Below are 144,179 nucleotides of genomic sequence, written 5' to 3'. Positions count from 1 at the left end.
ATGGTGTAGTAAGAAATTCCATCACTAAGGAACCGTATACCCTTCAGTATCTGGTTCGTAGGTATGGCTTTAGCTTATCCTCTCTTGTGTCCTGTAGCCAGAGAAGGACCATATCATGTGTAAAAAGCATGGGCTGTGGGGTCAACCAAGGCGAAGCTCTAGCCTACTACGTGTTTTCCCTGGGGTAAATTGCTTAATCTCTCTGAGTCTCTTTCTATATATGCCAACCTCCTGAAAGGATTGTTTATGAGGATTAAATGAGAGAATGATTAATGATTTAGCATATAGTGTTTGGCACTTGGTTAAGTCTCAATAATTGGGAGCTAACTACAGAATGCATACACATGTTCTTTTCTATTCAATTATAAGCCCTTTCAGGATAGCAACCAGGTTTTAGTCCCACGATGCCTAACAGACTTGAGACTTCAGAATTGAGACTCAGTAAGTTTTGTTGAATGAATGAGTGAGTGAGGGAGTGAGTGAATGGAGTGATCTTGGGAGTCCCTGATGTAAATAGGAGTAAAACTTTTAGTAGTGAGTTTTTGTTTTGCAATTTTTCCCCCCTTTTTTCCCCTGCATGGTTTTCTTTTTTCTGAAGTTAGTCTGCTTGCTTTTTTCTTTTTTTATATTTTATATTTTTTTATTAACATATAATTCTTTTTTTTTTTTTTTTAAGTAATCTCTATCCCAGATGTGGGGCTTGAACTCAGACCCTGTGAAATCAAGAGTTGCATGCTCTTCCAATTGAGCCAGCCAGGAGTTCCCGCTTGTTCGTTTTCAAAAAAGATTTGATTGCAGTTTTTTGCTTTTTGAATGAAGTTTTATATGCTCTGAATGCTTCACTTCCAAGTGTTCTTTCCCCAATATTTTCCCTTACTGCTGAGTGAAAGAGATGTAGAGAACACAGGGATTTATATCACAGACTTGACAATGAAATTAGCACTAGAATATTTAGGCTTCACAGTCATGGAATTAACTCTTTTTTTTTTTTTTGTATTCTGCTAAACTCTATATTCTTCTGTTTTTCTATCATGTATAGATAATCTATTAGATAAAAATCATCTCTGAAGTTATTTCTTTTTTTTTATTTTAAAGATTTTATTTATTTATTTGACAGACAAAGATCACAAGTAGGCAGAGCAGCAGGCAGAGAGAGAGGGAAGCAGGCTCCCCGCCGAGCAGAAAGCCCGCTGAGCAGAGGGGCTCGATCCCAGCACTCTGAGACCATGACCTGAGCCAAAGGCAGAGGCTTAACCCACTGAGCCACCAGGCGCCCCTTAAGTTCTTATTTCTTCTCAAAGAAAGCACATCTGAGGTGAGAAATGGTATTCCAAATAAGAAATAACAAAATAAATAGGCTATCCAGGTGAAAGGTGAGGGAGATGATTGATGGTGCTATTTAGCTTGGTTCCTCCCACCCCCTTTTAAAGCACTTTTATGGCAAAATACTGCCGGTTTGTTCAGAAACATGCAGCAATTTATTAGCAAAGCTTAACAAGCATTTATAGAGCAAACCCCATGTAACTGGTACCAGGGTTATGAAACTGAACATAGTGAACACTTCATCCCAACATGTATCCATTTCTGGCCTGAATCCTTATACTTCCCTCATAGGTAACTGTCATCCTTCTTTTATGTCAGTCATTTCTTGCTTTTCTTTATCGTTACACTGCATATGTGGGCAATATCCTTAAACAGTATTGTGCAGTTTTTGCCTGCTGTAAGACTGTATAAATCATACTGTTTATATTCTTTTGTATCTTGCTTTTTGCTTAATATTATGCTGTAAGCCACCCATATTGTTGCATGTAGTTGAAATTCATTAATTTCATTGCTGAGTGATATTCTTGCATGGATATTGTATATGTATGTGTATGTATATATATGTGTGTGTGTGTGTTTTGCATTCTGCTGATAATAGATTGCTTCATGTGTACATTTTTATGTATATGTACATTTCATATGTATTCTAGTTTATATGTATATACTTTTTCTAGGATACATACCCAGGAACATAATTGCTACATCCCTGGGTATGTAGATCTTCAACTTTACTAGATACTACCAAGTTGTTTTCCACAGTGATGGACCAATTTACAACCTCACCAGCAATGTATGAATAGAGTTCCAGTAGCTCTGTATCTTTATCAACATTTGGTATTTCTTTTCCCTTTTCCCCTTTTTCTTTCTTTTATTTCTTTTTGTAGCAATTCCAGTGCCAGTATAATGTATATTGTGGTTGGAATTTGCATTTCTATGATGACTAATGAAATTTAGTACCTTTTCATTGGCAATTTGGATTTCCTGTTTTGTGAAGCATCTGTTTAAGTCTTACTCATTTTATTTATTGGATTACATACCTTTTTCTCAATAGATTTGGCCTGTCCTTCCTTTCATGAGTAATATAGTGGATGTTGACAAAGTGGAGTTTTGTGGTCATAGCCAACCTTTTTGAAAACTGCCCAAAGCAGTTTAAGTTATTGGGGAAGAGGTTGTAATCAGTTCTCCTTTTCAGATGTTACCTCCACGTGGTACATGAATTTTTTCTGCCCTTGAGTCTGGCAAGTGAGTCTTGGTAAGATTTGAGTAAATGCCATTAAGAGAAGCCTCAGGAAGGAAATTTCCTACTCATTTCTATCAGGGGATCATTTAATGGAGGGCATCAAAGGATGTCCGTTGCTTGGGGAAGGCCTCCAGTTGATTATTACCTAGAATTTGAGAGCAGAGCATGGTCTGCTCAATCCCCTAAACTGGTGAGTCCCCTTTAATCAGTGTTTTGAAAACATTTAAATTCCCATCAGGCTAATTAGTTCATCTGGAAAATAATGTTTACTTGGAAATGAGCCAAATGAGAAGGGGATTCTCTCAAACAATTTCCTGGAGGAATGTGTCTTCCCTCTCCTTACAGAAAGATAAAGTGGAGGATAGAGAGGAAAGCAGGAGAGAGTTTACTGCATTTTCTAACCAACAAACTGCCGGAACATTTCTGCATGTGTTCAATGTTGTTTTAACAGCATAGATGGGCTGATTTTGCAATACGATGACTGGTAGTTTCTACATGTGAACATTTTTGTCTTTCCAGAGGAATAATCTTGTGAAGAGTTGTTTGTTTTTTAATAGTGCTTGAGGTGGTTGGAATTCTGCAAATCCTTATTTCTCAAAAGTGGAATTACAGCTTTTGATAAGCTCCACAAGGGCCGGGATTTGGCTGTCTTGTATTCATCGCTGTTTTTCCAGAACCTAGAGCAGTTCTGTACATGGCAGGCAGTCAAGTATTCGTTAGATGAATGAACAAATGATTTTCTGGCACTAGAGGTGTACTGAAAGCTACTAGCCCAGTAACAGAAGGAGAAACAATGCTGCTTGTCAATATGTGAACATATGCAGGCACACACACTCACTGCTTAGATTTGACCATGTTTATGACTTTCCAGAGAAAGAGGTGCACAGTTTCTGCCCTTTTGAAGATAGTGTATATAAATAATTATGGAACATGAAAAGAGTTTTATTGTCATAAAACACAAGAAGTAGACTTAAAGATAAGGTTTAGTTATGAGGGCAAAAACTGCTATCCTTTCCTCTACTTCTAAGGATCCTCTGGCTTAGAAATGCCTGCCAAAGGCTCTGTACCTAGGAGGTTCTCAAAAAAGTGCGCAAAGCATAAACATTGTTTCAACACAGTTTACCTGGAATTGTAATTGAATTTATTGCAAGTCAATACATTCTTTGCAGCATTTTTTGCTGGTTGGAAGCAAGCCCTGAGGCAGGAAGTGAATGGGTGGGGCAGCATCATCTTTGTCTCTTCACTTTCAGTGTACATTGCCAGGTATATAATAGGATGAAATCATATTGGTTAAATGCATGAATCAATCCTATAGAGCCGAGTTGAGGAGCAAGGAGAGTGTGAATTACTTGGAGAGGGAGAGGTCTCGGGGAGGAGACAAGATGGCTGTCTTTGGACATCTGAAAGCCCAACCTGTGGCAGAAGGAGAGCCAAGTGAGGACACTGTGTGGAAGCATCTAATAAGCAGATTTTTATTTGTCACATATCAGCAGAGGAACAGCTTGATCTTAAAAGCAAAAGGGAAGGGAAAACAATCACATTTATTTATTTATTTATTTATTTTTGAGTCTTATTTTTTCCAAGGCGTTTTTATGAGGCACCTCATTTCCCCCTATTACTCATTCCCTTATTTTCTCTGAGGTTTGCTGTTTGAGTTCCTTGATTCTGCAGGACAACGCTGGCTCTCACTCAGCATATCTGCTTCTTGGGGAATGATGATTCTCTCACAGTTGTTACATACAGATTTCCAGGTTTAGGGTTCCGTGGCTACAATCCGCTAGGAATGATACAGTCCTAACTTTGTCTAGGAAAATGAGATCTAAGACACGTTTAGATCTCATCTATTGATGAGGTCAATATAAATTGATATAAATCAATTTCAGGACTGACTAGACCTCCAGATTGCTCCTGGTAAGTATCATATTGCTAAGGATTCCCTTGAAGTCCACGTGAAAAATTAGTTTTTGTAGACAGCGCTCTTTCAGTTGTTCTTAGTATTATTTATGCATTACCTTGTTATTAATATGCATGACATCTTGACTTAAATATACTAATTTTACCTTGATTGATGTCGGGGTGATAACAGTCTCAATTATTGGGCTATTACACATCAATCTCTTCTGCCTTAAATTCAGACATTACTCCTTGTTTGAGAAGTACAAGTAATTTAAGAGAAATATTATGACTTAGAGAGATAGACCCAGAGAAGAAGCAAAGTGTTCCAACCTGAAGTCTGCTTCTGAATCCTTATATAATCTTAGGTCTATTGCCCAACTTCTTAGCATCACATTCTTCTATCCAAAAAGTAATGTTAATAAGAGTAGTTAACTATATTCTTCCTGTCGAAAGATAGAAGTATGCTTAGAAATTCTTGACATGTAAAACTAAATTGCCCCTGAAGAGAGTGTTAAAATGACTACTTCGAAGTCATTAAGTCATATATTTAAAAAAAGTATCTATTCATACTTTTAGCTTTCTTTACCAACAGGGCTTCAAGGAACCTGGCTTTGGGGCACTCAGTGGCTGTGGTTTACAGAGTGAGTTGTGGTGAGGAAACAGGAATCACCTTGTTGAACTTACCAAGGAGGGGGAGGAATGGGATGGGAATGTGGTTCATTTGACGGATGACCCCCAAAATGCCTGCAAATGCCTGCAGACCGTCTGTTCAATAGTGTCCATGGCATGGAAGAAAGGTCTTAAAAAATTTTTTTTTAAAAGATTTTATTTATTTGATACAGAGAGAGAGAGAGAGCAAGAGAGGGAATGCAAGCAGGGGGAGTGGGAGAGGGAGAGGTTGGCTTCCAGCTGAGCAGGGAGCCAGATGTGGGGCTCCATCCCAGGACCCCGGGATCATGACCTGAGCCAAAGTCAGATGCTTAATGACTGAGCCATCCGGGCACGCCAAGAAGGGTCAGTCTTAGGAAGCTTGCGGTAGTTCTGGCTCAGCTACCTTAGTAGCTGGCAGCAAATCTGAGCAAATCACTTATCCTCTTTGGGCTTCAGTCTTCTTGAAAGTTAATCTAGGGTGTTTGGGCTAGATCTACACTGCCCAGTAGAGTAGCCACCAGATACGTGTGGCTACTGGACACTTGAAATGTGATTGATGGGATTGTAAACAAGTGAATTTTTAATTTAATTTTAGTGAATTTGAATTTAAATTAAAAACTAAAGTAGTGTAACAATTTTTTTCTTTTAAATACAACTTTATAATATTGGTGGGGCATTTCATGTTAACTGTTGAAAATTTAGTTTCCTTATAGAGATGCATCACAAATGTAAGATATACAATATTCCAAAGTATGCAGAAGACTGTAAAATATCACATTAATAGTTTTTCTTTTTTTTTTTGTATTGATTACATGTTGAAATGATAATATTGTGGGTATATTGGGTTCAATAAAATATATTATTAAAATGATTTTCACCTGTTTCCTTTTTACTTTTTAAAATGTGGCTACTAGAAAAATCTGAGTGACATATATGGCTCATATTGTATTCAAATGAGTAGCAATGGCTTAGATGATTTAAAAAATATAGCCTGTTGTTCTAGGTTGCTATTGTAAAAGTTCAGCTCTAAGTGGCTTCGAGCATGAATTTCAAAGACTTTACTAAGAGAGAGCATGAGTTATAAGCCCCACTTACTAGTTGTGTGATTTTGGGCAGCTGCTTAACCTCACTGGGCCTCGTGTCCTCATGTGAGGAATAAACACATCTACCTGCTATAGAGTTGTAAGGGTTAAATGAGATAGTATACACAAGGTGCCAAACCAAGTGCCCGTGACCCTATTGAAATAAATTTTCCCCAATTTTCTCATCTCTCTGATTGTGATTTTTAATATCCGGGGTGGACCAAAAAAGGAAACCAGGACATGAGGGTTTTAACACCAGCTCTAGCTCTTACAAAGAGCCAAGGTGCAAAGAGGTTTCGGTGGCCCAGGAAATGGGTGGCTTTGGAAACAGGAGTCTGCAATCCTTGGGTTTGATCCACCATGTGATCCAGGAGCTCACTTTCTAACCATGCACATTCATGTCTCTCTCTCTTTACTCTTGTCCTAATGGTCTTCCTAGTTAGTCATAGTCCAGGCTTTTGATGCTTTCTGCCCTCAGGATATAGGAATGTTGAAAGACATAATAAGACTGATTGGGAAAGAAGACATGTCCCCTCCTTTCCTGGGTACCGCTGTAGACCATGGAGGTTCCCTAGGAAACAGGTGAGAGAAAACACTGTAGGGGGTGCTACGGTCATCTTACTCCTCATGTCTACCCCACAACCCTAAATGCCAACAGCATTCTCCAAGCAGAATGATGAAAAAGAAAAAGGCAAGGAGTCTACACACTTTTTTAAGGAAATGAGGCAATTTGAAATGTTAAGGATAAGAAATGTATGGTGCACTTTAGTTTTATTTCACCAATATTTATTCATCACGAGTTTTAATTTTATTTTGTCAATATTGATTATTCATAATGATGAGGAAAACAAGCTTTGGGGTCAGAAAAACCCGGCTTTGGATGTTAGTCACAATACTTACTACTGTGTGTACTTGGAAAGTGACCTCCCTTCTCTGAGTCTCAAATTCCTTTTATGATCGTGAGGGCTTGAGAAATGGTAGTTATTATTATTTTGATTTTGTAATATTTACCTAAGATTATCATTAATTATTTTTTAAAAATCTAGTCTTTTTTGGAGTGGGTTTTCATCTCTTGCCCGATTTCTGTTAGAATTACTTTGTTTCTTTGTTATCTGTATAATCTGTTTACTTTGATGTGCAAAGCAAAGAATTAGAATATAAATCAGGAAAGAAAATATTATCACCCGTGACTTGTAACTCTAAATATTACCTTGTCTCAGAGTGTGCTTATTGCAGTTACGTTGCCTCTGTAGGTGGTTGAAGTGGTGTTTTCTTTTCTTTTCTTTTTTTTTTTTTGAAGTGGGATTTTCTATGTGTCCCCTGAGTCAGCTGAGGCAAACTGACATTATTTGATGTCCTCAGCCTTCTCCACCATCCCCAGCAGTAGAGAGGCTCAACAGGTTCTGACGAACTTGGCACTAAGGTTTCCCTTCTAGCAAATGGGTAGAAATCACTAAAGGGATTAAATTTAAAAAACATTTAACCACCTGTTGGTTTTACTCTTTAACACTAGCCAATCAGTGGCAGAATCCTGGGAAGAAAAGGCGAAAGGAGTAATCAGTGTTTTGGATTTTTGAGTCCCCCACTCTGTGGGCTATGGAGCATCTCAAGTCAGCTCCACACCTCACCAGTTACCCAGGATCTGTGCTTTGGGAGGAGATCTGGATGCTAAGAAATCTTCCTCTCCTCTGGTACGAGTTGCCTTCTAAAAGTTCTTCCTGGATGCACAGGAATGCACCATGCAGGGAGGCCCAGAGTCATCCCAACCCTGGGCCTGCTGCTCTTTATCTTAGGGAAGGCTGTGGATGTGGAGCAGGAAGGAGAGAGCCATTTCCTTACTTGAGCGGGTTCCCACGAACCCTCGCAAATGCCTTTATTTCTACAATTGTCCCACATGATTTTTTTTTTTTTTTTTTAATAGCTATGTCCTCCGGAGGAAGGTGAATGCCTCTGATAGTGTTGTAAACTCCCAGGGGCACCATTCACATGGTAGCTGATGTGAATGGCGCCTCCTGGCGGTGTGCTATGCACAGCCTGGGCGGTCCTGCGGCGGCTCTGCCTGGGGATGGGTTGGAACAAAGAGTTAGTAGATTGGCCTTGTACATCTTTGATCCTGGCATCTGGTACATGACAAATATTCACTCAACAAATTTTTTTTAGTGAATGACACTGGTCCTACCATTTATTTTAATTTTGATGTGACCCATTTTTTTGATCCTATTTTTAGGATCAGAACCCCTTTCTCTCCATCCTGAAAGATTGATATTACTGGTATTTTTTTGTGCATAGTGAGGTGAGTTCACTCCTGGAGGGAGCTGGGGGCTATTCAGGCTCCTTGATGCCCTTGGGGTGTCTCCTGCTGGGGTGAGTGGACCTGGAGGGCTAGTTTGGTCCATGCTTGACCCACTTTTAATGCTGAGAAACTACTCAGTGACCTTCTGGCCTCATTTTCAATGTCACAGATGTGGCCCTGGAGAAGGACCAAGTTTATATCTTCAGAATATAATAGCGCAGAGTTTGGGTCACAGCTGCAGCAAAATCAGCCCAAAACAGACACACAGGATGTAAACAAAGTGGGAACAAATTCCGTCCGTTTTCCAAATTTGGAGTTTAGAGCTGAGAAGTGAGATTGTGGGTGGATGGTCTGGTTTGGATTCTTCTGCCTTCCTGGATTCATACTTCAGTGAGGAGAAATTTAGCCCAGAACACTAATGGCACCAGGATGGGAAAGCCCTCGCGGTGTGCCCTCACCCGTGAGCGGCTCGGTTCAGGAGAGTGAGAAGTCACGGAGCCCTCCCCAGGGCCCAGGCTCCAGGCGGCCGGTGGGATTTCCGCTTCCTCTGCTCCCCTCCCCTCACACTGCCAGCCTCGAGTTCTAAGGGAAAAGCAGCCATATCTTCCTAAGGTTTTGAAGAAATTAAGCTTCTGAGTTGAAATTAAGTTAGAATTTAAGCTGAGTTAGAAATTAAGCTTCTAAGCTTCTGAACTGCTTCGTTTTTGTCGAAAAGGAACATAAAGGCATTGAGGAAACCCTTTTGTCCGGACAAAGGCTGGCTTTCCAAATCTACAAATCTTCCAAATCACGTAACTGGATGTCAGAGTCTGAATCCTGAGTCTTTCCTCTTGCCCCTCCTGTTGTAAAAACCCCCTCCTTCCTGCTCGCTGCCCAGGATCCCCAGAACAGGGTAGAGAGATCAGGCAGGTGAAGATGCCACAGAGGAGCGTCCATTACTGGGTTTTCAAAACGTTTCCTGTAGGAACATAATCCCTGTCAGGGCAAGGGGCTCAACAAATCCTCGGCTTCTTAGAGGACAGGAAACGTTTCATGAAGGAAATGGAAAAAGACCCAGTACCAAGAGTCAGGACGTGAGAATATGGTTTTCCTTCAAATTTCTCAAGTGATTTGTGCTGTTGTCCTGCTCTGACCCCTTCTCAGTTACCTCACCTGGCGTGGAAGCAGAGCCAGGCACATACCAGGTTTGTGAGATCCAACTTCTCTAGTTCTCTTCCTGAGGAGCCAATGGAAATTCATTGAGTTTATTAATAAAGTGTTAGTAAGAATTGACAGGCCCTGCTACAAAAGGCAGTTTGGAAAAGGGTGAGTAGATCTTTGCATTTGGTGCTTGCGACCCAGTCCGAGTCTATGACTTGTGGGGTTTCCTTTGCAGCTCCTCCCACTTAGTTTTTAACTTGGAACAGAAATAGGGCCTGGATTTCTCAGCTGGGGTGAATGAATTAGGGTAATCTGTGAAGTCGCTGCTTGTTTTTGCCTTGTGGCTGCAAAGCCAGGCACCTAATTGTGTGCTCTGGAAATCATCATGGTGTAATATGTCCTTAGAGGGAGGCCTGTTTCCTTGTTGCCAAAATCATGGATGTCTGATAATTTAACTTTGCCAGTATTGGTAAGTAGTTATGAGCTTTAATTTATGATTAATAATTGGCACAAAGAGCAAGTTCATTTGCTCCTTTGGAGAGCATTAGGCATTTAAAGTGGGTAAGCTGGGGCACCTGGGTGGCTTACTGGCTTGGCCTCTGCCTTTGGCTCAGGTCATGGTCTCAGGGGATCATGGGATCCAGCCCTGCATTGGGCTCTCTGCTCAGCGGGGAGCCTGCTTCCTCCTCTATCTCTCTCTGCCTGCCTCTCTGCCTACTTGTGATCTCTGTCTGTTAAAAAAAAAAAAATCAATCAAGTGGGTAAGGGGACATGCTCTCTTCGTCATCTTTACCGGTTTGTGAATGGGTCGGGTCTTCCATAAAGGAGAGCAGAAAATAAGAATGCTTACTTTAAATGGCTTTCTAAGTAGCTTAGAAATTGGCAGAAACTCAACTCTCTAGCTTTCCATCAAGTGAACTTATTGACTCATATACTGGGGAAATGTAGCCAGGAGTGAATAGCTTCAGGCACAGCTGGATCTTGAGGTTCAAACCCTATCATCCAGGCAACATTCCTCAATCATTCTGCCTCGTCCGTTATAAGCTGGTTAGATGGGTGACAATAGCTTGAGGCCCATATTCTCCAGCTTAGCAACTCTGAGAGAGTATAGAACATTTCTCTTCCATTGTTCTGACATTATTCTCAGAGAAAGCATTCATGTGCTCGGTTGAGCCTTGTGTTCATCTTTGAATTCATCTCTGTGACCAGAGGGATAGTCCATGTGAGCTGGACTTCCTGGACCAAGTACTCATCCCTGTGGTAGAAATGACAGGCACTAACTCCAGAAAAATTCCTTTGGTCTAATTGGATAACTTACTCACAAGCCCACCCTCAGTCACGTGCCTGACCAAAGAGTGTGCTGTTCTGATTGGCCAAGCCTGAGTCACCTGGGTCACCCCTGGAGACAGAGACATAGGACAAGAACTGAGAGTGAAGAAGGGGTGGTGCCACAAGAAAATTGGAGCACCGGCAGAGGGAAGACTAGAAGTTGACTAGCCAAAACAACAAATATTAAGAGACTTCAGTAAAAGCTTGCATTTTTAAAAGTATGCTCAATGCCCAGTGTGGGACTTGAACTCAAGACCCTGAGGTCAGAAGTCACATGCTTTACTGACTGAGGCAGCCAGGTGCCCCAGAAGCTTGCATTTATTGTTTAAAACTTGAGGTTGGGTTTGTTTTCTTTTCTTTGCAACACTATCTTGAGACAGAAGGAAACTTAAGTTTGCCCTGACTACAAATACTTACATAATAGAACTTTAAAAAAATTTTTACACAGTTCTTTCACCAATCCTTAAAACAACCCCTTATAACTGAAGCTTGTAACTGTTCCCATTCCACAGGTGAGGAAAGGAAGGTACAGAGAGGTTAAGGAACCAACCCCACACTATGCTACTAAAACCAGAGGGGCCAGCGCTTAAACCCCGGCCGTCTGACTCTACCTCTGTCTTTTTTGCTCTGTCCCATGAGAGAGAGAGAGACTCAACAAAGCATGTCCGGTGTGAATGGGGGCAGGGCACAGATTCTAGAGATCATTCAGAGGAGTTAGCAGCAGGCTGTAGTGACTCACTGATGGTGGGTGGGGTGGAGGTGGAGGTGAGGGACAGGAGATGACTCAGCCTTCTAGCTCGGATGACTGATGGGCTAGATACTGCTGCCATTAATTCAGATAGAGCTCTCAGGCAGAGATGGTGCCCAGCCTCTCAGGTACATCTTTCGTCTCATGTCAGCTCTTGAGCCTCTACTGACGAGACCGGGGCAATAACCATCCCCCTTTCTCCAAAGCCTGCCCCTATCTGGTGGGATCCAGTGGTCTGGTTGGATCTAGCTTTTATGAGGGTCTAGTAGTGGTCTAGCCTTTATGTCTTCTCTCAGAGTGCCTCTGGGACTCAGGTTCCTTTGCTGCCAGTTTGGACTTAGGGCTTGCTGACCCTGGGAATGAGTCCTGGGGTTTGGGTGGCCTGAGTTTCAGAACACAGTAAGCTGCCTCAACTTCTCCTCCCTAGTCCTCATACTCTAGTGCTGCACTAAGAACTGGCCTAACGGCTGGGCCCTGGTGTCCTACTCACCTTTTTTTTTTTTTTTAGATTTTATTTATTTATTTGACAGACAGAGATCACAAGCAGGCAGAGAGGCAGGCAGAGAGAGAGAGAGGAGGAAGCAGGCTCCCCGCCGAGCAGAGAGCCCAATGCGGGACTCGATCCCAGGACCCCGAGATCATGACCTGAGCCGAAGGCAGAGGCCCAACCCTCTGAGCCACCCAGGCGCCCCCTACTCACCTTTTGACTCCCCTTCTGTCTGACTTTCTGGCATGTTGATTAGGGCCACACCTTACATGGACTAAATCCCTCCCTGATGAGCTATCATCTTGACTCCTGGATATTGGCCACAGCTGGGATGCCCCAGAGTGTTGCTTTGCTTGATTCTTGGCGTGGCCAGGAGCCAGTAGGCTTGCCTCTTCCAAGACTCCGAGATCCTGCTTCCCCCACTTGGGTATCTGGCCATAGTCATCCGGTTTATTCTTGTTCCTGTTTTGAACAAACTTTCCACCACCTCTGAGCCTTTGTACGGGCTGTGCCTCTGCTTGCCATGCTCTGCTTTTTGGCCTGCTTGGCTTCTCTTTGCTTCAGATCCCAGCTTAAACGCCGTGTTCTCATTGAGTGTGGCCTGCCCTCTTCCCGTCTCTTTCTACATCATCATCCCCATTTCTCTTTCATCATCACACTATTATATTTGGAATTCTCTCATTAGGGTTCTTGTTTCTAGGGTTCTTGTTATCTGTTTCCTCACTGCAACGAAAGCTCCCGGAAAGCTGGGACCTCCTCTCTCACGCTCACTGTTACCTTGGAGGGTCTGGAACAGCACCTGCTACACAGCAGATGCTCCATAAACTATTCATGGAGTGTTACTGAATGATTCTTGATTGTTGAGACCACACCATGTCTGGTCTATGCCGGGGAAGAAGGTGCAATGGACTTTGTGCTGGCTGAACTTGGAGGGCTGTTCCCTTGGAACTGTCCAGTTCCCTCTGCCAAAACTGCCCACCTGGTCTGTCAAGCAGACTCTTAAATTCAGTTCAGAATTGTCATCTTGAAAACCTTCCCTTGGCCGGACCTCCGAGCACTAGTCGTTCTTCTTCCTTGCTCGCATACCACCTCTTTCCAATCTTTAATTATTCCTTTTCACACAGCATTGTGTCCTTGTTTGTGTACCTTCTCTTTCTTCCCAGTTAGGCTGTGAGCTTTTTGCCAGCAGGAGTGCTGCAGGGTTTGTCTTTGGATCCCGGTTGTCTGACCCAGACTTATCATTCAATCCCATAATTATTTGTGTGCAACAGACAAGTTGGTGGGCGCATTGGGAAGCTGGATGTGTGAATCTGATATGTGGGAGTGGAGTCCGGGTTAGTGATGCAATTGTTAAATTAACTGATTTAACAGCCATTTGTCCCAAAACCACCTCACTAAAGAAAAAAGTCTTCGACACTTGGGCCAGTCGGTTGTGAAAGAGCTCATGTCATCCTGATTGCGTCACGTTGAGTTTATCTGAGCCATCCTCCCATTCACATCCTGTTCATATGTTCTTGGTCACAAGCCCGGGATAGAAGAGGCTCTCTTGGGATAACTCCAGAGTCATGGTTCTGACGTTCTTAGCTCTTGAATGACTCTGTTTTCACCTAACCTGAGTTACAGTCACTAGCTCCTGTGAGGCCAGCCTCATTAATCATAATAGTATCTGTGCTGGGGAGGATGCCTACCTCATTCCGCCCCCAGGGAGATCCAATGACGTACAACAGGAGGGTTAGCTCACTCAGGCTGATTCTATTCACTTTTGATTCATGGCCTCCTTTGGTGTACTGTGTTATCACAGATTTGAGATCCACAACCATAATCCAGTTGGTAACTTTATATAACATCATCCCTGGGGCGAAATTTTAATTGTGAAAGAAAATTGATTGTTTATTCACTAACCATGTATAAGTTGTGGATTGCATGGCAGGCCTTGTGCTGGGGGCTGAGGACAAGGATGAGTAAGATCAAACCCTTGTCTTTGAGAAGCTGACAGTCTAAAGGGCAACTCAGGACAAGAGGGCAGATGATTTCAGTCTGATTTGTGTGGGCCACAGGATGGTGAAGGCTTGGGGGAGGGACGCAAGCTGGCCAGACAAAGGATGGGGTCAGAGCAGGAACAGCAAGAACAAAAGACAGGAAAGCATGGACACGGAGCGGCATGGGACCAAAGCAGAACAGTCTCTGGGCCATGCAAGGCTCTTGAATTTTAACCTACAGACTGAGTGTTTCACAAAATATATTTTAAAGGATACTTGTTCTGTGTGATGATAATGGCTTTTGCATAGTAAAAGGGTTTTATGAAGAGCTAATTTTGAGGAACACTGACTTGCAAGGCAGTATTAATACTGTCCAGTTGGTACCTGTTTTTCCTGCGTCTCATTCTGTGCATCATCCTGATTAAGGAGGGGAGGACACAGGGAGAATGATCCCTACTGTCCCACGCTCAACGGGCTTGCAGGCCAACGAGGAAAATAGGGATTAAACAAAGAGCGACAAATGGTTTGTCAAATATTTACAAGGGAAAGAAGTCCCAGAAAGAAGAATGTGTTATATGACAAATTACAGGATAGAATGGTTAATAAGAACAAGATTGACATTCTTCTAACCCACGTTTTGAACCTGACATGGGGTTAAACGCTTCACAATCAGTATTACATTTAAGCAAAACTAATTGAGACCATTTGCTAATGTGCATTTTGCATTTCCTAATGTTGGACATAGTAATAGGGCATTTCCCAAGCAGATTTGACTGTGGGATGGTTTTCTCACAGAACAGCCTTTAAAATCTATGGCAGTTTTGGCATGAGGAACTGTTGAGGGCTTCTCAACCAGGGAAAGATATGGTCAGGTTTCATTTTCCAAATGGTAGAAAACATTTACCATATGATCTTTATGACTTAAAAGGGGTCAGGAATTTGAGAAAAAGTTTAGGAATCGTCAACCTTGCCAATAAAATTGAATTACCTTCATTTTTCAAAATACTACCCTGTCAGGTCTGAGTTTCCTAGAGCCGTCTGTATTTTGTAAAAGCTCCTAGGTACACAGGAAAGTGGTAACACTTGTTGTCTTTGGGGAGAGGTCCTGGGCGGCTGCATGATAGGGACAGGAGGAAGAATCCTTATTGTAAAGTGGTGAGCCACGGTTACATACTACCTGTTACAGAATAAATGTGTGAATGAAACAGATCTTTATGGGTGATCCAGATGCAGACAGGATGGGGAACCATTGGTTGAATTAATTAGTGAATTCAAAACAAAATGAAGTGAAACAAGTGATTAAAATTTCCTATTACACTGTTGGTGGGAATGCAAGCTGGTGCAACCACTCTGGAAAACAGCATGGAGGTTCCTCAAAATGTTGAAAATAGAACTGCCCTATGACCCAGCAATTGCACTACTGGGTATTTACCCTAAAGATACAAATGCAGTGATCCGAAGGGGCATGTGCACCCAAGTGTTTATAGCAACAATGTCTACAATAGCCAAACTATGGAAAGAACCAAGATGTCCATCAGCAGATGAATGGATAAAGAAGATGTGGTGTATATATACACAATGGAATACTATGCAGCCATCAAAAGAAATGAAATCTTGCCATTTGCGACAACGTGGATGGAACTAGAGGGTATCGTGCTTAGCGAAATAAGTCAATCAGAGAAAGACAACTATCATATGATCTCCCTGATATGAGGAAGTGGAGAAGCAACATGGGGGGGGGTTAAGGGGTTAGGAGAAGAATAAATGAAACAAGATGGGATTGGGAGGGAGACAAACCATGAGTGACTCTTAATCTCACAAAACAAATTGAAGGTTGCTGGGGGGAGGGCTGTTGGGAGAGGGGGTGGGGTTATGGACATTGGGGAGGGTATGTGCTATGGTGAGTGCTATGAAGTGTGTAAACCTGGCGGTTCACAGACTTGTACCCCTGGGGATAAAAATATATTATATATTTATTTAAAAAACTTTCCTATTACAAGTAAGATGTGCTAGATAGAATTGATCATTAACTTTATTTATTTTTTTAAAAGATTTTATTTATTTATTTGACAGAGAGAGAGGTCACAAGTAGGCAGAGAGGCAGGCAGAGAGAGAGAAGGGGAAGCAGGCTCCCTGCCCAGCAGAGAGCCTGATGCGGGACTCAATCCCAGGACACTGGGATCGTGACCTGAGCCGAAAGCAGAAGCTTAACCCACTGAGCTACCCAGGTGCCCTGATCATTAACTTTAAATGATTAAAGAAGCAACTTACTAGGAATGGGAAAGGGAAGTCAGACCATGAAGCGTTAAAGAGACAGAAAAAGGGGGAGCAGAGACCGAAGACTAAAATTCTCTTGTGGGCAGCTACAGGTGGGCTATTGAAGCCCTGACCCCTCTACTCACTAATCAATGAGCTGTGGGACTTGGGGTGTTTCCTAGTCCTCCTCTCCCCCCATTCTTCACCATAACATAGGAGTAATATTACTGCCTTAGCGGGTGCTTGGAAAATCAAAGGAAACAATGAATCATGGTTTACACACACACACACACACACACACACTTACACACACACACACACAGTATTTAGCATAGTGCCTGGTACAAAGTGAGAAGATAGGGTGGACCTGGACATTTTTGTAGGAAGAGTGGGAGATGGAAGTTTTAAAAGTGGAGACAGATCAAGATCCTGCAGGGAATGGAAAGGGAGGAGAGTGAAAGTGCAGGCAGGGGGGCTTTCTTAGAAAGGTGGAGAACCTTTTCCTTTGGGAAGGAAGGGAAGAAGTGGGCAGGCAGGTAAAGAGGTGGCAAGAGACATTTCAGGAGGGAGGAGGGAAGAAATCTTATTCCTTCTCTCTGCGAAGAGAGAGGCAAGGTGAAAATTTCATAAAATGTTTCATATACAATATTTGATGCACAAAAGCCATGTTTTGGGGTTAAAATAAATTGGTTCCAATCTGCATATCTGATGAAAATATAGGCAGCATCCCTACTGTGTTACCTCCCTGCTGCTTCTTTTTTCAATGCGTTCTCTCTGGCACAAATACCATCAAGAGGCCATTTATTCATTCAAACCTTTTATTTTGAGCCTACTGTGTGGCAGGTCCTGGAAGACCAGGGAGGTCCACACAGTGAGAATAGCGCAGGGCGGTGGGAATGAGGAGGGGTGGGGAAGAAGAGCACAGCATAACTCTTAAGTCCGGTGTGTGAACTTAGAACCTCAGAGAAGGCTGCATGTTTGCATTGTAGGAACTGGGTGGGTTTCTCTTTGTAGAGCATGTTGAAACTGACTTATTTCCCCAAATGAGCCAATTGACATGGGATATGAATCCACATTTGGCCCAAGAAAGATGCTGGCACACTACCAAAAAGTATGGAAAGGAGTATGTTTCGTCAAGCTTAAAAAATAATTTCTGCAAATAAACTGTCCACTTTCTTAACAAGGACAAGAGTAATGTTCAATCCCTTCAGAGCCAATGCCTCCTTCCTAGCAGATAAATTTACTATTCTGAAATGAGGTTCATAGATGGTGACATAACCTACCAATACATTTAAAAAATAACATAATGCCCCAAATTTATAATATAGGAAAATTAAGGTTAGGTAAGTTACCATTAAATATGTGATTCTCCATGCAAATACTTGAGCATGGCTACACCAGGAGTACGATGAAGGCCACAGATAGTGACTCTACATGGACAATCACTGTGGTTGTGGTAGCTGAAAACACAGGCCAGTTTGGAGATTTTATTGCATTAGTAACTCAAAACCGTGCTCGCTTTGGCAGCACATATACTAAAATTGGAACGATACAGTAACTCAAAACCAACTCAAACAGCTTTGCTGATGGTGATGTGATTTTCTAAAATTTGAAGAACTATTTTTAAAAAATTGATTTCTTTATTTGAGAAAGAGAGCAAGAGAGAGCAGGGTCGGGTGGGGGCGGGGCAGAGGGAGAGAGAGCATCTTGAGCAGACTCCCTGTACTGAGTACAGAGCCTGACACAGGGCTCAATCTGAGATCAAGGCCCTGAGATCGTGACCTGAGCCAAAATCAGGAGTCAGATACTCAACCAACTGAGCCACCCAGGTACGCCTAAGATGTGAAGAACTTTTGATGAAGTTCTGAACAAAGCAAATACACATTTCTCTTAATTTATACAGTAAATGCATTTTTGGGAAATTAAGTGGGTATTAAAAAACATGCAAATACACTCAAACACAGATGCTTTGTATTTATTTGTAAAATGGAGTTAGGTTTTATTTTATTTTTTTTATTTTTAATTTTTTAAAAAGATTTTATTTATTTATTTGACAGAGATCACAAGTAGGCAGAGAAGCAGGCAGAGAGAGGGGGGAAGCAGGCTCCCTGCTGAGCAGAGAGCCCAACATGGGGCTCAATCCCAGGACCCTGGATCATGACCTGAGCTGAAGAAAGAGGCTTTAACCCATTGAGTCACCCAGGCGCCCCTGAAGCTAGGTTTTAGCTCAGATCATTATGAGCAGGCTTATGTCCAGTGGGACCTGGACAGTCCCATGGCCCTCGGGGCAATTCTTTGTTCTGTGGGACATTCCTGCAGACTACAGGGCATCTGGCACATCTGGCTGTCCACTCCTATCATGCGGACAAAGAAACACTCCACAGCTTTCCAAAATGCCCACCAGGGGGTGACACCATCCCCTTTGTGAATCACTGTTGTGGGAGAAGTGAACGTAATTGAACTCTGCACTAGGAGAGCCTCACTAAGTGCCTGTTGAATAGAATGGTTACGTCTCTTGCAGATCCTCACAATTATCATCTGGAACTTTAACTCACACGGTGGAGAGGCTGTAACTATCCATGGAAGATCTACACTGGGAGAGCCAAATGATCTGGTCTTTCAAGCCTACCCCAGTTGGTTGGAAGTAATTGCCCTTAAGATCATATGCAGAATAATATTGGGGGCAGTGTCCAGCTTCTTCAATCATGTCAGCTCTATTTACTGGGCATCTAAGCTAAGCACTGTTCTAGGAGCTAGAGATACAGTAATGGCTAAAACAGAACAGATTTGTCTGTGTCTCCCTCATGGAGAGCTCCCTCATGGAGCTAATATTTTGAGCTTCGGAGGAGCTGACATTAAACGTATCTGCTATGAGATCAGAAACCTACTAGCCTCAAATGTGTCTTGCCTAAAACAGAAGAGTTACCTGAATCACTACTAACCTAGGAACTTTCCTGGAATTTTATTTTTAGAAAATTCAATTTCTAATACTCGTTCGTTTTCCTATCATTTGTCTTTTTCTTCTCAGAAAGAGAAATAGCCAAAACAAAACAAAACAATCCAAATAACTTCTGGTTAATTGATAATATTGATTGAATTCTCATGAGGATTATTTCATAATTTGTAAGGTGGTACGAGAATTAATGAAGAGATATCACTTGCCAAGAAATGGAGACTTGGTCAAGTCAGGAACAAGAATTGATCTGAAAGTAATTAGGACACCCCCAATACCTAAAAAAATTTATGAATATCCTATCTCTGTGAAGGCCTGGTAACAATCTTCCTGGGCAAACTTTACAAATAAGACACATATCCCCAGCCACTAGGTGACGACCTGCCCCTTATTGCTGTGGTTTTGTGATTTGGGGCAAGTTATTCAGCCTCTCTAGGCTCTGTGGCCTCTCCTGCAGGGATATGTGAAGGACAACCTCTTTGGGTCACATGACTGAGTAAATAATGTTCTCAAAGCCCTGAGCACGATGCCTGTGCAGGATGATCATCACTCCCGGCAGATGCGGGGTGAGTGTGGCTGGTTGGTTCTCTTCTTCCTAGGGCAGTGGGGCTGCTTATCAGCTCACATGGGCACTTTTTATAGTCTCATAAATCCAGGAGAGGAGATCACATTTTCTTGCAAACAAACTTATGGTTTAATAGATTTTATTGAATCTTTAAAGTGAAAAGTGCATTAAATCATCCCCAACCGCCACACTATACTGAGGGAATGAGCTCCAGGGAGGGTCATGTGATCTGGTACTAGACACAATGTTTAGTTTCCTTTTCTTTCTTTTTCCTTCCTTCCTTCCTTCCTTCCTTCCTTCCTTCCTTCCTTCCCTCCTTCAAGATTTTATTTATTTATTTGAGAGAACAAGAGAACACGTGCATGAGCCGCATGAGCAGAGGGGAGGGGAAAGGAAGGGTAGAGGAAGAAGGAGAGCAGACTCTTTGCAGAGAGCCTGATCTGGGGCTCCATCCCAGGACTCTGGGATCATGACTTAAGCTGAAGGCAGATGGTTAACCAACTGAGCCACGCAGGCACCCCAGTGTTTAGTGTTCTAAAGTCAGGCCTCCAAGACCTAATTAACCCATAATGTGCTGTGGGGTCTTCCAGAGTACGAATGTAGGACTAGAATATTAGTAGTATTAGAATAATATGAGGAGCTTTTTAATAAGCAGGCTCATGGGTCCTACGCCTAAACTATTTTATCAGAATAGCTAGAGATGGGGCCTGGGAACCTCATTTCATAGCAGGCCACACTTGAAATTAAGGGCTACTCATGTAATGATCAACATTGATAATTTACGGTATTATGAAGTATGCTCATACCCAGTGCCACCTGAGGACTTGGTCACAGGGGATTGCAATAAGAACATAAATCCGGGGCTGTTGAACTACCTAACAGTTTCAGCTATTGTTTCTATTAGTTTCTGCCGTAATTATCCAATAAATTGTCTCTATGCCAGGATAAGCTCAGCTCTGTGGCTCTTGTGAAATTGCATAACTCAGTGTGGTTCTCTGCTCTTGCCCAAGAAATGACTCAAAAGATATAAAGACTTAGAATCGTGCCGGGCTCATACTAAGCACTCAATAAATGTTAGTCATTAGTATTATTTCTCATCAGAGCAGGACGAACATCTGCAGAGGGGTGACGCTGGTTTCTCAGACATGAACTTAGATCATAGGATCAGCATTTGACTAGCAAAGATGGTTGGAGACAGTTATTAAGATAAAGGAATGGAAGATCTCATTAAGACTCTCTGTGTGGTACAGATCATACTCTTGTTGTTTTTGTTATTTTTATCTGTGAAGAGAATGTAAGATCAGATATGACTTTACTTTTGACAGTTTAAATTGTTGTTTGCATCAGCAGAAACTACTCTTATTGGAATGATGGCTCATTTAGGGATTTATTTATTCTCCTACTGACAAATACACACAAGTACATAGACTGCCGTTGCATACCTTTTAGGTTGCTGTAAATTATTTGTGTATGTCTCAATTTGGAAAGAGATACAGTTTTCAGGAACATGGAGAATTTTAGCCACAAAAGAATTCTTAGCTGTCACAGGTAGTGTGTAATTGAGAGACTGGGAAAAGAATGAGGAAGTAGTTTCTCCAGCATAATGAAAGGGAAAGGTGGTTCTTTTTTCCTTGAACAAAACATTTGTTAAATGCAAAAGAAAATTACCATGGACTCTGGAGCCAGAGCATCCACAATGCTAACATTTTGCAACAACATCTTTTATCTATAGATCTCACAACAGTTTATGGACACTAATTAAGTCTCACTGTACTCATACACTTCACAATGAGTTTTCTTTACTTCTTTTTTGCTGAGGAAAACCAGGACAGTGAATGTTTAAACTCATTTGAAGTTACAAAGCTGGGATTTGAACCCGGTGCTTCTGGCCCAGAGAGGAAGGGGACCCACATGGTGGGTTTGACAGTTGACGCATAGCTGGATATTTTGCGGAGCAGGGAGGGATCTCCAGCGACTCTGAGAGGAAGGAGCACGGTAGGAGCACAGGGATGTCTAGGGGACCAAGAGTGGGGACCAGAGATCTTGATGGACAGTGAAGGTGCATGTACCTGGTGTCTTTGATCTTGATACTCCTTCTGCCTTACTTGCTACACTCCTGAACAGACACACTGGGATTGCAGTTCATACTGATTGCTCTAGTTTTTTGAGACTGTGAACCTTGAGGGAAGTATGTGTATGCCAGAGGGGAGTGGCCTGGTATTGGTGGGCAGAGGTGAGTCACTTACCAAGTGAAGCCACAGTAGGAGGGAAATCAAAGGGCAACAGGTTATGTTACTCCCTCTCACTTGTAATCTTGGCCTTCTTTAAAGAGGAAGAGAAAACAAAGCACAGGCTAGGTCTGAGATCAATCTCAGATGGCCAATTATGACAGCTACACCTTAGATATATTCAGGCCCTGACTTGTCCAGGACCCAAAGTAGATGTCTGGATCTATCAGAACTTTTGAATGGAGACTGGAAATAATTTGCAATAACTCACTTTCTCTCTCTCTCTATCCTCTCAAGGGGAATGTTCAAAGATTACACAGGAGGGCGCCTGGGTGGCTCAGTGGGTTAAGCCTTTGCCTTTGGCTCAGATCATGATCTCAGGGTCCTAGGATTGAGGCCTGCATCAGGCTCTCTGCTCAGCGGGGAGCCTGCGTCCCGCCCCCCTCTCTGCCTACTTGTGATCTCTCTCTGTCAAATAAATAAATAAAAATCTTTATAGATTACGCAGGAATATTTTCATATAAATGGAATAAGAGTCAGAAAAGGGAGATGACCAGAAAGCCCCAGGAAAGACAGATGCAAGTGCTGGGAGCCAAGGAGGAATCTCACAGGCTCAAACACTATTATATTTCTGAGATGTAGTCAAATGTGTAAAAATAGTAGCGAATTATTTGCCGCTTTAAAGAGAGTTACATACCAAATTGCAGGGGAATTTATTAGCACATCTAAATCTGAAAAAGAAAGGTTATAGACTTACAAGGCTAAGTTGCAAGTAGGGAGCAGAAGGGAGAAAAATTTTAGTTGCTATTAGTTTTTATTCCAAATTGCATCAGTTCATTAGAAACAAATAGTTTATAAAGGACTTAGTCCATACTCTAGTAGAAAAATAATACAGGGTGCCTGGGTGGCTCAGTTGGTTAAGCGGCTTCCTTCAGCTCGGGTCATGATTCCAGGGTCCTGGGATTGAGCCCTGCATCGGGCTCCCTGCTTGGCAGAGAGCCTGCTTCTCTCTCTCCTTCTGCCTGCTGCTCTGCTTACTTGTGCTCTCTGTCTCTCTGTCAAATAAATAAATAAAATCTTAAAAAAAAAAGAAAAATAATACAAACCAGAAGTATATCAATATTTTTTTCATTCAATAATATTAAAATAGCTACAGGTGGCAGTTAATATGGCTATATATATGTGAATATTTACAGACAAGATTATGCTTACACTATGTTTTGGAGAATGGTAAGATGTTATTACCTTTACTAAAAACAGATGGCTAAAACGGTCTATCTGACATTCTATTATCCACCTTTTAATAAGCTACATTGTAATGGTAATTGATGTTCAATTTGCGGGTACTGAAAAATCTCCAAATATCCTCTGGGTTATCAAGGAAAGATAAAATGGTATTTGATACAGTTCTTTACAACTTTGATATAGTTTTAATGGTGAGTTATTTTATGGCCCTTGAATATTTGGAAAGTCACATATGATACAAAAACGAGTTCTCTTAATCGGAACATGCAATTAACTGGAAAAATCTCTAAACGCATACTCCAAGAGACAATTTGTGAAAAAGGAAACGTGGTTAGGGTAAAACATTTCCTTTTTTTATAAACCTTGACCTGGGTATGTCCCTCACCAATTACATAGGGTCCCCTGGGCCTCAACTTTCCGCAGGCGGTTGGGTCTCTATGGTAACGCACCCGCTGCTGAAGCGGAACACAGGTGACAAGGCGGAGGCAGGGGCTGGGCGACTGTGGGGAGAAGGTCTGGCTGCCCAAGGCTGTGCAGGGTCTTCTTGAGCGTCTAGGATTGACTGCTCTGCCTGGCCAAGAATCTGCAGAACCTCCTCCTGACAGCCTGCCTCGACTTCCCAGCTCTGCTGGTAAACGCGCCCTGCACACCGCTCCGCGGCCGCTCAGGAGGCCAGGGCACTTCTGATGCCTGCCTGCGCTGGGACGGGTGGCTCCCGGTGGGACCCCACTTCCGTTGATGCGTCAGCTTCATCCTTCCAACCCGCTCAGAGGCTATGACTCAGGTGAAAGGAGTCCATTTTGCCAGCCCCCCGCTGTCATGCAGCCGTTCAGCATCCCCGTTCAAATTACACTCCAGGGTGGCCGGCGGCGCCAGGGGAGGTAAGTCGCCACCAGAACCTCTCTTGCTGATTAAGTGGCTGAAGGGCGGCCATAACGAGTTGGCAAGGTTAGGTTTAGGTTTGGTCTTCATCCTCTGAGGATGCCCACTTGCCAGGCCTCCCAGGGGATCCTGGGGGCATCTTCGTGTCTTCTCCAGAAGTCCTGGCATCAGGGAGCTGCAACTTTTCTTTTTGGTTTCCTCCTCCATTTGGCTTGCAAATCTTGAAGGCCAGGGAGGAATTTTTTTTTTTTTTTTTTGACTCACCCGTGCTTCCCTGGCACTAGGACATGGCCCAGAACATGTTAGGTGCTTAGTAAATATCTCTTGGTTGCATGAAGGGTCTAGGAAACTACCACCAGCACTTGGTTGCCTGGTGAAGCATGCTTGGGCCCTGGAATCAGAGGCCTGGATTCAAATCTCAGTTCCACTCTTTTTTTTTTTTTTAAGATTTTGTTTATTTATTTGTCAGAGAGAGAGAGAGAGAGGGAGGGAGAACACAAGCAGGCAGAATGGCAGGCAGAGGCAGAGAGAGAAGCAGGCTTCCTGCTGAGCAAGGAGCCCAATGCAGGACTCGATCCCAGGACCCTGGGATCATGACCTGAGCCGAAGGCAGCCTCTTAACCAACTGAGCCACCCAGGCGTCCCTCAGTTCGACTCTTTAACTAGCTATTTAACTGTGGGCAAGTCCTATAATCTCTGTTGGCCTCATCCCCTTGTGCATGAACTGGGGATAATAATGGTCTCTACATGCCTTGGCAGGCTTTCTAAGTACTACTCTCCACACTATCCCATTACCCTCTAAGGGAGGAAGTGAGATAGGCTATCTTTTCTTTCTTTCTTTCTTTCTTTTTTTAAGATTTTATTTATTTATTTATTTGTCAGGGGGGGAGAGAGAGAGCGCGCGCACAAGCAGGCAGAGGCCAGAGAGAAGCAGGCTCCCTGCAGAGCAAGGAGCCCAATGTGGGACTCATCCCAGGACCCTGGCATCATGGCCTGAGCAGAAGGCAGCGGCTTAACCAACTGAGACACCCAGAAGCCCTGAGAAAGGCTATCTTAAGGAGCTTTTTTTTTTCTCCCCAGAGGAATGCAAAACAGGGGGGCTGTGAGCCTTCAGTGAAGTTACAGTTTTTCTGTGTGCTTCTGGGTTTGGGTAGGTGGAGCCGTTAGAACTGGATGCTGATATTGAAAGAGGAGCCTTGCTTCAGGGTATTTGAAAAAGAGCATAATAAAAGCTTGCCAGGGGTACATTTCTCAGCCAAGTTCACACACTTTATCTGGAAATGTGGATGGTTTGTTAGGAGCTGAGTAATTGGAAACAGTAAAAACCACAGTGGTCATCACATCACCCACTTCTAACATCCTGTAATGACAGGCAAGGGTGTTGAAGAAACAAAGGAAAGTGAGATTAGGGGTTTGGGCGGTGGTGAGGGTTGGAAGAGGAAGACACAGAACTTGGGGGAAAGAGATAGAGGCAAAAACCCTTCTCTCCTTGAAATGCACTAATGCTTTTGTGAAAAGACAAAGCGATTTACTATATGGCAGAAAATCAAATGACCGAAGGCAAGGGAACAAGTTTTAACGCACTGTTCATAACACAATTAACTAGATATAAGAGCAGTTGTGTTCTCCCCAAAGCAAGACTGTCTTCCCTTTTCATTGGTGAGATGTACAATCAGATGATTGCCCTAGCCTTTTGCTGAACTCTGTGAACCATGCTGACTTCACTCAACTTCATTTGGTGCTTCAAAAGAAGTTGTTAAACAATTTTGTAATTAAAAAATAGGAGGATAAAAATGATTACCCACAGCTTCTCTGTAACACAAACAAATTACAGGGAAATACGAATTTAACATCCCCATGCTTCGAAGTTACATACACATGTGAAAGGAACGTCAGATGAATTACCAAACTTTGAGGAAGAGCAGCATCTTTCTAAGGAACCCTTCTTGACAAGCTACAGTGTTGGAGGGAGAGGCTCCTGGCTTCTGCAGGGAATCTCAGCCAGACCAGAGGAGCGTGTTCAAACTCTTTGAAATCAAGTTTGCCTGAGGCTAAGACAGAAAGTGCCTGGGGCAATGGGTGAAAAAGGGCTGGTGGGAAAGTCAGTTCAGTTTGCCAGGAAGTCACAGAAGGGGGTGGGTACTGCCTAGACTATGAATTAGACATCTCCAGGTAACAAACTGGTTGCAAGTGGGAGAGAGAGGAAGTTGGAAGGGGAGGGAGAGAGGGAGAACACAAGCAGGCAGAATGGCAGGCAGAGGCAGAGAGAGAAGCAGGCTTCCTGCTGAGCAGAGAGCCCGATGCGGGGCTCGATCCCAGGACCCTGAGATCATGACTGGAGCCGAAGGCAGAGGTTTTAACCCACTGACCCACCCAGGCGCCTCCCTTTCTTTTTGTTTCTTTAAACATATCACAGATACGTTTTTTTAAGAAGATTTTATTTATTTAATTTAACAGATAGAAATCACAAGTAGGCAGAGAGGCAGGCAGAGAGAGAGGAAGGGAAGCAGCTCCCTGCTGAGCAGAGAGCCCAATGTGGGGCTCCATCCCGGGACCCTGAGATCATGACCCGAGCCAAAGGCAGAGGCTTTAACCCACTGAGCCACCCAGGCGCCCCTCACAGATACATTTTTATATACTGTCCTAATATCCGAAGTTTTTTGTGGATCTGAATCTGTTTTTTCTAACTCAAAGGCCCTTACTGTGTTTTATGACTTTTGAATGAGCACACATAGTCCTTGAAACTTCATAGGATTCCTTTGGGGCCTAGATTCAGTAGACTGCCTTCTTTTTTTTTAAGATTTTTTATTTATTTGCCAGAGAGAGAGAGAGTGAGCAAGCGAGTACACACAAGCAGGCAGAGAGAGCAAGAGAAGCAGGTTCCCCGCTGAGCAAGAAGCCTGATGCGGGGCTTGATCCCAGGACGCTGGGATCATGACCTGAGCCGAAGGCAGTGGCTTAACCCACTGAGCCACCCAAGCATCCTGACTGCCTTCTCATTTTGTTGATGGTTTCCTTTTCTTTCAGAAAGATTTTAGTTTGATGTAGTTGTATTTGTTTATTTTTGCTTTTGTTTTCCTTGCCTTTGGAGTTAGATTCAGAAAAATATAATTAAGACTCATACTAAAGAGCTTTTCATCTATGGTTTCTTTTAGAAGTTTTATGGTTTCAGGTCTTATATTGAAGTTTTTAATCCATTTTGAGTTAATTTTTGTATACGGTTCCTCCTTTTGCATGTAGCTGTCCTGTTTCCCAGCACCATTTATTGGGGAGACTGTCCTTTCTCCACTGTATATTCTTGTCTCCTGTGTAATAAATTAATTGACAAATAAACATAGGTTTCTTTTTGGGCCCTCTATTCTGTTCCATTTATTTCTGTCTGTTTTTATGCCAGTAACTTCAGATGTGCAGAATGGTTTCAAACCAAGCGGTGTGCTACCTCTAGCTTTGTTCTTCTTTCCCAAGCTTGTTTTAGTGATTCTGGGTCATTACATGTGGTCCCGCATAAATTTTAGAATTATTTGTCCTATTTCTGTGAAATATGTCATTAGAATTTTGATAAGCATTGTACTGAATCTCATTGCTTTGGGCTTTTATGGACATTTTGACAATATTAATTCTTTTAATCCATGAGCACAAAATATCTTTCCATTTATTTGTTTCTTCTTCAAGTTCTTTAGTCAATGTCTTATAAGTTTTCAGTGTACAGGTCTTTCATCTCCTTGGTTAAATTTATTCCTAATTATTTTATTTGTTTTGTTGTGACTATAAGTAGTATTGTTTTCTTGGTTTCTCTTTCTGGTAGTTTGTTACCAGTGTATAGAAACAACAAATTTTTGTATATTAATTTTGTATCCTATAAGGTTATTGTATACATTTAATAGTTCTAATAGCTTTTTTGATGGTCTTTAGGGTTTTCTATATATACTAACATGTCATCATCATATAGTGACAGTTTTACTTCTTTTTCTCCAATTTGTATGCCTCTTATTCTCTTTCTTGCTTAGTTGCTGGAGCTAGGACTTACAATATTATGTTGCCTAGAAGTGGGCATCCTTGTTTTGTTCCTGATCTTAGAGAAAAAGCTTAAAGCTTTTCCCCATTGAGTATGAGGTTGGCTGTGGGCTTGTCATATATAGCCTTGATTATGTTGAGGTTCTCTCCCTCCATATCTACTTTGTTGAGAATTTTTATCATAAATGGTTGAATTTTGCTGGATGCTTTTTCTGCATCTATTGAGATGATCATATGGTTTTTATCTTTCATTATTTTAACATGGTGTAGCATATTGATTGATTTGCAGATGTAAAATCATCCTTGAATCTGTGGAATAAATCCTACTCAGGCATGGTGTATCATCCTTTTAGCGTTTTGTTGAATTCAGCTTGCTAATATTTTGTTGAAAATTTTTGCTTCTATGTTTATCAGAATATCAGCTTATAATTTTCTTTTTTTGTGGCTTCCTTGTCTGGTTTTGGCATCAGGGTATTGCTGGCCTTGTAAATGAGTTTGGAAGTATTCCCTTCTCTTCAATGTTTTGGAAAAATATGAGAAAGATAGGTACCAAATCTTTGAATGTGTTGTAAAATTCACCAGTGAAACCCTCTGTCCATTTCTGTGGAACCCCAGACTTAAATTTGTTGGGAGGGTTTTGATTTCTGATTCAATCTCTTTATTAGTAATTGGTCTATTCACATATTTTATTTCTTTATGATTCAGTCTTGAAAGTTGTAAGTATTTAAGAATTAATACATTTCTTGTAGGTTGTCCAATTGGATGGCTTCTAATAGTAGTAGTGGCATAGTAGTCTCTTATGATTCTTTGTATTTCTATAGGATCAGTTGAAACTTTTCTTCCATTTCTGATTTATTGGAGCCTTCTGTCTTTTTTTGTTGTTGTTGTTGCTAACGATTTGTCAATTTCGTTTGTATTTTCAAAGAGCCAGCTCTTATTTTCATTTATCTTTGTTATTGTCTTTTTAAAAAAAAGATTGCACCATGTGGAGGGGAGGGGCAGAGGCAGAGGGAAATAAAGAATCTACAAGTAGACCCCCACTGAGCACAGAGCCTAATGTGGGGCTGATCCCAAGACTTTGAGATCATGACCCGATCTGAAACCAAGAGTCTGCTGCTCAACTGACTTAGCCACCATGGCATGCCTTTTTTATTGTCTTTTCTGTCTCAATTTTATTTATTTCCACTCTGATATTATTTTCCTCTTTCTACAACTCTGGGCTTCATTTGTCCTTCTTTTTCTATTTCCTTCAGGTATAAAATTATATCATTTGTTTCTTGTTTCTTGAGGTAGGCTGTATTGTTAAGAATTTCCATCTTAGAACTGCTTTTGTCAGCATCCTGTTGATTTTGGTATGTCATATTTCTGCTTTCACTTGTCTCTAGGTATTTTTAAATTTTTTCTTTTTACTTATTCTTTGATCAGTAGTTATTCAGTAATATAGTTTATCTCCAAGTATGTGTAGTTATTTATTTTCCTCTCGTGTTGAATTCTAATTTCATACCATTGTGGTCAGAAAAGATGCTTGATATGATTTTAGTCTTCTTGAATTTATTGAGACTTATTTTGTGGCTTAATGTGTGATACATTCTAGAGAATGTTCCATGTGCACTTGAGAAGAATGTATATTCTACTGCTTTGGGATGGAATGTTCTATATATATTCCTATTAAGTTTTATATATATCTATAAGTCCATGTGTTCTAATGTGTTGTGTAAGGCCAGTCCTACTGATTTTCTATCTGGATGATCTAGCCATTGATGTAAATGGGGTGTTAAAGTCTTTTATTATTATATTATTGCTGCCAATTTCCTCTTTTTAGGTCTATTAATATTTGCCGTGTTTTAGTGCTTCTAAGTTGGATGCATATGTATTTATAAATGTTGTATCTTCTTACTCGATAGACCCCTTTATCATTATGTAGTGCGCTTTTCTGTCTTTCATTACAGTCTTTGTTTTAAAGTTTATTTTGTCTTATATGAATATAGCTACAACAGCTTTCCTTTTATTTCCATTTCTATGGAATATCTTTTTCTGGCCCCACTTTCAGTTTGTGTGTATCCTTACTTTTGAAATGAGTCTCTTGTATGCAGTATATAAATGTGTCTTGTTTTTTTTTTTAAATACATACAGACACTCTCTATTTTTTTTTATAGATTTTTAAAATTTATTTGACAGACAGAGATCACAAGTAGGTAGAGAGGCAGGCAGAGAGAGAGAGAGGAGGAAGCAGGCTCCCTGCTGAGCAGAGAGCCCGATGTGGGGCTCAATCCCAGGACCCTGGGATCATGACCTGAGGTGAAGGCAGAGGCTTTAACCCACTGAGCGACCCAGGCACCCCCAGACACTCTCTATTGATTGGAGAATTTAATATGTTTACACTTAAATTATTGATAAGTGGGTACTTATTGCCATGTTGTTAATTAATTGTTTTTTGTTGGCTGTTTTTGTAGTTCTTCTTTCTTCCTTTCTTCTCTTTTTCTCTTCCTTTGTATTTTGATGATTTTCTTTAGTGTTGTCTTTAGGTTCCTTTCTCTCTCTCTCTTTCTCTCTCTCTCTTTGGGGTGTGTGTGTGTGTGTGTGTGTGTGTATGTGTTTACTATCAGTTTTTGCTTTGTGGTTACTAGGAGATTCACATATATCATATTATGAATATAATTCAAGTTTTTAAAAAGATTTTATTTATTCATTTGACAGAGAAAGAGTGTGTGTGCACACAAACAAGGGGAGTAGCAGGCAGTGGGCAAGGGAGAAGGAGGTTCACCGCTGAGCAGAGAGTCTGATGTGGGGCTCCATCCCAGGAGACTGGGATCATGACCTGAACCAAAGGCAGAGGCTTAACTGGCTGATCCACCTGGGCACCCCTATAATAGTTGATTTTAAGCTGATAGCAACTTTAATTAAATTTGAACACATTCCAGAACTAAATTTTTATTCCCCTCTCCAGAGCTATTTTATGTTTTTGATGTCATATTTTATGTATCTCTTAACTAATTATTATAGTTTTAATTTTATTACTTTATAAGTGGCTACTTCACTACCTATACTATATATTTACCTGTTTCAGTGAGATTTTTTATTTTTATGTTTTATTGTTATTAACTAGTGCCATTTCTTTTCAGCTTAAAGAAATCCCTCTAACATTTTTTGTTAGACCAGTTTAGGAGCGATGTACTTTAGTTTTGCTTATGTGGAAAACTTTTTATCTTTCCTTCAATTCTGAATGATAACCTTGCTGGATAGTATATTCATGGTTGGAATTTTTTTCTTTTCAACATTTTGACTATGTCATATGACTTCCTCCTGGCCTGCAAAGTTTCTGCTGAGAAATCCACTGATGGCCTTATGAGGTTTCCCCGTGTACATAACAATTTGTTTTTCTCTTGCTGCTTTAAGATTTTCTTTTTACTTTGAAATTTTGACATTTTAATTGTAATGTGTCTTGGTGTGGATTTCTTTGGGTTCATCATGTTTGGAACTCTCTGGACTTCCTAGATCTGGATGTCTGTTTCCTTCCCTAGGGAGGTGTTTAGCCATTATTTCTTCAAATAACTTTTCTGCCCCGTTTTCTCTTTATTCTCCTTTTGAGACCTCCTATAATGTGAATGTTATGCTATTTGATGTTGGTCTCTTAAGTTGTCTTCAATTTAAAAAAAATTTTTTTTTTTCTTTTTGCTGCTCTGTCAGGGTTTTATTGCTTTGTCTTCCAGCTTGCTGATGTGTTCTGTTTCATCCAGTCTGCTATTGAGTATTCAATAGTATATTGAAATCTTCAGTTCAATTCTTCAGTTCCATTATTATGTTCTTCAGTTCTGTAACTTCTGTTTGGTACTTTCTGATAATTGCTCTCTTTTTTGATGTTTTCACCATGTTTACTCATTCTTCTCCTGAGTTTGGTGAGCATCTTTACAACTATTAATTTGAATTCTTTATCAGGTAGCTTTCTCATCTCTTTCTGAGGTTGTATTTTTTGCTTTTTGTTTTTTTGTTTTTTTCCCATTGGGAAGTATTTATTTGTTTCCTCATTTTGCTTCACTCTGTGTTGGTGTCTGTGTATTGGGCAAAACAGCTTCTTCTCTCAGCCTTGAAGGAATAGCCTTGGTTAGGTGATGAATCCTCTCATTCACCCTTTCTCTAGCTCTTAGCTATCTCTTTGTGATTGTCTAAACTATCTGATTTATTCTTTATGTGTCCTAGCAGGTATGTCAAGACCTGTTAATGTTCCAAGGGGAGAATTTCATTTATCACTTAACTTAAGACTGATTAGAAGCCAGCCCCTCAGGCAGCAGCTGTCAAAGTATGAAAATTTTTATAGACCTTCGGGGCTGCAACTGGAAACCTAGTTGGCCTTTAGACCAGGTCATCTAGAAGTGTCTCCTGGATGAGAGTTATAAAAATTAGGGCTCTAGACAAGTGTATAAGCTCCTTTCTGGGAGGTCTTACTGAGCTACAGCAAGACCAAGAGGGCATGCAAGGATTGTGTCTCCCTGCCTGTGCTCCCTGGGAATGCCTCTTAGTCTCTAGATGTATGGGAAACCTGAAGCCTGTACTTCAGGCTGGAGCTCCAGGCTAAGTAAATAGGACTTTTTATAGGATGATTGTGTGTTTCAGTCTGCTATCTGTGCATTGCCCTGGGGTGGGGTGGGAGGTGCCCTGCCAAGAATGGTCCTTCTAACTGTTACATTCCTATGGAACTAAGGAACACCAGCATCTTGGCCACTAGGGTTAGATGATCAAAGGTTTTCCCCTGTGTGGATGCTGTCCATGCACACTGAAATTATGCCAGTTTTGCCTATCAACAATTATACTTGGGTCTATTAAATCAATATGTTACAAGTGCCAGAGAGACCTCATAATAAACCTCTTCATGCATGGATTCCATAGGTATCTCACAACCAGCCTCCAGGATGACTTACAGTATGAAGCAACTAAAGTCCAGTTTCAGAACAGGAGGGAAAAGACAGGGTATTGGGTACTGGAAACCTACAAAATATCTAATCTTACTTTATGGCTAAAACTCTTCTCTTTATTATAATTGTTTATGAATTATAAAATGTACTACCTCAAATTTCACTTAAAAAGTTGTTTTTCCTGCCTATTCTCTGAGGGTGGGATGATAGAGGGTGAGTAAAATATCAAAAGAGATTAAAAATCCCCAAGCCACATCCTTGATTCCCAAAATAATATTAACCCAGGAGTGCTGTGATCCTCTGAGACCAGTGCTTCCCACCGCAGGCTCCTAGGACATCCTGGATTACTTGACCTTCCCCTCACTGTCTTTGAATTTTGAAGATTTTGCCAGGGAGAAAAGCAGCTAGGGAGAGGAAGGGGAAGGATGTGGGGTAAAGTATAAAATATACTTTTGGAAAAAAACAACTAGCAATTCCCTTGACAAAGTATTGCTCGGCTTTACATTTTAGTAAGCTTTTTATTCAGTTTGATGGTGTCTGAGTTTCTACCATTATAACTGCATTTGTTTGGCTTAAGATTTTCTTAAGACTCTTGAAGTGGAACTACCTCTGGGACTGCATACGCCTACTGAGCAAGGATCTACAAATCAATGACATTGACCATAGGAAGTGGTATAACTATGGCAAATTGGAGAATACAGCCTCTGCTTGGCTTGGCCCGCTGTTCATGGACAGGAGTATGGACCTTATAGTTTTCAAAAGTCAGTAATCAGCATTTTTATGAAAAATTTCACAATTTTTAAAGTGTTAGCAACTAATTCCACATTAAAAAAACACACAGAGAATTAAAAAACAGAACAAAACAAAACAAAACACCAAAAAAAAACAACTTATCCGTGGGCTGGACACTATCTGTGGGTCACCAGTTAGCAACCTTCATTTTGGTTTTTACTGTTCACTGGACCCCTACTGTGAAATAACTTATCACATCTTTTGCTGGTATAGAGCAGAGAGAGGGAGAGAAGAAATGTAGGGCCATTCACACAGATCTGTGAGTGAACAGAGAGGAGGAGAGCAGAGAGGAGAGGAGAAGAGAACAGTGAAAACTTCCTTATTCTGAAAGGACTGGCCACGGGCCACCAAGCCCCATGATAGATATACTGCCTTTCCCTGTAAAAGAACAATATAAAAGAACAAGTCAAATCCTACTATTTCCGGATGTTGTTAATTCTGAATCTGAACTTTCTGAGTCATTCTTTACATATGGAACTCACTGAAGAGTGTAAAAATTATTTTCAGGGGGAATGTGCAGTATCCCTAACTGATAAACAAGTTCATAATACTTATTTACATACATATATATATGAAAACTATACAAATGAAAACTACTTATAGGTAATTCTTTTCTATACATTGATTAAACAGATCTCTAAAGACTTCTTACTATTGTTATATGTAAAAAATATTATATTAATTATATTTTATAACATAAATTTAGCTGGTTTGGGTGGGTTTTTAACCAAGCTCTGAACATGGGATTTCATTGTGTTGCTCTGAACCTGATCACAACCTCTCCAGGTGGATGGCAAATGGGATCATCCTTCCACCCACCATGAGGTGGTAAATGTTCCCATTTCTCTGTGAGTTTATTGAAATATCTTCTTTTTACTTCCCCCCCAAAGGACAGCCTTTTCTGCCTCAGGGAGGAATAGAAACATAGACCACAATGATGGAGACCTCCCAGATGTGCACAAGAAGCTGCCATCCAGTGCTGGAGAGGACCGAGCCGTGCTGCTAGGGTTTGCAATGATGGGCTTCTCAGTCCTCATGTTCTTCTTGTTTGGAATAACCATTCTAAAGCCTTTCTTGCTCAGGTAAGAAACAGAGAAAGGAGACCCAGAATTTTCTATTCAGATCAGACCAAACACAGTGGTGGAGAAGAGGCTGGCTTTGGCTTCTTCAGCCCTCCTCATCATTATCTAAGGGAAGATAGAAACACCTGTTTGTCTCTCAGTGCTGGGAGGCAGTTGAGGGTGGAGAAAGGGGTGGTAAGAAAGCGGAAGATAGTCCTTTGCCACTCACCCTCCTCTATCAGAAAAATACTTTCAACAACTAATCCATACATTAGATATGCATGTAGGTAATAAATTCTTCCTTTAACAGGCTGATATCAGGGGTGTCTGGGTGGCTCAGTCAGTTGAGTGTCTGCCTTCTGCTCAGGTCATGACTCCAGGGATCTGAGATTGAGCCCCACATTGGGCTCTCTGCTCAGTGGGACATCTGCTTCTCCTTATCCCTCTGCCTACCATTCCACAGCTTGTGTTTGCTCTCTCTGTCAAATAAATAAATAAATAAATAAATAAATAAAATCTTTTAAAAAACCCAACCAAACAAACAAGCAGATAGCACAGAGAATGGTTAATTTAAGTCTTTTACATGAGCATATAAAAGTTATTGAGTTTTTTGAGTTTGATAATGTCTATCTAGCACATAGTAGTAGCTCAATAAATGTTAGTTTCCTTCCTTTGTTTTAATTGGTTTCCTTATTAAATATATCTAATAACAGCATTTATCAAATATATATTATATGCCAAAATATACTATATTTTATCCTATTTAAGTCTATAGTCTAATGCTAATGGCAGCATTATTTTATTATTTTAATTTTCCTTTTAAAAATGAGCAAGCTGAGATTCAGAAAGTTAAAGTAACTTGCCCAAGGTCACTTAGCCAGTAAAGAACTGGCCTGTCATTTTGATATAAGACTCCTTGCCTCCTAATACTTAAATAAAGTTTGCAGCCATAAGAGGGATAGGAGATTTCATTAGGGCAGGGGAGCACAGGTTTAATTTTGGAAGATGGCATACACAACATGGGGGTACTTTGAGGGAGGGCAGTACAGGGTGGGGGAAAAGCAAGGGACACTTTCCCTTTGGTTAGCCAAAGAGTTACAGAAGTTTGGGAGAATGGGGAGAGGGAGGCCTAAGAGATCAGTGGGGAAAAAGGGTCATAGGGCAAGAAGTAGGTGGCCTGCTTTTGTTATTTATCAGATTCATCTCTTGCCATTCCTAAGTTACATTATTAGGACAATAATGTGGAGGTCTCCCTCGCTACAGCACACAGTGCTACAATTAGAAGTGCCCAGAATTTCCACTCTAATATTAGCACCAGGAGAATATGTTCTGCTTCTGATCAACCAGCTTTTATTCAGTGGACTCCAGGAATCTTATATGCATTTGTATTTCCTTCATTGCTTTGGCTGCTAGGAAGCTCAGAGTCAAATTTGTGGCCCAGTTCTCATAACTGTAGGGGATCTTATGGTATGCAGGATACAGGATTGTATCCTTACTCTCTTCTCTCTCCCTTTTCCTATTACTCCTGTATCTATATCTCTATCTGTATCTATATCTACCTATCTAGCTAGCTACATTATACATATTTATGTAAGCTGAATAAATGGTGTGTGTGTGCACATGTTTGTGCACTTGTATGAAAGTCCAGGTCAGATTATTTTTTAAATGTGATAATTTGGGAGAAGTTTCAAGGATACCTTCTGCAACCTGACACCAAACTGTTGCTCATATTTAAATTTTACTTTTCTAAGCATTTATAGAAATTGTTTGCTTAAAGTAGTTACATGAATGCTTAAAAGTGGTATGTTCTCCTCTGTCACTTGCCTTGTGATCTTGTGCTACCTCAGAGACTGGTTTTGCTTCAGGGAAGATGGCCTGAGTAGCTTGTACCTGTCCCCACTCCCTTAGACTCTCATCTTTCAACCAAATGATGGACTTTGCCTACTTGTAGACACATAGACACACAGTATTATCAAAAGAGCATGCTCATGTTTTCAGCTCTAAATATATCTGTGGTTCTTCTGGAGAGGCCTGGCCTGGTCCTTGTGCATGGAAATTCGGAGAGCTTAGCTCTAACAGAGACAAATAGAGGCCTCTAAAGTATGATTTTAAGGTTCTTGGTCTAAATAAGTACAGAATTTAATTTTGTGAGAAAGAAGGCTAGTGTTAAACCTGTGGAAAGAACCTTATTTTCCATATTTGCATTTTCACTTGCCTCAAATTTTATTCTTCTTAGCCTCCATCCAGTGTTTGTTTTTTATGTCCTTGCCTCAAGATTATTTTGAATGGCACCGTCTCCCAAGTTTATTAAAGACAATGCTTACTCATGACCAAAGATCTCAATGGAAGTGTAGTGTTACCCTAGTTTCAATGAGGCATTTCAAACATTGACTTTAGAATTTGCTTATCTTACTTCTTGTGTTTAAGTTGCCAGGAAATAAACACAGGGACCCGCCTACACGTGGGAGGGTGCATGAGGAGCTGGTCCTGTACATTCAATCAAGCATTTCCTCTGACCCTCATTTACTTTATCTAAAACTTATCCTCTAATCATTTCATACATATCTGTCTTTTCAACACCACCACAAAATCTTCATGGGCAGGAGTTTTGCCTACCACTTCTCATAGCACCTAGAACATTCTGTGTGTGTAGTACATGAGAAAATTCTCAAAGGAACATTTTCCAAGTAAAATTTAACTCACGGTAACACTTACTGAGCCTCTGCTATGTGAGAGGCATGGCACGTCTTGCTTTGAGGAACATAAAGAACAGGATGTACCTCCTGACCTCAAGGAACTTACTGATAGCAAAACAGTAAGTTTTCGAATGAGATATTCCTTCTATGATTTGTTTGCTCATTGGAAGTAGACAGAGACCGTGGAAATGTACCTTGTTACCAGGCTATATTGACCCAGGGCCACATTGACTGTGGTTGGACTCCATCCAAAGGCACATTTCCGTAAGACAGGAAAATGGGTACATTTTGAGATGACAATGCATGAGAGAGGATAAGATTTCTGACTATGTGGTTACAGTAGTATTTGTCAAAGCATGGTTTGCCAAATACCTGCATCTTAAGTATGGCTAAATATAGATTTTTGGGCTTCAACTCAGATCAACTGAATACAAATCTCGAGGAGTGAAGCCATAGAATCCACAAATTCTTCACTCTAACACACTTGCTCAGTTGATTCTAAAGTTTAAAAACCATTGATCAAAGGGTTGGTGTAGTTAGAAATACACCAAGAGGGTCATAATTGAGATGAAACTTACCAGTTTGCTGTTTATCCCCTTTCTCAATGTTCTCCACTCAGTGTTCCTAACCACTATGTACCTTCTGTAATGGTTCTACATTACCTTTAAATATACAAATGCTTTGGGCTATCACATTAGAAATATAAAACTGGGGCACCCGGGAGGCTCAGTTGGTTGAGCATTGACTCTTGATATTGGCTCAGGTGATGATCTCAGGGTCATGAGATCAAGCCCTGCATTGGGTTCCATGCTGGGTGTGGAGTCAGCTTGAGATTCTCTCTCTCCCTCTCTCTCTGCCCCTCCCTTCCTCCGCTTGCTTTCTCTCTTAAATAAAGAAAGAGAGAAATAAAAAACTAAATTGTAGAGGGTGAAGATTCTTTATCTTTTTCCAATTGAAGCACTCAGAGAGAAGAATCAAACTGTACTATCATCCACGCTCATATCATGGATGACTGGATGGACTGTGCTTTCACCTGTGGTGTGGACTGCCGAGGGCAGGGCAAGTACCCATGTCTTCAGGTGTTTGTGAACCTCACCCATTCAGGTCAGAAAGCTCTCCTACATTATAACGAAGAGGCTGTCCAGATAAATTCCAAGGTAATGTAAAGTTCATGTAATGAAGGAGTTCTAATTATAGTCCTCCTTTCTGTGCCAGACTGTCCCCAGCAGAGTGCAGTACCCCAGACCATCTCTAGGGATAAAGCTCTTTCCCTCCAGTGAATGCCTTTACAGGATAAAGGAAGCTAAAAGCATTCTTGGAGGAAAAAATGGGGTATATAGAATGGAAAGGAATTATTCCAATTTTGCGAACTGGTGTCTAGAATTTTCCAGCTGAGCCAGTGAAGAGAGTCAATTGTGGGCAGTTTTACTTTTGGAAGTCCTACTCCCCATCATATAAAAAATGTGAAAATATACTCACAACACATCTTAAATCAAGTAAACAATTTTTCTTATCAAATAAATTTAAAGGATTATTATAATTTTGATTTTAATAGGTTACTAAATTGGTTCATATGTTTATAGTGTTTATTTATACCTAACTATGAAAAAGTTAGCTTGTATTAGATTGGTTAACATGCTATACTTTGTTGTCTTTACTTGGGGGCTAATCCATCTGATGATTTCTGTTTCGGATGCAGTAATTTTTAAGGTCTCAAACATTTCTGTAGGCCTTAAGCACACAGAGTGCCATGAGTGCCTACTGAGGATGCTAAAAAAAATCTCAAGATTTTTGAAAAAAAAAAAAAAAAATCACCAGCTGACAGATCCCTTCACTGGTTCTGCCCTCCGTGAACCAAAGCCTATGTAGGAAGGCTTTGTGGGCCTAGGGCAGAAGCCTCAACACGCTATCCCTTAGGAAAGACTTTCTATGGGAAATTAAGACAACTAGGCTAGAGGCGTTCATAGGTTGAAAGCACACAGTGAGCTCAACAGATATTTTTTGAGTGGACAAAGACCAACTGCCTGTATGTGGAGAGAGCATGGTCCTTACGATGCTGGTCACTGCCTCTTCTGCAATGTCTATATTCTAAGAATCCCTTCCCCCATTTCTGCCTAGTGCCTGGAAATGGCCATTTCACTCTGTGCCCTCCTGTCCACCCTTCCCCATGGGCTCTGCAACAGGTTTCATCACCTTCTGAGATCGAAACTCTCCATGAATAGCTTCGGTTTGAAGCCTTTTCAGAATTAAAACTGTTGCTTAAATGCTTGGTTTCGGGGACAGTGTCCTCATGTTTCTTCCTCCTTCATACTCCTAGTGCTTTTACACACCCAAGTGCCACCGAGACAGGAATGATTTGCTCAACAGTGCTCTGGACATAAAGGAATTCTTCGATCACAAAAATGGGACCCCTTTTTCATGCTTCTACAGTCCAGACAGCCGATCTGAAGATGTCATTCTCATAAAAAAATACGACCAAATGGTTATCTTCCACTGTTTATTCTGGCCGACGCTGACTCTGCTAGGTGGTGCCCTGATTGTTGGCATGGTGAGATTAACACAGTACCTGTCCCTATTGTGTGAAAAATATAGCCCCCCACACAGAGATGAGGTAGGTGGCAAAGTACCTTATATGGAACAGCACCGACTAAAACTGTGGAGCATGGGGAGGAGCCCAGAAAGAAGCCGAGAAATCTTACAATGGTGGCCACATTAAGGTCTTGGCCTTTGGATGCTTGGCATTTTTTGCGCCTGAGGACCTAATGATACCTGCTTGGAGACTAACCATTCAGATTAAGTTATGATACTTCACACAGGAAGAAACATTTTTAAAAAGCCGCATTATGTAGTCCATCTGTTCTATAAATAACCACAAACTCACCGTCTTTTCCTCTACCCCACATATTCCGCATGAGCCAAGGCAGTACTTTTGTTCCCTCATGGCAACACAGGCTTCAGGTAGTTGTGCTTGACCTAATTTTGGCTCTCGTGGAACCCGCTGGTGCGGAGTACACGATGAGGGCATCTACCTGCTGACCACTGAATGGCCAGTCTCTTTGTTGGCAACACAGTTCACCTCAAAATATTTCTCAAAAAATAAAAAAATCTTAGTGAAAATCAAGTCATTCACAATCAAGTTAGGAAGAGAATAATCTGGTAATTTCAAAAAAATGTGGGCTACCATTCTACCTCCCCATTCATGATAAAGGAGGAAAACTGCTGCCTAGCAAAACCACTAAGTTTGGAGCTATTCATACTTAACCTTGCCATGTACCATGTAATTTTGCTTTCAGCCACATTTTTCTAGTTAATTATGCTTTCCATAAGCTCATTTTATTCTCTGTGTCCATTCTGGTGGGAGTGGGAGAGACGGCCAGAAATGTGCAGGGAGAGGCTTTACTAGATGGAATTGAACATTCATGTCAGATGATGCATACTGTAGATGGGTCCCCCATGGTTAGTCAGCAAATGTCTGAGCTTTAATTAATGACTCAACTGTGGTTACTAACTAATGAATGTCACAGGGCTCTCCCAACAAGTGCTTTCCAGAGTAAGCTGAATATGAGTTGAAAAGAGTTTGTTCTGAAAACCATCGTGCCTTAAAGTATCTTTAAATTTTAGTAAAAAGTCATATATCATGGACAATATAATGAGACTTTTGAAGCAACTTTTATATGCAGATGTAATTAAAACAGAAAATTTGCCTCTAAGTCAATATTATGCTTTTTCATATGAATTCAATTAGATAATTAGAGCAATATTGACTTCACAAAAAATAAAAAAATTTAAAAAAATAAATAGAAATCCTGTGGTTGGGGGGAAATATTGGCTTCACAAGCAATGAACAATTTTGGTGCTTTCTCTTCTTTCTAGTGTGGAACGGTAGAAAAAACACATGTCTCAGAGGATTTTATGTGAATTCGTAGGCCATCATTACAGCTTTTCAGATATGTATCCTTGGGCAATTCTGCTCAACTGCAATGAATGTTCAAGCCTCTCTCTTCTCACTTATAAAATGAGGACAATCTCTTCCTTTATAGGGTTAAGGAATAAACAAGGCAGAGTGTATAAAATACCTCGCTCAACTTCTGGCATCTAGTAAAAGTGCTCAAAAACATTAGTAGATTAAAAAAAAAATTGTTTTCTAAGTTTCAATGTTTAGCCAGCCTTATCCCTCTTCGGATATATACCCAAAGGAAATGAACTCAGTACCTCCAAGAGACAATCTGCACTCCCCAGTTCAGTGGAGCATTACTGACAGTAGCCAAGATATGGAACCACCACTGTCCATCAACAGAGGAATAAATTGTGATCCTACACACACACAGAGAGAAAACACATATACATGAGGTGTATATCTACACACAGTGGAATATTATTCAGACTTAAAAAAGGAGACCCTACCATTTGCAATGACATGGATAAACCCAGAGGGCATTATGCTAAGTAAAATAAGCCATACACACAAAGGGAAAAAAAACCCCTGCATTTCACTTATATGTGGAATCCAAAAATGTCAAATACACAGAGGCAGAGTAGGATACGTAGAGTAGGATGGTGATTATTGGGAGTGGGGGAAATGTTGAGATGTTAATTAAAGTGTACAAACTTTCTTATCAGATGAATTAAGTCTAGAGATCTCATGTAGAGCATGAAGACGATAGTAATACTGTCTTGAATACTGGAATTTGCTAAGAAAGTAGATTTCAGGTGTTCTCATCACACAGATACATAAGGTAACTATGTGAGATGATACATTGATTAGCTTGATTATAATTATTCGCTATACATAAATTCCAAATCATATTGTACACCTAAAATATATATAAATCTTATTAAAAAGTAAAATTGAGTCAGCCTTGGTACCTTTCATTGGTCAGCTGGTTGTAGGGGCTAATGTAGGGAACTGTAGGAGAAGATTCCTTCCCACCTTCTCTTGGCTAAATGTAATATATATTTAAGGTCCAGAACATGCCGTTTAAGAGGTTGTGGTAAATTATTTTGTATACCAGACTTTCCTGAAATAAAATAGATGTATGCACACATATTTTAAATCGTTTTGCAAATTGAGTCTATAGATTTCTTAAGGGCACCTCTCTAGTTATTTCTTAGTTAGTTTGACATGCATCTAACAACATGCAATTCTTGGGATTTTTCTCCTAACAAGTTCAAAACCACTGATTTAAAACCTAAAAAGTGGAAGTGTGAAACCTGAAGTGTTTCAATTACTACAGTTTTCCACTCACAGAGTGCAGCTACTTGGTTCATCTCCTGATCTCATCTCAGGAAAGAGAGACATTATGCTTGGAGAACAAAGTCAATTTAGAACAATGTTAATTCAAAGTCATGCAAACCATTTGGCAATGAAAATTTAAGCAATTACTTGTTGTTAATTGCTTAGAAGTACAAAGTATCAATGCCCACATGTATTACTAGTCCAAGGAAAACCCAGACTTCCCCTTTGCAAAGTTTATGATAACTGAAAGCAAAACCAGTTTGCTTCCAACCTAACCTCACTTTTTAGGTTCTGGTCTCTAACTGATTTGAAAAAAAATCTGTCTGCATGTACAAACACATTCATATGTGTAGGTATATACATATATTTCTGCTTGAAAAACATAATGCCTTATGCGTAAAAGTAGTTAATATTCAAACACATATGTCTCTCAATATTCATCCATTTACTGGGGAAGAAAAGTTGCCTTTTAAGACATAATAGTTTCAGGTTTTCAATCAACTATTCTTAGTCATTATTGGTAAGAACTCAAGTTCAGCTAAATTTTGAGTATTAGGAACACCGGTCTGCTTTTAAGTATTCAAAAAAAAAAGGCAAAATATAATTATCACAGTTTTTGTTGTTGTTGTTTAAAGTACATAGTACACTAAGGATTGTTTGGACACAAGTCATTTTTTCTTTTCTTTTTTTTTAATAAACAGCGTGATGTTACAGACTGCAAAGTTAAAAGAAAAGCAGACATTGACAGTTTCTGATGAGCACAAACAGTAAGTGCAGTCACAGGCCAAACTTCTTGCTAGGAACAGCAAGACTGGGAAGAGGTCTTAAATTTAGTGACACTATTATTCTATATTCTCAGTACAGTAACACATGCATCTTGCTGTGTCAAATCCTTTTTGGGCCATCATTAAAAGAACATTTAAAAACATTCTTCTCCTAATGAATGCATTATACCATAGGACTTCAATTCACTGAATGACAAAATATAGAGAAATAGATTTGGTACAATAAAAGGGGCAAAAAAAGGGTGGTGGGGGCTTCTCCCGGAACAAAGTCAACATTTGATGTATTAGTAGTCTTTTTTTGGTAGTGCCACATTCCCCAAAATATTAAAGTGCTCTGTTCCAAAAGGATATATTTAGATTTTATTCAACCCAATTAAGCCCAAGGACTAAGTCACATTGAAACTATTAATTGTATTTGAAACTTAGGTTCCATAGCCAAAAACATTTCTAGAAACCACATGAAGTTCAAGCTCTCCAACCACTCTTTAGAACAAAAATTAAAACTGATAAGGGGCTTTTTCTTATGAAATTGGTAGATCATGATGACTACATTTGGAAATTCATACTAGAATGAAGAAGTTTAGTCTTATTAAAGATACTTCAAGAAAATATAAAACAATGAAACTTTTCTGCCTCCTTGTTTACCTAAAAGGAGGAACAAAAATAAGAATCACCTAAAAATATACATGGCTCTTAGCATAACCACAAAATTATTGTAGTGACAGCTTAAATAAGGTTTCAGATAGATTTATAGACTTAATTGGCTTACAAAATGCATTAAAAAAACCTTTCCATACTTACCAACGTGAAGAATGGTGTCTACTGTTAGTCTACTGTTGGTAGTGAAAATCAGTTACCTAAACTACCTAAACGTACAACAGACTGATTCCCACCCCTCCAAACCCCCCCACCCGCCCACTAAAACTCGTATGTAGTTGTGTAAAAATTAAGTCAGAAAATTTCCTTATGGCTCATAACTGTCACTTTATGCTAACTAGCATGGCTGTAATATTAACAATGTCTAAAACTAAGGAAAAGGAATGGCGCTTCATGAATTAAAAGGAAGTGTGAAACTTTTATCAGTGGAATACTTGGACGAAGTAAGCTTATTTGAAAACTAACATCCCAACTTGGGAAACTCCTAATAGATTCTAAACACTTCTGAACTTTAGAACCTGATGTTTACACCTTTTATAAAAGATGCCTCTTGACTAGGGCTAGCAAGCAGTGTGTACACAAGTAGAAATGTGTGCAAATATACACACACCAATTTCACTAATAATAAGAAAAGAGAATACAACTAATTTTGAATGCCAAATTCAAGAATCCAGTACCATAAGCTTCCTGGTGCTATAGTCTTTTCCATGGCTGGAGCAATGATTACATTTTAACCCAAGTTTTTCCCAAGTCTCCAATGCCATTACAAATATGGCATGCCAACTCTTGACTTTTTATAAATCTAAACTATAGTGCTCTGGAAATTTCTCTAACATCAGAGCCTGAAGTATTGAATTGTGACTCATTTATTATTATTACTTTTTTCTTATTAACTCTCTGAGGTAGTTACCAAACCAATTTCTTCAGGACCATAGTTATCTTGAGCTAAACCCCATGATCTTTTCAGAAAGTGAAAGTAACTTTTGAAAGAAAAGAAAAAAAAGCTTCCCAGGCCACGGCACATAATATACACTTATAATTTTAATTTAATAATTAAAAACTAAAAATGGTTTGGGTTTGTATTTTAAAAAACAGCCCAGCTGTATTACTCTGTCACCAAGAATTGTTATTTCAAGATCCCGTCAGTCAGTTTATGGGTCCGCCTTCACAATCATCCTTGATGAAGAGTTAGTTCCCTCATGGTATGCAAATATACTCACAACTTTCTGCCTTCTCTTAGAAGGCTCCATCTGCTTCCCTTAGAAGTGCCTCTTCTGAGCAGGATGGATACGAAGAATGTGATTCATTCAAATAACTCCTCCCTGTTCCACCCTCTCCTTCAACATTCCCCTCTTCTCAGAAACATCCGAAGTATGAAAGTTGTTTTTAAATAGCAGAAGCACCAAAATCCATTAACACCACATATAGTCTTTAAACTGAAATATTTTAGTGATGTCTTGGACATCAAATTGATTTTTTAAGGTGGATTCTGAGTGTATGGGTCCAGCCCAGGTCTGCGGTTTGTGCAGACACAGAAACAAAAGAAAGTTAAAACATTCAGAAAAAGTTAACCGCTCGCTTTTAAAATAATGCTGGAAATCAAATTTTTTCAAAGAATTGGCAAGCATGGGCTACTGATCAGAATATGAATTAGGTGGATTTACAAAAATCATTAAGAAACAAATCCAAGTTTATGTGCTGTGAAATTTCCATGGTTCTTTTAAAAATAGATAGGCTGCTCATACTTTTTTTATAATGCTAAATCATTCAATTTTTGATGGAAAAAGAATACAGATGGACTGTGTTTTACCTATATGAAAATCACCAATCCATTGAAAATAAAATCCAAGAGGGTATATACATTCTAATCAAGTCATTGATTATTTTCCTGATTAATAAGAACTACACTTTACACAAAATACTTTGTCAGCAGCTGTTTTCATCAAAAAAACCAATATTCATAGTTTCACAGTTGAAAAAATTACACATTAAAATATTTTACAATTCATTGTATATTCACCAGGTTCCCATTTCCTAATATAAAGCAGATTAGAAGGGAAAACCTCAAAGTTGATTACTTTGACAGTGAGTTTTACAGAGGACACTAAGAACCACAAAAAGCTTAGGTTCTATCATAAAATAGTGACCAAATTCCATTCTTCTTTAAAAAATCCAATTAAAAACATCTTTTTTAAAAACCAAATTCTACAATATAATTAACAGATTTCAAATTAACAGCAGTCTAAAAATCTTCAAAATAAATGATTTTGTATACTGAGAATATGATAAAAAGTTAAAACATAATTTTCAGATTATATCTTATTAGAATATGTTTAAAATTAGGTTTTATTTTCTTTAAACCTGCTTTTTTCCCCCCCTCCAAAATAGTCATTGAAGGAACTATTTCTCAAGTGACCAAATGAAACTGTAAAGTCAATAGTTAGATATACCACATTCAATGACAAGGATGGCTGGCCACAGGAGTTGACCAATCCATGGGAAGTGATCGGACACTGAAGTACCTGGAAATGGCTTACCACTGACTTGACAGCCTAGTCACCCCATGTAGCATTCAATTCAATTTTTTGTTCTTTGCCTTCTGAGCACTACCTGACCCTTTTTTCTTATTTTTAATGTTATTTGCTTTAACTCTGCTTGGACTCATTTAAAATTAGCTTTGCTTTTAAAGATTTTTATTTATTTATTTGATAGACAGAGATCACAAGTAGCAGAAGGCAGGCAGAGAGAGAGAGGGGGAAGCAGGCTCCCCGCTGAGCAGAGAGCCCGATGTGGGGCTCGATCCCAGGACCCTGAGATCATGACCTGAGCCGAAGGCAGAGGCTTAAACCACTGAGCCACCCAGGCGCCCCATAAAATTAGCTTTGCTTTTAGCTAGATCGCTTAAACTACCTTCTTTGTAAAATTTGTCTACACTTCTTCAAACAGAATTAACTTGGTTGCAATAACTGAAAATAAATGTAAATGATGAAATAAGCTCTGTGGCTGTGTTTTAATGGAGAGGTCCCAGGGGAAGGGGACTAGCTGGACTGATGTGAGATATGCAAAAATTATGTAAATTTTGTGCAAGGAAGCTCAAAGCTTTTTGGCACTCAGTAAAACGCTGTTCTGTTAAATCTTCAGTTTCCACCATCAGAGTTTCAGATTTGTACCATTTCATTGAATTTTCCTGTAATTAATCCCTGATACAGAAAAGACTGGGATGTTAGTATGTATTAACTGAATATATATAAAAGGCACAAAATGTTAAAGAAGTTTTAATAAGTTATGAAATCTACATCTGCAAAAGAATCTATTTGGCTTCCTGCTTAAAATGGGAGTTTAAATTCTTCTTAACTATTCCAAGACAGTTTACAGAAATAAGTTCCCCTAAATCTTCAAATTTATTTTTCTTGTTGGCAATATTATATACATGCTTTAGTGAAGTACCTAAGTTTCCAATAATTAGGCCCTTTAAGGGCTCTAAGATAGCCAAATATTAAGAGTATTTGAATTAGAGTCCCTTGTTTACTATTCAAGACTTCTATTATAGGTAACTGATTTCATAAATGAGTATCATTTACGTGATGTTGTTTTACTAGAGTATATAATGCACACTTTTTATAAAGTTGTATTCCAATAATATGCCTAATCTAGAAAACTGTCAGTAAATTATTGCACTTTTTCTGGTGTGGCACCTGGACATTTGCTAAAGCTATTTCCTAGGGCATTAATCATTCATTTCAAATACTGAGTAAAATATCAGATTCTAGCGTGATGACTAGCATTTGTCCCTACACCTTGGGTTAATGTTTCCCCAAGTGTTTAAGAATGTATCCTGCACTCAAATGCAATTTATAAAGTTGGACAGTGAGCCCTAATTGCGTGGAGATGGGACATGATCTTAAAATGGTTTAAGGTCCTACTTTTATTATCCAGATATTGCATAAATAGCCTAAAAAGGTAAAAAGTTCATGGTTTCTATTCCCCCATATTATAAAGTAGTATTCATGAGCATACCTCGGTAGAGGGGTTGAAGCAATCAAGAAGATACTCTATATTGTGTTAATTTTGGTAACTAGTTTCATGACTGAGGCATTACCAACTATAAAGGAAGATGGAGAATGGGGGAGTCATATGAAAACAGAAAGAAAGAAAATGAAAGAAGATGAACTTTAATCTGTTTTCCTTATGTAGTTATACACTAGTCATTGGTATAAATGGGATAGTGCCTGAGCCTCACCCACAGACCAAGAGGAAAGCTGACCATGCTGCTATGAACAATAAAAAATTTGGGGTGCAAAACAATGCATGAGTATGGGACAGATCATGTAAATAAAGAATATATATTAATGATAGTTTCTATAATATAAATAGCCTTTAATAAAAAAAATAATCTTTTTAATAACATTAATACTCACTTCTATTTTCTGGAAACATGCATGAAAAATGTATTCAATTCAATTGCAAAAGGAAAAAAAATCAACCTACGGTGAATACTGTACAATTCTGTAGCAAGAACTAGTCCTGCTCATTCTTTCTCTCTGATGATTATTGTACTTTGTGGGAACCCAGAATTTCCCTGGGAAATAAGAATCAGATTCTTGTAAATACTGTCCAGAAAAAAACCCAAAAACACCACCTTATAACAGGTCTCACTTGTGACTGCTTCCAAAACTTTGCAGATTAAGACCCCAAATCGTCAAAAGGTTTGATTTATTAAAAAGGAAAAGTCTCTGATGAAATCTCAAGAGCCCCTTCCACCCCAAGCATTTTTCTCTTCATTAAACAAGGAGTCAAAAAACCCACCTCAAACTATAAATTGAACAGCAATGAAAAAATAAGAAATCTTCATTATTTTCTAATCTCAATGTAATTTAACACCAAACTTCAGTTTCCTTGGACCTAATGCGATAATAGACTGTGTTGTGTCCACAATTTCAAAACATAGAACATTTGCAAGACAAAAAAAGAACATCATTCTTTTTCCTTCTCCATCATTTCTATATATTTTGGGGTTTTTTTGTTTTGTTTTCTTTTTTAAAAAAAGATACAAACAATCTTCAAAGTTTACCTTTTTGGACTTAAGGCATAACATGAAATTGCGCATTATTCTAAAGCTTAATTTTGAAATGAACTAGTTTAGTGCTCTCAAACCCTGTTTGCGTTTACATTATTTAAATTATATAGTATTTTATTTCTGTTCTTGTGTAAATTCTAATGCTGTTCATGGATTGTGCAATTCCTATGCAATCGGTCTTTGCCTGTTGACAGTTATTAACAGTGCAGGATAGTATCCAGATAATGAGCTTTCGGTTTCTCAATTATCATTTCAGTTCAACGCATGCTGCTTAATTGTGTGGAAGATCCAATCCATTTTTGTTGTCCAGCCACCATGATGTGCATCATTCATTTGTTTCATGAAATATTCCAAAGCTTCTTGTTCAGTTTTATCTAAAGCTAGGGTCTTTCGAATGTATGCAATATCATCAAAAGATTGTAGTTCTGGCATTCCAGAGCCAAGCATCATTGAGAAAAGATTTATGAAGAGATTGGCATGCTGCCGAATAGCTAGATAAGCCTTGTAACACATCTCCTGAAACCTATAAGTGATAAGAAGAGTGTAATCAGTATGGAGCAAATGGGGTTAATACCTTCAGGTGTCTGCTCAAATGTCACATCATTAGAGAGGCCTTCTTGAGCAAATCTATAAAAAAATAGCATTCCTCTCCCCACTCACCTTGCCAACACTATCTGTTCTCTTCACCCCATGCTAGTATGTAACCTCCGTGAGTCCGTAAGGATTCTGTTTACTGGTTATCACCAGCACCTTAGGATAATACTTGGTATATCAGCAGTTTACTAAGGATTTATTAAATGTAAGAACTGGTCCATACCAAAGCCTATAGGATTTAGCATTGGACCAGGACAGAATTGCAGATAAAATGGAATTTTATACAAGGTTTTTGAAAGTACATTTAGGTTTAAGATAGACTGATGATATACCAGAAGGTGATCAGAAAAATCATAAATAAATGCGGTAATTACAGTTTACTGATTTCCTCAAATTGTAAGACTAAAAAATGTTGTCTTAAGCACTATAACTTATCAGTATAGAGAAGATATAGTCCAATTATTTAAGCAACAGTAAATAAAACCCTTTAATATATTAAGTTTAAGAATCATTTTCTTGGGTGCCTGGGTGGCTCAGTGGGTTAAGCCTCTGCCTTCAGCTCAGGTCATGATCTCAGAATTCTGGGATCGAGTCCCGCATTGGGCTCTCTGCTTGGCAGGGAGCCTGCTTCCTCCTCTCTCTCTCTCTCTCTCTGCTTGCCTCTCTACCTACTTGTGATCTTTCTCTGTCAAATAAATAAAATCTTAAAAAAATAAATCACTTTCTTAGGCCTTAATTAACTAAATAATTAATTTCAGGCCTTTACTAATTAATAAATTGGTTTTTCTTTCCATTTTTCTTCATAGCATTGTACAATAAATAAATACATTAAAATACTTGGGCCAGAATGTTAAGAAAACATATTTTAAATTGCTTGAAAAATATCAATTATTTTTGAGAGAGCAGAAAGAATTCTGTACTTTGTATTTTTGATTTCTTGAACTTACCTCTCAAATTCTCTTGTCTTTGTGCATTCTTGGGCTCCTTTACTAATCACTATTAAGAAATCTTGTGTCAAAACAAATGGCACACGTTCCCGTTTATAACCAAATTTTTTCTTCTTGTGATCCAGAAAGTGTCCAAAATCTATATGAAACAGCTTTCAAAAATAAAGAATTATATTATAGTTTGACAAATGCAGAAATGCAATATCCTGAATTAATAAACTTAAGAACACCAAAACATTTTAAAAAGAGAAAGCTATTACTTGTCCATCATCTTTAACCATGATGTTACTATTGTGACGATCTCCAATGCCCAGAATGAAGGTAGCGACACAATATCCAGCACATGAACGTGTGAAGAGGTCAATGGCTGCATCATATCTACAGAGAAAAAATAAACACCTGATGACTAGTGTGTTAACAGAGCAATCCAGTCCAAATTGGAAAAAGATGGTCAAAGTCTGTACTGAAGAGTGAAAACAATCACTGTCGTTAAGGGGAGGAAGTAATTATGTCCAAAGGACATTTCTTCCTCTGACTAAAGCACAGACTTATGACTACAGCATAAGTCTTATACTTATGACTAAAGCATAAGTCTTATTATGGTGAAAAAATAGTGAAGGTGTCATAAAAAAATTCTTCTAATCATTTTAACAATGAACTAAAAGCAAATTTTGAGATGTTCAACGTTGACCTTGAAAAAAAAAAAGAATAAGCAAGAAAACACATTAGATACCTAAAATTGGATGTATAAAGTTGGGTATATAGGGTTTCACCAAAACTGAAGTAATTCTGATCATTCAAAGACAAAATTTCATCAAATATTTCAAAAGGTGAGCATATTTTTTTCCCCAAAATAAGTACATGTTTTCTCTGGTCTCAGAGAAATGTACACAACCATTAAAAGACTCGTCTAACAAAACCTTAAATTGACGTAGGAAGAAAAGAACAACAGACTCACATTTCTCCTTTGTTCTTGTCTTTGAGCCACTGGTGGAGTGTGTGGCTGTTAAACTGCAGAGCGCCTTTCAGGCCACCTTTGCACTGAATCTGCATAATCGTGTGAGAATTTCGCACCACCTCAATAAGTCCCACACAGTCACCAATTGACAGACAACCATAAGGTAACATTCTGAAAAGGATCAAGACATTTGCAATTAAGTGATGGAATATTAAAACAGCAAATATTTTAATAGGCTAATGCAGGAATATCCTTTGTGCAAATTTGTCATGGTCTCATGACTTTTATTTATAAAGGTCTCATGACCCTTACTCCTTTAACTTTGGTTTTCCTTTAAAATTAGAAAAATCCTCAAAATTATCTGCCATCATTTGTTATAAGCTTCAATTGAGAGAGCACCTAATTGAATATGAGAAAAGCATTAAGATTATTGTGGCAATAAAAATTTTATAAACATTTATGACTTCAAAAATATGGGTGAATTTCAGCTTGTTTAGCTGAAATCTAAATAATACTTTGGGGCAGTTCTCAAGTTTTTGGTCTCAGGACTCCTCTACAGTCTTAAAAATTACTGAAATCTCAAAGAGCTTTTATTTATGTGGGTCATATCTACTGATGTTAGCAATTAAAATAGAGGAAAAGATTAAAGTACTAATTCATTTAAAAGTAAAAAAAAGTGCTATGTGGTAACATAAATAACATCTTTTATGAAACAAAGAACCTTATGTTAAAAAAAAAAATTCTTGGGGCCCCTGGGTGGCTCAGTTGGTCAAGCATCTGACTCCTGGTTTCAGGTCAGGTCATGATCTCGTCGTCATGGGGTTCCGTGCTCAGCACAGAGTCTGCTTCAGATTCTGTCTCCTTCTCCCTCTTCTGCTCTTGCATTCTCTCTCACTCTCAAATAAAGAAAATCTTTAAAAAAGGAATTCTTACTAAGAAGAATGACACTTTCCACACTTTCTTTAATGTCTGGCTTCATAGTACTGAGCTGGATTCTCCTATATACTTTTGTATTCAATCTAAAGCAATGTTTTAATTGAAGCATATGAAGAAAATCTGGCCTTGTATCATTAAGTAGGTAGATAAAGAAGTACTGTAATAGCCTTTTCAGATAATTGTAGATATTTTTCTTTGATATTATTCCAAAATTTGACAAAAGGTAGTTTCTCAAGTTGTAATATGGAATGTGAAATCATATCAATATACTCGTCATACTGTTACGTTAAAATCTATTAGTCTACCTTGCCTCTGAATGGAACTTTTACACATATATGACTTTATATATCCTGCATTGGTCATTTGGAAGATATTAGTTCACTGAGTTACAAAGCTCTTTCAGTTGGTGATACTTTTCATTATATTAACTAAAAAAAAAAAAAAATCACAATTGTTATTATTACCAGTAATATCATTAGAAAAGTCTTTACTTTGAGAGCACTCTTAAAGCTAGTATATACAAGTTTTTCCAAATTCTCATTTTTGCTTGAAAACTCAAATTTGATCTTTGACAACAAATCCTGTCAGTTGTTCACCTTGAAGAGATAGGCTCATAACATTCATTTTCAAGAAAATGTCTACGAAATACCCATGTTTCAAAAAACCAAAGCTTATTATTATTATTTTTTGGGGCTTCTATTATTTTTAAAAAAATATTTTATTTATTCATTTGAGAGAGAGAAAAAGAGAGAGAGAGAAAGAGAGCAAAGCAGGGGGAGGGGCAGAGACGGAGACATAGACTTCCTGCTGAGCAGGGACCTCCCCCCCATTCTTTTTTTAAGAGTTTATTTATTTATCTCTGAGAGAGAGAGAGAGAGAGAGATCATGAGCAGGGGGGAAGGGTAGAGGGGGAAGCAAGCTCCCCAATGAGCAGGGAGTCTGATGCAGAACTCAATCCCAGGACCCTGGGATCATGACCTGAGCTGAAGGCAGACGCCTAACTGATTGAGTCATTCAGGTGCCTTATTACTTATTCTTAAAGTAAAAATAGTGTTCCATGAAAAAAGCAGTTAGTATAGCTTGAAACCCACAAATACCTTTTCTTGATAAACCGTATTTGGGTATGCAGCAGAAGTGCTATATGGGTAATTCCCACTCATCACAGTGTAGAAAAAAGGACATGTATTCAAGCGAGGTGTGAGCAGTTAAAAAGACAATGAAAAAAACATTCCAGTTAGCACGTAAGTACTAAAGTCTAGTTTTTCTTGCTTTGTTGTTCTCATAAGCTACTGTCCTCGCTTTTCATCTTTCTTTTACTTCTTAAGTTTCTAAAAAGTAATAGTTTATGCTTATTTTCATTTTCTCAATTCCATGTAGCATAAATTCTATGCCTACCACTCTACTGACTTAATTCTTCTTATAGTTCATCATGAGTCATCAAATCTAAATTAGGCTTTTTCGTAGTCCTTATGCTCTTACATCCCTTGAAGCACCTATACCGTGAATCTCTCCCCTCTTTTGGGTTCTGTGAATTACTTCCTCTGGCCTATCCCTTTGATGATTTCTTTTATGGAATCTTTCCTTCTACCTGCCTTGGTAAATGTGGGAATTTCTTAAGGTTGTACTCCTGCTCAGTCTCTCTTACTTTATATTTTAATTTTATTCCTGCTGAACATGCTCACAGTTTAAAGAGTCAGACAGAGTCCTATAAGGCTTGTGACATAAAAAAACCCAAACAACAAGCAGAGAATCCAAGTTTTGGCAAAAATAAATAAAAATGCTCTGACTTCTTGAAAATAATTTTTTTATTTAAAATCAAACTTTAAATAAAAATTTTTACTTAAATTACTTAAGTTAAAAAAATTTAGAAAATATTCTAAGACTTAAAAACTTTTTGAAGATCCAACTTACTTTCCAATGATCTAGCTTAACTTTAAATGGTTTTTAGCACACTCACTCATTTACAGTTAAATACCAGAGTTATATAGTTAAATCCTTGACTCTGCATTCTCTTTTGTTTTGTACTTTCCTGGAGGCAGTGGTAGTAATGGCATGTGTATCTCTCAGATGCAGAAATTATACCAAAAGAGGAAGCTTGATTCGTATAACACTCTTTTTGGAAAGCAGAAGGGACTAAGCACAGCATCAGGAGTTAAAAATTTGAAGTTGATGACCTAATTTTGTGCTTTAGCAAATTACTTGACATGTCCATTTTTCTTCTTTGCAACAAGATGATTCTACTATGTGTCACTGATGTATTTTTACATACTACGTATCAATCTTTAGGAGGCATACAAATAAACCCTAATCTGCTCTGCTACTGCAGCTGGAGTTGACTCCTATGCCCACTTATGGACAAAAATTCTTTTGGAGAGAGAGCCTTTGCTGGAATGGCTAGATTTGCAAAGAGGCGAGAAAAAGAAGGGAACACTGAGAAACAGAAACGAATTAGGATAAGATGAAGCACGACAGAAAACTCAGACATAACTGTAGAAGGCTGGGCAGAAACAAACAGAAGAGCAAAAGCTTTAAGACGAGTTCTTTTCATAAATTTTACTGTCAAACTGATTTAAGATTAGAGGCTACATAAAGTTTTAAAATTAGAAAATTTACATTACAAAAGAAACTTTCTTTTAACCTCTTAACTTCTGAGTGAAAACAGGGGGCTTTTGTGTCTCTTATGTTCTGTCTTAAAAAGTTCTAGACACATTTCAGACACAGTTGCAGTCTTTGCCAACTTAGAGGTACCTCTTCTCGCCTTGCTGAATCTCTTTGCTATTGAGCGCCAAGGAAGAGGAAGACGAATGACCGTGTAATCAACTAGTATTAATTACTACTCCCTACATTTTTTCATAGATAAATGCCCCTTTATGCTTTATAACTGATGTTTACTAATAGTTTTTCTAATACTTTTTCAGGATAACTTTCAACATATATGTTGCCTTACTGGTTACCTACCGAAGATCAAGACCTTGGTTTTGCCAGATATTTTCCATAATGCGAATTATTTGAAGTGTGAGCATATCTTGCCGTAAATCTGCAATTCAAATAATATGTATCACCGTTTAATTCCATGAATGCAAACCTGGTGTTATGTCATCATGTTGCTTTCAAACAGAAAATAAATACAGCTATATTTACTTTTCAGATTAATCTATAAGGAAGCAATATTTTGATTCTTAACCCATTTCTAAAGTACCTGCATAAACCCATCTGTATAACGATGTATTTCACAAAAATTTTAAATTAAAATATTTAAAGTACTTATTTTTTTGAATCCTTAAATTTGAACCTGTTTATAAATATTGGGGTTAACAGAATTCAGTGCTGAAATGTCGTTTCCCAGGGGAAATTCATCTTGATCCTCCCACTGCTTCCTGCCACAGCCTGTTTTCTAAGTATATTAGATCCTTCTTTTTTATGATTTCTTAGCAGACTACACCTTTCTTTGGTACCATATTATAATTTTATTTTTGTAATTATTTGTTTAAAGTCTCTCTTCTCCCTGCTAGACCATAAACTTTAAGAGGCAGGGACTCTGTTTTGTTTATTCTTACAATTTGACGACCTCGTACATCAAATACTTATAGAAAGAATGGATACTCACACAGCTAAGTAAATAATAGAAACTTATTTCAGGCCTTTCAATTCTAACTTTAGTACTTCTTTACTTTTAATAATTATACATACATTTTCTAAAGGTTAAGACATTTGTTTAATATTATATATTTTACCACACACATATTCCTTAAATGGCTTTCAATAGTCTTCATGCTTCATAAATGTCCTGTTTATAAAAAGATAGCTAAATTCATGCATCATAAGCTCATTAATACTCTTCCTTACCATCCCCATTTTTAAAGATGATCTCATTGTTCTGAAAGAGCAACTCTGACATGATGTCTGGGTTCTCCCAATTCAACCACAGTGGCCTTTTTGCAGAGGACATAATTCGACACTCTTCAAGCCTTTAAAATAGTTAAAAACTTCACTAGGCACCTTATTTTTAAAATTCTTTTACCCTCAAATTTATTTTTAAATACACAGTTTAAATACACAGACAGTTTAAATACAGTTTTTTGAAGTGTTACAAAAATTTAAAACCTCCACTTAATTTATGAATTCATTTATTCAAGGGAGTATAAAGAAAAAAATTACGCTTAAAACTTTCTTACATAAAAGCACATGAATTTTCAACAAATATAGGGATATGCCATTCGTTTTATAGATATTAATTTCATTTTTGAAATGAAGCCAGAAATTCTGGCCAGAAAAAGTTTTAAACTCTATTATTAAAGTAATAAAAACACATTCTGAATAAATGCAGTTCTGAACTTAAGAAAACTAAACAACCTATTCTACTAGGTAGGATAACGGGAGAGGGAAGCATATGTAATTGAGCATTGTAATTATAAATTTTAACTTTTCTTAAGATTTTTTCCAGGAAGGTTACTTATTTCAATATATCAATAAACCTTCCAATAAGGTACATTACCTGAGATTTCCTAGTTGATGAGCAGGATTAAGAGGAGATAGAAAACCTTGGAGAGCATCCATGAAATCTGGTCGCCGCATCTGCTCAACTAAAAACTTCATCTGTACCTGATAAATGAGCATAATCATGTTTAGAGACTGATTTCATGAAAGGTAAAACTAACCACTAATCTCTCTTATATGTTGTAACCACAGTATTGTATGGTGTATGAATCCATATCACGTTTCTGATTAGAAAGGTTTCTATCACACAGAGCAATACACTTCAGGCAGAGGCAGGAGGGGCAGCACTGTGCACTCTCCTATGAGAACACTGCTAGCTGACACAGGCAATGTTTTGGCTCTAGAGCAGGGCTTGGTCAACTATGGCAGGTTTTGTAAATCAAACTGCACTGGATATAGCCATGCCCTTTCCTTTAGATACTGGCTGCTTTCACAGCAAAAGAGCAGAGTTGAATAGTTACAACAGAGACTGCATGGTCTGTGAAGCCTAAAATATTTACTATTTGGCCTTTCACAAAATAGTTTGTTGACCTATGGAGGAAAAACTATGGAGATATTAGGTTAGCTTAGTAACTTTACTTTTAAGCTTTGCAGAAAAAAACCATATTCATTTTCTTTCTGTTTAGTAAAAAGAGTCTAGTGAGGCTAAAGGAAATTGTTTGGAAAAGGGCTTATAAAAACATTTGTTAGGCTGAGTCGCATACTGTACTCAGGTTCCAGTATGTATGCAGAAACATATCTTTTTTTTTTTTTTAAAGATTTTATTTATTTATTTGACAGAGATCACAAGTAGGCAGAGAGGCAGGCAGAGAGAGAGTGAGAGAGGGAAGCAGGCTCCCCGCTGAGCAGAGAGCCCGATGCGGGACTCGATCCCAGGACCCCGAGATCACGACCCAAGCCGAAGGCAGTGGCCTAACCCACTGAGCCACCTCACCTGAAACCAGAGCCCAGACTGCTGAGCTGTATCATGCAATGACTGCCATTTTATTTTAGAAAATCGTTACTTATCAAAAATGTAAAAGGTAGGTAGGGGACAAAAAGAGGTTAGAAACTAGGAATTCATAATCAATTAATTTTCATAATTTAATTTTAGTAATAATGTTTGTTTTGTTTTTGTTTTGTTTTGTTTTCACTATGGAGAAGCAAGTAGCTGGAAAATATAGTCATCACTGACTACGGCAGCTCTGGCTCATGTAAAGGCATTTCTTTTTCTAGCACTATCAACCCTAATGTTAGCACACTGCTTCCAATGCTTTATCATTGTACGATAAAGCAGGAAACCACTCAAAGAAACTGCTTTTGTTCCTATGGCATTTTCACTCCCCTATCACAATCCCATTTGAGCCAATAGTAAAGTGAGTAATGACTTTCACCTTCCTATTTAACTCACTGTATCAAAGCCAACCTGTGATATGAAAATTCCAGCTAAAAGAAATGAGTATATTTGCAAATTTAACTAATATCTAGTTTCTTTTTTCTTACCTGTTACAATATAAATATTATAACTTTTTTTTTTTTACTTTTATTCTTTCAAAGCAGGCTAGTCCCCTCTAGCTCATGATTCCAGCATCAGAAACAGTACAATTATTTTTAAAAAATCTTTTTTTTTTAGAGAGCAAGTGCGAGCAAGGAGTCGGGGCAGAGAGAGAATTTTATTTTTTTAAGATTTTATTTATTTGACAGAGAGAGAGATCACAAGTAGGCAGAGAGGCAGGCAGAGAAAGTGAGGGGGGAAGCAGGCTCCCTGCTGAGCAGAGAGCCTGATGTGGGGCTCGATCCCAGGACCCTGGAATCAGGACCTGAGCCTAAGGCAGAGGCTTAACCCACTGAGCCACCCAGGCGCCCCCACAAAGAGAATCTTAAGCAGGCTCCATGCCCAGAATGAAGCCCAATGCCAGGCTTGATCTCATGACCCTGAGGTCATGACCTGAGCCCAAATCAAGAGTTAGATGCTTATTAACTAAGCCACGCAGGCCCCTCCCACCACTATTTTCTAATATCATTTATTTCACCTTCAATAAAATCAGCTCAGTCACTCACTAAATGACATTTAGATTAATCCACTAACTTTCTTTAAAATTTTTTTTTCATGCAGTATCAATGACGATCTTGGAAAAATTCATTCGGTATTGCTAATTTACATTCTTTGTGCTTGGGGACTAATATACTCGGATTTTTTTTTTTTTTTTCCTATTTCATTAGAGGTGAGGAATGATCTCACTTTTTACTACAGGATGTGGTAGACTAAAAAAATGATAGGAGGAAAAGGTCATGAAAAATCCTTAACATTTCATATTCCTCAGTTACACTAGGCTAGATTACAGATCACCAGAGTGTGTGATAATGTTCAAAGCATGACTAAGAGTCCACCTTAAACTTAGCAATGTACAAATTAATTTCTTTACACTTATTTTCAGGGTCATTACTAAAAGATAAAAAATGGCACAAAATAAGGAATCATAATTTTAAAAGTTAGGGCTGTGTAAAAGAGAAGGAAGGGGAAGAAGAAAGAACTAACATTTACTGGGCACTGCCTGCATTCTGGGCACTGTGATATATGCTTCAGTGCATCTCATGTAATTTAATTCTCACTACACTATGCAGAAAGTATCATTGCCATTTATAAATGAGAATAGATCTCAAAGTCTAAATAATGTGTCTAACATTACATAGCTGAGAGACAATGAAACTTGGATCCAAATCCTGATATGCTTGATTCTAACACCCACAATCTGCATCTACACTGGGCTCTCAAATTACCCTGCCTCACTGCAATGCAGAGTCTCAAAAACAAACTAAAGATTCACGTACCTTTTGTGTTTCATCCTTCTTCTCTTGTTTGAGGATATCAGTTAAGTTAATGAGCTTTTCCATAGCCTCAACTTGCCTATTTAGGTGCTTCAAATACATCCCACATGCACGACAATAGGACTCCAAAAGAAGGCCAAACCTCTGACTAACTGTTTTATTGTGCATCTCAGATCTGAAAGAGCACAGAATTAAAACAAAACAAAAGAAAAAAAAAGACTGAATACACACATGTATGCACACACACACTGCATTATATATATGGTCCTAAATAAGTACATATGTATATAGTTTTTTTAAAGAAAAGATGAAAACCCATTTTTGAAATCCAATAAATGTTATCATCATAGTAACAATAAACTTACGTAAAATCTATCATTTGGAAGAAAAATAATCAAGAATTTAAGATAGTTTCTGGAAATATAAATTTAATAAACAAGACTTCAGGCCTACTTCAACTACTTTTCATTTACTAATCTTAGCATGAGATTTATTAACTATAGAGAACAATCTGATGGTTACTGAAGGGGAGGTGGCTGGGGACGAGGTGAAATAGGTGGCAGGGATTAAGGTGTGCACTTGCTTTAATGATGAGAACCAGGTGTTGTATGGGAAGTGTTTAATCATTATACTGTACCTATTATAATACTAATATGTAATACTAATATTATATTGCATGTTAACTAACTGGAATTTAAAAACAACTTGAAAGATATACAAACATGTAACAAGTAAATTCAGGAAAAAAGTAATCAAATGAATAGGGAGGGAGTGAAGAGCGAGTGAATACTATTTGACTCTTGTGGCATACATATCCTCTTTCTACATTGAATTTAATTATTTTAAACTTAGCTTCAGGATTCCATTTTGATTTATTTATTTATTTATTTATTTATTTATTTATATTATTTATTTATTTATTTATTTTTAAAATTTTTTTTTAAAAATTTTTTTTAAAGATTTTATTTATTTATTTCACAGAGAGAAATCACAAGTAGACGGAGAGGCAGGCAGAGAGAGAAGGAAGCAGGCTCCCCGCTGAGCAGAGAGCCTGATGCGGGACTCGATCCCAGGACCCTGAGATCATGACCCGAGCCGAAGGCAGCGGCTTAACCCACTGAGCCACCCAGGCGCCCCCATTTTGATTTATTTTAACATTTAAAAAAATCAAGTTAATTATTAAAAAAAATCAAGTTAATTATAAATCTTCCTAAATTTAGGAGAAGTGTATGGCTTATGATATTATTAGATCATATTCTACAAAATACTTTTAATTCTTTTATTTATTTATTTATTTGAGAGAGAGAGAGAGAGAGAGAGAGAAAGAGAAAGCATGATAGAGGAGAAGATCAGAGGGAGAAGCAGACTCCCTGCTGAGCAGGGAGTCCACTACGGGACTTGGAGATCATGACCTGAGCCAAAGACAGTTGCTTAAGCAACTGAGCCACACAGGTGCCCAAATACTTTAAATTCTTAATTAGCTTGTTTTCTAGTAAGAAACTTGGGATTTCTGTCATTATTGTTCTGAATTCCAAGGCAGGATTTTTTTTTTTTTATTTTGGATATTTTAATCCACACATACAGTGAAATCAACTGCAATATTAACCAATATAAAACTAACAAATTTTACTTCACTTAAAGTAAAATCAAAGTCTTTAAAAATATTTCAGGTCTCATTTCTATATAAAATTCAGTTTTGAATTTTCCTGCTTATTTAATACTAAAGAGAAAAACTTGAAGGGAAGCTTATGACTGGTACAATATACTTTCATTATGGAAAACTCAGACAGAAACAACAGTATATAAGTAATATTTATAGATCTGTTAAGAAAGCAAGTAACATATATCTAAAGAATTTAATGGGAAAATAATGTGACTTACTTTAAATGCCAAAAGAAAAAGTGCCCAATCCTTTGATTAGTCAATGCTTTCTTGAGTAAAAATCTCACAAGCAGGTTATCCAAATACTGTTCATATTTTAGGACCTATGTGATTAAACACAAACATAAAAACAACATTGCATCAATCAGGGTCAGTTTTTGCATGGCTGGATTTAAAGAAAATTTTTTAGAAATTAAGTAGGTATTACTGGTAATAAAACCCATTTTTAAAAAAGCATAAAACTAGTATAGATAAAGATCCACAGTCTGAATAAAGGTGCATGGATTTAGAATAAAACATTATTTTTCTATTTTACATTATTTTACCTGTACTAGCTGAATTAGGTACTGAGAAAGCTTGTCATCTGTTAAGTATTTTTCCAAGCACCGAACAGCAAAACCTCGAACCATAGGATCTGGGTAATTACAGTCCAAAAGTTCCATAGCCTGTTCAGGTTTGATTGGAGGCCAATCTTTCACTAAGCAGTACATCTGTTATGGCAAAAACAATAAATCACATTTAAAAAGGAAAGACAATTGTGAGTGAACCCTCTAAGACAATGTCTTAATTTCTTCTTTTAAAATTAGTTAAGAGCTCTCCTTATGAATTTGGTGTTTAAAATGTTCAATTCTAACTAATTTTATTAGTGGTGTGAATGGTATTTTTTCCCACTATATTATCATATTAATATAAAACACAGTCTATTTCACCTCTTATGCAGACTTTCTGAGAGAAAACAATTTGAGTGACACATGAATTTTATACAACAGTTATTCTGTAATCTCAAACATGCATTTACCTGAGCTACTTCATCTCTAGAATTCCATTTAACAGACAGAAGCAGTTTGGGTAGAATTTCAGGGATAGTTACACAATAGTGTCTGTGTGGAAAAGACAAAACAAAACAAAAAACATTCTTGCATGTTAATCAAAAGGCCTAGATATCTAAATTTTAAACTATGTAATCTTTCCAAACATACTGAAACCTTACCATTACTGGCCTACTTTAATATCAAAAGAAATCAGCATTTAACACTATAATTGCATATTTATGCACACATAATACATAGACAGTTACAATGTCATGGAAGACAAAAGAATAATCCAAATGGAAGACAGATACTTTGGAAAAAAGTATGAATTTATTTCACAACACTACATAGCTCTTTTTTTACTCACTCACCCAACAGAAAGCATGAGGAGAGTTGCCACTTCTACTGTAGTCACTGGACAAAACTTATGTTTCAATGGACTTTCTGCAGAAAGGCACTGCAACTGCTTTATTTAAATAAACCAGTGTATAATTCCTAAGTAGTGGGGTAATTTCTCCATAAGTGAAAATAAAGCACTGCACTATTACTTTGAGGAAGTATAAGGAAAAAAATGGAAGGAACACCTAAAAATTGAAATATCTAGACCAACTACATCCCAACTAAATTGATCTAAAGCTATGGGTATTTTTTTTTTTAATCTTGAATTTCATTTAAAAACGTCCCCAAAACAATCCTAAAAAAAGTCACACCAGGGATTTAGAATTTTAAAAAAGCCTTCAAGCCTTGAAGGTGGAAGGTTAGTACCAATGCAGCATGATTTTCTAGAAATACTGATCTTTATCCACAGTTTAAAAAAGAATATTGTTTATGACAAAAAAGTCATGTAAATTATGCTTTATATACTTTAACAGGTATTGAAGAACCCGCAAGATAAGCCAAAATCAGTTGTTTCAGGGAATATTCATCTTAACATTTACCTGTGGCTCCATAGAAAATCTTTCTCTTGCTCAGTGATTTCAGATAGAGGATCTCGGGTACAAATTGCTCGGAGCTGTTCTTTATCATTTTCTCTTAATTCGTTGTCTCTAGCTAGTCTGTTACTCTGCAAAATAAAGTAATATCTTTTATGATTTCCTCTGCCATATTTTCCCCTGGATTCATGAGTGATCTACAAAAACAGACAATGGCCAACAACTTTACACTGCTTATTAATTGTTGTGATACAGTTTATTCTCATCACAAGCCTTTATTTTCAGGGATGGGGAGAATCAGCTTAAGGCAGTATTTGTGGAACAAATCCAGTATCTTAGTTAACATTACCATCAGTCACAGAACAGTCACTGCCAAAGTGAGTCAGGGATAAGACCAGACTGGGATACTTGGGGGTAGAAGTAAGTACTGACTTCTCTTCCTGATAAGGCCCCTTCCTAGTATTCTATTAACTATTCTGCTCATGTTTCTGGAATAAGAAATAGTAAAATAATAAAATACAAATGTAAATTATTTCATAATCTTTGCTCAAATATATCCTTATAATCACTGCAAGGCTCTCAAATTTAAAAAGTAAAAATAAGTAAGAGAAAAAAGGAAAAGAAATACCCTTGTTAAAACACTGGACGTTAAATGTTTGGAAACTAAAATAAAAACACCATAACCTTTGGTATAATGCCAAGAGTCCAAGTAACATATTTATTCCCTTTAAATACAGATATATTAACTGCATAATGAATAATTATGAATGTATATTAATATATTACGAAAATAAGTACACATCCCCTTGGGACGGGTCACACATATTCCCAATGGCTAAAAATGAAAGCAGGTATTCATGCCACTTGGTTTTTATTAACATTTGTTAACATTTTATTAACAACACTTAAATATTATTAATTTATCCAATAGTATAAAGAAATATTATTGGCACATGTCCATCAACAAATATTTATTAAAACATGTACTGTGTGCCTTGTTTTGTTCTTACTGCTGAGGGTCTTAAATAGTAAAAGAACCTGCACTAACAAGATTATAGTGAAAAATTATATGAACAAATTAAAAAAAATTGGAAAGCTGATATAAATACTTTGGGTGATATAATGAAGATGACTTGAGTCATTACACTGGGTATCTGGAAGTGGCCTCTGAGAAGGGAGTATTTAATTTGTGGTCCAAATGATAAGAAAGAAGCACCCACACTAAGATCAGGGAAAAGAGTACTGCAGGTGGAGGAAACAGTGAAGGTGACCCAAGAAGAGAATGAGTTTGGTATTAGGGAGGAAAAGGAACAAGACCTGGGAGCCTGAAGCCCAGGAGTCAAGGGGAGAGTGATGGGAGGCTATGTTCAGGCCACATAAAATTTGCAAGTCAAAGTAAAAGATTTGGATTTTATTTTTAGTGAAAGCTATGTAAAGGATGAATATCATGATTTGATTTATGTTTCTTTTTTTAAAAAGATTTTATTATTTGACAGACAAAGATCACAAGTAGGCAGAGAAGCAGGCAGAGAAAGCGGGAGGGGTAAGCAGGCTCCCTGCTGAACAGAGAGCCTGATGCCAGGGCTCAATCCCAGGACCCTCTAGCCCACTGAGCCACCCAGGCGCCCCTGATTTATGTTTTATAGAGATTACTTTAGCTGCTTTGTAGACTGAGGAAGACCATTTAGGAGGCTATTGTAATACTCAAGGTAAGAGATAAAAAAATACTTAACCCTTGATTCACAGGAAAAGTAGTCCTTATCATTTATCATCTTGGTCTAAGCGACTCTTAATATTATTGGCTTATTTTTTTAGTTGTTTTCATTTTAAATATAAAATAACTTAATAAACTATGAAAAAATTTTGTGAAAAACAATTGTGAAAAACAACTTTATTTGACGTCTTACTAAGAATTTAAACACAGGTGTGATATGGTAAGTGCTGTGAAGTGTGAAGACCTGTATCCCTGGGGCAAATAATACATTATATGTTAATAAAAGTAATTAATTAAAAAATAATTTAAACACAGCAGAACCAAATTCATAATCAAAATGGGCAACATCCTTTGAATGCCATTAACTGCTTGCTCATTAACTGTCATGCATGAGCCTGGTACACACACATCTTCCAGATCGTGATTCCATACTTCAAATGCATATATAGTAAGTTCTAGCTTATCATCACTCCTGATTTTTCTTCTTATACTTCAATTGTCAAAATATAATACTTTTGAGAACTTTTATAGTAATCCAAGCAATTTTATATTTCTACATCACTTTTTTCCTTCCACTCATCTTTGCATACACACCTGCCTGTGATGTTTATTCACTTAAAAAGTGTATCAAATAAATTCTGGTGTATAGCAGCATTAAAACTGGAAAGAAAGATGAGGTGTGGTCCAGGTTCTCATAAAAAAATAGTGTGTGATGAAGTTATTCCTGTTGAATGACTAACTGGATACAATATTTCCTTTTTGTTCTTGGAAATATATTGTTCACTCATCATATCTTGAGTTCGAGAAAATTCATCTAGGACATTATTTGATGTTTTACCTACATGATCAATTTTACCATCATTAGAATCTGAAGTAATGACTCTCAAGTGGTGTAATTTTGTTCCCTCTACCTCCAGGACCTTTGATATCGTTTCTATCTTAGGTTTATAGAAGTTTTCAATAGACCCGATCGTAACTGAAAAACTGACCCAGTTTTATTTTATTAAAAACAACTTTTTACTTTAAAGCAAAAATTCCTCTCAGAAAGAAAAAAAGTCATAAAATATCAGTCCTTTTTTTAAAAATTTTTTTTCAGTATTCTAAAATTCATTGTTTATGTACCACACCCAGTGCTCCATGCAATACGTGCCCTCCATAATACCCACTACCAGGCTCACCCAACCCCCCACCCATCTCCCCTCCAAAACCCTCAGTTTGTTTCTCAAAGTCCACAGTCTCTCATGTTTTGTCTCCCCCTCTGATTTACCCCAACTCGCTTCTCCTCTCCATCTCTCAATGTCTTCTGTGTTATTCCTTATGCTACACAAGTGAAACCATGTAATTGACTCTCTCTGCTTGACTTATTTCACTCAGCGTAATCTCTAAGAGAACTGCTCAAAAAGAAACTCAAAAGCTAATTGAGACAGACTCTGATGATAAAGTGAATGTATGAATAAAAATAGGAGATAAATGAGTCTTAAAGTGACTTGACTTTCATAATTCCTTTGGTTTACAGGTATAACTAATGGTAAAGCACTATGGACAATTCATGGGAATGCTCATCAATATTTTTTTTTTAAGTTTTAAAAATTTTATTATTTTAAATTTTATTTATTTATTTATCTATCTATCTACATATATATATTTATTTTTAGCTCATCAATATTTCAATCCCAATTTCAAGATTAAGGAGTTTCTGTTCAGTTACAGCAAAATAGGTAAGAGTTAGAAGCTCAATACTTTTTTTTTTTTAAGATTTTATTTATTTATTTATTTGACAAACAGAGATCACAAGTAGGTAGAGTGGCAGGCAGAGAGAGAGAGATAAGGGAAAGCAGGCTCCTCGCTGAGCAAAGAGCCGGATGCCGGCTGGATCCCAGGACCCTGGGATTATGACCTGAGCTGAAGGCAGAGGCTTTAACCCACTGAGCCACCCTGGTACCCCAGAAGCTCAATACTTATTAAACACTGATACTGGATAAGTTATTTAAACTCCTTAAGCCTGTTTCCTTACTGGCAATATAGGAATTATATACATACTACCCTCATAGAGATTGCTTTTAAGATTAAATGAGATAAACCATGAAAGGTGACTGGCATCACAGTACACAGTACTGTGGTACACAGTAAGCACTTGATAAATGTTAGAATTATCAACAAGAAATCAAAGTTACAAAATAGAGGCTACATTTTTCAAGAAAAAGAATTCCTTTGTACTTTTAGTATCAGAAAGAATTCAGTAATAATTTAAAATTAATTTGTACCTCTCTAAATACCTCCTACATATCTCTGAAAGTATATTGGCAGGAAGGTTATGATTATTACTAATCAGTTTACAAAAGGGTTTGTAAACTCCTTACTGAGAACACAGCTGTAAACTAATACAGTTCCTCAATGCAGGATTCCAACTGCCCCTGGGCATTGCTGTTACTCAGGTAGGCCTATTTCAGGACCTCTTGGCCCCATACTCATTGGTTGGTCTAGCCATAATGTATCACCAGGCCAAAGAAAAAGTGATAAATTTGAAAACCAGGGAAAGAGACAAGAACAAAAGTATCTTCTCTTAGCACTGACACCTTTGCCCTTGAGAAATTAGAGTTAATGGTCTTTGAACCCAGTTATACTGTGGTTCCAAATTAATGGCCAAGATCAGACAACTTGATTCACACTTAAACTTTCTTTTATATGTAATCTTTTCTAGGGGATCCTAGAGTATGGTGGAGTATGGAGTATGGTGGTAACAAAGCTCTCCTCTGCTTCCAAACTTAACTAACAATATACTCATACTTTTGTTTCAACTTTCAGGTTATTATCCCAGAAAAGTAAAAAGTTCTTTCTTGAACCCAATACATATTGGCTTGTCACCCCAACCGTCTGTGGTCATTCTTGGGATACTATTGGCTTTTCTATCATTATCACCTATCATGATTTATAATCTTACACATTTCTTTTACCACTTCAACGTCTATTTTCACCATTAGACTGTATATGCAATGGAGGTCTCTTTAGGTCAAAACTTCATTACCTCTCACACAATGAATACAAACATATAGTTGGCATTCAATTAATATTTGTTAAATGAAGGCAGGCTAGGGCTCTGACTAAACTAAGAGACAGAACTTCAGTAACAGTACTAGCATATAGAGAATGTGATTATACTAATTACAGCAACTCTGTCCAGAGCCTATAGGAGCTATGCCACTGTAACTAAACCCCATGAACCCTGCTCCAACAAAAAGGATAAACCCAAATCCACTGATTATGACTGATACTTAAGAAAATTTAGTGATCTGCCTTACCAGTCCTGCGTGGGAATAACTAAATCCTGCTTCTCGAGACACCGACCAGTTGGCGTGCTCTTCAATCACTGACATATCTGGGAACTTGACCACACTGCTGAACCAGTCAAACTCCAACTCTAAGCATGGTGTTTCCTAAGAGATGGAATAAAAGGTATCATAAATATCGTGCTTAACCATCATAAAAAAGGAAAAAATTCTGATTTATGATAATAAAAAGCTTACTTTATTTGGATTTGACCCAGTAACACCAATAGGGTTCAGCAAATCTTCTAATCCATGAGGTACTGGCCAAAGATTCAAAGCCATTTTTCCAGATACTAGAGTATCTGTATAATCAAACAAGTTTATATTTCCCCAGGCCAATGGACAGTGTTCCTTCAAAAACAAACAGAAAGATATTCACTACTCTGTGGATTAAATTATAAAATGCATTTTAAAAAAGATTATTTATTTACTTGATAGAGAGAGACAGAGAGAGAGAGAGAACATAAGCAGGGGGAGTGGGAGAGGTAGAAGCAGGCTTCCTGCTGAGCAGGGAGCCTGATGTGGGGCTCAATGTGGGGCTCAATCCCAAGACCCTGGGATCATGACATGAGCTGAATGCAAATGCTTAATGACTGAGCCACCAAGGTGCCCCTACAAAATGCATTTCAAAGCACTTTTCTTCCACAGAAAGAATTCAATAACTATCGCTACAATGATAGCTTTAATAAGTCACATCAATTTTTTTTGAAAGTACAAGCACTTTCTGTTTTCCTATTTGAAATAACAGAAATTTTTCTTTAATTATAAATAGGAAATATGAACCAAAGCAAGCCAGGCAGATATTGGCATGTAGTCACATAACAGATATTTGTGGGTAGTCATTGCATGTATAAAAAATTTTGTCCATGTGAACTCAGGACATACTTGTAAATAAATTCGGGAAGGTCTGCTGAGGTATTCTTCTATGACACATTTATTTATTAAAAATTTAAAAATATTTGACTAATTTTTTTAGATAAAGAAAAAAATTCACTTCTTGATAAAATTCAAAGCAGTATAATTAGGAGTTTTTTAGAGGTAAAAATAATTATTCCTTCTGAAATACTTTACCTCTTTAGCACCCTTTCGGCCTTTAACAGAACAAATGGAAAGGCAAAGTCGAGCAGCACGAGGAAGATCAGGAATGTATATATCATAATTTAGCCATTCATTCCACCTATGTAAAATTTTAAAGAAAAAAAGAATTTACTAAAAAAAAAAAAAAAAGGCTTTATCCAGAGTATATAAACAACTCCTACAAATCATCAAGAAAACAAAAAATCAAATAAAAACAGGTCAGAAATCAACTGGTATAGACATACTTCACAAGATCATATCCAAATGGCCAATAAATATAAAAAAGTAGTCAATATTATTTGTCAACCAGAAAATGCAAAATAAAATCTCATAGAGATAACACTATATAAGAGATTGGCTAAAACTATAAAGGCTGATGATACCAATGATGTTACCAAGGGAGGGTAAGGAGGTGTAGTAACAGGAAATCTCACACATTGCTAGTAACGAGTATTTGCAAATATCCCCAAAGTGTTAACAATCCAAATGTCCAAAAGTAGAACAAATTGCAGTATATTCTTATAATGGAACACCATACAGCAATGGAAATAAACACGTTACTTGCAATACGGATGAAATCTTTTTTTTTTTTAAGATTTTATTTATTTATTTGATAGACAGAGATCACAAGTAGGCAGAGAGGCAGGCAGAGAGAGAGGAGGAGGAAGCAGGCTCCCTGCTGAGCAGAGAGAGAGAGCCTGATGTGGGGCTCGATCCCAAGACCCTGAGATCATGCGAAGGCAGAGGCTTAACCCTCTGAGCCACCCAGGTGCCCCAATATGGATGAAATATTACAAACATAAGTGAAAGAAGTTACATATAAGAGAGTATCTAATTCTTAAGTATATTTATATAAAATTCAAAAACAGTTCAAACTGAAAAATAATGTTAGATGTCAGGATAGCTGTTGCCTTTGGAAAGGTGAGAAGGTTAATGGAAGGGGCAATGTCATATTTCTGGTAAATGTTCTATTTCTTAACCCGCATAGTAGTTATATAGGTACTAACTCTGTGATAATTCACTGAACTTTATGATTATCATTTATATACTTTTATACATTTGTGCCATACTGCAGTTAAAAAAAAAACTAGCTTATAGAAAAGGCATTTGAAAGAGGGAAACTAAACAAGAAGAGTGAGATTTTCTATGATGATTACAATTGTATTTACTTTTACACATGATGTAATTTTATTCAGAAGAACCCGTTAAGTCAGTCACTATGCAAAACAGGATGTGTAAAGCAGAAAGTATTTGAAGTTGAGAATAATTACTTGACAAGAGGTAACAGTTAACATTCATAATAAAGAATAAAAAGTTGCTATACAAAGTGATGACAAAAATTATTCTAGTATTTATGATAATTCTTTTTAATTTACTGGATATTATATGCGAAATTATGTCTATATTTGGTGGACAGATCTGTAAAGAGCCAAGTAACAAAACTTTAAAAAACAAAACAAAACATTTAATTTATTTATTTGACACAGAGAGAGAGAGAACACAAGCAGGGGCAGGGGCAGAGGGGGAGAGAGAGAAGCAGGCTTCCTAATGAGCAGGAAACCCAATGTGGGGCTCCATCCCAGGACCTGAGATCATGACCTGAGCTGAAGGCAGCTGCTTAACTGACTGAGCCACCCAGATGCCCCAAAAAACTTTGTTTTGTCTTGTTTTGAAACAACAGTTACCAGTATAAACTCAGGTCAGACTACCTTGGGTAGACTCCTGTTCACTATTTTATTAAATGTGTGACCCTCTGTGATGTGATGAGCACTGGGTGTTATATACAACTAACGAATCACTGAACATTATATCAAAAACTAATAACGTACTACATGTTGAATTTAAATTAAAAAAATGTGTGACCCTTGGTTTTGTCTGTTTTCTCATCTGTGAAATGAGACTAATACTAGTACTTATTCCCTAAGATTGTTGTGAAGATTAAATGAGATAACACAAGAGAAGGGGTGAGTGGCTGGCTTGGTCAGGTAACACAAGTAAAGTGAAAAGAATAGTAACTGGTCCACAGTAAAAGTTCAAGTGCTAGATATTAATCTAGAAAATTTCTTCAAAGTACTTTTTCATAATTCTATTTTTTATTATAAATAAAATAAGACTAAACAATTTAATGGTAAAAATTCTATTTTTAATTAGCCAAACTAAGTTATAAGCTTCATCAGTAAAATAAGTTCTACTTATGGACAAAGATTAAAAAAAAATATTGTCCTTTGATGCAGAGAAGACTTATGCTTAAATGGGTGAAGTTAGTAATAAGAAATTCTAAAGGGAAAAGAAATAAATGCAAGTAGAAGAAATACTGTTGGATCTGGTAAGTCCACAATAATTTAAGAAAAATTAAAGATACATGTACTTTGATGTTCCCAGGAGTTTTTATTACTTATAAATGTTTCAAATTGCTTATAATTAATGAAAAATATCCTACACATTTTCTAAAAGAGCTATGTCCCATAACTGTAGCTGTTCAATACTATGCTAATTGACAAAAACATGTTTCTCTCTTCCTCTAAAGTCCATACAGACATGTGCATACACACATATCAATTAAATTCTTAATTTTTAGGCAATGGCTTGATATATATAGTCCAAATTTATTTTGATTTTGGGAGAGGACTGGTAACATTAATGAAGAAATTATTAAGTTTCTACTTTATTTAGCATATGGAAGTACGGATTTAGAATAATCAATCTCAGTAAGAATTTTTTAAAAATCAACTTTTCTACCCTTCTAATAACTTCATATTCTTTATCCTTGATTTTAATTTTGTGAATACAGAAAAGTTAGAAATCTACTTAAATCCTAATACTATTACCATAGGGATTTTACCCTTTAACTAGAGAATTCTTTTTTTGAAATTAATTTAAAAAATTTTTATAAACATATAATGTATTTTTATCCCCAGGGGTACAGGTCTGTGAATTGCCAGGTTTACACATTTCACAGCACTCACCATAGCACATACCCTCCCCAATGTCCATATCCCCACCACCCTCTCCTGACCCCCCCACCCCCAGCAACCCTCAGCCTGTTTTGTGAGATTGAGTCTTTTATGGTTTGTCTCCCACCTGATCCCATCTTCTTTCATTTTTTTCTTTTCCTACCCCCCAAACCCCCACGTTGCATCTCCACTTCCTCATATCAGGGAGATCATAGGATAGTTGTCTTTCTCCGCTTGACTTATTTCGCTAAGCATAATACCCTCTACACAAATGGCAAGATTTCATTTCTTTTGATGGCTTCAGAGTATTCCATTGTATATATATATACCACACCTTCTTCATCCATTCATCTGTTGATGGACATCTAGTTTCTTTCCACAGTTTGGCTATTGTGGACATTGCTGCTATAAATGTTCGGGTGCACGTGTCCCTTTGGAGCACCACGTTTGTATCTTTAGGGTATATACCTAGCAGTGCAATCTCTCGGTAATAAGGTAGCTCTATTTTCAGCTTTTTGAGGAACTTCCACGCTGTTTTCCAGAATGGTTGCACCAGCTTGCATTCCCAGCAACAGTGTAGGAGGGTTCCCCTTTCTCCGCATCCTCGCCAGCATCTGTCATTTCCTGACTTGTTAATTTTAGCCATTCTGACTGGTGTGAGGTGGTATTAACTAGAGAATTCTTTTTTATTAAATGTTTTAATTTTAATTCCAATATAGCTAAGTATACACTGTTATATTAGTTTCAGGTGTACAATGCAGTGATTCAACACTTCTAGTGTTGTACAATGCAGTGTACAATGCACTGTACAATGCAGTGATTCAACACTTCTAGTGTACTACAGTACTCATCATAAGTGTACTCCTAATCCCCATCACCTGTTTTTCCCATACCTCCATAACCTCCCCTCTGGTAACCCTCTGTTTGTTCTCTATAGTTAAAAGTCTGTTTCTTGGTTTGTTGCTTTCTTCCCACTTTGTTCATTTGTTTTGTTTCTTAAATTCCACATGACTGAAATCATATGGTATGGTATTTGTCTTTCTCTGACTCATTTTGCTTAGCATTATACCCTTTAGCTTCATTCATGTTGCAGCAAACGGCAAGATTTTTTTAAATGGCTGAATAATATTCCTGTGTGTTTGTGTGTATGTACAGCTCTTTATCCATCCATCAATGAACACTTGGGCTGCTTCCATAATTTTGCTATTGTAAATAACAGTGCTATAATCATAGGCGGGCACATAGCTTTCACATTAGTGTTTCCATATTCTTCCAGTAAATCTAGTAGTGGGATTACTGGTTCATAGGGTGGTCCTTTTTTAATTTTTTGAGGAAACTCCTTACTGTTTTCCACAGTGACTGCACCAGTTTACATCCCCAGCAATAGGGCACAAGTGTTCCTTTTTCTCTACAAACTCTCCAACACTGTTGTTTCTTGTGTTTTTTATTTTAGTCACTCTGACAATTATGAGGTAGCATCTCTTTGTACTTTTGACTTGCATTTCCCTGATGATGAGTGATACTGACCATCTTTTCATGTGTCTATTGGCCACCTGGATGTCTGACTTCTTTGGAGATGTCTGTTCATGTCCTCTGCCCATGTTTTAATTGGGTTATTTGGTGTTTGGGTGTTGAGTTTTGTAAGTTCTTTATATATTTTGGATACTAACCCTTTATTGTCATTTGTTGACCTTCAGAGGCTTAGTTTTGTTGTTTCCTTTTTAATGCAAAAGTTTTTTATTTTAATATAGTCCCAATAGTTCATTTTTGCTTCTGTTTCCCTTACCTTTAAAGATGTGTCTAGCAAGAAGTTGCTGTCTGTATTCTCTTCAAGGATTTTGATGGATTCCTGTCTCACATTAGGTCTTTCATCCACTTTGAGTTTATTTTTGTGTATGCTATAAAAAAGTGGTCCAGTGTAATTTTTCTGCATGTGGCTATCCAATTTTCCCAAAACCATCTGTTGAAGAGACTGTCTTTTTTCCACTGGATAGTCTTTCCTGCTTTGTTGAAGATTAGCTGACCAAAGAGTTGAGTGTCCATTTCTGGGTTCTCTATTCTGTCCCATTTATCGATGTGTCTGTTTTTGTGCCCTTATCATAGTGTCTTGATGATTACAGCTAGAGGTCTGGAATTGTGATGTCTCCAGCTTTGGTTTTCTTTTTCAACATTGGGTCTTTAGGATTTTCTATATAGTGTATCATGTCATCTGCAAATGGTAGAAGTTTCACTTCTTCCTTACCAATCTGGATAGTTTTTATTCCTTTTTCTTGTCTGACTGCTGTGTCTAGGATTTCTAGTACTATGCTGAGTAAAAGTGGTAAGATTGGACATCCTTGTCCTGTTCCTGATCTTAAGGAGAAAGACCCCAATTTTTCAACATTGAGTATGATGTTAGCTGTAGGTTTTAAATAGATGAACTTTATTATGTTGAGGTATATTCCCACTAACATACTCTGTTGAAAGTTTTATCATACTTTGTCAAGGGATTTTTCGGCATCTATTGAAATGATCATATGGTTTTTATTCTTTCTCTTACTGATGTATGGTATCATGTTGACCGATCTGTAACTACTAAACCAGGAATAAATCCCACTTGATTGTGGTGAATGATTTTTTAACATATTGTTGGATTTAGTTTGTTAATATTTTGTTGAGAATTTTTCTATCTATGCTCTTAAGAGATACTGGCCTGAAGTTCTAAACTAGAGAATTCTTGAAGAAAAGATAATCAAATTTAAGTCCTATCTAAATAGCTAATTTACTAAAATTTTGAGCTTTTAATCTCATATTATTAAACAAATTTACCTTTTACTTTTATAAAACTAGTTTACGTTAAGTACTTGAAACAACTAGGATAGATCTATCCAATATTATTTTGGGGTCTCTGGTTGGAGCTTGCAGAACTTCTTAGAATGCTTATAGTTTTTAACAAGTTTGGAAAATTTTTGTCCAGTATTTCCTCAAATACTGTTTTTCTGTTCCTCACACAGACACCCCATCCAACCTGTGAAATACATGCCAGTATGGTGGGAAATAAACTTTTCCTGCTACAACAAAAAGTTAAAAAGATCCTGTAGTTGTTTCACAGTGTAACTTCTAATTAAGTGATGTACTTCTGATTGACAATAGTTCAGGTAAGGTAAGGAACTATTTTACTTCCTCCTAGTAGAGAAAGCTATCACTTCTTTGAACTTCACCGAGGCTCTAGAATGGTGGCCATCTCTAGCAGCTTAATTACAAGACCAGAACTTTTTCTCGATTCTCTTAAACTCAGTCTAAATTCATTACAAAATTTACTTCTGGAGGTTTTACTAGTTGTCTCTATTGCTACTCTACAAAATTCACCTTTAATCTTTCGTAACAATCTGAGTGCTCTTAAAATGTTTCTATTATATTCAGGGTAGACTCCTAATTCCCAAATGATTCTATAAAGAGCCAAAGAAATAGCAGGATGGCAAACTGTTGGATTATATTACCTTTTATTTCTTCATTGCATTTCTAGGCAGTAATCATTTAAAATGTTCCTCCAAACTCCCTCTCAGAAATGGATTTGTTCCCAAAGGCTCTTTATTTAAATGTCATAAAATCTACTCTTCTGAGTGATGTGAGTGCCTCACAGTAGTCTGGCTCTGAAGCTGTTTGCCAACTCTCATTTCTTCTAATGTAAATGTAAATGGAGTTAAGAATAAAATACTAGGTTTATGAATCTAATGTGGGGAATCATCAGCACAAATGTAACCATATTCTGTTCTCTACTTGATATAATGGGAAGAGAGAATCAGAAAAACCCCTCAGATAACATTTTATGAAGAACTGACAAAATGATCCTGTGATAGATATTCATTTGACTGAAAGTTCTTATGGTCTATATGTAAATGTCTGGTTAATTTAAATGACTTGTTATAAAACTAATGATGCAAAAAAAATTTACTACTTTTATTGATTACACTGCTAAATACTAACATGGCTTTTGGAAATACAAATCCATATACTTCCTTACCTGGGATTGGAACAAGGTACTCTTTGAGTGTTCACATTATCGCATAAGGGTTCTCCTCCATGATAGATACCTGTTCGAACATAGATCTTAAAAAAGAAAAAAAAGAGTACGTGTATAAAAATACATACAAACATAATATATATACACATTACAGAACCTATTATTACATAATCCCTTTAGGCCAGGTATGTAATTCAGAGTTTTTCATATTATAGAAAGATAAATTGGTACATATTCTAAATATCACTTCATATTCTTAGCAGTTGCAACAGTACTCCATAAAGACATTAATATTTCTGCAACAAAACATATGCATATTTACATTAAATGGGATATATAAAAGCTATAAAAATTCTTGCTTTTTTAGGTCAGGTTTTGCTGCCAAATGAATTCTATAAAACTCATGGTTTTAAGAACTTAGATTATGGAAATTAAAATGATTAGAATATTAGAATTATGGATATTAGCATTACAGACAAAGACTGTAAAGGGTGCACAGCTAAGGGAGAGGAGTAGTTTTCTAGCTATCTGAAAACAGTGCAGGCCAACAGATTATTATACATAGTTCAGTAAAAAAGTTTATGTAATTTATATAATAAGCATCAACCCTTGACTTTACCTTGTCAATGTCTCGAATATTTACATTCACATAGGTTGCACAAAGGATTTTTATTCTGAGTGCACTATTTATAACCCAAAGGGATTTTGTAGATGTTTCTCCATTCATATATGGTGTAGCTGTGGAGATGCGTCTGGAATATGAAGGCATTGTGAAACAGTCCATTGGCAGTTGGGAATAAAGGCTTTCTTTAGCCATCAGCATCAAATTGGGCATCCTCCCGAGCATTATACAGCTTCTTATGTACTGTAAAAGATTAAGAGGGGAGGGAAAAAGCCATTTCTTAAAAGATGTTTCATTTTAAAAGCAACAAACATGTAAGCAAAAATAAATAAATAAATAAATAAGAAAAAGAAGAATTAAAAACAATGACCAGAGGATACTCATTATAAAAACACTGTTTATATCTGAACAATGTTAATCAGCTTATCCATGGATCTATAGTCGGACTCGAAATATCAGTATATAAAATCTAAAGGCAAAAAAGCTTCTGTTCTCTCAAATTCATCATCAATCTCTCAAATTAAATACAGCATTTTTTTAAACTTAAAAAAATTTATTTATTTATTTCTTTAAGAGACAGTGAGAGAGAGAGAAAAGGCACAAGCAGAAGGAGAGGGAGAAGCAGGAACCCCACTGAGCAGAAGCCTGATGTGGGGCTTGCTCCTAGGACCCCAAGATGATGACCTGAACTGAAGCAGACACTTAACTGACTGAGCCCAGCTGCCCAAAATTAAATTAGAGTATTAAAAATAAACTTATGAAGCTATTCAACTAATACTAATCATTGAATTTTCAAAATGTCCTACAAATACAGATATTTGTCCACAACTTTTACATTTCATATTAATATTTTTGAAGCTTGTTACTCACCTTATACTGACTTAGAGGATATTTCTCAAGGAAGTACTCATCACATCCACACACTTTTAAAATATACTTGCCCTGATATTCTAAAACACAGAGTTTGAGTTGTTCAGATGATAGCAACATACTTCTAGTTTTTTTCCTGATTGCTTCAGCAATTACTTGTTCTGGCACACAGTCATGGTTGATTTTCAGAGTATACTTCTGCTTGTCATTATTTGGAGAAACTATTACCCAAATCACCACTATTATTTGCCCTATAACAAGAAAACATTATTGGATACAATCACCATATATATTTCATTTTTCAAGAGACAAATTTTAAAAAGTATGTACTATGTACTACCATTATTCTAACTATAATCAGAAATGACTTATAATCAAACTAATTAAATACAGGTAAATATCAGGGAGAAACCACAAATCTTTCAAATATGACAGGGCTGCCCGGACATGCCCAAATCTCATGTTTCATGACAAGCATGCAAAACTGTGACTAGTGGGTCACAATACCTGAGGTCAAGCTAATTTCCATCCTAAACTGCATCACATACTTCCTGAGTACAACCCCTGTGAAGAGTGACTCATGATGGTATCAAAGGTTAAACAGTACCTAAAGTAGAAGAGTTTTTGGCAACTATGGGAAAGAATCATGGAGACTTAATGCAAATTCTGAATCAGAAGGAGAGAAAAGGTGGTGGAAGAAGGGAGAGAATATGAATTTTTAAATGTTTTCCTTTTAAGATCAATTAAGCTGGGAGGAAGGAGGGAAGATGATGAAAATGGAAAGACTGAAACTACGGTAGAGTGGTCCAGGTGTTCACAGTATAATTCTTTCAAGGTTTCATAAAGAATGTTGGTGGAAAATGAAGAGAGACTTTCATTTTAGAAGGTATGCTAAAGTAGAAAAGAATTTCAAATGAAGATTTTACATTATACTGCTTTAAACTATTTTGAATAGTAAGAGTGAAATAGTAATAAGATGTCTTAATTCATCTACCAACAGAATTTTATATTTAATAGTGTGTGAAAGCTAACTTATTCTAAAACTTCAAATTGAAAATTTCACCTTGTTATCTTGAAAAATACAGAATGTTTATCTGATACAAATGACATTTCCATTTCCCCAGAGTGTATAAATTTCCATGTTCACTTAATTCTAGAAATTGATATATTAAATGTCAAAAGTCAATCTATCAGATTTAGTTATTGCATTTAATATTAAGAAATCTATTTATATACAAAGTTTTCCCAAAATTTCATAAAATATTTCTATTTACATTTTTTATTTGTAAAAAGATAACCAGTTGTAACTGTGTAACAATGAATTTCAAACGCAAAGTTCTTTAGTTTTATTGTTAAGATACACAATTCACTGGGATCAGCACTCTATGTTCACAATTCAATCAATAAATATTTATTACATGCATATATATTTGGCACTCAGCCATATCTTGTTAGTATAAACAGTCCCTGTCTTCAAGAAGCTTCTCATCTAGGTGAGATAAAAAGAGATAGAAATTTTTACTACAGTGACCAACTATGGTAGATTGACAAGTTTCTTACCTTTATCTAACTTATTATATATGTGCTTTGGCAGTTCTGGTGAAGATTCCACATTTGGAGGATAGACATACATTGCTCTACTATGAGGTGAATTAAGATCCCGAAGATCCACAGCTTCTTTACAAACATTCAGAATATTTCTTCGGAAGTCCTGTACTTCTGGATCTTTAACCATATCAAATTCACACACTGGCATGCCAATAGCAAAACCTTAAAAAATTATATAAAGAATATAACATTCTCTTAAACATACAGTACAAACATGTTTCTTACAAATGGGGAACTTGACACATTGGGAAGTTTACAATAAAGAAGTCTCTCTGGGTTTAAAGAAACTTTGATGAATACATAAAGTAAGAGTTGACAAAGACTCAAATATTTTTAACATATAACACATAATATATTCCCACAGCTTGGAGAAAAGGAAGCAAACATCCATGTAATTTTTAAAAAGACTAACAAAACCAAACTGGGATATAACAACTTTCTTAAAGAAAAATTTATAGGATATTACTAAAAATAGTTCCTTGGCCAAGTAGTCAAAAAATACTTCTGATTTGTAATGGTTTTTATTTCAAAATCTATTTATTTAAGGTTATAAAGGCAGTTAACAGATTCAGACAAATATTTTAGTAATGAGAAGATAGTTAAGTTTCATAGTTATTTGCTTTTAGAATAGGACAACAATGCCATTGAGATAAAAACTGTCATACCAATTTCTCGATTGAGGATCTTTTCTTCTCGGTTGCCTACTGGCTCAATTACTTTTAAAAAGGGTTGAAAAAGCCGAAGGTCACAAAGTCGTCTTGTTTCATCAAAAAATTCTTCCCTTTCTGCTTCTTGGGTAACACTTACGAAAATGTAAGAAGATTCATCTTGAAGAAGTTGATGGAGAGGGTACTTTCTTGCTTCTTTAAATAATTCATGCTTTATAGTTATTAATGTAGCCTCACGGAGGCATTCTAACGTCACTATCATTCCATTTGGTAGTAAACATTCTACTAGGATTCTTGGGGGCATCAAGTGGATGCCCCACAGTTCACCTGATGATGGTCTTGGAGGCATTGTTCTGATCCTTTACAAGTTTTACATATAAAACTATTTTAAGGAATTAGATGAGTGGCTGTCCCAAAGCAGAAATCTAAACCAAAGGGGGAAAAAAAAACATGTTAAAAGAAAAACTACAGGAGAATATATTTATGGCATTACTAAATGTAAAAACTCATTTTCTGTAGTTTGAATTGATTAGGGTATTAATAATTCACCTTAAATATTTTGACAGGGACTCTTGCTCCAAATTAGGTTGAAAGAATGGATTCCAAAGGAGGAATTAGAAAAAGTACTTGTATTTAATTATTTAATAAAATCATTTAGTTAAAAACATATTATTTTAATAGATTTTTTAAGGTCAGGTCTTACCAAGACAGAGCCGACCCTATGGGAAGAACATTGAAACTAAAATTCCCATCACATATCACTTTTATCATTCTATTTTATGGAGCAAAAGAATTTGGACCGGAAATATCATGGGTCCACTGCTCTCATTTTAAAGGCGAGTAAAGATGAGAGAAGTCAAATCTTCCTTTTCACTCCCTAACTCTCTACCCTGTGGTAACGAGAAATTGCATGGCTTAGTCTTTTTCTTAAATTAACCTTTGTGATCTCCTTCTTTGCATTATTGTCAAGTGACATCTTAGACCATTCCGCTTTTAGAGTATAATTTGTGTATATATTCACTAAAATATAAAGTGTCATCAATGCATTTTCCTTGAGATATGATGATAAGTTTGAATTATCCATCTACTTTATCAAATAACCCAGCCCTAATACTTCTGACTGAAATGAACTGATCTACACACAAATGAGACCCATTGACTCTCTGTTAATAAAATGTTTTAACAGTGTTAAGTACTTGTTATATTTTTAAAAATACAAAGTATTATTAGGATCTGAAGCCCTCATTTTTAAAGATGTCAAAAATCTCTGGGATTCTTTAGAAGATACTACAAAATCCACAAAGCCAGAAGTTTATTTTTTGTTGTTCATATTTTCTTTTATTCAGCAAGCTATACTATAAAGGCACAGGAAAAGATAAACTGAGAGACTATAAAAAAGAAATGAAAGCTAGAGAAATGAATCAAAAGGTCCCAGATAACTTACTATATTTGATTATTCTATCAGGCACTATGTGCAACAGTCATACATGATACTTTGTTTATTCACTAAAAATGTATTGGAGCTAAAAAAAAAAAAATAATACTGGGGCTTTTCCAAAGGACCATGTTAGGTCCTGGGAATATGATAATTTGGAGAAGACAGACATGGCCTTTGCCCTTCCAAGGCAAAGTCAAAAGTATGAAGATTATGGGTTTGTTGGGTATAGGATAATTAAATTCACAGGTAATTTCACAGACAGAAACTTGTCTTTTCTGACTCCTGTACGTCATGCCCTCAACATCTAATGCATCAACAAACTGTTAATTCTATCTCCAGAATCTGCATACTCCACTACTACTCTTAGTATCTTCGGTCAGGCCACAATATTTCTTGTCTGGACCACTACTTAGGCCTAAATGGTGTCCCTGGATCTAGGATTGCCCCCTATAATCCATCTTTCACTTTATAGCCAGTTTGAGCCAGAAAGGGCAACAGGGTCTACTTTGAGCAGACTTTTTTGCTGTCTCTAGGTTGCAAACAAGTACTTATAGTGTGCTTCAAAGTTCCAATATATAAAGGAGGTGAGAAATAGAAACAGCAAAAATTTCAAGCCCTCCCCCATCTCTAGAAATATAGAAATCAGCTGGAAGACAATAGAGAATGTAAAAGCGATTTTTAATAGTTGAAAACGTTTCTTCAAATTTTTAAGAGACCCACTAAAGTTAAAGGATTTAAAACATAATTATTCTATTTCTTACATTTCTAAATGAAAATTCATTGGATAGTAAAAAGACCAGATGGACCAATCTGTGGGCATAATTATAGAAGTGACTGAAGCTAAGCTTTTTAAAACATACAAAAAAATTTGAAGAATGCAAGGGAAATGCCAAATGACTACTTTTAAATGATGACCTGCCTGCTCAAAAAGTTCAAATAACAACAAAACCAAACCACAAGCCACACCAAAACAGCAGCTGTGTTTATAGTTTTCTTTGTTGAATGGTGCTCACAGGTCCACATTATGGAATCACAAGGGCAACTATTTTATATAATAAATAACCTCTCAGAGTCTCATATGTTTCCTAAAAATTAGCAAAAGAGAAGGCTAGTGTAGCAGAGAGATTACTGGTTCTAATCTTTATCCCACTATAGTATATTTATGGTCAGTTAACGATTATTGAATACTCAAGACACACCCTTCTCATTAAGAGAATGTGATCATAGCCATAAAACACTTGAAAGATTCTGGAAGGCAGGAAATGGCTGGCACTGTGGTAGTACTAAATAGAAGAGAGAGGATATTAACTTTGTCTTCTGATGTCAGGCCTGACTCTGTACAAATCATTAGCTCAGAGCTCACATATGTTAGATACAGATTTTGAATCCAGGTCTAGATGACTTCAAAGTACACACTGTAACCATGCTGTTATTTGGGTTTCAGTTATGACCAGGTAATACTCATTGGTGGTAAATAAGAAAATGGGCTCTAAAGTTACACTGGATTCAAATTCTCACTGCCTTAGTAAATAGCTGCTTTGCTTCGGTTTAATTCATCTCACTGAACTTCATTCTCCACACCCTGTTTGGTTAAGTTGGGATAATGGCAGAAAATTCATCATATTGTTGTATGAGATGAGTTAATATATGAAAAACATGTAAGCAAAGAGACTGGCATACAGTAAGCATTCAATAAATGTTAAATATTAATAAACCTGCAAAGTACACCCACACTACCTTTTCAAGCTATTATGAATTATCCAGGGCTTGCACCAGATAGGGATGGGAAAAAGCAGCTTGAGTTCTTTTACAGTGGGAGGCAAGTAATAAGGAGCCTTATAAAGGAGTGCTAGTTTCAAGAGCTGAATGTTGAAGGTAGCACCGGTAATGCCATGCTCACCTACAAGACTGGAATAGTACTGAGCGGCTCAGAGGCTGGTACTTTCATAGCTGTCTCTAGTTTCCTGGATTCCTAATATTCCTATTGAAATGGTACAGTTACCTACAGCTTAAGGAAGGAATCCCTTGCTAACCCCCTCTGCCTTTTTTTTGGAGGGATATCTACCTGTTCTGGGCTCTAAGCTAAATATGCTATGAAAACTAAGGTAAATAAAATGTTTTCACTTCGGTTATTGAGGGACTCAGAGTTCACTGGGGAATGAAAGATAAGAACAACGTTGACAACGGAAAATTGTTGTAGGACAGAATATGAATTTAAGTAATGGGAAATCTCCAACTGCTTGAGGAGGTTAGGGAAGACATCAGAGAGGTAAAATTTAAGTAGAGTATTATAGAAGAGTAGGGATCGCAGGAAAGGTACGGGCAGTTTGGACATGAGGAAAGTGTTTTAGATTGCCACAAGAGTATGTGTGCTAAGTCACAGACCATGAAAAAACACAGCCTGTTACCAGCAATACAAGTTGTTTTTTATTACTTGAGTTTGAAGTGCATGGGAATAAGTAGGGTTTATAGCAAGGGGGGAGAGAGAAGTAGGCAAGGGCCAGAAAGGTGCACAGATTCCTTGTTAAGAAGTTTGAATTTTATGTAGTATGCTGTAAGTAAAGGGAGTCTTCTAAAGTATTTTGAGCAAAAGAATATTATATTTTTTTCATGATTTTAAATTTCAGATTTCTTAAAAAAAAAGTTTCTCTTCAAATAACAGAATATAATCAAATAAGCATTAAACCAAGGTGTAAAAATGGTATCTTCTCAAATTCCTCTAATTTTGGGGGAAAAAATCCCTAGAGTTAAGAAATCAGCATATGTAACTAAATATGCATATGTAATTAAATAAAAGGTCCTTCATACTATAGAAGAAATTAAATGCTGATTAATTAAATCATAAATTAAATGCTGATAAAGATGGTGGAATTATCTAAATGCAAGTGCATAATCTATTTACAAAGGAACTTATTTGAAAAGCAATAGAGGGGGATAAATCACTATAAAGTTAATATTCAATTTAATCTCTATAGTTTGGCAGTTTGAAGTCACAACATGTATTCACTAAAAATAAAATATTTTAAGAGTAAAGAACTACTCTACTCTATGGTTATTTTTTTCCTTTCTTTACAAACCCTTGTGTTGAGAGCTGACTTTCCATAGACTGCAGTGAACTTTATACCACTATGTGAGAAACCCTGACCCAGACGCAGGGTCTGCCAATGGTTTAGCACCAGGTTCCCCATCAATGTATAACTGAGTGACCCATGAGGGCTAACCCTTTTTTTGGCTGTGACCCATTTCCTGGGACAAGGGGCTCTGCACCGGACCTCAGCCTTAACACTATTGAGCTTTTGAATTCAGTATGTCAGAACGAAATATTCTAATACTGAAAAATCAGAACTATTCAGGACTCTTAGGAAATACGTTGGTTTTACTTTTCCTAACTTTTATATATCTAATGATAAGCTATTTCAATTGGGGTGCTCCTGCTTTCTTAAAAAAGTATATATAACTCACAATTTACCCTTTTCTTGATGAATTACATCCTTATTATAAAACCATTTACTGTGCTATTCTGAAACACAATACAGCAAAGCACTTCAGTATTACTGAAGAGTCTGAGTGTACTTTTGGCCCTACTTCCAAAGACCCCAGGCTGGAGATGATGCTTTTTAAAGTGGTCCCCATCTCCTTGTTTTCCAGCCAGCCTGTGACAGTAGCCTCCTCTTCTTCAGTTACGCACTATGTTTGGGCAGGAGGCTCTTAAAGTCTTTGGTTCTTAGAAGGCCTGAACCCACATTTATTTCTTGGTTAGCGCTGGATCTTTGTTAGCAGTCCAAATGAGGGCAATGGTATTGCTCAGCTGGAGTAAAGACAACTTTAAGCACAAAATAGACAGCAGAAATGAACATTAAAAACAGTCTCGGAGTCTCCACTGTCACTTGACTTTTATTAGTTGAGGGGTTCTTAATTCACTGGACAATTTAAACATCTAATGTGCTCTCTTTCAGCCCAAGACGACAATGACATTTTAACAATTTGTTTTTTAATTCAAAGCCTTTCTTTGCTTATATTAATATAACAGTATTTTCAGGTTTCATTGTTTTAAGCAAAGATTGTCAAACTATGATCCACATGCCAAATCCAGCTCAACATCTGCTTTTGCAAATAAATTTAAATGGGAACCCAGCCAATAAACTGTGTTCGTATATTGTCAATGATGTTTTCCCACTACAACAACAGAGTTGAGCAGATGCTATAGGACGATAGAGCTTAAAACACTTAATATCTGGTCCTTTACAAAAAAGTTTGCTGGCTTCTGATAAGGCATCAGAATTACCCAATAAATCAATCTGAGAATTTTCTTTTTTTTTTTTACAGATTTCTTTATTTATTTGAGAGAGAAAGAGCATGAGTGTTAGTGAGGTGAGGGCCTGAGGACTAGAGTCTGAAGCAGACTCCCTGCTGAGCATGGAGCCTGACGTGGGGCTCAATCTCAGGACCCTGAGACCATGACCTGAGCTGAAATTAAGAGTCAGATGCTTAACAACTACGCCACCCAGGTTCCCTCAACTGGAGTATTTCTAAATGGACATCACATAATAAGTCATCCTTAACCCTGCCTTTTGGACCACAATTCTACAATTTCACTTGAAGTCTTTCGGGGCTGAGGTGGAAAGGAGGCATTAATTTTAAGGCAGTGAAGTTAAGATCCTGAAATAGGAAAGCATCTCAGAAGTCAATAAATTGAATATTTTCAGTGTTGGGAGATCATTATCTGATATAGAAATTTTTGTGGAGCACTTCTAAAGTTAACCCTAAACGTTATTATTTCTAAAATTCATTCCATTATTTCTGCCTTTTCTATCTCTTCACATGCCTGTCAGCTATTAGAATTTTCTCTTGGTCTTTTTACCCCCAATTCCTTTAGCAATGATTCAAGAGATAGTTTATCTTCATTTTTGTCATTGCTTAAAGTGTTCTTTTGCTAATTAATATTCATCTCAAAATGCAGCAACAAAATCTAGTATGTACGTATGAATGAGTCTCTATAAATACATTCTAAGACTGCAGAGACTTTTTCTGACTTGATTACTTTAAAATAAAATGTATACATTAGATATTTTAATTCAGGCTTCAATTTCAAAAGTGTATTATATTTAAAACAGTTATTTGTTTTTAAAGTATAATATTACATCTGCATCAGAAAGTAATTAAGATAAGAAAGCTATTTTGAAATGTATGCTTGGAAATTTAGGGGGATAGCTATACTGACTCCACTGGCAGCTTAATCATCTCAAACAGCCATAATCTGTTAAAATAAGTAGCTCGTGTTTTCTAGATATCTATGTTCCACAAATACAGAAGCTTCCTAAGTATTTACTGAATGAACAAAAGTTTTTTTTTTTTTTTAAAGATTTTATTTATTTATTTGTCAGAGAGAGAGAGGGAGAGAGAGCGAGCACAGGCAGACAGAGAGGCAGGCAGAGGCAGAGGGAGAAGCAGGCTCCCTGCTGAGCAAGGAGCCCGATGTGGGACTCGATCCCAGGACGCTGGGATCATGACCTGAGCGGAAGGCAGCTGCTTAACCAACTGAGCCACCCAGGCGTCCCCTGAATGAACAAAAGTTTTACAAATACTTATTTCTTATTTAACTGATACTTTTAACCAATGTTACTTGATTTAATGGACACATATGAGTATATTTAGATATATATTGACAAGATATTTTCCACCCTTATTCTCAGAGAGCTCAACGAGAAAACATTAACATGTAGTTTTGCTGCTAACTCAGTTGCATCTCTTTATTTACTCATTAACTAGAAAATATACTTGCCTGTTTTTTTACTTTACCAAATGGATCCTTACTTTAGTCTGATTTAGGACAAAATAAAAAACTTGCCTCTATACTTGCTACAGAAATAACATGATTAAAATCTGGATTAATAATTCTAAGATCTAATTACTCTCCTTAAAAGTTACTTTAAATACTTCGTTACTTACTCCCTTTTCTTAATGTTACCCAGACTCTTACATATATGTCTATAATTGTACCTTAATACATTCTTTTTTTTTTTTTTTAAAGATTTCATTTATTTTGACAGACAGAAATCACAGGTAGGCAGAGAGGCAGAGAGAGAGGAAAGGAAGCAGGCTCCCTGCTGAGCAGAGAGCCCGATGCGGGGCTCGATCCCTGACCCCGGGATCATGACCTGAGCCGAAGGCAGAGGCTTTAACCCACTGAGCCACCCAGGTGCCCCATGTACCTTAATACATTCTTAAAGTTATCTATATCCATATTTGACTTTCTACTAGACTATAAACTTTTTCAGGATAGGATCTTTTTTGGGGTCACTACAGTCCTAGAGCATAAGAAGTAGGAAAACTAAATTGCTAAAGTTAGCCCAAGGGAAGTCCCAGGGCCTGAAATAAAAAGAAAGCAATAGTTAATAGAAGAAAGAGATGGATGAAGACATCTTATAAAGGGAAATCAAAAACACTGAGAGACTAACTGGATTTGAAGGTAAGAAGCATAACTTTAAACAAATTTTACTGTAGTGGAAATGCATGGGAAACAAGTGTTTTTTAGTATGATTTTCCAGGAGCCCCAGTAGGGGCCTCTAAAATTCTCTTCCTCTAAGAGTCACTGTTGGAGTGAGTTGTTGGAGTGAGTCCAAAGGGACAGCTGTAATATACACTGCTGGAAGGATGCATTTTATCCACTTCTTTCAAAATGCTGTCCTTCACTGACCTTTACAAGCTGACCATGAGAAAACAGATTTAACTCATTCTCTTAGTTATTTGGAGAGAGACCTTAACAATTTCAGGGTGGAAAATCGAGTTCTCATGACTGGTATGTAGAAAATTCAAATTCCTTTAGAAGGGAATATAATTCATTTTCACTATTAAATTCACAACACTGTGAAATACACTTCAGAGATTTAAAAATACATTTCAGAGGTTTAATGATTTATTTAAAATAAGAGTTCCCAAATATGAGGTTCATAGGTGGGCTTAGAAAGGTCTGTGCTAATTGATTTAAAAAAAAAAATAATGACAAACAATTAAGGTCTAAGTCAGTTATGTCTATGTCAACGTAGACTTTTTTTTTTTAAGATTTTATTTATTTATTTCGAGAGAGAGCATGAGTGGGGAGATGGGGAGAGGAAGAGGGTGAAGTAGACTCCTGGCTAAGCAGGGAGTCCAACACAGGGCTCGATCCCAGAACCCTGAGATCATGACCTGAGCGGAAAGCAGATGGTTAACTGACTAAGCCACCCTGGGTGCCCCTGTAGACTTTTGATTATCAATAAACATGAACAAGGACTTTATTAGGTGGATTAAAAGAATCTAGTGTGACTAGCAGAACTGAGAGTAAACAAGCATCAGAGTTACTAATTCAGTAGAGATTAATTCTTGATCTTAGATTATTAAAAAAGGAACTTGAATTCTATATTTTATATAAAGACACCTCACTAAACCTCAAAAGATGGAGTCACTAATTTTCCCAATTTGAACTCCAAAAATTCAAATTTTAGTGTGTGATAAAATTTCTTAAAATTTAAGCTCAAAAAGAGACTAAATATTAGTAGATGGAGGTGATGGGTAGACATATAGACAGGATTACAAAAAAAAGTAAACATAGTTAAGGTACAAAATACAGAAAAAGATATTTCACAATATCATACAATTTAAAAAGACAAATGACTCTTCAGTGACATAGAGTTTTCCAGGAAATATTTATTTTCTCTTTGTGAGGGAGTCAAGGCAGATTATCATAGTTTCACATAAAACAAGCAGCAGGCAGTCAAAAGTCAACAGTAAATTGGGCAACTCTAGAAACCCCATTTACGTTTTTAGATCCAGATGGCAGTATTTGGTAAGCTATGATTCCAAAATATAGAACTGAAAGAATGACTAATACTTCAAATGAAAAACACATTAATATTTTGCCTTATTTTCTAGTAGTAGAATACTTTTGCTCTAATTCTTTGATTTCTCCTTATTAACCAGCCCACCTTGTGACTGATGGCATGTATTGATAAGGCAGGTGGAGAGAATCATGGGTGCCTCTTTCTGCCCAAAGGACAAAGCTAATGATTCCATAAAGAAAATCTAACCAATGACTTGAGCTTTAACATCTTAATACCTGGAACAAATAATCAATGGAGCTGAAAACATTTTGGAAACCTCTACATTTTTTTCAACTATGGTATATTCACTGTTGAATAGCAAAGAAAACAACATATATGAACCCAGTCTAGTTCTAGGGGTAGAAGAGAAATGGTCTAACCAGGGTTTTTGCTTTTGTTAAGATCACTGCTCTATCATCCTCAGCTCTACCACCCTTATGGAGAAATCTGCAATTTTTTTTTTTTTAAGATTTTATTTATTTATTTGAGAGCAAGCAAGTTGAGGGGTAAGGGGCATAAGGATAGTAAGAAAGAGTCCTAAGCAGACTCTGCCGAGAGTGCAGAGCCCAACATGGGGCTCGATCTCACAACCCTGACATCACAACCTGAGCAGAAACCAAGAATCTGTTGCCTGACTGTGCCATGCCAGTGCCCCAAGAAAATTCTGCAACTCTTCAGAATTCTCCAGGAGTTTCCTTATTTGCACAAAGTGAATAAAAATAGTTATTATCTCACAATGATAAGCGTTAAATGAAGCAATATATGTAAAATCCTAGCATAGTGTTTGGTGCATGGAAATTCAAAGAAGTTTCCCTCTCTTATCTATTGGATCCATGCTATCTAGATCCATGGGTCCACAAAGGAGACAGAACTTAAGTGTTTCAGCTTATTTCATAATTATTAAAAAATATTTTGATGCAGAATATTTTACTTATGTATTTGAAATCTGTATAAATGTCTCTGTCCTCATCTTTTGTCTCTGTATTCTTATTGAAATGCAAAATTCTTTTTTTTTTTTTAAAGATTTTTATTTATTTATTGGACAGAGAGATCACAAGTAGGCAGAGAGGCAGGCAGAGAGAGAGGAGGAAGCAGGCTCCCCGCTGAGCAGAGAGCCCGATGCGGGGCTCGATCCCAGCACCCTGGGATCATGACCTGAGCCGAGGCAGAGGCTTAACCCACTGAGCCACCCAGGTGCCCCTGAACTGCAAAATTCTTAAAGGATGAAGCCTATACATGTTTTTGTTTTTTTTTTTAAGATTTTATTCATTTATTTGTGCGAGCGAGCACATGAGCAGGGAGAGGGGCAGAGGGAAAGGGAAAGCAGACTCCTGACTGAGCACGAAGCTGTATGGGGCTTGATCCCAGGATCCTGCGATCATGACCTGAGTTGAAGTCAGATGTTTAACTGACTGAGCCACCCAGGTGTCCCGAGGCCTGTCTCTGTTGAACTCAGTTTATACATTCAGTAGAGCATAAGCACTGAATGGACATTTGATATATTTCAATAATGATAAAACATAAAAACAATCAAATACAAGTCAACGAGAGACATAAGAAAATGGCAGAAGAAATATATACAAAAATTCTTATTTTAGGGGCACTTGGGTGGCTCAGTGGGTTAAGGCTTAGGTCATGATCTCAGGGTCCTGGGATGGAGCCCCGCATTGGGCTCTCTGCTCAGCAGGAAGCCTGCTTCCCCCTCTTTCTGCCTGCCTCTCTGCCTACTTGTGATCTCTCTCTCTCTCCGTCAAATAAATAAAATCTTTAAAAAATTCTTATTTTAGAATCATATACAATTGGTAAAATTTACTTCTTTTTATGTATATGTGAAATTATATTGGTTTTCTTATTTAAAGAAAAAGAGAAAATGCAATGAGTGATAGAGATGAAAATGCAAAGTCATAGTAACAAATATTTTTGGTTCTTGGACTGAAAAAAATAATGACCAGTTAGGAAAAGAGAGAAGTAAAAGGGTATTATATAGACTGTACCACTGATTTTCTCTTTATATTAAAAAAAAAAAAAAGGCTTTTAATCACATTTGGTTTGATTGAAAATAAGCAGGAATGATCTTTTTGGGCTAAAACCCAAGAACACAGCTCATCTCCTACATTAAATAATATACTATCTGGTTCACTGAAGCAATACTTAAAGGAAATTTGGTATAATGTGGAGAGTAACTTTGTACAAGAGAAAAAAACTTGCCTTGTGAATTGTTACAAACTAGTCTCTTTCATATAAAGAGAGAAATAATCCTCAAATATTTAAATTGCATAGGTGTATCTACATCTTCAAGGGCCAAAAATATACTTCAACAAGACAGGGAAAAGAGAACCCCAATTATGTGCCTGGTTGTGTCCATGAAAACTTAACCAATATGAGATTAATGACAAGACCAGCCCAGCAAGGAAGGAAGGAAATGCAAAATATGGCGGTTTTCTTGAAATGTTACTCCTATTTTCTGTTAAGCAAACATTTTAGGCTGCAAGGGAACATAAAGAGAAAAGGACCTTAATGTTTACCCTTTTACAATTAAGTTTACAACCAAACTTATTACTGATGATAACTATGGGGCTCATAGTCCGTAGTAATTTCCCTTTACAAATGAGACTCATGTACTTCAGGAACAAAAGCAATTTTGTACTTCAATGTACTCATACTCACGTACTTCAGGAACAAAAGCAATTTATTATTTGGTATTATTTAATATTTGGTATTGTGCAGATGTTGCCAACCACAGATTGTTTCTTGATTTATGGGTTAAGAAAAAAGAATAAAAGGGTTCTACTTTTCAGCTTAAAATCAGTATGAAAACTAACTCTCCCCTGTTTTTTTTTCAAAAGTCTGGATGTTTCACAAAAAGTAACTTCATCCTTTCTTGCCCTAAAGAATCTAACACCATCCTAGACTTGGTTGATTTGTAAAATTGTTATTTCCTGGCTGCTAATGATGGAGAAAGAAGAGACAAAAAGAGTACATCATCCAGATCCTAGCTAGATAAATTCACTGGGAAGCCCAAAAGTATCTAGGTTAAGTATCTTAAATAAGAACATCCAGAAAGAGGTCACCGTAGCAATGTGTCTTCCACCTCCCTTGACTATTCTTTTAAAGACCTGTAACAAATTGAAGGCAAGAGGTTTCCATAAGCCATCAGGAGTAAGAATTTACTTCAAGTTTATCAAATGACTTTTTCTTTTATCTTTTTTTTTTCCCTAGTATAGTATAATGCCTTTGTAAGCCTTTCCCTATCTTTGAATACCTCAAGAATCTTCTTCCAACTCTTCTTGCCACTATGGGTAAGGGTGGATGAACTTCTGGAAAACACTCGCTTCACACTATTCCTTTTTGTTTTCTTTACTCATCAAGCATGAACAACTACCTTATTTCCTTAAATCATGAGATGAAGACATAGTTTAATTACTTCTGGGGATTCTAGGCAGCTACAATTCCTTCTGGTGGTAGCTCTCTAGTGTCTAGGTGCATTAAAACTTGTTTGCACTCCACTGGTTAATCCTACGGTCTTTCTTGATTATGAAAAGATGAGTCTTACACACCAACCTTATACTGCCATTATAAAGTGAAACTTGGGTTAACTACAGATTTCTCAGTAGACCCAGTTGTTCTTTCTTCCTTGTACAGAACAAGGTAGTTTGTGTCCACAAAGAGAAAAGAATCCCAAAATGATAAAATAGTAAATGTTCAATCTAGTCCACTCCAATAAAGAGAGCTACCTTTGATTGAAGGTACTGGCAGACACAATATATTCACCTAATTGAATCCAGACATATTTCACAGAGGATCTTTTTGCTTTGGAGTATTATTTTCATTTTTTTTTTTTTTTACCAACTCAACATTCTAAATTCAAAATGCCATCTGCTCCATTTTCTGACAATGACAGAACAGTTTATTATTCAACAGAAATGGGGAAAAAACTCCACTGCAAGTAATAATTGACCAACTTTAATAGTGATTTATCATCCTTCAATATTTGACCTATGATAAAGGGGTTATTTCACTAAAGCAAAATTTGAAGTAATGCTGAATAGCTATTTGGCAAGCAAAGGACACAGATCTCCCAGAAGCACAATCAGAGAGAGAGAGAGGAGCTTAATTTCAGCACAAGTACCACCTAGCCAAGATGTGAACAGGAAAGTTCTATGAGTGATAGTATGGCAACATCAAGGCACGTGAGCACAAATATATATATATATATATTTTAAGATTTTATTTATTTGACAGAGAGAAATCACAAGTAGGCAGAGAGAGAGAGAGGAGGAAGCAGGCTCCCTGCTGAACAGAGAGCCCGATGCGGGGCTCGATCCCAGGACCCTGAGATCATGACCTGAGCCGAAGGCAGCGGCTTAACCCACTGAGCCACCCAGGCGCCCCACAAATATTTTAAAAATCTATTTTTTAAGCCAATACAATATGGGCACAGTACCTAAGAATCCACTTGATAAGAGAGAAGTATTAGTAGATGGTCTTTACTTTGCCTTTTTAAACATTTATTGTTCACTTATAGTTAATATGGTGTAATACACCACATATCTGAAAAGCTATAGTTATTATACTTTAAAATGAAAGCAATGTGAATGACAATTTGAAATGGGTGTCACTGTAAAAATAGCAACATAAGTGACCAGTAAGTAGAATATTTCTATTTTATTCACTGATGTTCAATATGTCATCTGTTGACCACCTAAGGCATATTATTAAACAACATATTACCTTCTAATAATTCAGTAAGTTAAAGTGCTTCCTTAGAAAATGTATCAACTGACAAAAAATTGTAGACCAGTTATTTAACCTAAGTCATTAAACTATTATCCCAACAACTGCTTCACGCATTACAATTTATTAGGTAATCTTGCTGAAAGTAAAATAAAGGCACAGAGTGAGACTAAGAAGTTTGAAACAGATAAAGGAGCTAAAGTTCTAAACATTCACTAGGGAGGGATAACTCAAGAAAAGGAATGAATGCAAATACTAAAGTGAAGAGAGAAGGGAGTTCCGGAGTTGGAGAGAGAGAACGTGGAGTACAAGAACAGAGACTTTTGAGTCTGTGCTCAATAATGGTTATTACGGAGATGGATACATGATGGAGAAGGCTGATAGGAAAATGTGGAAAACATTTATTATGGTACATAAAAAGCACATTCAAACCTCTATTTTTTAATTGCAAGATTAAGGTTAAACAAAACTAGACCATTAACTTTTATTTACTTATTTTTAAGATTTTGTTCATTTATTTGACACACAGAGAGAAACAGCTAGAGAGGGGACAAAAGCAGGGAGAGTGGGAAAGGGAGAAGCAGGCTCTCCTGAGTAGGGAGCCAGACATGGGGCTCAACGCTAGGACCCTAAGATCATAATCCGAGCTGAAGGCAGACTCTTCTTAACTGACTGAGCCACCCAAGCGTCCCTGGGCCACAATCTTTTAACTTCATCTAGCCAATACTAATAATTTCTACTATTTATAGTTGCCTAATGGTCTAAGTGGTCACAATTTTTTAGTCTCATACCAATTTGATGGGGCATAAGAAAAAAAGGCACAGAAAAAAATTCTTTAAAGTATTCCCACTGTCAATACTGCAAGTCAGAAATTCACCTTTTGTCTCAAAGTTTTTCTCAAAGATAAAAGTATGGGCTCTTTTATAGCATAATTAACAAAACCACAATAATTAGCTTATTAGTTTTTAAAAAATCTACTTTCACATCTCTAGTTATCAGCTAATTAAAACCTGTGCTTGGCTCCTTTGTTCCAATTGGCTTTACAATACTAGTGTTCTTACCCATTACTAGTCTACTCACAATGGTATCATTAGCACTAAGATCCAAATAACAGTGCTGTATTTATGACTGCACTTTAGTTTACACAAAAGCAAAATTCTGAGAAGAGCATGAGTCATTATCCCCAGGGTAAAAAAATAATGTTTCTTTGGTCAGAATATGAAACTTATTACTGAAACCAGTAATTTAGCCTAGAAATTCCTTTTCTGAATAAATGGAACAGAATGTTTCTTTTCTCTATTCGAACACTCCAAAACTAGACAGAACTGTCCATCTGTCTGCTTTTACTACTCTACATATCTGGTGTGAGGTGACAGAAAAACAACCTTTAGTCTAACTATTTTCAATACTGCTCTTTTATTCTGTCCTGTCAGAATATCATCTTCCCAGGACAAAATACAGAGACAGACAGACAGGAGACACATACACACACACACACACACACACACACACACACCCTCCCTCACTATTTGGGTAATCTATTACAAAGTCATTGTAAAATATGTAGAGGACATTCTAGAAGTGGGTATTTATTTCCATAATGTTAAATGTTCAAATGTTCTCAGGTTCATATTTTATATCTCATCTTAAAATATCTTCATTATTAAAAGGTAAAAGTTACAAAGATAAGGAACTACTGGGGTGCCTGGGTAGCTCAATAGGTTAAGCATCTGCCTTCAGCTCAGGCCATGTTCCTGTGGTCCTGGGATTGAGCCCAGGATGGGCTCCCTGCTTGGCAGGGACTCTGCTTTTCCCTCTTTCTGCCACTCTCCCTGCTTGTGCTCTCTCATTCACTCTCTCTCTCTCAAATAAAGTCTTTTTAAGAAAAGATAAGGAACTAATGATGTTTTAAATGATTTAAAGTCCCCCCCCCCCGTCCAATTTTCCTAAAATCAAGTCAAAATAATCTTGCTAGGATATTTTTCTGGTCTCCTTTGTTTCTTTTGTTAGTACCTCTTAACTCTCTATTCATCGCCACTCTCTCAATCTCTAAGGTTAGACACTTTGGAGTTCTCAATTTCTTTTGTATGATATCACTTCTACCCATTAAATCACCCCAAAATTCATCACTTTTGGGGGGAGTATCTTCTCTTTCACTACTAAACCCTAAGGAGTTCTCATATGGAACAAGGACAGGTCTCTAATTCAACAAGCTTTCATAAAGCCATTGCTATCTACAAGACACTGACAAAGTAAAGAAGGGAAAAAAAACATCCACATGTGCACAGAAGAGAAGGTAAAAAGGACAGAGTTTTAACCTTTATTACAATCTACAAGGCAGAATATAGTAATTATAGGAGAAAGTGTAAGTATGTGCTTGCTTACGGGAAAGATGCTGGTAGGATCTGGAAGGACTGGCAGGGTTTCTGACAGCTACAAAATGAGGAGACGTTTAAGTGTACAGTAAGAACTAAGGTAAAAAGCCCTGAAAACACAGTACTCAATCCCCTCCCCCAATTTGCTATCCAGTGTCACTAAAACTGACTACCTAAAACATATATCTAATCCCATCACTACTCAATTAAAATAATATAGTGAATTTCTGCTATCAGAATATACTTCAAACTCAAAACCTCACCAACCATTACAACTATGCTCTGTGATTATGCTTTCCCCTCACACTCCCAAGTTCTAACCTTTCTCAATCTTTTTCTTTTAGTTTTCTTTGCATTCTAAGAGTCCACAATCTTTCTCCCACATCTATTCCCATTCGTTGCCATTTAAATCATACCTTTCCCATAAATTCAGCCCAATGCTTTCCCTTCTGTCCCTTCAGTCTCACTAACTTGGTTTATAATTCCAAATTAACTTTAGAATCATTTTGTGAAATTCAAAACAAAGATCAAAGCAAAACTTGTACTTTGATCGAGAAAATTGATTTGTACTAATTTAGGGAGAACTGACATTTTTACAAGATATCTTTCCTATCCAAGGATGTACTTATACTTACCTAATTTTGTTTTTCAATGTTCTTTAGTACTTTTTAATTGTACTATAATTAACATACAGTGAACTGTACATATCTTATGTGTTAAGTTTGATGTCTTTTGACAGCTTTTTATAACCATGTAACCAGCATACAAAACAAGATATAGGACATATCTATTACCAGGAACATTACCTCACGCTCTTTTCCAATTCATTTCTCTCTCTGTCCCTAGATTATTGTTGCATTTTCATTTCTGTAATCAAAGTTACTTTTACAGGTTCTTGACTTCATATAAATTGAATCACAGAGTGTATACTCTCTTGTGTTTGGCTTCTTTTGCTTAACATATAATATCTGAGATTTATCCATGTTGTTAATGTATCAGCAATCAATTCTTTTAAATTGTCAGGTAGCAGTCCAAAATATATTTCAACTTGTTTATCCACTCTCCAGTTGTTGAATACATGGGCTGTTATGACTCTGGCCATAAACAATCTTATATGATTTTTTTCTTGTTTTTGTTTTAGTGGACTTTCATCTCTTTTGGCAAATACTTAGGAGTAAAATGCTGGGTTGCATGGTATGCAGGCTGACTACTTATCTTTAAGAAGGCCTGCTTGCAAGGTCTGGGAACTTGGATCATGGATTTGGAGAGGATTTCCACCCCCTAAGTGATAAAAGTGGCTCACTGTGCCTAAATTGTTTATGAAAACAGTATTTTATTCTCAATACCTGCTTGCCTTCTGGAATTTGGGTATGTGCTGGGCAGAGGGATCAGCCTCAAAATATTCATGTACTGAATCTAACAAGCTTCCCTGGTTGTCTATATTTAATTTATGCTGTCTCAACTTCCTGTTGGGGAATTTACATGTATCTTACGTGACCCCATTGCAAGAGGACCCTCAGAGGCCTGCACCTAATCTACACTGGTATCTCCCCATGCACCTTTTCCTTTTGCTGACTCCACTGGTTTGTACCCTTTTACTGGAATAAACCATGGTATTTAAGCACGATTACACATAGAGTCCTGGGAGTTCTCTCAGTAAACCATTGAGCCTGGGGGTGGTCTTGGTGACCTCCCAATAAATAAGGTGAATGTTATGTTTAACTTTGTAGGCAGTTCTCCAAAGTGACTGACCATCTGGCATTCCCACCAGCAATAAATGAGAATTCCAGTTGCTCTATATCCTCATAACTAGTCAGCTGTACCAGTTTTTCTATTTTAGCTTAGATTCTAGTGGGCATGGAGTGGTGTATAAAAACACTATGGTTTTCATTTGCATTTACTGATGACTAATGATGTTGCAATTTTTTCACGTGCTTATTGGCCATTTGTTTATCTTCTGTGGAATGTCTGTTTGAGTCTTTACATATTTTTATACCAGGTAGTTAATTTTTTTAAAATGTTGACTTCAGAGGTTCTTTAGATATTCTGGATTTAAGTTCTTTTGCCACTTACAAGTACTGAGAATATTTTTTTCCCCATTCTGTGGTATATCTATTCATTTTAATGTTGTCTTTTGAAGAGCACAAATTTTTAATTTTGATAGTCTTATTTATCTCATTTTCTTTTATGACCAGTGCTTCTTCAGTCTTGTCCAAGAAATCTTTGCCTTCTTAATAGTTTTAAAAGATTTCTTCATGTAAATTCTGCTATAGCCAACTAAGTTTATTTCTTAGATAAGTGATCTTTTTGTTAATTTTATAAATGAGTTCTTCTCTTCCATTATATAATTGGTCATTGTTCATATAAAAGAAAACTATGGTTTATTTATATATTAACATTATAATACCAAGAAGACATATAGGAAAAGGTGGAGAAGAAGTATGATTAAGTAAAAGTAAAAAAATCTGGTTTGGCAAAAGTACCACAAAACAAATGGAAAGACTACTGGCTAACTGGTAATGATATATTTTTAATACATAGGACAAAAGGTTAAATTTTTGGTGAAATTTATAAATAGCTCAGACAAGTCAATAAGAAAAAGATGAATAAGAAAACAGTACAAATGCAGTCTGGAGAAAAGGAAACTTAAAACGGGATAAGCTTCAGAAAATTTAAAAATGCAAAAAAAATGACATATTTCCATTTTTTACTTATCAGATTGAAAAACATTAAGCATTAAACATCTGCTTTCGGCTCAGGTCATGATCCCAGGGTCCTGGGATTGAATCCCACCCGCATTAGGCTCCTTGCTCAACAGGGAACTTCTCCCCCTGTCTCCTGCTCCCCCTGCTTGTGCATTCTCTCTCTCCCCCCATCTCTTTTTGGCAAATAAATAAATAAATAAAATTAGAAGAAAAAAATTTGAGATGAAACTAATTACTATAAAGATAGCACTCTTAGAAAGTTGGTGGAAATGTAAACTTTCTAGATGACAATTTTGACAATATGATTCAAAATTAAAATGTACATATTCTTAAACCAGGCAATCCCACCAATAGGAATTTGTTATATGGATATGTCTATAAAAAATTCACCAAAAGTAGTTTAAAGAATATTTAATGAAGCAATGTTTATGAAAGCAAAAGCTAGAAACAACCTCATATCAACAGGGGAATAGTTACGTAAGTTATAGTAGTGCATTTTATGAAATACTACACAGCTCTTAAGATGAATGATATATAACTGTATGTACTGATATGAAATGATCATCAAAATACAGTAAGGAGTAAAATAAGAGCAACAGAGCAGAGTGTTTATAAAAGGAGGGAACAGACTTCTGATTTCAAAATATCAGTGTAAATAAAGACCTTTGTGCCCCCAACAACTCCTAAATAAGGTGAGTAAAAAAAACAAACACCTTCTTTGATGAAGCTAGAAAACTGTCACCCTAAACCATAATATATAGACAGGATAAAAAAAAAGAATGATAAATGAGATGAGGAATATTAAATTTAAGTGCTTATAGACAAGAAGGAAGCCAACTGTCACAGAATCTCAGAAAGGTTTGGGACTAGGATATACCTGGAACTACTAGCATTTCAGGTCTTTAACTCCAACTAGTACAGCCAATGACTTCCCAAGCCTTTAGAAATCAGAAGGTGTAGTTTCTGGAAAAATTAAATCCAACTGACCTTGGATTTAAACAGACACAGAAGTAGATAAGGGTAAGGCTGTGACTAAAACAAGAAGATTACATGAAGTCTAATGAGACTCAAAAGCCCCTTTCTTCAGTATAGCCTAGAACACAAGAAACTTTAAATAGGAGGTGGTAAATTTTCTCCAGAAAAGGATTAAAAACTGATTACGCTAGAGAAAGATCATAATATTTAGGGATTTCCTACAGCACAGTTCACCAACAGACAAGAGTTCTGCCCTCAAACTCCACTGTCTACCAGCTTTAAATATAAATGATGGTCAAGGATTTTATGCATTTCAGGAAAGTCTCCAATATTAGGGACAGAGACTGAAACATCATGGGAGTGCCGAGAATCAGAATGATGGAACAGAAAAAATATCAAGGAAACTAAAATATTCCAACAGAAACTATTGATTACTATTAGCCAGATGAAGAACCAGTAAGAAAAGAACAATTAGACAAGAAAAGCTGAAAAAAGTTCAATAAAAATTTGAAGTTATAGTCAAGGCAATTTTCTAGAAGGCAGAATAAAAAGAAAAAGATGAGTAATAGGAGGAAAGGGTAAAAAACAGAGAAAGAAATCCAGGAAGTTTAATACCTGATTTGTAGGAATTCCAGAAAGACCACGAAAACAGAGGGGAGAAAATATAAAAAAAGTAAGACAAGCAAATCTCCAAGAATTGCAGGATGTTAAGTCTGCAGAAAGCAAGGACCTACTTACTGGCGCACAGCACAATAAATGAAAAATACAATACCTTAAAACTTCAGAACACTAGGCACAAAGAGAAGGTAATAAATACTTCCAAAGAGAAAAATAATTAAAAGACCAAGAGCCAGAGTGGTACTGGACCACTAAATAGCACAACTGGAAGATAGAAGGCGGTAGACCAACACTGCAAAAATTCGGAGTAAAGGGACGCCTGGGTGGCTCAGTTGGTTAAGTGGCTGCCTTCGGCTCAGGTCATGATCCCAGCGTCCTGGGATCGAGTCCCACATCGGGATCCTTGCTCGGCGGGGAGCCTGCTTCTCCCTCTGTCTCTGCCTGCCATTCTGTCTGCCTGTGCTCGCTCTCTCTCCCTCTCTCTCTCTGACAAACAAGTAAAATCTTTAAAAAAAAAATTCTGAGTAAAAATTATTTTCAATCTAGAATTCTACACTCACCTAAAATATCACATAATTGTAGGAGTAGAAAATGACATATTAAGGCATGCAAAATCTCAAAAAATTTAGTCTCAGTTATCCCTTTTTAGGAAGCCATTAGAAGATATGCTCCTGTAAATGAGGGAATAAACCATGAAGGTATGGGGCACAGGAAATCAAGGCTCCAACATAGGAAGCAGGTGAAGGGAATTTCCAGGATGATACCAAAGAGAAGTCTTATGAAAACAGCTGTGCAAGAGACCTAGGGAGCAGTAATGATTAAATCAGAAAAGCTGAAGGCTCTAGGAAGGATATCTTAGGAAAATAACCAAACTAATTATCTCACAGGTGAAAGATATTACAAAGAAGGACTATATGGGAAGACACTCAGATAACAATGGTAAGTAAGCAGAATTTTTAAATGAGGTAATTATTTAATAAAAATGAAACCCAGAAAAGATATAACCACATGTACTATTTGCTTCATTACTGAATAATAATTTTATGGTCATAATAATGAAAACACTGTGTATTTAACCAGTAATAACGAAATATATTAGTTTGTGAGAGAAGGCAAAATAAGGCATAAAAAGAGTTAAAATCACATTACAAAAAGAAATGAATGAGGGGTGCCTGGGTGGCTCAGTGGGTTAAAGCCTCTGCCTTTGGCTCAAGTCATGATCTCAGGGTTCTGGGATCGAGCCCCGCATCGGGCTCTCCGCTCAGCAAGGAGACTGCTTCTTCCTCTACCTCTCTGCCTACCTGTGGTATCTGTCTGTCAAATAAATTAAAAAAAAAAAAGAAGAAGAAGAAATGAATGAATCTCAAATACTGGTGGACCAAGGGATAGTGCTATACCCCATTATTACAAGCTAGAAAATATAAGTAGCTGAAACAGCTGAAAGTGGTTTTCCTGAAGAATTATATAAGGCAAGACACATTAAGGGGAGAGGATGGTAGGAAGGAGGAGTAGTAAACTTTTAAATAAATCTTTCAGTAGTAATTTAAAATCACATGATTGTATTTGTATTTCAGTTTATCTGAGGTAATTTAAAATTAGGTTCAATGTGTCTTGGTAAATGTGCAACAGTGGTGAAAATTACCACCATAATCAAGTTAAAAACAGTGAATTACCTACCCCTAAAAATTTTCTCCCTTTGTGGTCAATCCTCCATCTGCATTCTTACCCCAGGTCATAGGTAACTATGAATCTGGTTTCTGTCACTGTAGATTTTTCTAATTCTGGAATTTCATATAACTGAAATAATTCAGTATGTAATCTTTTGTGTCTAACTTCTTTCACTTGTCATGATGTTTTCATTTTTGCATTTATGTTTAGGTCTGGATTCATTTTGAATCCATTCAGGGGTTTGGTGAAAACTGTGTTAAGGATCTTTTTAAAAATTCCTCCAAGGACATCTAGGTATTCCAGAACAATTTTTTGAAAAGATTATTTCTCCTTTGAATTACATTAGTACCTTTGTAAAAAATCAATTATCCTATTAAGTATGATTCTATTTCTAGACTCCAAATTTCTTCCATTCATCTATATGTCTACCCTTAGGCTAAAATTGAACCATTTGACTACTGTTTCTTCATAGAAAGTCTAAAAACCAGGTGTAGTAAGCCCTCAGATTTTGTGCTTAAATTTTTTCCTGCTACTTTATGCCTTTGCACCTCCATATAAATTTTAGAATCATATTGTCTATTTCTATGAAAAAAACTAACAATATTTTGATTGGGATTGTACTAACTCTATAGATCAAATTTTTTGAGAACTACCATGCTAAAAACATTTAGTCTTCCAATTCAAAAACATGGTATATCTCTCAATTAATCTAGGTCTTCTTTAATTTGCCAGCAATACTTTGCAGTTTTCAGTGTACAGGTTTTGCATATCTTTTTTGAATTCATTTCTAAGTAATTATATAACGCTACTGTGATTTTGTTTTTCTTTTTTAATTTCATTTTTGGATAGCTCATTGCTAGTATATACAATTACAATTAGTTCTTATTTATTATCTTGTCATCTACAGCCTTGCTAATAAGTTCTATTAGTTTAGTGGCGGGGGGGGGGGGGGGGAGGGGGAGGGTGGGAGGTTGGGGTACCAGGTGGTGGGTATTATAGAGGGCACAGCTTGCATGGAGCACTGGGTGTGGTGAAAAAATAAGGAATACTGTTTTTCTGAAAATAAATAAATTGGAAAAAAAAAGAAAAACAAACAAACAAACAAACAAAAAATTTGTTGGGGGTGGGGGTTGAACAACATAATTTAGTCCATAATATCCCCAACATTGTATAAAACTTTATCATTTACAAATGTCATTTTGTAAAGGGTAAGGTCTATATATCTTAAGTTTCCATCCCAGGACTACAGTTTTGGCATAGTAGCTCTTTGCAAAAGCTACTTACCGCTTAAAATTCAGACAGGCCTGTGGACTCCCAAGGCAGCACTCTGGGTGGGCACTTATTAATGCTGTAAGTGAGAGGAAGAGAATGGGGCATGAGCCAGGACCTGGTGCCCACCACCGGCCACTTACCAAGGCCCTTAGGAATGGGGCCTGTGTCCTAGCGTGGAGAATGTCCTTTGGAGCTTAGCTGGGGCTGCCCCCTTCTCAAGAGTGCTGTATTCTCCCCTATGGCTTCTTTACTAGAGGTCAACTGTTAGTTACCATTTATCCTTACACTTTTGTTGGCTTATTTTTCTTGCATTAGAGTTAGGTAGGAAATAAAATGTTTCTTATACCCATAACTATATATTGAAACAAGATAATCTCCCCTAAAAAGTTACAGAACCCACGGCAAGGTTACAAATGGGGGCCCACAGACCATATGTTTAACTACATATGCAAATAAAACATGGCTGGGGTGCCTGGATGGCTCAGTTGGGTAAGCGTCTACCTTCAGCTCAGGTCATGATCTCAGGGTCCTGGGGTCCTGCATAGAGCTCCCTGCTCAGTGTGGAATCTGTTTCTCCCTCTCTCTCTGCCTCTGTCTCTCTCTCTCTCTCAAATAAATAAACAAAATCTTTAAAAACATATAAATAAATAAATAAATAAATAAATAATAAATAAATAAAATCTTAAAAAAAATAAGTTCTATTAGTTTTTTTTTTTTTTTTTGCCGATTCCTTACAACTTCCTATATACATGTCACCTGACAATAATAGTTTTACTTCATCCTTTCTATTCTGTAAGACTTTTCATTTCTTTCTCTTGTCTTAATGCACTAGCTAGGACCTCCAGTGTAATGGTGAATAAAAGTGGTGAGAGTAAACTTCCCTGCCTTGGTCTTGATCTTAAGTGGAAATGCACAGAATATTTCACCACGAAGTCTTTCTTTTCTCTTTCCTTTTCCTGTCTTTTCTTTTCTCTTCTTTTCTTTGTGTGTGTGTCTCTCTCTCTTTTGAGAGCATGCGAGCGTGAGTGAACATGAGGGGCAGAGGGAGAGAGAGAATTTTTTTGTTTTAAGATTTATTTTATTTGAGAGAGTAAGTGAGCATGCATAAGAGTTGGGGCGGGAAAGAGGGAGAAAGGGAGGGAAAGAGAAAATCTCAAGCAGACTGCCTACTGGGCACAGAGCCCAACGCAAGGTTTGATATCACACCAACAACATGACCTGACCTGCAATCAAGAGTCAGACACTTAACTGACTAAGCCACCCAGGCACCCCAGTATATTGTTTTTTTCATAAAGATCCTTTATCAGGTTAAGGAAGTTGCCTTCAATTCCTAGTTTGCTGTGAGTGTTTGAGTCTGTATTGAATTCTGTCAAATACTTTTCTGCATCTACTGAGATGGTCATATGATTTTTTCAACTTTATTTTAGTAGCATGGTATATTACATTGAATCGATTTTTGGAAGTTAAAGAAACCCTGCATTGCTAGGATAAATCCCACGTAACTATGATGTATTATCCTTTTAATATATTGCAAGATTTAATATGTTAATATTTTGTTAAGGGTTTTTGTGTCTATATTCATGAGGAATATGGTCTGCAAGTTTTTTGTTTTTCTTGCAATGTCTTTATTTGGCTGTGGCATCTGGGTAATACTGGCCTCATAAAATGACATTTTATGTCACTGAGACATTTTCTACTACTGCATTTCTGAAAATCTGGGTAGGATTGGTATTTTTAATTCCTTCGTTTTTTGCAGAATTACCACCTATGTCTTTGGGGGCTGGATTAGAAGGTGTTAAATTACTAACTGAATTTCTTTATATAAGTCTATTTCCTCCCCTTTTTTTCTTAAAAAACAAAAAAAAAAAAAGAAAGAAAAAGATTTACTTATTTTAGAGAGAGAATGTTGGGGGGTGGGGCCGAGGGAGAAGAGAATCCCAAGCTGACTCTGTGCTGAGTGCAGAGCCCAATGTGGGTTTGGACCCCAGGACCCTCAGATCACGACCTAAGTGGAAACAAAGAGGTGGATGCTTAACCAACTGTACCACCCAGGTACCTTAGATTTTCTGTTTTTTCTTGAGTCCATTTTGGTCATTTGTATTTTTCAAGGAATTTGTCCACTTCATCTAAGTTGTCAAATTGGTTACTGTAAACTTGTTTGTGATATTCTTTTATTATATTTTTAAGTATCTATAGTATCTTTGATACTATCCATTCTTTCATTCTTTTTTTAAAAAAGATTTTATTTATTTGACATATCACAAGTAGGCAGAGAGGCATGCAGAGAGAGAGGGGGAAGCAGGCTACCTGTTGAACGGAGAAGCCAATGTGGGGCTCAATTCCAGGACCCTGAGATCATGACCTGATTGAAGGTAGAGGCTTAACCCACTGAGCCACCCACGGGCCCCCGTTCTTTCATTCTTAATGTTGTTAATTAGCATCTTTTTTCTTGATCATTCTAGTTAAAAGTTTATCAATTTTATTGAACTTTTTAAAGAACCAGTTTTTCATTTCACTGATTTTCTATTTCCTTGATTTCTGCTCTGATCTTTATTATTTAGATTCTTTTATTTACTTTGGATTTAATTTACTTTCTCTTTTTTAGCTTCTTAAAGCAGCAGCTCAGATACTGATTTTAGGCCTTCTTAGAAATCGGTCTTTAAAGCTATGTCTTTCTTAGCACTGTTTTAGCTATACAAGGAATATTTTCATATGTTATATTATTTTCATTCAGTAAAAATATTTTCCAATTTACCGTGTGAATTCTTCTTTCACTTCTGGGTTACTGAGAAACGTGTTATTTATTTTCTACATATTTGGGGATTTTCCTTATTTCTTTCTGCACTGATTTTTTTTTTCTGGCATTGATTTTTAATTTAATTCCTTGTGGTTGCAGAACACACTGCATAATTTTAATTTTCTCATATTTATTAATACATTTTGTTTGGGGGTCAGTATATGGCTCATCTTGATGAATGTTTCAAGTCCACTTTGAATGTGTTGTTGTAGTTGTAGATGTAGATGTCAGTTAGGTTGATTTGCCTTACTCAAGTCTTCTTTATCTTGTTTTTCTGCCTATTATTCTAACAACTGTTGAGAGAAGGGTACTAAAATCTCCAACTCTAAATGTAGAATTATGTATTTCTCCTTTCAGTTTTGTTAGCTTTTGCTTCATGTATTTTGTATTTCTCTTACATTTATATATACTTAGAATTTTTATACTTTCCTGCTGTATTCATTTCTCTATAATTATGAAATGTCCTTCTGTGTCTCTAGTATCACTCTTTGTTTTACAATATATCTTCACTGATATTATTATAGTTACTTTAACATTCTTGTGCCTGTTTTCTATGAAGGAGAATCACCCAACCTCATCATGCTGTCATTACTGGAAGATGCCATTATTTTAATGATGGAAATTAAATACAGATTTTAAAAGGGAATACAATGGCAGAGTCAGAATATATTTTAAAAAGAAAATGTTGATTATAATTTATACTAATAAAATATGGATAAAAGCATATGTAAATATACTTTCCTTTATCCTCTTCTATTTTTCCTCCTAGAATTAATCGCATTAGTTATTAGCCCTTGGCCGCACCCTGGAGAGAAGGGCATGATTGGGAAGTTAGGAGATGGACATGGATATACAAAAAGGAAACCAAAATTTGCTAATAATCTGTCTTCTCCATTATTATACTCACTTTCTTTCCCTTAACTCTATTAGTATTGTACACAAACACAAATGAGAAAAGTTATTGTTTCTTGTTATTCATAACATGAAAACATGAATGGAATGTGAATCTTTCATTATTAAGCCTGACTGAAGTTTCTGGTTTGGGATATTTATTATTTAATATGTCAAGAAATAGCTTTCTATTCATATTTTACTAAGGTTGTGTGTTTTGTGTGAGTGATTAAGAGAATGTATATGTGTATGTGTGTTACTGATACCCTGATGTTAAAATGCCCTACTGTATTACTGGCATAAATGCCATTTGATTGTGGAGTGTGCATGTGTATGTTTTCACAAACTATGAATCCATTAGTTAATACTTTATATAAGACAACTAATACCTCAAGTGAGGCAGGTCTGTAGCTTTCTTTGTGTGTGTGAGAGAGAGAGCCTTTAACATAGTGTAAGAAGTTTTATAATAGCTTTTAAAATACTGAATGTTTAGCCACCCAGGTGGGTTGAGCCGCTGCCTTCGGCTCGGGTCATGATCTCAGGGTCCTGGGGTCGAGTCCCGCGTCGGGCTCTCTGCTTGGCGGGGAGCCTGCTTCCTCCTCTCTCTCTGTCTGCCTGCCTCTCTGCCTACTTGTGATCTCTCTCTGTCAAATAAATAAATAAAATCTTTAAAAAAAAAATACTGAATGTTTAAAAGAATAATGAAGGAACACTAACCTTAACAGACATTAAAGCTTCATTAAAAAAAAAAACAAAACAGTATTTATAATATTGGCTGACAGAGATCCAGGGAACAGAACTGAGTATAGAAATGAACCCAAGTAATTGCTGCAGTTTTGTATGGGAGAAAAAAACCCAGAATCTCTAAGTGAGGTAATAGGATATATTATTTAATAGATGATCCTGGTAGAAGTGACCAGTCACATGGAGGCGGGGAGAGTTTAATTTTTACTGCTTTAAGATAAAGAAAACTTTAAAATGTTCCTGCATAACATAAATGACTTGAAGGAAAGGAAAAACAGACCATATTCTTTGACAGGAAGACTCAAGTTCATAAAGATGTTCATTTAACATGGTACCAATTAATACTAGTATAGTTTGTGTGTGCAGAATTTGTCATGCTGACTCTAATGATAAAAAAAAAAATACAAACAGCAGCGGAAAACCTAGGAGAAATTAGGGGAGGGGGAAAAAGAAGGGAGAGAAAAGGTCTAGTCCTACCAGATACTAAAATATATTATAAAAGCACAATAATTACAATGGTTAAGATATAGTTCATGACAGGTAACATCAACAGAACAGAACATTTAAACAGAAAAATAGATGTGGAATGTACTATATAATATAGGTGTCATTTCAAATCAATAGGGAAAAGACCATTTGGAACAACAATCTGAACTTGAAGAGAAGTGTGGGGTCCCTATTTACACCTTACATTAAAAGAAATTCCACTTAGAATAATAATTACAATGTAAAAATAAAACACAAAAGTATTATAAGAAAACATGAGATGATCTTTTTTTCATATATGTGAGGAAGTCTTTGCTGAGTGAAATCAAGACACCATAAAAAGGTGAATAAATCCAACTACACAAAAAACAAAAATTACTTCATGTAGGGGAAAACTACCATAGGCAAAGACAAAAGATAAACTAGTAAAAATTACCTACTACTCATATAACTGATGATGGGAGAAATCCCTATGGTATAAATAGGAATGACCCAATAAGAAATAGACAAAAGGATATTAACTGGAAGTTCACAGAAAAAGAAATGTAGGTGACCAAAAACCACATGGTAATTACACATCTTTATTCAGAATAAAAGGCAAATTAAATGATGAATTTCACCTACTGGATTTTCAAAATTAAAAAAACCTGCTAAAACACAGAGCAAAAAGAAATATATTGAAAATGAGGGGTAAAAAGATATATAAGATGAATCAAAGAGGTCCAACAACCAAATATTTATTATTCCAGAAGAAATAAGAAAAATGGAGAAAGAAAACTAAAGAAATAAAAAGCATCTGAGCTGGAAAGACTTTCGTATTTAGATTAAAAGAGACAACTTAGCAGAATAAGTGTAAAAAAAAAAACCCAAAACTCCTCCATACCAGACAATAGAAGATAAAAGCCTTAAAAGCTTTCATGGTGGGGGTGGGGGTGGGTGGGGACTAGGTAATATAGGTAATATATAAAGGAACAATTATCTGACTGGCAAAACTTTTCTCATCAATTGTAACAGTGGTGAATACTATATCCTTGAAACTAATATAACACTGTATGTTAACTACACTGGAATTAAACTAAGAAATAATCAGTAATGAAAAACTATGCAGTAATTAAAGTCTATTGGGAAACGATTTGACTGATATTTCTATATCCAGCAAATTATCATGTGTCAAGAAAAAATAAAGGTACTTCCAAGGGTTTTACTTCCATGAACCAATTCTGAGGTACCTGATTTACTACTCTAGCCAACCAAAGATGCAGGTCAAGACCGAGGTCAAGATATCCAATACTAGATGTGTGTGTGTTCTCTTTTATAATACAGTTTATGGAGGTGGTCTGATTGGCACAATGAGCATGTTGGAATAGGTGATTTAAATAATCTTCTATATGACAATGATGCCTAAGAGTGTTAAACATGTTGATGTTTGCAGATTTTGTTTGCTTTTGTTAGAAGTTCTTTATAAATTCAGCAGAGAGAGAATGGACAAAGATGCAGGATTGGAGGAGACACAGATTCTATGTATTATCAAGATAATTATTACCAACACATACTTCTAAAAATAAAAGTATACAAATGACTAAAAAAAAAAAAAAAAGGTATCCGATACTAGAAATGGTGGAACTGACCTAGTGACCAAACAATATAAAAAATAAGAAAAAGCAATCCTAGAATGAAGTTTTATCAACTGTAAGAAGTAATAAACTCAAGCTAGCAGATGAAAACTGTATGGCCCAAGTAAAATACATTCAGGACAAAGAATACAACTGACTCCAAGCAGCAGAGAAAGAAATTGAGAAGTTACATAGTATTAGAGACACGTATATGAAGAATGTAACATGATTATTTTCACAATAGAAAAAAAAGGTAACTGGAAACTTTATAGAGGAAAAACCCCCAAATACACAATAAAATCATGCTCAAAATATGAACAACACAATACAATTTTGAGCAATTCATAGAGTGTATGAAAAGAAGAACCATGTGACTGAAATGCTAAAAATATTCTTTGTACGGTTCATGATGTTGAACAGAAAAAGAAATCTAATGCTAGAGTTCTACTTAGTTGTGAAATAAAACGTTTTTACATAATCATGTTCATGTAAATAGTATTTGTTTCAATTATTAAAATCTACCTATATTCAAAACATTAGCGGTTAAGCATGGTTACAGTACAGAATGTAAATGTTACCATTACCTGAAAATGTAAAAATTACCTAATATGTGGTGAAAGGGTAGAATATTTGAAAGGAAAAATGGAATAATGTCATTGTCTAATATTGTGGGGAAACAGGACTATTACTGAAAACTGATGTGATGGGAAATGGAAATCTGAGTATGTTCAAAGTAGAGAGACGACAAATGCTAAAGGAAGGGAGAATGGAAGTATCGATAGTGAGAAGCTGATTAGATATGGTAACAAAATTAAGAAACAAAATTTCAAAGTGAAATTAAAATGCTCATATTTACTTCAATAATCTTCAAGTCCATGGCTATTCATAGAAGCAGTTTTTCAAATTCTCAAATATTCCTGTTATTAACCAATGAATATATTTCAGTTTAATATTGGGGTTATATAGAAATTTATTTTGTATAAGTATCTTTGAGATACTGACAGAGGAACTCTATTTGGAAATCTTTGTAAGATATAACAGTTTTTCAAGTGTTTACTGTATTTCAAAGTATGGTACCCTAATTTCCATTTTCTTGATTTCAGTTCCAGAAATATTGGCAGAAAAAGTAAAAAGCTGACAGCTGGGTATAAGGATATTACAAGATGACTCTAATTATCTAAAATGTTTCTTTTAAAAGAACAGTTGCTACTAAATATTTCACTGCTAACATTTGGTTCAAGCCATAGTTACATGTATTCTATGGCATTCTGGATCTGAACTTTGCAGCTGGTGGTTGATTTCCATCAACACCTTAAGACTGAAGTCTACAGTAAGGCAAAACACATTCAAACTATGAAAATGAAGCTTTAAAAAATATGGTGGAAACCTACTTGAATATTTAGGCATATATAGCTTTTTGTCTTAATTGTTGCAGAACAAAATGTTACCTTCATAAATGTCAGCTGAATTTAATTAAACCAGCATTTGTGGAAACCCCATTAGGTACCATAATATGGTTTCTACAAGGGATACAAGTAAGCATCACAAAGTAGAGCACAGGAGGCTGGATGTGAAACTGAAAAACAAAGAGTCTACTATCTAGTAATCAGTTCTTTGTTTTATTTTATAAAGAGTGAACATGATGAGAAAGTTTATTGAAACACCTTCTGCCCCAAACACGATCAATGGATAAATGAGTTGGGAGGAGGGGGGTAAAAAGGGCATGTGTTTATGTAATTTTACTGGGACAGTTTACCTTAACTGTAAGGACCAAAGCCAGAAAAGAAGCCAGGTATCTTGGACGTATGAATCTCAAGTCTATACTTACAAGCTGGGTAACTATAAGCAAATACTTAACTTTTTAAGACCTTATTTTCCTCACTGAAAAATGGGACTAATCACTTCTTCATTGGATTTTTAATGATATGACACACATTTATTAAGCAGTTATTATGGACCAGGCTTATGCTAAAGGCACAAGATAAATAAAATGACATCCCTGACTTCAAAAGGCTTATAATCTATGGAGGAATGCAGATATGCAAATGAGCATATCTTATTAAGAAACAGAGGCTATGAGAAAACAGAGGAGGGAGAGATTGACTGGTTTAGGAGAATGAGTCCAGGAATACTTAACAGAGATTACACAGAAGCTCAAGATTGTGTGCCAGGTCACCAAGTTATTGGGTAGGAGCAGCCAGAGCAATAGGGGTTCTAAGCAGCAGAAACAGCCCAAGCTTGATGAGCACAGAAGTTCAGAAAGGACTAGGTGAGCCTGAGGCAGTTCACAATGGCTAGACTGCAAGATGTTCAGAAAGGTAAAGTATAGAAACTGCATACAGAAAAGCAGGCTGGTGCCAAATTATGAGAATGATAGTAAATTAATGAGATTGTACTTTATTCCAAGATCACTGTTCTTCAAAATTCTGTCCTGGGATCACAGGTATAGGATAAAGAGTAGGAAGCCTTGTTAAAATGCATGTTCCCAGGCCCACAGATGCATTGAATCAGATTTTTTAGAGGCTGAGATAATTTACATTGTAACAAATTCTCTGATGATTCTTAAACACTCAAAGCTGGAGAAGCAACAATGTAGGTCACAAGGAATTACTAAACTTTAAGCAGATCAATTTTGTATTTTAGGATGAGTGATATTTTGGCAAAAGCGTGGAAGCAGTGTCAATCTCTCCCTTGTTCTTTTCCCCAGAACCCATTTATTATAGCACATTCATGAAATTCTGCTGGCTATTTACACGTCTGTTAATTTTGGCGGCAGTGTGGAAAGTAAAAGAAAAGTGGAGAGACTAGTCAGAGTACTTCAGTGATACAGGAAAGAACTAAAATAAGGCAGTGACTATGAGAAGAGGTGAAAATGACATCAAAAGACATTTCTCCAAGAAAGAAATACCCAAGATTTGGTGATTAGTTGGATTTGGTTGTTCAGGCAGGAGAAAGTAAAGGTTAACAGAAACTCCTAACTTAGCAAGTAATGATACTAACAAAAAAGGATCATATGAAATAGAATTGTGAAAACATTTTGAAAACTGGAAATCTAAGTGTAAGATATTATTAATCAGGTTCCTTTCTAGAGCACTTCCCACACTTCTTCTTTTCTTAACTTAGATGTGGATTGTATTCATATCTCTTTTAATGCAAAAGTGACTCAGGCTTATTATAGACATTCATTCACTTCAGTACTGACTGAAGTTCTATTAAGATCTGCGACGATGCTTTGTGCCTACTTAAAATGCAACAGTGCATGAATGAACAAAGAAAACAAAAGAGTGAAAAATACGTATAAGACAACTATTATTACCCTTTTTTTTGAGATTCTCTCTTATGGCTTTTTTTTCCCCTATGAATATTTTAGTTTATTTCTCAGTTTATATTACTGTTTTTATATAGTATAATGATTTTTATCTTGCATTTTCACTTCAAAAACATTTCCTCACATTACTGTAAATTCTTCAAAAACAATAGTGTTCTATGACCACCTATTTCTATGGGAGAGAGCAGTTGAATTATGGAATACTTAAGTTGTTTTAAAATTTTCATTGTTAAAGATAATGCTGCAAATAAGATTATGGGATCGTAAGGTATGTTAATTTTAAAGGCACAAAAATTGCTGACTTGCTTTAAAAAGGGTTTAATCAGACATATAGACATATAGAAATATATGAACAAGCACATTTCCTGGTACATTCATCAGCAACAAAACCACTAGAAAAAATTTCTTGCTAACTCAAAAAGTAAAAATGTATCAGTGCTTCTTAAAGTTTCACTTCTTTATGTGTCAGGGAGAAACATTTTCCCATTTGCTTTTTTTTCCACTTTAGTGTAAGAACCTGAACTTGGTGCTTTTGAAAGCATTTGTAGAAAGACCTTAAAATTTAATGGTAAATGTTTGGTTTTCTGCAACGGTGAAGTTGCGGAGATCTTAGCTGGCTGAGCTTGTGGGATCTCATTGGTCTCCCAGCTCTTCAAGCTTTCCTTCCCTGAAGCCCCCCCCAATTAAATGGTTTTATCCAATAAATAAATAGAGACAAACCTCTGCTACACAGTTGTAAATTTCAAATCCTGCTCTGCACATCTTTAATTTGTTCATTAGTATGGGGGATGGGAAGTGGGAGAAAAGGACAGAATAAATGTCAATGTTCTGAGTCAAATTTAATAAACTTTCCCTTCATAAGTCCTTCCAGTTCTTTAAAGTTTGGAAGGTACTTCCCCATCCACATAAAAACTTTCTTAAATGAGAGACTAGTATAACGATATTTATTCTATTTCATTTAACTCTTCAATTTACCTGGAGTTCATTTTGTTATATAAGATGAAATAAAGATTCAAGTTTATTTTGAACACTACTTAACACTCTCAAAAACATGCACTAAATGTCTTCCTTTTTCTACTGATTTCCGAGGATTGCTTTATTATATTTAGAGTATCTATTTTTGGGATTTCAGTTCCCTTTGCCAACTTTACCACCAATGCTATGTCAGTATCCAACTCTTTTGTTTACTACAGTTTTATAATATGTTCTGGTATCTGATAGGGCTATAGTGGTTAGTTCTTTGTCACTGTTCTTGGTTTTTCACTGAAGTTATCTCACTTTTTACCTCTTTAGTCTTTTGGACAAAACTAAGAATCATCTTGTTAATTTCTCAAACACATTTTTAAAAAATCAGAATTATTCTAAAGGTGTAAGTTAAGTTGAGAAAAATGGATATCTGTAATAGTTGGAACTTCCCATTCAGGCACATGATATTCTCATGATATTCTTCTCCCTGCACTGCCCTGGCCCCCCAACCCTTGCTTGTATCTCAGTAGTTTTCAGGTTTCTTTCTTTTTTTAAAAGATTTTATTTATTTATTTGTCAGAAAGAGAGTGAGAGAGCGAGAGCGCACAAGCACAAGCAGGGGGAGTGGCAGGCAAAGGGAGAATCAGGCTCACTGCACAGCAAGGAGCCTGATATGAGACTCAATCCCAGGACTCTGGGATCATGATCTGAGCTGAAAGGCAGACGCTTAACTGAGCCACCCCAGACATTCCAGTTTTCAGATTTCTTTACATGGGTTTACACATTTCTTATTAATATAATTTTATATTTTCTGTCATCATTGCTATAAGTGATTTTTTTCTACCATATTTTCTATTTTTTAAAGATTTTATTTATTTGAGAGAGACAGAGAGAGAGAGCTCACTAGCAGGGGTAGGGGTAGGGGCAGAGGAAGAAGCAGACTCCCCTCTGAGCAGGGATCCTGATGCAGGCTGGATCCCAGGACCCTGGGATCATGACCTGAGCTGGAGACAGATGATTAACCAATTGAGCCACCCCACACATCCCTCTACCATACTTTCTAAATAAGTACTGCTATTATAAAGGTGAACTACTGGATTTAAAGTATTTGTCTTAAATCTAGTTACTCTACATTCTTATTAGTTTTAATAACTTCTCAGTTGGCTCTTGGTTTTCCTGGAATGTAATCATACCACACCAAAAATGGGATTGTGCAGTTTTTCAGTATTTACTTCTCTTTGTTCTAATTCATATCTTACTATACTGGTCAGAACTTCCTTAAGAATGTTATATAATAATGCAGTGATAATGGGTTTCTGAGTTTTTAATAGTCATTGCTTCTTTAGTGTTTCACCATCAATTATTATTTTAGCTTTTAGTTTGATATGCTTTGTTAAGGAAATTTCTCTTCATTCCTGGCTTTTAAAGAGACAAAAGGAAATTAATAATTTCTTTTCCGTGTTTGCTGATATGTTCATGTTCCTGATCAGATTCATTGACCTATGCATTATAAAATTTCATAGTCAGCCATCTTTGCATTATTAGACACTTGATAATCATAAAGTAGACTTAATGTATTATTGAATTATTATTTTTATTACTTATTTTTTAAAAAGATTTTACTTATTTATTTGACAGACACACAGTGAGAGAGGGAACACAAACAGGGAGAGTGGGAGACAGAGAAGGAGGCTCCTCATCAAGCGGAGGGCTCCAGGGCTTGATCCCAGAACCCTGGGATCATGACATGGCAGAAGGTAGACGCTTAACGACTGAGCCACCCAGGCACCCCCTGTTGAATTATTTTTATTTCTATCTTATTCATAGCTGCTGTATGAGTTCTACATTTTTAAAGTTTGCACAAGCTCATTTCTGGAACACAGCACCTTGGAAATATCTCTTTTAGTCACTAGCCATCTAGTGACAAATTTTCAGGCTCAGAAAACCTAAGTGGATTGTTTAGGGTAACAGGATTGGCAGTCAGGTTAGTATTCTGGTTCTGATCTAGAATTATAACCAAATGTCCCATTTCACTGTGCAAACCCTTCCTTCTCCCCCAGTGTGAGAAAGATCATGTCTTCTTGGCCCAGCAGTCTTGTTTTCTAGCCAGCTAGAAAGACTGGTACGTGGCAGCACAGGGTATACTTTTCTCTTTCCAAGGCTCTGGGGGAAGTTCTACCTTCTACAGATCAGACAGGAGATTCAAAAAGTGGGTGTTTGTACAAAGGGAATGAAGACTACATAAGGAGGTTAGAGTAACATGCAGATCTGTCCCCTTATTTGTATGTCCTTTTAGTATTTCCATTTCTTTAGGTGGAAGAGTTAGCAGAAACATACTTGGAGTTTTTATAAAATAATTCTGTGTAGTATGGCTGAGTTTCTTTTAGCAAATCCATCCATATACATATGAAAAGGAAGAGACAAGAGAAAGAAATATAAGTAACGCCAAGTCCAGTGGTCACATCAGGATCAGATGTTGTGAGATAGCTGTAATTTCTAGTATTCTATTTCTGTACTCTTCTAAAATGATTTAAGACTAATTCATCTGGGATATGAAGCAGATTTTTCAAAAGCTTCAAAATTTGAGCTGAGAAAATAAGATCACTGCATGTATATTTATATTTTAAAAATAAGTACCTAAGTATTAAAGATTTTTTTCCCCCAGTAATGCAATAAACTTTGTGCTTAGCAATGTGCTAGACTCTGGGTATATAGTGGCAAACAATACAGTCTGTGGATGTACAGACTCAACATCTTCCTTGAAAAATCTCTTAAATCACCCATAAATTATAATGTACACATTTTTTGTGTACCGCCTTATACAGACATATTCTGCATAAAGACAGAATATATTTACAGCAAACGAGAACACACAATAAAATTATATGTGCAATATATAAAATATATGTATTTAAAAGGGTGTGGGTTTATGCATGTGCATGTATGTACCAGAGAGGATGCACGCGTAGAGGTGGTGGTTTGTTGTGGCAATAGCTGCAGGTCATCTTGGAAACCAACATAACTGCTCAGCAAGTCTAAAACAGCACTTTCTCTTCCAGCATTGGAATAAATTCCTGTTTCTTTGGTTAAGCGCTTCAGGTTTGGCATTAGAAGCCATGTTGTATGAACATTACATATGACTAACAGAATTACACTCAACACTGAGATGTTCATACCTACACGCTGAGGTCATCTGAGGTGACAGAGATTCACACCTTTAATCTCATGTCTATTTTGAAACAAAAGCTCAGTAGCGGGATGTGATTGCAATATTTAAATGATTACTTTTGTCATGATTTTACTTTTGGCTGAGTGTATATAGTTGAATTCATGTAAATTAAGTGTGATGAGACTCCACTGTACTGATTAGATGTGTAACTTTAGTTTCCTACTGTGTGTAGTGGAGAGACTACGTATGTATGGAAGAGCTAATGTGAGGACTAAGGGAGATAACATTATTACGGACTTTGTGAACTAAATCTGTAATAGTCCTCTTTCCCACATTCATGATATTAAAGTTTGGGTTTGAGGTAACTCCAAGTATACACTAATGTGTACATTTAGAAAATCAGGGAAATTTTCTCACATAGGTTGTCAGCTGTAGGTCTCCATGATACCATTTTAAAATAAGTAGTTAATTCTTAACTCCAATGTGTAGGTTAATCATAACCACATAGTATGGCAATACTTGGTCAGTACTAGGGCAGTCCACTGTCATGTTTTGTTTAAATTTTTTTTCATTGTGCACACACCCCTTAAAAGAGATGAAATTCTATAGAGTTCTACATGTATAAAACATGTTTGGAAGTATGCTTAATGATTCTTTAAAAGTAACAATGAAATTTTGAATAACTGTGCCAGAATTACAGATCCTTTCTAAAGCAATTTCCATATAAAATAGTAATAATAATTGTATATAAAGTTTTAAAAAAGTACATGGATTTTATTGTTACTATCAATCTGGTATGAGAGATACAGGCAATGGGGTCATCAGCTTGAGAAGAGTAAGTTTTGGTGTGAGACCATCAAGAGCAGTTTAAATTGCTAAAAAGTAGGAGGTGAGAAAACAAACACATATATTTATCAAAAACTTAAATATGAACTAATAGTCTGTCTCATTTATGTAAGGTACCGACAAGATGATGACTCAAAGATTTGTATCAGTGATGCTATGCAGGTAACTTAGTAATTAAAGGCAAAGAATTAAGAGACTGAACTCATAGAAGAAAAAAAACCACATGGCTGCTTTCCTTATCTTCACATAAATGATTTGCAAGTTTTACACAATTTCCAATGAGTGTAAACTGTGTATCAAAATCGTACATAAAATTAAATATTGTATTTAATAAAGACTTCATAACAAGTATAATGGGTGAAATACAAGCAGCTTTAAAACATGACATGCGAATTTTATAAAAGCCATGTGACATAGGGACTATGTGACAATATGACACAACTATGGTCATAGGACATGGAGGACAGGGAAAAGAAATGCCTAGTAGCTTGCAACAAGTACTGCTTCAATGGCAGAGTGCTTTTAAGATACCGCTGGGGATTTTGAGATTCCAGGAATTGATGGGGGAAAAAAAAGCAATCCATAATACAATTAGACTAGATGTGAAAAATGTACATCCATTTACTTGGTATCTTCCTCCATCAAAACCTCATTCCTATCAAGCTAAATCTCCATATGATAACTTCACTTAGGCATGAAGGTATGAAACAGAATTCAGCTTCCTAGAGCTAGAATGAAATTTTAAGAGTTGTAACAGAACAAAAAGCAAGCAGTAATAAAGAAGCTTGTTAGGAGGCAACCTTATTGTTTATTCTCCAGAGATTTGGATCCAAATGTAAATCCTAAGAATGGACAAAATGCAATTCATTACATAATGTTAAAGCCCCCCACCCAAATTGGTGAATATGACATAGTTTGTACTTTCAAGGAGGCTACAAATATTTATTGAGTGCTTACTACATGCTAGGCACTGTTCTAAATGCTTTAACATATTAGTCACTTAATCCTCATTACAATATTATGATGTAGGTACTCTTATCCTTTTTTTACAAACAAGGAAATGTGTATTAACCCAAAGAATATTTAACCCAGACAGGTAATATAACCTTCCTTAAACTACAAAACTACTAATCTCGGGCGTCTGGGTGGCTCAGTTCGTTAAAGCCTCTGCCTTCGGCTCAGGTCATGATCCCAGGGTCCTGGAATTGAGCCCCACATTGGGCTCTTTGCTTAGCAAGGAGCCTGCTTTCTCCTCTCCCTCTCTCTCTCTGCCTACTTGTGATCTGTCTGTCAAATAAATAAATAAAATCTTAAAAAAAAACCAAAAAACAAAAAACAACAAAAACTACTAAGCTCAATAGTCTGGCTCCCGAGTACATGTTCTCAACCATTATGACATAATATATTTCACAGAAAGAAAAGAAAATTAAAGAAGCCAAGTACACTGACCATATTTTGTGAAGATTCTAAGAGTGTCCTGACTTCAAATATTCTGTCCTACTGTCAAATTACTTACCTTCATTTTGACTGGGCAAAAAATTATTTGCAAGAGAAATATACTAATTTATAGTCTTGATATTTATACCCAACAAAAAAGACCATAGCATGATATGGTTGCTGTGCTTCAGTAGTTGTACATTAGTAGATACATTTAGCTACTCATACATATACATGTATACAAATGGATATATACATCTACATTTAGTTACATTAATAGTGCCTATGAACACAACATGGCTGTAAAAAATGCTGCCTTTTATTCCACAGAATTAGTCAAAATTATTCAAAGTGATTTTGAAGAAATCTGGAATTCCATAATATCACTAAGTAACTTGAAGTTTCATAATTTTTAGTGACGAAAAAACAACCAGTTTCCACAATATAAAATTACTAATCTTCCAAACTACTTTGAGTGTTACTACCATTATAATTATCAAGTACAGAAGCTGCTTTCAAAAAGTCATGTTCAACTTTTACAGCTGCTATATAGTTAGAGAAAAAGAATACAGATATCTTTTTCATAAATATATTAAGATGCTGCCCACTGGAGTCTCAAATGCAAATAATAGCCATCAGATTTTAAGGAAATCTTCATAAGGAAAATAACTTTAAAATGATGTTATTATTAATATTTATAATTGAAAAAAATGACAGTATGAAAGAGTTTTTCCTTTCCCTTTTTCATCTATGGTTTGATTTCAGATTGGACTTTAATAGTCCTAATTTCAATCTTTTTTTCCACAATTTTTCCCACTAATGATGCTTTATATTTGATGATGTGCTCTATACATCTATATTCACAGAATAGTAGCTTATTTAGCAAAAAACTTCAAGATTTTTATTTTTGCGCTTGCCAAGAAGCTAACCTCCTAAAGAAAACTCTTTCTCTCTCTCTCTCTCTCTCTCTCTCTCTCTCACACACACACACACATACTCAGACACATTTCACTCACTTTTAAGCTAGAGGCAATTGTTTCAAAATGTAATAGTTCTTTCAGGCCCAGACCTGCAATGAGTCCATCAGAAAAGTACTTGGAAAAGTATCTCTCAAAGAAAAATAAGCCACAGAAATGTGTTTAGCTTGCTGCAAAATGAGTACATAGTCATAATAACTCTAAATATGGGTACCTGGGTAGCTTAGTTGGTTAAGTGTCCGCCTTTAGCTCAGGTCATGATCTTGGGGTCCTGGGATAGAGTCCCACATCTGGCTCCCTGCTCAGCGGAGAGTCTGCTTTTTCCTCTCCCTCCGCCCCATCCCGCTTATGCTCTAACAAATAAATAAAATGTTTTTTAAAAAAACCTAAATAGTATCTCATAACTTGAACAGTTAGCTGGTTAAAAAATATTCAAACCCTATAGGTGAGTAATTTGAATAGTTATAGAAACAAAAAAATTAGTAGCATAAACACCAATGTTTTCCAATCAAGAACAATGCTTTTTGTCATCTTTCCTTGTATTTGTCTGCACAAAAATGATCTATTTTTTTTTTAAAAAAAAAAAGGCCTACTCTGCTTCTGGAATTACATTCCTAAAATTAGAACACATTTTCTGAAAACCATCTAGTGGGATGGGTCACCAAAGGAAATTCTGGAACATAGTTTCCTAGAAGTCTTTAACAAGTAAGGATGGTGACCAGTGGCTATTAAGGGTACTGTGACAGGTTTGCTGGCCTTCATAACCCTGGCAACTGGTGTGCAAATGGATGACCTATTCTCAATGCCTGTCAGTCATTCAACTACTCTCAGTGCCAGTAACCAAAATGGCCACGCCTGAAGTAGTTGGATTCTCCAAAGTCACTGATGGTTTCAGAAAGAAAAACAAAAACAAAAACAAAAAACCCTTTCCAGTCCATTCTTTTCTGGTGGCAGTTTGTTTATGCCACAGAATTTCACACAAGGGCCTTCAAATACATGCAAATTTATAAACAGGCAGACAGAAAGATTTTAATTTCTGAAAATATAACAAACTGACATAGACTGTCTTCCCTTTTTAGGGAGTGGCTTACTTTTCCCTGAAATCAAAAAAACTTTATTTTTATTTTATTTTTAAAAGATTTTATTTTATTTTATTTTTAAAGATTTTATTTATTTATTTGACAGAGATCACAAGTAGGCAGAGAGGCAGGCAGAGAGTGGAGGGAACAGGCTCCCCGCTGAACAGAGAGCCCGATGTGGGGCTCAATCCCAGGACCCTGGGATCATGACGGAGCTGAAGGCAGAGGCTTTAATCCAATGAGCCACCCAGGCGCCCCAAAGATTTTATTTTTTATTTATTTGAGAGACAGCGAGAGTGACAGAGAGAGAGAGAGCGCGCGTGCACACAAGCTGGGGGAGAGACAGAGGGAGATAGAAAGAGAGGCAGGCTTCCCTCTGAGCAGGGAGCCCAATGGAGGGCTCAATGCCTGGACGTTAGGAATCATGACAGAGCCCAAGGCAGATGCTTAATAGACTGAGCCACTCAGGTGGCCTCCAATATAGACTTTAAAATACTAGGAATCTCACAGAATTTTGGAACTGTAAAGAACATTAGAAATTGTGTAGGTAAAAGGAACAAGTATTAAAAGATGAAGATCTAAAACCAAACAATTAGTTATGAGTTCAATATGGAATCCAGATTTTAGATTCCTAATCTTATATTGTTTTCACCATAGTACACGGCCTCTCCTTAACCTATCAATCTTTGTTAAAAATATCTCCAAATAATATCTCCAAATAGCAACAAAAATATGCAACTAGTTAACAACTTACTGAAAAGTGTTTCTGATATATTTCAAGTCTATACTAAATAAATCATCAACTAGACTGGCGCAGAGAAATTATCTTACTTTTCAGATAGTTTAAAGTACATAGCTACAAATTGATAAAAGATAAAATTATTTTGATTCTCAATTATTGATCCTACTGCAAAAATATCAATGCATATTGATATTTACTTTGATACTTACTATTATATTATTATATTATATTATTATATTATATACTATTATATTTACTTTGATACTTTGATATTGATACTTACTTTTAGGCCCTATGTTAGGTGCTGAAGGTAAATGAACACACATGGTTTCTTCCTGTTCAAAAATTTATGCTTAAAGTTATCTTTATAATATTGCTTTAAATTTCTATAGTACTTTGTAAGATGCATCTCTCCACTAAGTCTTACTAACTCCTGAGTTAGTATTGAATTTAGCAAGAGAATTATGATCAGAGTATATGATTCTATCCTGTTGCAGCATTTGTTTTGTTTTGCTTTGTTTTGTTTTCCAAATCACAACGTTGACTTTTTTGGCTTCCACTATACAAATATTTAAAATCTGAAGTGTACCACATAGGTAGGATCTGTAAGAATTCTTACTATTTTCTTAATCCCACCTCTATTGCAAATGGTAATGCTGGCTTTGATACAAAGACCCCGTAACAATTGCAATTGTATGCTAAAAGTTACTAAAACTTAATTTCTAATAAATAACAATTTGATAAATTACCAAGGTAGCTACTAAAATAATACAGAAGAAATAAGTAATTGTTGGGCTAAATATGAAATATGTTATTCTTGTAGTAGATATAAACTTAGAATAATGATTAGTATGTATACATTCTTCCTTAATTTTATGTAATTTGAGATTACTTAAATTATCTCATTAATTATAAGAGTAACTTAGCAAGCAACATAATACAATTCCTATCCCACCAATGAAGAAAAAGATATAATCTGCTTCTGCTTCCCCATACACAAACACAAAGTAGCATTTTGGGACTGGAATTAATCCCTTAGCCCTCTATATCAGAGCTCTATAATCCACACTAAAAACAGCTCTACCTTAAGAAATATTAAACTTGAAAAAGCTCTAAGCTATCACATTTCTTATAAACTTACAAATCCTTTATTGGCACATTTTAACTTTAAACTCCCCAAACTATGTATTTGGGAAGAGGGAGAAAGCACCTAAAAATTCCGTAACTAGGATCAATTAGTTCACAGAATAAAGTATTAAATTTGAATAAGACATAACTATAAAACATTATTGGTACATTTAAGATTCAATAACCTTTCCAATGATGGAAATCTCAAGCCTTCAAGTTGAATCCTCTAACTTCATTATGCGTTCCTTTGTATTTCTTTTTTATGCCCTAATATTTTAGCTTTTCCTCTCCAATTTTTAGCATGGTATTTTTCCCAAAATAACTGGCAATAAAAATCACTTTATTTTATTTTTTAAAAGATTTTATTTATTTCTTTGAGAAAGAGGGAAAGATAGAGAAAGAGTGAGCATGTGCAGGGAGGAGAGGCAAAGGGAGAGGGAGAAGCAGACTCCCTGTTGAGCAGGGAGCCCCATGTGGGACTCAATCCCAGAATCCTGGGATCATGACCTGAGCTGAAGGCAGATGCTTAACTGACTGAGCTACCCAGGCATCTTAAAATTCACTTTGAACATAAACTTAAGGGAAAACTCAGGCACACCAATTTGTATATGAAAATAAAATTGGTATCAAGAAACTTCAGCAAGTAGGTATTATTACACCACATGTAAGGTTACTCTTTATTACTAAATAAAGGCTAAAATAACTATATATTTAAATAGAGAAAAAATCAATATCAATATGGAAAATATCAATAATTTTGGTCTGTTGATATCTGTAATTGCTAATCTGACATCAAGAGCAATTTTATCTTCTGGAGTTGGTCCTGACCAGAGGTATATTTTCTATATCTCCTAGAAATTAGTTAATAATGGTCCCTGAATTTTAGCTTTGGTGAATAGAAATTTCACCAAATTTCTGGGTCTTCTTTTATAAATCACCCTTAGTTTTCATTTGTCCCCTTCTTTTGGAATGTTCAAGTCTGATTTCACTTAGCTTTGGAGATAGTTTAAGGTCACCAAATTCTCTCTTCCTTCATATTATTTATTATAGATGTATTGATACCTTGTCATGGTTGAAAGTTCTAGGCACAATTACTTCCCAAGTAGACGGACTAACATCTGAGTGTTTGAAAGTGCAATGTGGTTCCAAGAAAATGAAACTAAAAGCCACACTGGTTTTGGTCCCTAGTCACACCTGTAATGCTAGCAGTTAGCAAAGTGGCAAACAGGATTACATAAACTATGTCTTTCTGTTACCTCAGATAAGTCCACTTGTGAGATCTAACACCTCCTAAGGGGAAAGGAAATGAACATTTGATACAATGTGAGACAGGGCAAAAACTCTCTTGGATCTATATTTCATTTAATTCAACAATAACAACTCCACTGAATAGTAATTACTACTATTATGCAGATTAGGAAATCTGTCCAAAGTGATCCTGCCAGTAACTGTAAGAGCCAGGTACTGAACCAAGGAGCCTTAGATTCCAAAGCCAGTATTTTCAGTACTCATTGGATTTTAAGGCGAGACCACTGAGTAGCATGTACAGCAGTTGTACAATCTCTCTGTATTGCAGAAGAGTAAATAGAGACCCCAAAAGATTGAGACTTGCCTAAGGACCTAATGCTTGTGGTGAAGCTGGGATTTGAATTCAAGTCTTCTGATTTCCAGTGCAGTTTTGTGCATAACAATGATCCTTATTATTGCTTGTGTGTGCGTTTGGGGTTGAGTCATGCTTGGTATAATTTATATATAATTTATAATGCCTTGCCTGTCTCCAAATAAAATTATATGTGTGGCAAGTTCAGGGATATACATTCTTAGTGACCAAATATATTAAATGTATTTGGCAGGAATAAAAACTTAATTGATGTTTGTAAATTAATACATGTTGTAAAGAAATCTGTTGCCAATATCTTTATTTATACAGTTAATAAGTGCCTATTATGTACTGGCTACTGTGCTTGGCAATAAGAATACAACTGTATATAAAATAGAAGGATTCCCTATCCTTCCCATGGAATTTATATCCTGGTGGAGGATACAGAGAAATAAATAGGCAATTATAATGCAGTGAATCAATGCTATGACAGTGGGAATACAAAATGCTATGGGAACAGGAAGCAGGGATACTTAACTCAGACTAGACTTTTCAAAGGAGGTGGTTATGAAAAACAAGTAGGAGTCAGCTAGTTAAGGAAGAGGTATGGAGTACGCAAATACTTCAGGAAGAGCATTTGCACAAGAGATCAGGGAAAGGCCAAGGAAGGTGTGGGAGAGAAAAGAACCTAGAGACAAGCAAGGACCAAATCATACAGGTCCTTGAAAGAAAGGGCTTTACAATCTTGTCTATTACTACTACCTGGGGAACTTTAAAACAAACAAACAAATCACAGATGTCTGGGCCCTATCTCAGATCAATTAAATTGGAATCTCTGGGAATGAGATCCTGGTACTGGTACTTTTTAAAAAGCCAACTAGATGATTCTAATGTGTAGCCAGGATTGAAAACTACTGTTTAAGCAATATAGGGAATTTAAAATATATATTTTTACTGGAAATAAAGAAAAAAGTGATCTTAAGTAATTGACTTCTCTAGGCCTTAGTTTGGCTATTAAAAAGCAGGATGAAGCAGGTTAGAGGTTGCTTGATATAGTAAAATGAGTCAGAAAACACTGGTTTTGTCAATGAGTCTGTCACCTGACACCTGTATGACCTTAGATTAAAATGTCATTTCTCAGGCAGTAATACTACCTGCCTACAGGACTGCTGTAACTCAAGACAACACTTAAGAAAACAGCTTGATAACTCTGCTAGTAAAAATATAAACCACAATATTCCATGATTTATGCTGCTAAAATTGCACAATTTTAAGGATCATAAATATTTTTACCAAAGATGAGATCTTTTATAATGCTTAAGGAACACATTTCACTTAAAGAATCCCAGCTACCTTGGAATTCAAGATATTAAAATAATAAAATAGAGAACTGATCTTTTTAATGCTACTCTAGTTACTAAAGAGATCAATTGGGATTAAGTTAGCTCTTTTCAAATAAACAGATCAACAGAGCAAATACCCTTTAATGGTAACAACAAATGTTAAAACTCTTTGTTCAGTAAAGGGCTCTAATCAGGAAAGCTACACACAAGGTAAACTGTTTTAAGAAAAAGTTATTATGATCTATGTTCTTATACAAGTATTTTATTTATAAATTTAGTTTAGTTTTTTTTTTTTTGTTTTTTTTTTAAGGGAATACTTATTTGGGATGGAGAGGATCTTATCCTGACAGGAAGGAAGCTCTGCCTCCAGAAGGACTGTTCCATACACAGAGCCAGGCAAAGTCACTGTTCTTTTAGTCTCCCTTTTACATATATCCAGCCCCCCGAGAATATACACATTCCTGCAGTAATCTTTCAGTTCAAGTACAGTACTGTATCCAATGACATCTTTCATGTTATATCCAATTTACTTAAAATTTAAAAACTTTATATAAAACACGTTCTGCATTTACATGTGGTTCATTTTTAATTCTTCAACTAAAACTGACAGAAATGCCTTTCAAACTTTATTCTCACAGTCAACTGAATATTGTTAATATTCATTTACTTTCTCGGTATTTCCTCCATGGAGTTATTACTATTAAGATGTGCTATCATTTCTTTCAACCACCTAGTTTGTGAAGAAAAGCACTCTATTTTACAGAGATGAAAAAATGCACAAGAAACTTTTGAAAAAAGTTATGGATGTCATTTTATTTAATTTTATCCCAAAACATGAGACAAGAAAACTTAAAAAACAAAACAAGCACCAACACACACACACACACACACACACACACACACACACCCTACTGGGCCCTCCTCAGATAATTTTGGTTGATGACACTGCAGAACAGTTAATCTGATAATTAAAATTTTCCATAACATGTGATGTTTATCTAGAGATCTATGCTGTCAACTAGAATTCAACACTTCAGTTAAAAAATCTTAAAACTTGAATACACAGACATACTAACAAATTCTTACACTGCAGTTGCTTCAAGGGCCTCTTAATAAAGACATAAAATATTGATTGATCCAATTTAAATTAGCAACATGGTATCTTAAGGTTTTTTCAGGTCTCTTCTCAACATCACACAATCCAGCATAAAAGCAAATTTGTAAGCAAATACCCCCCAAGAATCTATTATCTAAGGAGGAAAGCCTGCGACCAATACTGCCTGCAGTGGTTCAAATGTGGCCACTGAAATCATCCGACTTGAGTTACCAGCAGTTTATCTACCCAAGTTTTCGAGGGGTTCTCCGGGGCCTCACAAAATAGATTCAAAACATATCGCAAACCCGTGTGCCGAATGTGCACAAAGGCGCCGGAATGAGGAAGCTTTTTCTAAAACGAAATCACAACTCTAATTCATTAAAGAATATACGAGCTATTTTCCTCAAAGCCCCCCTCTTGTTGCGCTCCCTTACCCGTCGTAGAACTCGGTAAACAGTCCCTCATCTAAGAAATAGCTTTCGATTCCTGATTCCTAAGTCTGGGGACTAGCCACCATCACCACTATTCCTTTAGCATCCTAAAATAAACCCCTCAAGCCGCGGTCAAAACACAGGCTGAACGTCTGGTGTTTACATAGTCCAATGCTGGGCGTACCCTACCTTTCTGAACCACTTAGGAGCTATGAAACGGGCATCACATAATAGACTTAGTAAAGACACAAATCACGAGACAATGTCTAGGGTCTATGAATGAAAAATCCAATACGTTTGACTGTCTCGGTTAAAAGGAAAACAAAAAAACAAAACAAAAAAAACCAACAACAACAACCTAGAGAGGAAGGGTGGGAGGGGAACTGCGGGGTTGGGGGGAGCGGTTTTCCTTCCCTGCCCCAGCCGGGCGATTTAAACTCAGCGTGAGACAAACGCAGGGTCGTCCGGCTGGCAGGGCCGGAGTCCGGGGGCATGACAGCCCTTATGGAACAGCCCGCGGCTCCGGCGGGATCCCTCACGCCGCGGTGGTCGCGGCAGCCCGGCCACCCGCGGGCCCGGTGGGCGTGCAAGGGTGCGGGGCACCGAGCTACTGCCACCGGGGCGGCGGCCCTGGGTGCACTTCCTCAGATTCCAGCCACCCCATCTCCAAAAATGAGAGAGGAAGGAAACCAGGAGCGAGGAGGCGGCCAGGGGGAAAGGAGAGTACACGGCTAGCCCTCGCCTCTGCATCTGGGTGAGGCCAGCGGCAGGCGGGGAAGAGGGAGCGGCGATCATAGCCGAAGTCTGCAGCGGGCCGACCCTGAGAGACGACCCGTGGGGAGCCCCCGCCCAATACCACGGGCGCGCCGGAGAGGCCCCCACACCCACCCCATTCCCAGCCCGGCCGCGCCCGCTCCCGGCCAGTCCGCGCTCTACTCACGCTCGGGTCTCCTCCAGGCTCCGCGGCTCTAACCGCATCGGGTCCCAGCCCCGCGGGCGGCGGCGGCGGCGGCGGCGGCGGCGCCGAGGGAGAGGAGAGCGGGCGGCACGGCCCCCGCCTCCCGGCCCCTCTCCCCCGCCGCTCCGGAGCTGCCCGGCCGGGCCCGAGCCCTGCCTCGCCGGCGGCCCCAGCCCCAGCGGCCGCGGCAGCAGCAGCCCAAGACCTCAGCGGCCGCAGCGGCGGCACCGGAACTGCCGCTTTCTCCTTCTAGCTCCCTCTTCTCTCCAGCCCCCGCCACACGCCCCCGCCCCCGTCTCCTTTCTCTGTCACCCTGTTTTTTTTCCTTTTGTTTCCAGAATAAACTTTATTGGTCTCTTTTTCCGCTCACATCGTGTAAACAAACAACGAACTCTTCCCCACCCCCTCGACTCCCCCCCTCCTCGGGCAGAGGAGGGTAAGAACTGAGGAGGGGCTGAGCCTACAATACCCCGGAAGTAGAAGTGCAAAATAGGGGAAGTGAAATTGCTGAGCCCGGGAGGGGGAAGTGGGCAAATCGGGTAACAGTGTGGCAGTGCGCTTGCGCCTTGTTTTTCCGCCCGAAGTTCGTGTGGTGGAGGGGTGCTTTTCTGGAGCGGGTGTGTTTATGCTCCGTCTTTTGCAGCAGTGAGGATGTTGTGTCATCCTAGGACGGCATATGTGTTGTGTATCTGTTTCCACGGGCACTAGGCAGGCTAGGGTAGACATACAGGAGTATTGGGATCGAGTAAGTTCTTGCACTTATACGACCACAGAGGAAATGAGATTTCCTCTTGTGTGGGGGCGAGAGAAGGGGCCTTGGTGGTTCATCGCCGTTGTCAGTGGCGAACCCGAAATGGTTATGGATACTAGAAAGGAGGCACTTTAGGAAGCGCTGGTGCGCGTCATTCTGCCAATGTAAAGTTAAGTTATAGCCCAAATCGGAAGAGTAATACACTGCCACCCCCCTCTGCAATCCTGACTCACTCCGGGGAGTCCTTTTGCAATGTTTTTAAATTCAGATTTGAGTCAGCTTGTAGGATTCCGTTCTGACTTAAGACCTTTTTTCGCGTGGTGCCCACGGAGACTTCAGAAGAGCTCTCTTAGCTATAGATTAGATTCAAGCTTTCTGCCGTTTGCTACAGAATCCCACTCCCCCCACCCCTTTCCTTAAGAATAATGGGATCTGTTGCCTTTTGAGATCGCGGTTCTTATAAAGGTCCAGTGTTCTTCGCGTTTCTCCCCCTGGTGGTCTTTCATTGTATTGAAAAGGCTCGGAACGTGATTGAAGTCTGCAATAAAAGCCCTCAAACATCCGCTCTTTTTTGAATTTTTAGGTCTTGGAAGTGACCCACCGTAGAGAGGTTATAGTCCCATTTGTCATCCAAGGGCAAAAACCTGACCAATAACCAATTTTTGCTCTAACATCACACGTCCGTACGCAATCGTAAATGAGATTCATTCCTTTATGTTTTCATACTTTCATTTGACTATTTCTTGTTTTCTTTCTCCTTTCTTAAGGTCTGGTTTTCATCTCACATTCCAGAGGTATATGTTTCTAAATATTTCTCTTGAACCAGGATTTTTTCCCGGTAGTTTCAGGACATGATGTTATTTACTCCAGAGCAGGGAATTTAAGGGAGGGGGCAGGGGGACGGGGAGAGGAAGCAAACAACGTTGAGCCAGGAGTCAAAGTAAACCTTAAGGCAGCATTTCCAAAACTATGTTTCCAGGCACAGAGTTTTTTGAAATATTAATAGGTAGTCTTTGCTAGTCTTTGCTATATTTTTCCTTCTAAAATTTATGTTTAAATAAGAAAATGTAAATTATAATGTATAATTTTTGTTATGTGATGATCGGCACTGAAGAAATCATGTATCATAGCAGAAAATGGCATACCTGGTACTTGAATGCGTGATTATTCACTTTGCAGGAGTAGCATTTATAGCCCAGTTCTCAGTTGATGCATTTGATTTATTTGATGACCACTGATCTATCATGTGTTTTATTTTGCTTTTAAAAGCGTTTGCACTGTTTTTCAGTGTATACAGTATGTTAGACATCTATATGACAGAACTCATTGCTCAAGTGTCCTGTGGCTGTAGGAAGAGTGTTTAAAAGGAAAAGTTGAAATAGCAGTTCTCAGACTGTCAATCAAGCGAAAAATGGAATTCTTCAGAATTTAAGAATGGTATTCTAAGTTTTTCAAAGTTAGGAGGTGAAATGTCCAAGAAGAAACAATTATTCTATTCTAACACATTGAAAATATGGTAACAGCTACTTGCCTTTTGGATTTATTTCCATTGAAAATAAAGATAACTAATATTCAAATGAGCAATGTGGACCAAAATATTCTCTAACAGCACTTAAGTCATTGCTAAGCTTTGAAGTCACTTGAAAAGAAGAATCAGTTTGGCATGCAGCAATGTACTCTGGATGTATAAAATTGCCAAGTTCAACAGTGAAAATACACCAAGGAATAACAAAATGATCTACTGTATAGCCCTTTTTGATTCAATTATGGTCAGAAAATAAAATTTAAGTTCTTTTCAATTTGATAAGTTTGTTTTGCCCCCAAATATCTTACTGAGTGTGCCATTTGCACTTACAAAAGATCATTTTATGTGTGTCATTGGGTGGAATGTTCTATAAATGTCAATTATATCAGGTTGGTTTATAATGCTGTTAGATCTTCTGTATCCTGACAGGTGTTCTCTACCAGTTCTATCAATTTCTGGGAGAGGAGCATTGATGTCTCCAGGCATAATTGTGGATTTGTCTTTTTTTCCTTTCACTTCTATGTATTTTTGCTGTATATTGCATATTTTGAAGATCTGCTGTTAGGTGCACACATAATTAGAATTATGTTTTTTTGATGAATTGACTCTTTTTAACTGTATGTACTTTATCTCTTTGTCCCTCGTAATAGCCTTGTTCTGAAATCTATTTTGTCTGATATTAATACAGTCACTCCAGCTTTCTTTTGGTTAGTGTTCCCATGATATATGTTGGGTCTCTCTTTTTATTCATCTATGTTGTTATATTTAAAATGAGTAACTTGTAGACAACACCTAGTTGGGGCTAATTTTTTCCAATCTGACTCTATCTTTTTCAATTGCTATGTTTAGATGATTTAAATTTAATGTAATTATAGATATGGTTGGATTTGGACTGCCATTTTATTGTTTTCTGTTGGTTCCTTTATGGTTTTTTTCCTGTTTCTACTTTTCTGCATTCTTTTGGATTATTTGAATATTTTTAATTTTACATTTTAATTTATATATTGTCTTTTTGGTCATCTTTCTCTATTTTGTATTTGCTCTGTGGCATACAATATACCTACATAAACTTTCACAGTCTACTGAGTGTTAATAATATATCACTTCAGGTAAATTGTAGAAAGACACTTTGCAGTCATATAGGTCCTCTCTCCCCACTCATTGACTTTTATGTCATAACTGGTATATATATTATGTTTATATATATGGAAACCCCTTCAGATAATTTTTTAATATTTGCTTTCAACCATTATATGTATTTTAGAGAATTTAAGTGGAAGAACAGTGTTTTATATTTACTCACCCATTTCTATTCCTTTTCTTTCATTCCTAAAAATTCATGTTTCCTTCTGGTGTCATTTCCCTTTATCCTGAAGAACTTCCTTTATCATTTCCTTTAGAGCAGGTCTGCTGGTGACAGATTCTCTTAGCGTCCCTTCCTTTGAGGGTATTTTTATTTTGTTTTTGTTCCTAAGGGATATGTTAGCTGGTTACAGAATTCTGGGTTAATAAGGTTTTTTTGCTATGATTTTAGAGATGCTTTTCTGCTCTCCTTAGGCTCCACCTGTGGTCATTCAAGTAGATTCCCCCCATATGTAATTTGTCATTTTTCTCTAGATTACTTCCATATTTAACATTTTTTTCTTTCAGTGACATGATGTATGTAAATATTTTTTTCTGAGTTTTTTCTACCTAGGTACGTTGAGTTCTTGAATTTGAAACTATATTTATTTTGCTGAATTTGGGAAGTTTTCAGCAATTATTTCTTCAAATATTTTTGTATCCCAATTTCTTTCTCCTTTTCTGGGAATCCAATGACAAGAATGTCAGACATTTCAATATTGTCCTACCTGTCTTTAAGGCTTTGTCCATTGTTTTTAATCTTATTTATCTCTCATACTGGATAATTTCTATTGATCTCTCTTCTAGTTCACTTACTTTTATATCTTTTATATCCATTTCTGTTACTGAGCCCACCCAGGAAATTTTAATATTTCAGATATTATATTTTTCAATTCTTAATTTTCTAACTGGCTATGGTTTCTATTTCTCTGCTAAGAACCTGTAGTGTCCTATTCATAAATTTATTTGTCCTTACCTCAGGGAGCACAGTTAGTAAAACACTACAGATATTTTTATGAGGTTCAGTGGGAGAAACAGCTTTTAAGGAAGAATAGTAAATTTCACTGCTTTAAAAAAGTAAACATAACTAAGAAAACAAGTTTTGCACCTTGACCACAACAGAGAATAATTTTCTTGTACTCAATAGCTGTGGTTAAAATTAATTCTTCAGTTGCTAAAGATGTTTTCAATGTCATTGTATAGTCTAGGGACACTACTCTGCACACTACTTTGCACACTACTCTGCTAAAGTATTTCTACCTAGGAAACAACAAGAATAAGTGTATTTGTGCTACCCTTGTAGTTAGTCATACCAGCTGTGTGAGAAGGGTAGGATTTGGAGGTTCTGATAGAAGGGCCATTTCAATGTCAGGTAAAATCTTAGTTTAGCCAAGTAATTTTTAGTGTTCTCTAACTCATGAATACCTGAATATTGAAAAACCACCAGTTTTTCTTCTTCTTGCCTTTGGTGAAACATGCTCATGTGAAACAGATTTTTTACATTGTGTGACAATAAAAACAAATTGTAGAGATGGACTTGAGTTTGCAGTGAATTGAGGGTGTCCACTTCAACAAACATCATTCCTGGCAGTTAGTGGGTGTTATATGATAATAAGGCAGAAACCTCTGTTCTTATTAAAGTGTTGGGTTTTGACAAATGTAATTTTGTAAGAGCTTCCTCACTCAAGTGTTATTTTTATTTCTTTAAAAATAATACATAATAATAGAGAAATGTTTAGAGGGGAGAAAAATATTCCTAAAAGATAAAAGATGGTTATTTTTACTTTTGTGTACATCTTCCTAGTTTTATTTCCCAATGTAGATACATAACAATTGTTTTACAAAATAAGTAACCAAAAATTACAACCAACTTAAATAGTAATCAGCAATAAAAAGGAGCAAACTACTGATACATGCAGCAATTTGGATGACTCTCCAGATATTCATCTTTTGTAAATGATTTATTGTGCTTCTTTGCCATTTTCCTGGTTGCCTCATTTATTTGAAGTGCTGTGTTTTTCATGTAATAAATTCCTATATACAGCTGAATCTGTTTCTGGACTTTACTCTGTTCCATTAATCTCTGTCTGTGCTAGCATGGCAGTATTTGAATTATGGTAGCTTTATTATTCATTTTGATAACTGATAGTTCAATCTGTTCTCACTATTCTCTTAAAAAATGTATTGGCTAATTTTTTTGAGAAATTTTAAATTCAGGAAAGTACCAAAAAAATGATATAACAAAAACCATTTTCCTGCTACTCAGAATTAACAATTGTTTAACAGTCTGTTATACTTGAGTAAAATTTATTGTTTTATATCAAAGAAATGAGACATTGAAGTAAAGCTGAAGTACCATTTGACCCCTACCCAAGTTCCATTCCAATTTCTCTTCCCCAGAACCAAACACTATTTTTAATTTGGTATTTTTCTTTCTTAGTTTTACCTGTATTTTTCAACTTTTACCCAGGAATAAGAAATAGTAGTATTATTAATTATTTAAAGATTTTATTTATTTATTTGACAGACAGAGATCGCAAGTAGGCAGAGAGGCAGGCAGAGAGAGAGAGGAAGAGAAGAAGGCTCCCTGCTGAGCAGAGAGCCTGGGGACAGGGCTTGACCCCAGGATCCTGGGATCATGACCTGAGCCGAAGGCAGAGGCTTTAACCCACTGAGCCACCCAGGTGCCCCAGTATTATTATTTTTAAATTAATTTTTAAAATAATGTCATGTGATCCTTTTACTTTTACAACCATTTTTTACTCAACATTATCTTTTTCACGTATATGTTGATCTAGTTTACCTTTTTAAAAGCCTGGTACACGTATCTTCTCACCCCAACTCCTATATTCACTTGGCTTGCTCGCTTGTTTTTTTCAAGTCTTTATTCCAAATGTCAGTATGGATTTTCCTCTCCATCCTTTTAAAAATTGTACATACACTTTCCCAGGGCTCCTTTTATCCCTTCCCAGCCTTGTTTTTTTCAATAGCTTATAGTACCATCTAAAATATTATTTACTTCTTAATTTATCATGTCTCCCATGAGTATGTAAGCTACATAAAAGCAAATATTTTTGTCTGTATTATTAACTGTTGTTTCCAGTTTTCAGAATAGTACTTGACGCATAGTAGCCATTCCGTAAATATTTGTTGAATGAAGAAATGAATTTTAGTAATATGCCATTCAATAGACAATTAAGTTATTTTCAATTTCCATATTGTTTAAAAATTTCCATAATACAAGCAATGCTATGTCAGCTATCCTTCTATTTCTCATGTATGAATATGAATTTCTAGGTGGCAGTGTGTGCACATTTTCAATTTTACTAGATTGTTAAATTGCTTTCCATAATGCTACACAAATTTACTATTCTATCAGTTGTGAATTTCCCCTTATCTTTCCTAATTATTGATAATATTAGAGTTTTAAACTTTTGCTGATTATCAAGTGAAAACTGACATCCCATCACCAATTTGTTTTCTTTTAACTTTATTGCTGTTGAGTTTCCTTCTGTTCTTTTTAAAAAAAAACTTCTAATGCAGTAAAACATGCACAGAGTTCAAAAGAATATAATAGTAAAAAGATTGCATAAAAAAACAGTTCCCCACACCTTCTATTTTACTTTTGAAGACAAACCCATTAAACTCTTTAGTTATTTCAGAAATTCATATTATAGAACCACTTTGCAATTTCTTGTTTTAGCTCCTTTAGGTAGACACAAATATATTCTTCCCTTATTCTATGCTCTCAGTATAATTATAATTTTCAGTTAAGAATTAATATTTATGCTGTGACTATATTAATATTAACTTCATAGCTAAATAGTGCATGTTTTTCTGTCTGGATAAGCTTTTAATTTTGCATCATTTACCATATGTATAACTTTCCTACGTAACTATTCTTACTTTTTTCCCGCCACTTACACAACCAGTATGTCATATTCCTAATACTATTTGTCTTCCTCATTGCTCAGATATATCAGATAATCCATCAGTTCCACTTGTTGGTCTGAGACCTCTTCCTGGACCCTTCTTGCTCCAGTCTGGACTAGTTACTTTCTAAGCTCCCCCTGCCTGTCATCTGGGACTGTTCTTTGTCATTTCCGATTTTACTGTCCTTGTTTCTTGAGTTCTGTGTTTTCCTCTGAAAAGAAAAACATTTCAGAGGAGTATGCCTCTAGTAGCTTCTTGAGAAAGGGTGAATTGGAAGTAAATTCTTTGAGATTTTGGATATCTGAAAGATTTTTATTCTATGCCAGTGGTTTTCAACCCTGGTGGAATATTGGAATGACAAAGGAGAGCTTTAAAAATAACCACAACCACCACCACCACCACCACAACAAAAACCTTCTTGGGCCTTGCCTCAGGCCAACTAAATGAATCTGATATTAGGATGTTACAGTTTTCAAGGAGATCCTAATGTGATACCAGAGTTGAGAACCAGATTGCCTCAAACTTGAAATGAAGGTTTGGTTGGATGTGATAGGCAGAATTCTAAGATGGCCCTCAAGATTTCTTCTCCTTGATGTACATGACTTGCATAATACTCTTCTATTGAGTGTGGGTGACACTAGGAAAAGTTCAAAAAAATAGAGTTGATTATTTTATTTTAATGTGTATAAACCTAATTTTAAATGTGTATCATGTTTTACAACACAAATTTGAGATGAAAGCTGTTTTACGAAGTTTGATAAATTTTGTCAATAAATATTATTTCTGGGAGCAATTAACTGGTGAAAGTTTTTTTTCTATTTTATTTTTATGAAAATAAGCATTATATGTTGGAAGTTCCTCTTAATGGAAATATATTCACACACACTCATTTGAGAAATAATCTGTAATCAAATAAATTTGAAAAATACTTTCTTGAAATACTCACACCTAGCATAGTGTAATGCACTTAGCAGTAGCTCAATAAGAACTTATTGTATAAATGAATGTATTTGGTCTTCCTAACCATCCTTCTTTCCTTCAGGCTTATACTCTAAACTCAGACAGATGGGAAATGTTTTCCAAAAACTCTCCAAGGTGAAAATTTTATAATATCCCTAGAACCTATGTTAGTGTTTAACAAACCTCAATGTCAGGAAATTTCCTTACCCTAATGCTATTTTGCTATAGTTTAAGTCATTTCCTTTTATTCTTCCTTTAGTGCTGTTAGAGAACAGGTTACCAATCCTTGTGTATAAATCTCAGAAGAATGTTACATGGAACTAAAATTTAGTTTAAGATGTGCTTTAAAGACTCTTTTTTCCTCCCTCTACCACAATTCTATAAAATTGGGAAAATTCTGTCACACATTTAAAAAAATGGATTAATTTAAGGGGCACCTGGGTGGCTCAATGGGTTAAGCCTCTGACTTCGGCTCAGGTTACGATCTCAGGGTCCTGGGATGGAGCCCTGCATCGGGCTCTCTGCTCCGCGGGGAGCCACTTCCCTCTCTTTCTCTGCTTGCTTGTGATCTCTGCCTGTCAAATAAATAAATAAATAATGGATTAATTTATAGCAGAATATTATAAAAATATGTCCAACAATTTTAGAGAAAGGAGATACTTAAATATGAAGCTATTTATCTTATTCTCCTCAGAAGTCTTTAAACCAATGATTCTAAGCTTGGCTAATCTTTAAAAATGCCTGGAGATCTTAATAGGTATAAAGATTTATAGTCTCTATTGCAAACATATTGAATTTGAATACCAGATGGGTGGTGCTTAAAAACTTGTAATTAAAAAAAAATCTACTCTAAAAGCTTTTATGATCTTCTCTTTATTTCTAGTGTAATCATGTTTTGGTTTGGGTCATTTTTTATACTTTGTACTAGGCAGTAAGGAAGACTTTTTACAAAATTGGAGATTTATATCCTTTGGCTCTGGAAAAATTTCGTCTTTAATTATTTTCCCCCCTTTATTTTCTTTGTTTTCTCTTTCTGAAATTCCAGCTAGTTGGGAATTTGAGCTTCTGGATTAAAGCTCTATTTTTTCTTTCCATTTTTCATGTGGTAGCCATCTCTGATTTTTGTCAGTTTTTTCCAACTTTACGTTTTAATGCTTCTATTGAATTTTTATTTTTATGGTCATACTTTGATCATATTTAATTTTCTGAAGCTATTCTTTTTGTGCGGTGATTCAAAGTATGTCCATAAATTCTTTGATGCTCCCATCAGAAAGTAGAGCCAAATAATACTACCTGTGAGTATGGGCTGGACTTAGTGACGTGCTTCTGATGAATAGGAAAAAAAGTACAAGTGACAGTGTGTGACTTTTGGATACCAGGTCACGAGGATACTATGGTTTTCTTATTGTTCTTTCTCCGGATTACTTGCTCTGGGAGAATTCAGTTGCTATGAACACACATAGTGTTATGGAAAGTTCCATATAGTGAGGAACTGAGGTCTTCTGCCAACAGCCATGTAGTGAGCCATGTTAAAGAGGATCCTCTCACCCCTGTCAAGTCCTCAGAGAATTGCAGTCCCAGCTGAGAGCTTGACTGCACTCTCACATGGAACCCTGAGCCAGAACCATCCAGCTACATTGTTTCCAGATTTTTGACTTACAGAAACTGTGTGAGATAGTAAAGGTTTGTTGCAAGTTGCTAAGTTTTGGAGTTACTTGTCATGCGGCAATAGATAAGTAACATACCTTGCCTCTATAACATCCTATTCTTGCTTCATAAATTCTTACCTTCTATAATTTTTCAGGACATTAATAATTTTTGTTTATTTTAAATTTCTTATCCTCACTTCATTGTCTCTTTTTCCTTCAGGTTTTTGTTTAAATTCCAGTTAGTTAACACACAGTGTAATATTAGTTTCAGGTGAAGAATTTACTGATTGAATGCTTACATACATCACCCAGTGCTCATCATGGCAAGTGCACTCCTTAATACCCATCACCCATTTAGCCCATCTCCCTACCTACCTCCCTTCTGGTAACCATTAGTTTCTTCTCTATAATTAAGAGTCTATTTCTTTGTGTTTTTTTCTCTCTTTTCCCTCTTTTTATCTTTGATCATTTATTTTGTTTCTTAAATTCCACATATGAGTGAAATCTTATAGTATTTGGCCTTCTCTGACTGACTTATTTTACTTAACATAATACTCTCTAACTCCACCCGTGTTGTTGCAAATGGCAAGGTTTCATTCTTTTTTATGACTAATACTTCATTGCATATATATTCATTTATATACAAATTTATATATTTATATATATGTACACACATACATAACCACCTCTCTCCTTTATGCATTCATGGGTTGATGGACATTTGGGCTCTTTCCAAAATTTTGTTATTGTTGATAATGCTACTTTAAACATGGGGGTACATGTATCTGTTAAGATCAGTATTTTTGTATCCTTTGGGTAACTACCTAGTAGTGCAATTGCTGGGTTGTAGGGAATACTATTTTCAAATTTTTGAGGACTCTCCTACTGTTTTCCAGAGTGGCTGCACCAGTTTGCATTCCCACTGACAGTGTAAAGAGGGTTCCCCTTTCTCTGCATCCTCGCCAACACCTGCCATTTCCTGTGTTGTTAATTTTATTTATTTATTTTTTAAATGATTTTAAAGAGAGAGAGAGAGAAAGCACAGGGGGAGGGACAGAGGGAAAGGAATCTCAAGCAGATTCAACATTGAGGATGGATTCTGAGGCAGGGCTAGATCCCAGGACCCCGAGATTGTGACCTGAACTGAAATCAAGAGTCCAAGGCTCAACTGACTGAGCCACCTAGCACCCCTCCTGGGGTGTTCATTTTGGCCATTCTGACAGGTGTGAGGTGTATTTCATTGTAGTTTTGATTTGTATTTCACTGAGATGAGTGATGTTGAGTACTTTTCATATATCTGTTGGCCATCTTGATGTCTTCTTTGGAGAAATGTTTATTCATGTCTTCCTCCCATCTTTTAATTGGATTATTTGTTTTTTGGGTACTGAGTTTGTTAAGTTTTTTATGTATTTTGGTTACTAACACTTTATTGGATATGTCATTTGCAAAAATGTCATTTGCATATGTCATCTCCCATTTCATAGATTGCCTTTTAGTTTTGTTGATTGTTTCCTTTGCTGGGAAGAAGCTTTTTATCTGGATGAAGTTCCAATATTTGCTTTTGTTTCCCTTGCTTTGGGAGACATTTTCTAGTAAGAAGTTGCTCCAACTGTGTCAAAGAGATTACCTGCTTGTGTTCTCCTCTAGGATTTTAATGGTTTTCTGTTTCACATTTAGGTCCTTAATCCATTTCGAATTTATTTTTGTTTATGGTATAATAAAGTGGTCCAGTTTAATTCTTTTGCATGTTGCTGTCCAGTTTTCCCAACACCATTTGTTGAAGAGTCTTTTTCCCATTGGATATTCTTTTCTGCTTTGTCAAAAATTAGTTGACCATATACTTGTGGGTCCATTTTGGGGTTTTCTATTCTGTTCCATTGATCTATATGTCTGTCTTTGTGTCAGTACTGTACTGTCTTGATACATGCAGTTTTGTACTGCAACTTGCAGTCTGGAATTATGATGCCTCTAGCCTTGCTTTTCTTTTTCAGAATTGCTTTGGCTATTCAGGGTCTTTTGTGGTTCCATACAAATTTTAAAGAAAGAAATTCCATTTCTTTGAGTCATCAGTATTTTACAGTTTTCAGAGTATAGATCTTTCACCTCTTTGGTTAGGTTTATTCCTAGGTGTCTTGGTGTTTTTTGGCAAAACTGTAAATGGGATTAATTCCTTGATTTCTCTTTCTGCTGCTTCCTTACTGGTCTATAGAAAACATGTTGTCTCTAATTCCTTTGCTATTTATTTATTTATTTATTTATTAATTTATTAAATTCAGGGTAGTTGACAAAAGCCAAAGAAATGGAAGGGAATACAGATTCTGGGAGAGGAGTAAGTAGTGGGGGGGGGGGGGAGAAGGCAAGCAAATGGTAAATGTGAACTTGGAGGAAAGTAAAGTTGGAGGAAAAGACTGAATATCCTACAAGAGAAAGAGGCCTATGAATTGATTCTAGGAGCTTTTTGTCCGTTTGTTTTGCTCATAATTTTATCAACTATCACCTCCTTCAAATTCTATAATCCACACTATCTTTGGCAAAGATTTTTATTATAGTATAAGTTAAAAGTACTCAATGGTGATTTTACACTATTTTACTTGAATTCCCCTGTTCCTAAACTGTATGATGGAAAAACCAAGAAGTTATATGACTGTGTTAAGAAAACCTAAATGCCTCCATCAGAAAGGATGAACACCCAACTTTTGTAGCAACATGGACAGGACTGGAAGAGATTATGCTGAGTGAAGTAAGTCAAGCAGGGAGAGTCAATTATCATATGGTTTCACTTATTTGTGGAGCATAACAAATAGCATGGAGGACATGGAGAGTTAGAGAGGAGAAGGGAGTTGGGGGAAATTGGAAGGGGAGGTGAACCATGAGAGACTATGGACTCTGAAAAACAATCTGAGGGTTTTGAAGGGGCGGGGAATGGGAGCTCGGGGTACCAGGTGGTGGGTATTATAGAGGGCACGGATTGCATGGAGCACTAGGTGTGGTACAAAAATAATGAATACTGTTATGCTGAAAATAAATAAAAAACAAATTAAAAAAAATAAAAAGAGTTTTTAAAAAAAGAAAACCTAAATGTTATTTGTGTAATAGATTGAGTGTTGAATTAGTATGACAGTGGTTTCCAGAAAAGCCAAAGGTCAATGGAATCACTCATTGCCTAGGAGTTTGAGTAAGTTTCCTAAATTTTAAGAGCCTCTTTTGTAAAATGGGAATATTAATAGTATCTACCTTAGGGGTGTTATAAAGATTTAATCAAATAAGATCCTTAGAATAGTGTCTGGCAGTGTTCTGTGCCTGTCTGTTTCCCTCTTCTTCTCCTTTTGCTTCCCCTTACTCCCTTCTTTTCCTCCTATTCTTTCTTATTCTCCATTTCTCCTTCTCCTCCTTGACCTCATATTTCTCTTAAGTGTTAATATTATGAGACAATGTATTATTATGAACTTTGAATCTGTCTTGAAGTCACTTCTGGCTTTTTGGACACTTTCACAAGTCTATCCATATGTTACCACATCACATTTAAAAATATTGGTCCCTATATTTGCAAGTTATAATCAGACCTCTAACATAGAAGCTTGATTTCCTATAACACACTTAAACCTTTCAACCACATTTTACAGAAGGCCTACTCTGTGAAAGAAACTGTGCTGGATAGCGACTATATAAAAACACTGCTCATAGTCTAGTGGAGGAGACAGTCAAATGTAACACAGGCATTATCAGAATCCTGTGACAACATAGAAGATGGAGCTCTGCTTTGCTTCTGATGGTCACTGAAGCCTTGGCAAAGAGAGAGCACTTGAAAGGGGTGATAGTGGGGTGAGGTGGGGGAAGTTGCACCTAATTCCAGATATAGAACCTCATACGCAAACTACAGAGGTATGAACTCTAGTGTTGTGATTGGAAACTAGCAAGTAACTGAATGTGAAATCTGAGAACCTACTATATATCAGTTATGTAGTAAACAAGGAGTATTCGAAGACCAAAACACTATTCTTGCCTGTACAAGAGCATCAGATTAAGTCCTCATGTGCCGTTTGAGGATTATAAAATCAGCATGAAGTACTGCCATTGTCCTTTGTAATAGTCAAAGTATGTGTTAGTGTTTGCTGAGTGAAGGAATAAACAAAGGGTAAATCTTAATGTTCAGGATCAGGTAGAAGCTATACTTGTCTTTCTCAAATATTATCATTATTTCTTTATTCATTCTAGTGCTTCAATATTTATGT

At 36.8% G+C, this 144,179-nt stretch overlaps 2 protein-coding genes across 3 annotated transcripts; one reads left to right on the top strand and one right to left on the bottom strand.

Annotated features, from left to right (window-relative positions):
- Positions 1-23,935: 23,935 nt before the first annotated feature.
- On the top strand, positions 23,936-43,761 carry KCNMB3 (potassium calcium-activated channel subfamily M regulatory beta subunit 3). Of its 2 annotated transcripts, none has more exons than XM_044255115.1 (4): positions 23,936-24,296; positions 34,904-35,095; positions 38,729-38,927; positions 43,708-43,761. In XM_044255115.1, the coding sequence occupies exons 1-4, from the start codon at positions 24,154-24,156 to the stop codon at positions 43,759-43,761; spliced, it is 588 nt and encodes a 195-aa protein (XP_044111050.1). In that variant the 5' UTR covers positions 23,936-24,153. The 2 variants fall into 2 exon arrangements, with proteins under 2 accessions (XP_044111050.1, XP_044111049.1); XM_044255114.1 differs by lacking the exon at positions 43,708-43,761 and adding an exon at positions 40,088-40,657.
- A 5,383-nt stretch (positions 43,762-49,144) lies between these two features.
- On the bottom strand, positions 49,145-130,097 carry PIK3CA (phosphatidylinositol-4,5-bisphosphate 3-kinase catalytic subunit alpha). Its single transcript, XM_044251823.1, has 21 exons — positions 129,990-130,097; positions 80,730-81,157; positions 80,017-80,226; positions 78,457-78,707; positions 77,584-77,829; positions 76,965-77,050; positions 70,002-70,107; positions 69,129-69,281; positions 68,904-69,038; positions 63,897-64,021; positions 62,946-63,027; positions 62,473-62,637; positions 62,147-62,250; positions 60,269-60,440; positions 57,456-57,562; positions 56,807-56,928; positions 55,919-55,997; positions 52,025-52,195; positions 51,327-51,444; positions 51,067-51,218; positions 49,145-50,048 (listed from the first exon to the last, which is right to left on the bottom strand). The coding sequence occupies exons 2-21, from the start codon at positions 81,079-81,081 to the stop codon at positions 49,778-49,780; spliced, it is 3,207 nt and encodes a 1,068-aa protein (XP_044107758.1). The 5' UTR covers positions 81,082-81,157; positions 129,990-130,097; the 3' UTR covers positions 49,145-49,777.
- Positions 130,098-144,179: the final 14,082 nt, after the last annotated feature.

The sequence above is a fragment of the Neovison vison genome, chromosome 6 (assembly GCF_020171115.1).
Source record: "Neovison vison isolate M4711 chromosome 6, ASM_NN_V1, whole genome shotgun sequence".
Taxonomy (NCBI): Eukaryota; Metazoa; Chordata; class Mammalia; order Carnivora; family Mustelidae; genus Neogale; species Neogale vison.
Note: the sequence above shows the minus strand (reverse complement) of the source record. Positions and strands in the feature narration are given on the sequence as shown.

Excerpts from the sequence above, each read along its gene's own strand:
- KCNMB3 (XM_044255114.1), top strand. The coding sequence starts at position 24,154 with ATGCGTCAGCTTCATCCTTCCAACCCGCTCAGAGGCTATGACTCAGGT. Across the intron at positions 24,297-34,903 it reads GGCCGGCGGCGCCAGGGGAG|GACAGCCTTTTCTGCCTCAG; the intron begins GTAAGTCGCCAC and ends TCCCCCCCAAAG. Across the intron at positions 38,928-40,087 it reads CTGTCCAGATAAATTCCAAG|TGCTTTTACACACCCAAGTG; the intron begins GTAATGTAAAGT and ends TCATACTCCTAG.
- PIK3CA (XM_044251823.1), bottom strand. The coding sequence starts at position 81,081 with ATGCCTCCAAGACCATCATCAGGTGAACTGTGGGGCATCCACTTGATG. Across the intron at positions 80,227-80,729 it reads GATCCTCAATCGAGAAATTG|GTTTTGCTATTGGCATGCCA; the intron begins GTATGACAGTTT and ends TAATTTTTTAAG. Across the intron at positions 69,039-69,128 it reads CTGGGTCAAATCCAAATAAA|GAAACACCATGCTTAGAGTT; the intron begins GTAAGCTTTTTA and ends TCCATCTCTTAG.